General features: G+C 42.8%; 3 protein-coding genes and 1 pseudogene across 8 annotated transcripts; 3 read left to right on the top strand and 1 right to left on the bottom strand.

Moving 5' to 3' along the window:
• The first annotated feature begins 25,316 nt into the window (after positions 1-25,316).
• Positions 25,317-38,753, top strand: LOC123943536 (annotated as a pseudogene).
• An 8,751-nt stretch (positions 38,754-47,504) lies between these two features.
• On the top strand, positions 47,505-52,933 carry LOC123944206 (epididymal secretory protein E3-beta-like). Its single transcript, XM_046009097.1, has 3 exons — positions 47,505-47,724; positions 50,094-50,171; positions 52,135-52,933. Exon 3 carries the CDS (start codon positions 52,153-52,155, stop codon positions 52,588-52,590), a length of 438 nt encoding a protein of 145 aa, XP_045865053.1. The 5' UTR covers positions 47,505-47,724; positions 50,094-50,171; positions 52,135-52,152; the 3' UTR covers positions 52,591-52,933.
• A 19,050-nt stretch (positions 52,934-71,983) lies between these two features.
• On the bottom strand, positions 71,984-73,627 carry LOC123944924 (ribonuclease pancreatic-like). 2 transcript variants are annotated; one of them, XM_046010369.1, is made up of 2 exons: positions 73,568-73,627; positions 71,984-72,688 (listed from the first exon to the last, which is right to left on the bottom strand). In XM_046010369.1, exon 2 carries the CDS (start codon positions 72,661-72,663, stop codon positions 72,208-72,210), a length of 456 nt encoding a protein of 151 aa, XP_045866325.1. In that variant the 5' UTR covers positions 72,664-72,688; positions 73,568-73,627; the 3' UTR covers positions 71,984-72,207. The 2 variants fall into 2 exon arrangements, with proteins under 2 accessions (XP_045866325.1, XP_045866324.1); XM_046010368.1 differs by having other exon boundaries at positions 73,494-73,621.
• On the top strand, positions 73,568-137,864 carry LOC123944925 (ribonuclease pancreatic-like). 5 transcript variants are annotated; one of them, XM_046010371.1, is made up of 3 exons: positions 120,002-120,016; positions 136,249-136,291; positions 137,166-137,864. In XM_046010371.1, exon 3 carries the CDS (start codon positions 137,191-137,193, stop codon positions 137,644-137,646), a length of 456 nt encoding a protein of 151 aa, XP_045866327.1. In that variant the 5' UTR covers positions 120,002-120,016; positions 136,249-136,291; positions 137,166-137,190; the 3' UTR covers positions 137,647-137,864. The 5 variants fall into 5 exon arrangements, with proteins under 5 accessions (XP_045866326.1, XP_045866327.1, XP_045866329.1 ...); XM_046010370.1 differs by lacking the exons at positions 120,002-120,016; positions 136,249-136,291 and adding an exon at positions 73,568-73,621 and having other exon boundaries at positions 137,164-137,864; XM_046010373.1 differs by lacking the exons at positions 120,002-120,016; positions 136,249-136,291 and adding an exon at positions 128,764-128,788.
• The last annotated feature ends 6,315 nt before the right edge of the window (positions 137,865-144,179 follow it).

Below are 144,179 nucleotides of genomic sequence, written 5' to 3'. Positions count from 1 at the left end.
AACCAACAGTAAAGATGTAGGATCCATTGGTTGTCAGTGTTAGAACCCGTGTGTGAAAGTACTCTGGACACTTTATGAAATATCTGTGCCACTTCCAAATAAACATAGGTCATGTTGTCAAGGGAAATATGTAGAATCCATGAGTAGAGTTTGATGAGATGGAGGATTTTCTTGCTCCAGAGTTCCAAAAGGACACAGGGATGAGAGAAGTGGCAGAGGCCCCGGGTTGCAGAATAATCTCAACGGATGCCTAAAGCCCAACTAGTTCTCCTAAAAATGTCAGCAAATGCAATCTGTATGGCTCCTGGCTGGCAATGATGTGAAAGGCATCCCAAATACACACACACTCAAGGTCATTACAATGCAGCAGAAAGTGATATTATTGCTGGGAAAAGAATGCAACAAACTTGGGAGAAGTTGCAAGATTCAAAATATGGGGGCCTGGGTCTTCCCTTGCCCCTTTCCCTGTTGACCTCCCTCAGAACACACAGAGCTCCAACTCAGAAGAGAAAGCTATTTGTTTTCATCCCCACCCACGGTCTTGCGTCTTGGCCTGGAAATTCTCTCACTCCCCTCCTTCTTTCTTCTATGGGAACCATGGAAATCAACAAAGAAAAATTTTAAAAAGGCAGAAGGGAGCACAAGAGAACAGGCACCAAGTGTGAGGCAAAGTAATGGGAACCTTAGTCTAATCAAACCATCCAGGAGGCTGGGATCTGGTACTGTTTAAGTATACAGGAAGCAGCCTATTGGGAGGGTAGCCTGGCTGAAACTTGTTACATTTAACAAGGTAGAACCGGTTCTGGGGAGTAGTCTTGTAGCGGCAGTTGGGGTATGTCCCTCTAGTGTGATAGCAGCAAGTCATGTTAATATGGTCTGCACTCCAGAGGCAGTAATTCTCGCCAATCTCGCAGTCTGTCTTGGGCAAAGACAGGGAGCACCCACGTTCTGGACGGTGTCATGCAGAAAGGTAAATTTGAAGGTTACAAGTCTGAGTATAAGTATTTCCATCTTGCATTCTGTCTACCACTCCCACCAATTACAGGTTCAATAGGAAAAGATTACTTTGCAAGGCAAACTATTTCACAAGTCCAGCAGGAAGATAGGCTTCCCCACCCTGCTCCTCAACTATCCAGCCAACTGAGTCTGTCACAACCCAGCCAAAGCAAAGCTACCACACTTTCAACTCCCTGTTTACTCCAGTAGACTTTCTGTTTATAACAGCCTTCCAAACTTCTTCCTTTCCTCTGGAAAAAAAGAGTTCCTCTTCTTTCTTCAGACACTTGCCTACACTTCTGCTGTAGCTTGCTTGTCTCTGACTGCAATTCTCTGCTATTCCTGAATAAACCATTTTTGTTGGTAAAATAACTGGTAGTTTATGTTTGGAGCCTAATACTCCATACTGGTTGATGACTCTATCAGTTCCTTCCATGGATTCCTTGGAAGCCCATAGATTCCAGGATCAGACACCCTAAGACATTATTAGAGTCTGCTTGAGGACATTTATCTATTTATATGGTTTTGGGACACATTTGTCCCAAAACACTGAAAAAACTGAATGATGGTTAACAAAAGGAAATATCAAGGAATTAATAGAAAGGATTTAAAGTCAAGGAAAATGTTTAAAGAAAGAATAGAAGTAACAAATGATTTTAAATTTATATTCAAGGGATAATATGTCTTTAGGAACTCAAAGTAGAAGCCACAACCCAAGCAGCATCTGTTATAGAAGCTGGTAGACACAGCTTGAAGAAGGAGGCCAAGTAAACAGCTCTCAGAAACAAGGTTTAACTGACTTGCCTGGGCTGCTTTGGTAGTTGATTTCTGCAGAGACAAAGGGATATGGTCCTACTGGTCAGTTTAGGGTGCTTCCTAATGACTTCATTTCAGAGAAGCCTTAGCGCTTATGGCTGAGCTCAGAGTTGAATTGTTGGATGTCTGCTTTGGGTTCACAATCATTTGTCTTCCACATCAAAAGTAGAATATCGGGGCACCTGGGTGGCTCAGCGGGTTAAAGCCTCTGCCTTCGGCTCAGGTCATGATCCCAGGGTCCTGGGATCGAGCCCCGCATCGGGCTCTCTGCTTGGCTGGGAGCCTGCTTCCTCCTCTCTCTCTCTCTCTGCCTGCCACTCTGCCTACTTGTAATCTCTATCTGTCAAATAAATAAATCTTTAAAAAAAAAAAAAAAGGTAGAATATCACACTTATTTCAGAAACACTGGGTTAACCAGTTAAAACTGGCAGTGACTGGAGTAGAGCAACCTTATGATGATATTATGAAGAATATAGATCAACATTAGCACTTTATTATTTACAAAACTACTCTCACATGCATTGCTTCCTTTGATTCTCAAAATTCCTGGCTGAAGTCCTATAATACACTGTGAAATAGGATGCCTTAAACACCTGTGGACCTCTCTCTGACCCTTCACAGGTCAGCCCTCCTATCTTCTCCCTGCTGCCTCTCTCTGCACTCACCGAGTCACTGCCTGATTTAGGTCTTCAGTGGCTCCCATGAACTTGTTAGGAAGGGCTGTGGATATATGGCCACATGATGGCCATCTTAATTTTTCTCAGAGTCCTCTTTCAAGTCCTCTAAACCCAGGTGCCCAGAATTCCTGTCTTTTTACTCTCCTCCTTCACCCCAAATTCCAGAGGGTCGTTGGATTTATGGAGTGAGATCTGAGACAACCTGTAGAGAGCAAGATGGAGTCTCTCATGTCAAGTGGGACCCTGTGTCAAGCCCTGACTCAGTATTTAAAGGCACTGCAGCTAGGAGATATTCCCTGGGACCAGTGTCAGCTGACATCCCAGAACTAACAAGGAGCAGAACCAAAAAAGGTCTGCAGGGGCCTGAAACCAATTCAATCCCTTTAGAAAGGAGAGGATTAGACAGTGAACTGTCAGACTGTTCAGACCTTACCCCTCTATGTCAGAGACCACATAAAAAGGCAACTGCCCCCAAAGGCTCTACCCTGTTAATCTCCAGACAGAACTGAGATCCTTCCCTGCTGGAACATAGGAAGCAGTGAGTGCCCAGAGCTGCCCAGGGCCTGACCAAGGCCTTATCTCAACTGTGTGCCCACAGACTGACTTCGAATTTGGTTCGTTAACTTACTACATCCTTCTGTTATCGGCTCTGTGCTGTGGTTTGTCTTCTGTCCTGCTCTGTGTGTTTTGTAAGAAGCCAAGTTGAATCGCATGGTGAAATGTCATTGAGTTTGGAATCCTGAACCTGCTTTCTAATTGTGCTTTAACGTTGCTTTATGATTGACTAAAGCTGACATTATAGAAAGACACAACTAATGTGAACTCCTTCATAACGTGGTCATGACACAACTTCCATTCAGCCTATCAGCATATGAGTCCCCGTTATTCAAGGAATGCTTGACTTGAGTTGGGTTTTGAGGTGCACCAGAGTTTTTGTATAGAAACACCAATGAGTTTCTTAAATGCCTGTGTTTCTCTTTCTAATCCTGTTGACATATTTTCCAGTCAAAGGGAGAATCAGGAGACTATACTCCTGTATGGCATTGGTACTAATATACTCTGAAGAGACGTTCTGGGTATAAACTGAACATTCTGACTAAGAAAGAGAAAAAATTACCATTTTCCTCCACCCGCCGTCAAAGGTGAAATAAAATAAAGTCACATGGGGATTTGGCTTGCTCAGTTGGTAAAGCAGGTGACACTGATCCTCGGGTCACGAGTTTGAGCCCCACCTTAGGGGTAGAGTTTACTGCAAAATAAAAATAGATAAAGTTCCTTATGTCAAGGGGGTTGAAAATGGAGCAGGGAGGTCATTAAGGAGGTGGTCCTTACGCACATCCTCACTGGGTGGCGTCATGACGTTTGAACTGGTCCAAACCATAAGGACTCTAAGGACTACAGAACACCTGAATCTTCCTACAGTATCTATTGGACTTTGCACTGTGATCCCTTTTCCAACCAATTATGTTTATTCAAGATTAGTTTTCTGACTTCAACCCAATCAACATTCTTTGGAAACAGTGTATAAAAGCATTCCCTTGGGCACCTGGATGGTTCAGTCAGTTAAGCTTCTGTCTAAGGCTCAGGTCATGTTCCCAGAAACCAAGAATAGAGGTCTGCATCAGACTCAGCAAGCATATAAAACATCTAAAGAGAGAGGGAAAAAAGATTGTATAGAGAAGTTTCATAGCCTTCTCCCTTCTGCACTCTCTTATCCACACAGCCCACAGTTTTCTTATTACTAACATCTTGCATTAGTCTGATACCTTTGCAACAATTCATGAGACAATATTCATTATTAACTACAGTCCACAGTTTTTTAAAAAAGATTCATATATTTATTTGACAGAGAAGGAAGATGAGAGAGCAAATGCAGGGGGAGTGGCAGAGGGAGAGGGAAAATTGGGCTCCCCGCTGAGCATGGAGCCCAGCGTGGGGCTCCATCCCAGAACCCTGATGTCATGAAATGAACAGGAGGCAGACACTTAACTGACTGAACCATCCGGGTGCTCTAAAGTCCACAATTTAATTAGCATTATTTCATTGCATTCAATAGTTCTAGGGGTTTTGACAATATATAATGTCATTGTAGGAGAGGAAAGCATTTTCTTCAGGTCTCTTATGGTCTTTGGCTGGGTCTAAAAATTGAACTGACAGAGATGAATAGGAGAAAAGCATACAAAGTTGATTAAATTTTTACATATACGTGTGAGCCTTCCCAGGAGAATGAAGACCTGAAGAAACAACCAGAGTAAGAAACTTTTAAACCTTTTAGACAAGGAAACAATATATTTTGAAGAATTGACAGATAAATGTTTGATGTATGGGTAGTAAATGGCAAAGAAGTAACTAGAATGAAAGGGATTAGTTTTACAAGGTTTGTTTGCAGATGGCTCTGGTACCACCTCGACCTGGTAAGAGATGGTCATCAGGAAGAGAATTTATTTTCTGCCTTTAGTCAAAAAAGGGAGAGCCTTTTCTTCATTTTGATTGTTGAGTGCCTTTAGTGCTAAATAATTTTTATGTCAAAGAGCCGTAGTTTGGTTTGACACAGTCTGCTTTCCTTCAGCATGGACAAGGAATATCTCCTTCTTCCTCCTCTTCTTCTTCTTCTTTTACATTTTCTTTAATTTCTTTTATCAGCTTTGCAGTTTTCCTCATATTGATCTTGTTCACTTTTTATAGATTCATATCTACATATTCATTTTTCTTTGCTGCTAATGTAATTTTTTTTTTCAAATTTCAATTGTTCATTGCTGGTATCTAAGAAAGCAATTGATTTTTTTTTTTTATTTGTTTGACAGAGAGAAATCACAAGTAGGCAGAGAGGCAGGCAGAGAGAGGAGGAAGCAGGCTCCCCGCAGAGCAGAGAGCCCGATGTGGAGCTCGATCCAAGGACCCCAGGATCATGACCTGAGCCGAAGGCAGAGGCTTTAACCCACTGAGCCACCCAGGCGCCCCGCAATTTATTTTTATATATTAACCTTGTATGTTGCAATATTGCTCTAAAAAGACATCATTTTTATCCTGTAGATTATTATCCTGTAGATTACTGAAGACACTAAAAGCAAGAGTGTTTCCCTATTCTATTTAGGCTCAAGGAGTACTAATCTGGAAGGGATATGTAGAATACACTGGAAGGAAAAGAGACTATAGGCAGGGAGTCCTGTTGGGAGGCTTTTCTGCGAGCCCTCCAAGAAACAAAACATTTCCAAAAAGGGGATTTACAGTACCAATGGAAAAGTAAGAAAAGTTTCAAGAGGCAAATACCCTAAATTGGCCCTTCTCCTTCATGCCTATCGGTTCTTACCAAACTCCAACCTGTCCATGTACCCAACGTGCAGTAAGCCAAATTCTGAGACACTGGATTTAAAGAAAAGAAAGTTTTAGAGTCAAGAGGGCAGCCCAAGGAGAAAGTAAGGGATCATTTCCAAAGTTGCCTTGCTCTGTTGAGCTCAGGGACAACTCATATACATGAAAGGAAGGTAAAGGGTTTCCTGAAACTTGTTGGGAGGTCCTTGAAACAATCTGGATGTACCCATTCTTGTGCACAGTGGGGCCCTCTTTGGCACCTGGGATCACATACATCAAAGCAAATGTTACTGTCTGGTCCCTGTTATGTTTCTACCCTCAGTGGGTAAACACAGAGTAGGAGTGACAAGGCAAAGTTAATGACTGATTCTGCATGAGGTTAAGTGATAAGGAAAACAGGAGCACCTGGTTGGCTCAGTCAGTTGAGCCTGTGACCCTTAGTTCCAGCTCGGGTCATGATCTCATGGGTGGTGGGATTAAGCCCCAATCTGGCTAAGTGGTAGGTGGGGAGACTACCTGGGGATTCTCTCCCTTTGCCCTTCCATTCGCTTGTACTCTGTCTCTCTTTTGCTCTCTCTCCAAATAAATAAATAAAATTTTCAACAAAAAGAGATGCATGAAACATATATAAGCAGGGAACAAAACAACATAGACTTAAGTTAATAACGCAACTAATACACCATAGTTTTGCTTATGCTTTCAGAATGCATCTAGGAACCAAGGGTTTTGCCTTGTCTTCACACACAGCTCCCTCTTTGGGATGACCTTATCATCCTCTTCACCTAACTTCTAAATAATCCTCAAAACCCAGTTCAGGTGTTGTGACACCTGTCACAGCCCCCTGGCCCTCTTCCACCACAGATGCTAGAGCTATTGACAGTTCTTATATACAATGTATTTCCCTATTTAAGGGACCATCTCTTTCATTAGGTCATGATCTCCTGAATCTCAGCAGCCCAGTATCTTGCCCAATAGCTGGACACATAAATGAATAATTCATTCAAATCTGTTGTTGGACCATTACCAAGTACATGGTAACTGTTATATCAAATTTACATCCTGTGTTTTCTCCTAAGAGTTTGAAATCATAGAGCTTCAAAACACTGAAGGTTCTATGGAGAAGGAAGCACTCAACCCATATCAAAAGGAAATCGTTTCCTCACACTTCTTTGAGGAAGTAATCACTTCTCCTTTGTTCCTTTAAGTAGGCTTGGTCTTCCTGCATCTGCAGGGACACTGGCTTTAAACAGTGAGTTGGAGGGTGTGGGTCTCATCCACACTGCGCACAAGAAGGGCAACTTCCAAGCCCTGGGTTTCCCTTTCCTCTTTCCTAGGGCTCAGAACCCTTCCCTGCTGCACGCAGGCCACGCTGGCATACCTGGCAGAGGAACAGCAGACAAAAGCCTCTGAGCCTGAGACCAACCACCGCCTCTGTCCTCAGCAGGAGCCCCAGCAAGGAGACCTGGTAAGAGGAGAAGCCTGGGGGCTGTGGGGAGTAGAGCCGTGGTGATGGCCAGAAGGTCCAGATCACATAGATGGAGGAGAAATATTCCAGGAGAGAGGAGGGAAGAGACAAGATTCTGGACCAGGAGGTATAGGACAAAGACAAGAATGGGATCTGTCATTTAGAGGAAAAGTTATCTTTACTCACATTCCTCCTCCCTGGGCTTCAGGTCTTTCCTAGAATTGTGAGATTCATGTCAAAGAAAAGATTGTTTAAAGAACAACAACAAGAAAAGACCAATGAAATCCTTTTTTTTTTAAGATTTTATTTATTCATTTAACAGAGAGAGGGAGACCATAAGTGGGCAGAAAGTCAGGTAGAGGGGGAGGGGGAAGCAGGCTCCCCGCTGAGCAGAGAGCCTGATGGGGGCTTGATCCCAGGACCCTGAGACCATGACCTGAGCCAAAGGCAGAGGCTTAACCCACTGAGCCACCCAGGCGCCCCAACACCAATGAAATCTTAAAGGGCACACTAAGCATCTAGATGGTTATGAATAATAATTTTACACTTAAGGCATCTACTACTATCATTCTCTCCGTTTCCTCTCTCTTCCCACACAGAAGAGATGATGCTGGGTCTTCTGGGACCATTTCCTCTCCTCCTGGTGCTGCTGGGATCGTGGGGACCAGTGCCACTTGCTGCTAGGCCTCGAAACTTCACCAGGGTTCAATGGTTTCAATTTCAGCATATAACACCACGTCCTGTCAATTGCCAGACAGAAATGCGTCGTATTTATCTTCTTGATAGGTGGTGTAAGAATCAAAACACCTTTCTGCATGACACCTTTCAGAACGTGACTACGACCTGTCTTTTGCAGAACGTGCCCTGCAGTAATGGCAAAAATAACTGCTACCTGAGCGCAAATCGTATTAGCATGACTCACTGCAATCTCACTGGAGGGGCATATCCCAACTGCAGCTACAGTACTACTCTCCAGAACCGGTTCTATGTTGTTGCCTGTAACAACTCTCAGCCCGGCTTCCCTCCCAGGCAACTGCTTCCTGTGCACTTAGATAACACCACCAATCTAGCTCACTAACACTTTGGTTAAGGCTGAAGTTCCTCACTCGATGCAGGTTCTCTTATGATTCCTTCTGCCTTTTCTTTTCCTTTGTTGATTCCCATGGTTCCCATGGAAGAAAGAAGGTGGGCAGTGAGGGAATTAGAGGGCCAAGATTGCAAGATCAGGGTTGGGGATGAAAACAAATAGGATTCTTTTTTGCTCTGGAGCTCTGCGTGTTTCGAAGGAAGGCCATAGGGAAGAAGGCAAAGAAAGACCCAGGCCCCCTATTTTTAATCTTGAAACTTCTGTCAAGCTTTGCTGTATTGTGTTCACAACAATAAAATCATTTTCTCCTGCACTGTAATGACCTTGAGTGTGTGTGTCTGGGATCTCATTCATGTCATTGTCAGCCTGGGACCATCTGGCTTGCATTCACCAGCATTCTCAGGAGAACTGTTTGGGCCCAGGTGTCCTTTGAGGTTATTCAGCAACCCAAGGCTTCTGCCACTTCCCCCACTCCTGCGTCTTTTGGACTTTGGAGCAAGAATGTTCTCCATCCCTTCAAACAATACTCAGGGTTTTTATATATTTTCCTAGAAGCCATGGTCTATGTTTATTTGGAGGTGGAATGGATACCACATTGAGTCTGCATAGTCCTTCACACACAGGTTCTAAGCCTGAAAACCAATGCACCCTACATATTTCTGGTGGTTTCCATATTTCATCAGATAATGTCTGAAATATAACCAGTAGGAGGAATAATAATCCACTGTAGATTCAGAGTCACTTCTCCTGTGAGCTATTGGAATGCATGAAAGAAAGCATAGATCAAGAAAAAGAAAAAAGCACTGAGGAACTGAAAACATTCCTGCTTCACCTAAATACTGAACTATCACAAAGTAATGGTGTTTGGAACAGATAGTTGATTTAGACCCTGAAGGACAGGGAGTAAGTATGTGATCTGGAGCACCTGGGTGGCTCATTGGTTAAACAGGTAAGCCTCTGCTTTACTCAGGTCTTGATCTCTGGGTCCTGGGTTTGTACCCATTAGGCTTGATGCTCAGAGGGGATCCTGCTTCTCCCTCTCCCTCTGGCCCTCTTCCCCCCTTGTGCTTGCTCTCTCTTTCTCTCAAATAAATAATAAAATCTTAAAAAAAAAGAATTTGCCTGGGATGAAGAATTTAGTTCCTGTATTTGTGTAATGGAGGAACTCTAGCTTAATTAGAAGGAAGGAGGGAAAGCTACTGTATAAATATGTGGTTTGTAAAACCTATCCTGTCTTGAGGAACTACGGTAAGGAGCAGAGGATGGAGACAACAGATCCTAAGTTTTTTATTTATTTAAGACTTATTTTTATTTTAGAGGGAGACGGAGTGGGAGCAGGAGGGCAAGGAGGAGGAAGAGACAATTGCAAACCGACTCCACATGGAGACAAGAGCCTCACTCAGGACTCAGTCTCATAACTCTGAGATCCAGGCCTGAGCTGACACTGAGATTAGTTGGTGGCCTAACTGACTGTGCCACCAAGGTACTTCAGATCTGAAGTTTTCGAACTGAATTTACCCTGCAAGTACACTTTTTACAATGATAAAGTACTTTATTAGTGTAATAGAATGCAATGGAGGCTCATAAGATCTGGGCAAATGAAGGCTGAAACAGTAGCTCTGTGCCTTAGCGGGGAGCTCAGAGGAGAGGATATCTGAGCACAGCCTGGAAAGATGGTTAAGAAACCAAGCAGATAAGGTTAGAAAGAATATTCTGAGCAAAGGAAATAATACCCATGAAAATGTCAAGGTTTAAACTAGAATTTTTTTCTAAAAGGAAAACATGTGGCTATCATGAAAGCTTAGAAAAAATAAACCATCTCATTGAATAGACGCATAAATAACTTATTTTATTTGGCTTATGCGTTAATAATGAAGATACCCGTAAAAACAGTTCAAATAGGATCCTGGTTTATAGAAAATTTCTATTTTCTGCTGGACAAAATTCATTCACCTTGCAGTGCACAGGAAATATCTGGGCTCTTACCAGTTCGGACAGTTTCCTTTCTATCCTGCAAGTCCAGCCAAGGTACACACCTCTGTAGTGTCAGCTCACCCCTGGGGTGAACAACCCTGACACCCCAATGAAAGGACACACTGTGATCGCTTTGATCCATTTCCAAGTCTTGGACAGTTTTCCCCTCAGCAGAAACGGGTCACTTACAACTTGTACAGAAAAATACATAGAGTTCCCAATGACAGATGTGGAAAGAAGAAGGGAGTCATAAAACAGTCTGACCTAGCAACTGGACAAAAAGTAAAAGATCTTACATGTCTGAAATGAGCAGCAGGCTAAGCCTTGGGAGCCGTTTTGACAGTCGGGTTTGTAGCTCTGCAGAAACAATAAATCTAAACGTCACAAAGGAACTTGGAGCTAGCTCATCAGGTAGCATTAGTCTCTGACTCACTGTTCTGACCACTCACTTGTCAGGGGCCTGACAAAGAAAGACCTCAGCAACCAGGGAGGAGGGAGCGTTCTAAGAGGTTGAATATGGCTGAATATAGTGTATCATTCAAGATACTCATGTTCTGTTATTTCAGTGACAAGAATTTGGCACTATTCCTTTTCCATTCAGCAAGCACGTAAAAGTCTAGAGAAGGAATAGACCAAATAGCAGGGCTTTGACTAATCCCTTCCAGCCAGGCAGGAATGTGGAGAAGACACTGGCTTGTTTCTACAGAAACCCCACAATGGACACATCCAATGCCCTGAAGTAGCTTTAGGATTGTAGGGCTGGCACAAGGACCACGCAAACACCAGGGTCCATTCCCATCACTGGGAACTTCTGACAGTTCAGGACATGCTACTCCAGAATTTGGCAACTTGGCAAATTCAATCTTTTAAGCCAAAGAAATTTGAGAAAGGACAGGTGCAGGAAGGACTTACTGACCTTCTACAGAAGCAGATCATAAAACCCTCCTGGAAGAGGGTTTAGTACATACCCTTCGTTCTGTCACCTCTTTCCATACCTTCCAACACTTCCTCTGACGTAGCACACAAACACTCAGGTGTAACCACTTCTTTCCGGCTTCGTTTCCTTGGGAAGGCTCCCATGTCACCTTAAACGTGTGTGAAATAAATGTGCATGCTTTTCTCTTGTTAATCTGTTTTTTTTCTTGGTCTGTTTGTTTGTTTGTTTTTGTTATGGGGCTCAGCCGAGAACTTAGAAGGGTAGAAGGAATCGATATTTTTCGTCCCCTACACTTGTAAGAGTTGTGATAATTTAAGAGAGATAGGGAGCAGAGGTAGACTCTCCCAGTTGTGTCCTCCCCAATCTGTCTTGCACTTTACTTGGGGGTAGCAAGACAGCCATTCCCCTGCCTGAATTAAGACAAGGTGGAAACTTTGTTTCAGGATCAGGCAGAAAGCCAGACTTGAGAAGTTGGGCGCTGGGTGAAAATCGGCATGAACCAGAAAAGATGGTTCTCCACTAGGCATGGGTATGAGATTCACTGTGGAGCTCATCAAACACAGACATGCAAAAGACCTGGTTCCCAAAGAATCTGTTTCAGGAGGCCTGAAATCTAGGCCTTCTTAAAAGTCTCTTAGGCACTTCTGATGAGAGGGTCCAGGGTTGGGAACTCCTGCCCAGGCACAGGGATAATCTGATACTGTTTTCCTCGCTACTGGGCTCAGGATGCTATCAAGTTTCTCGGCTACAGAGAGAGGGAGGATGTGTGCCTGTACAATAGGATAGATGAGTGCTAGACACACAGACACCTTGTGTGTGTGTGTGTGTGTGTGTGTGTGTGTGTGTGTGTGTGTGTGTGTGTATGTGTTTAAATCAATAGATTGTTTCAGAGCAGTGTTTAGGTTTATGGTAAAAGTGAGTAAAAGTATAGAAAATTTTCATAGGATTCTCCCTTCCCCACCCGCCTACCCACACAGCCCACAGTTTTCCTCTTATTAACATCTTGCATTAGTGTGGTACTTTTGTTATAATTGATGAGCAAATATTGTTTAGTATTAACTAAAGCCAACAATTTAATTAGCATTAGTTCATTGCATTCAATAGTTCTAGGGGTTTTGACAATGCATAATGTCACTGTAAGAGCAAACCATTTTCCTTGACTCTCATGGTTTCTGGCTGGGTCTGAAAATTGAATTGACAGAAATAAGTAAGATAAAAGCATACAGATTTGATTAGACTTGTACGTGTACATAGTAGCCTTCGCAAGAGAATGAAGACCTGAAGAAGTGACCAGAGAAGGAAGCTTTTTTATCTTTTAGACTAAATAACAGTACATTTGTGAAGAATTGACAAGATAAAGGGGTTTGGTCCTTTGGGTAGTATATGGTGAAGAAGTAAGAAGAAAGAAAAAGGTTAGGTGAGGGGCGCCTGGGTGGCTCAGTGGGTTAAACCGCTGCCTTCGGCTCAGGTCATGATCTCAGGGTCCTGGGATTGAGTCCCACATCGGGCTCTCTGCTCTCTGCTTGGCAGGGAGCCTGCTTCCCTCTCTCTCTCTGCCTGCCTCTCTGCCTACTTGTGATCTCTCTCTCTCTCGCTGTCAAATAAATAAATAAAATAAAATCTTTAAAAAAGCTTTAAAAAAAAAAAAAAGGTTAGGTGAACAAGGTTTGTTTCCAGATTCCTCTGGTGCCACCTCTGGCTGGTAAGGTTGTCAGGCAAAGAATTTTTTTCCTGCCTTAAATACTTTTTTGTTTTCTCCAAAGACTTTACTATTTGAGAGGGAGTTGGGGAGGAAAGCACAAGCAGGGGGAGGGTCAGGGGGAGGGTCAGAGGGAGAGGGAGAAGCAGACTCCTCATGGAGCAGGGAACCTGACTTGGGACCCGACCCAGGACCCCGAGATTATGACCAAATGCAGACGCCCAAACAACCAAGCAACCCAGACACCCTTATTTTGGGCCTTTAGGCAAAAAAGGGAGAGCCTTTCTGCATTTTGCCTCTTGAGTGTCTTTAGTGCCAACAAATTTTTGTCTCAAAGAGCCATAATTTGGGGTGACATGGTTTGGTTTCCTTCCACATGAACAAGGAATCTCCTCATGTATTTAGACTTTCTTTGTTTCTTTCAGCAGAGTTTTATAGTTTTCCTCATATTGATCTTGTACACTTTTTAGTAGATTTATGTCATCTGACTGTCAGATAAATAGTGGGAAAGCTGAGACAAAAATCCAGTTGAACTGGCTCCTAATCCAGGTTCTTTTCCACTTCATCACAAGGAGAGTTTTGAAAGTAACTGCTTTTGTCATTCCCAAATTTCAAATGTTGTGAGAAGCATTAGAAATTTGGAAATGCATACCGACAAAAAGAGAGCCCTATCTGGATAATCTGGCTCCTCGTTGTGCTGGTCTAACAGCATCATGTAACGATACAAGAGATTTACTTTCTCTCTTCCCAGACTTTTGATTCCCTCTAGTAAGTCATAATAATGGAAACATATGACATCATTTAAGACTCATTCACTCTTCCTGACGGAAATATCTTTCATATTTTCCTCCTAATAAAGGACTTAATCTGCAGGTATCTGAGAAGGCTGTGCTAAGGTTCTTGTTGGGGGGAGATATTTTTTCCTCCTACCCTCTTCAGTTTATAAGCATGCACACACCTTACTGCCCTCATCTACTCTGGTCAAAGACTAATGCCCACCACATCCATGACCATGACACAGAACCCCTTATCTCATTTACTCCAGAGAGAATGATCTTTCTCAATTCCCATGCCCCTTCCTTTTACCTTTGACTCTTTTAAACAAACTGGGGAACAGCTTTATTTCCAGACGCCGGCTGCTAAGGAAAGGAAGGGTGTGTGTGTATCTGTGTGTCTCTGTGTGTGTGTGTGTATGTAAGGACTACACTAAAATCATTTGAGTTACAGCAGATACAGAAAGAAGTCTTTTAAAAATTTAATTTGGTATACTTATACATTATGGAATTCCCCCTTCAATCAGGCTCATTAACAAGTTTATCACCTCCCATAGGGATTCCTTCATGTGTATTATAAGAATAATTAAGATTTACCCTGTTAACAAATTTCAAAGGTATAGTAGTGTATTGCCACTGTAAAAAATACTTAATGAGTAAATTTTTTAAAAATAACCTTTGGGTTTTTAAAAATTTATTTCCTTTTAGTAATCTCTACACCCAAGTGGTGCTCAAAACCACAGTCCAGAGATCACGACTCACACACTCCTCTGACTGAGCCAGCTAGGGACTTCTCAACTGAGTAAATTTTTAAGAGCTTTTTGGCTTTATTCAGTGTCATGGATCAGGCAGCATCCAATCTAGCACAGAGAAAGGAGTTCCAAGGAGCTGTACAGAATGAAAGACCTTTATAGGCAGGAGGAAGCAGGAACAGTGATGAAATACTAGGCAAAAGAGCAGGTCCGGTCTTGCAAAGTTACTTTCCTTTAGGCAATGGCAGGGATCTATCAGGCAGATTCGCTAACTAGTGCTGAACAAGCAGGTCCCAATTTCTGGGAGAGTCAAAACTGGAGTTCAGTCTCCATTTGGTAATGTGGGACTTAGCACAAGGAACTCCATTTTGAGTTTTAACATGACTGCAGTCACTATGCTATACATCAGATATCCAGAATTTATTCAGTTGCTAAACTGAAATTTGGCCAGCATTTCCCCATGTCTCCTACCTTCCAAGCCCTTAGTAACCACCACTGTACTCTGCTTCTGTGAGTCTGACTACTGTAGATTCCACATATAAGTGAGTTCAGACAGTATTTGTCTTTCAGTGTCTGACTTATTTCACTCAACATAATGTCCACCAGGTCCATCCATGTTGTCCAAAATCAGAGGACTTCCTTCCATTTTAAGGCATAACATTCTATTGTGTGTTTATACCATATGTTCCTTAGCCATTCACCATCACTAATCATCAAGGAAATGCAATCAAAACTGCAATGAAATATCACCACACATCTTTTATTGGATGGTTATTATTTTTAAAAAAAAGATAAGAAGTGGCAAAAGTGTAGCTTTAAGTGCCTGACAAGAAGCTTTTGATTGCCAAGGCATCTTTTTCAAAGACATCCATCACAAACACACACAGTGCTGGGTGTACAGCTAGCATCCCACCCATGTACATATCACCCATGATGCACCCCCTTTGGCTCTGGGTGACCTAGATAACTGACCATTTGTGTCACCTGCCCCTTTTCCTTTCCCATGAGTTCATTGACACTCTTATGCTCTAAACTCACCAGTAAAAAGTGAAATCTCAAAATCCTGGGCATCCCACCTTTGACTCCAATAAAGGCAGATCCCCAAGTCTTTGCATTTTTACTCTTTCTCTACTCAAGACCTCGCTGTGTGGCTTTGGCTGTGCCATGTACCTTCTCGAATATATGAGGCTTATTAGCCTCATTTTTTCAAAGCTCCCTGAGGGTTGTTGCTGAGGCATATCTTGCAATCACCCTAAGAGCCACAAGGGCCAGTCCAGCCACAAGATCACCTCTGAATGGGAAAATGTCTGTGGGGCTGACCACGAATAGTGTGGGCAATGTACCTGTCCTAGTTAATGGCATCACTCTCCAAAACTTGAGGCTAACACAAGACAGGGAGGATACTGAGAAAAGAGAACCTTCGTATGCTATTGGTGGGAATATCAATTGGTGTAACCATTATGGAAACCAGTATGGAGATTCCTCCAAAAATTAAACATGGAAGTACTGGGGCACCTGGGTGGCTCAGTCAGTGTAGTGTCTGACTCTTGATTTTGGCTCAGGTCATGTTCTCAGGGTGGGGAAATCAAGCCCCATATTGAACTCCATGCTCATTGGGGAGTTTGTTTGGGATTCTTCCTCTCTCTCACTCTCTTGTCCTGTCCCTCTCCCACCCCCATAAATATACAAATCTTTAAAAAATATTGAATGACCATATGGTCCAGCAATGCCACTTCAAGGGGATTAGAGAGAGGAATGGAAATCAAGATCTCAAAGAGATATCCACACCACTATGTTCATTGAGGCGTTGTTCACAGTAGCAAGACAGGGATATAACCAAAAAGACAACCAACAGAAAGAAATCTCTCTCTCTCTCTCTCTTTTTTTTAAAAGTTGTATTTATTTCAGTCACTGCTACACCCAATGTGGGGCTTGAACTCACCACCCCGTGACCAAGATTTGCATACTCTCCCAAATAAGCCAGCCAGGTGCCCCCAGAAGTGAAGGAATTATTAAATCTCAGTGGCAGGTTAGTGAAAATAAAGATGTTAATTTTTTCCCTCCCTGTGAAAAGTAATACAGGGAAACCCGGTTTTGAATGGCTGTGGGGTCTCTCATGCCCTATCACTCACCAATTGTTGGTTGCAGATCCAACCAGACAAGACTACTTTGCAAGACAAACCTTGCTCCTCAACAGTCCTGCCAACCCAAGTCTGTCATAACCCAGCCAAAGCAAAGCTACCACACTTCCAACTCCCTGTTACTCCAGGGGACTTTCTGTTTATAACAGCCTTACAAACGTCTTCCTTTCCTCTGGAAAAAAAAAGTGTTCCTCTTCTTTGTCCAGGCACTTGCCTACACTTTTGCTGTAGCTTGCTTGTCTCTGATTGCAATTCTCTGCTATTCCTGAATAAGTCCATTTTTGGTGGTAAAATAGCAGGCAGTTTTATTTTTTGAGGTTAATACCCCATATTGGTTCATGACTCTATCAGTTCCTTCCATGGAGTCTTTGGAAGCCTATGGATTCCAGGTTCAGACACCCTAAGACATTATTATATTCTGCATGAAGACATTTATCTTTTATTATGGTTTTGAGACACAGTTGTACCAAAACAATGAAAAAAAGTCATCTTTCAAGTCCTCCAAACACCGGTGCCCAGAATACCTGTCCTTATACTCTCCTTCTTCAGCCCCAAATACCAGAGAGTAGTTCTATTTATGAAGTGTGATCTGAGACAACCTGTAGAGAGCAAGATGGAGTCTCTCGTGTCAAATGGGGGGGCCCTGTGTCAAAGAGGGGCCTGTGTCATGTCACGACACAGTAGTTAAAGTACTGCAGCTAGGAGATAGTCCCTGGGCCCAGTGTCGCTGACATCCTAGAACTAATAAGAAACAGAACCAGGGAAGGTGTGCAGGGGCCTGAGACTGATTCAATCCCTTTAGAAAGGGGAGGGGAGGATTTGGCAGCACAATGTCAGAATCTTCATACCTGAGCCCTCGAAGTCTGACCAGATTAAAAGGCAACTGCCCCTGAAGGTTCTGCCCCACTGATCTCCAAACAAAACTGAGATCTTTCCCTGTTGGATCATAGGAAGTAGTGAGTGCCCAGAGCAGACCAGCACACGACTGAGGCCATATCTCAGCTGTGCACCCACACACTGACTCCGAGTTTGGTTTGTTAACTTATTACAGTCTTCTTTTATCTGTTTTGTGCTGTGGTTTGTCGTCTGCCCTGGTATGTGTGCTGTGTAAGAAGCCAAGGTGAATCACATGGTGAAATGTAATTGAGTTTGGAACCCTGAACCTGGTTTATAATTGTGATTTAATTTTGCTTTATGATTGACTAAAGCTGTCATTGTGGAAAGACACAGCTCATGTTTGGGCCTTCAGAGTGTGTTCATGAGGTTGGCATAGTCGGCAGGATTCCATGCCATTGACTAATCATGTGTTAGAAAACCTAGTAGAGGTGCTCCTGGGTGGCTCGGTGGGTTAAGCCTCTGCCTTCGGCTCAGATCATGATCTCAGTGTACTGGGATCGAGCCCTGCATCGGGCTCTCTGCTCAGCAGGAAGCCTGCTTCCTCTCTCTCTCTGCTGGCCTCTCTGCCTACTTGTGATCTCTGACTGTCAAATAAATAAATAAAATCTTTAAAAAAAAAAAGAAAGAAAGAAAAGAAAACCTAGTAGATCAGAAAGACTACTAAAGTCTTGAATGGAGCAAAATAAAAAACTATGGAATACTTTGTGTGAACATAGACCTTCTGAACGCCACACTGAGCACGAAATCTTAAGGATCAGGCAGTGCCAGGTGAAACAGAGACCAGCTCTATGCAAGAAGCAGTTGGCAGCAGAATCTGGTCTGGGACTTATGCCTCTGCGTGTGGGGCATGAGGTGAAACTGGCCAAAGCTGAGACCAAGGGAGATTGCCTCAGAAAGGCTCTTGGAAGACTAGAAAACTTAAAGCATCGGGGACATTGCAATGATACAGGTCACTACTGGCCAAATTAATCTACAACTTGGAAGAAAGATGTGAACAAAAGCTGTGGAAATATCTGTAGAAATATCCCAGGGATAAGTGGGAAATAGAGCTGTACATAGTTAAGAAATTGTATATAGCAGCTGCTAGGTTACAAAAAGGGAAAAGATGTGGGTCCTAGGTAAATGCCTAAAAAGTTTAGTGTAAAGGGCCAACAGGCCTGATGCTGTACTTTGTATAGAAGACAATGGTACCCCATGGAGTTAGAAGTTAGGAAAAAACTCACAACCAGGACCCTGGGAAATGTAATCATGGATCTGAAGGATCCTAGAAATGTAAATCCCTAAGTGTCCTGAGGGCCCATCGCAGAGGTTCTCATCTTACTGGTGCAACCAATTCACAGCTAGACCAGGACAGGCAAAGCAGCAAAGTAATGAAGCTAATAAAGCTTTGTTTAGCTAATGAAGTAATGAGTAAGGCCAAATCAATGAATCATTTAAGTTTAAAAGATGACGCTAAACTCTTTTTTTTTAACATTTTTTTAAGGATTTTATTTATTTATTTGACAGAGAGAGATCACAAGTAGGCAGAGAGGCAGACAGAGAGTGTGAGAGGGAAGCAGTCTCCCCGCCGAGCAGAGAGCCCGATGCGGGACTCGATTCCAGGACCCTGAGATCATGACCTGAGCCGAAGGCAAGACCCGGGGATTGCCATCCTGAGGATCCAGGAGACTATGAAACCGTGGCGGGGGTGGGGGGGGATTATCACAGCAATACTATAATTACAAGGAAAAGAACCCATTAGATAATAGTAATGGACAAGGAAAACCTGTGGAAGTAGCAGAAGGTAGAGAATACACTCAAGCTGAGCTTCTGATGATTAGAACACAACTTTGTCAAAACATATACCTGATGTCAACTGGTAACTCCTTATATGGAGCTCAATCACTGTAGAAATCTCTAGTAATATCCTATACTGATGGCCTAATAATGACTAATAATGATAAGGAGTGATTTAGATAAGAAAAGGAAAAGTTAATACAACATTTAAGGGAAGAGGGATTGACTATTAATGATAGAAAAAAACATCAGGGTGTGCCTGGGTGGCTCAGTGGGTTAAGCCTCTGCCTTTGGCTCAGGTCATGATCTCGCATCCAGGGATCAAGCCACACATCAGGCTCTCTGCTCAGTCGGGATCCTGCTTTCTCCTCTCTCTCTGCCTGCCTCTCTGGCTACTTGTGTTCCCTGTCTGTCAAATAAATAAATAAAACCTTAAAAAAAAAAAAAAGAAAAACACATCAGGCCCAGACATTCATTGCAATTTTCTAGGAATTCAATGGTCTTCTGAAGGGAGGAAGTTAGGAGCAAAGGAATAGGTAAAATACAACCAATGAGATCTCCTAAAGATAAAACAGAGGCCCAGAGACTTATAGGCCTTTTTGGATCTTAGAGTCACCCATAGCATGCATCAGTGTAATTTTTAATCCCACATGTAAAACAACTAGAAAAGCACAGATTTTGAATGGACAGAACAACAAGTTTTAAATACATTATAGGATTTCATTAAGATATTTCAAACAATATACTATCCAGCACCGGGAAAACCATTCCAAACAGAATTATCAATGAGTATAGAATATGGTACGTGGTCTCATGAACAAAGAAAGAACATAAGCCTAATTTTCTAACCTTAGAATTTTGGATTACAGAGTTCCCATGGTCAGAACATAAATATTCAATATTTGAAAAATATATATGATGACTCTACAAAGGTTAAGAAGTACAGAGCCCCTAATGGGAAAACAAGATATGAGAGTGCACTCATTACTGTTGCTCCATTGGATGAAACTGAGCCTGGAAGAACTACCAGGTATCCAAATTGATTTGAAATCACAAACTTGGAGAAGTGTCTGTTCATATCATCTGCCCATTTTTTGAAATGATTATCTGTTTTGTGTGTGTTGAGTTTGAGGAGTTCTTTATAGATCCTGGATATCAACCTTTTGTCTGTACTGTCATTTGCAAATAACTTCTCCCATTCCGTGGGTTGCCTTTTTGTTTTGTTGACTGTTTCTTTTGCTGTGCAGAAGGTTTTGATCTTGATGAAGTCCCAAAAGTTCATTTTCACTTTTGTTTCCTTTGCCTTTGGAGACATATCTTGAAAGAAGTTGCTGTGCCTGATATCGAAGAGGTTACTGCCTATGTTCTCCTCTAGGATTCTGATGGATTCCTGTCTCACGTTGAGGTCTTTTATCCATTTTGAGTTTATCTTTGTGTACGGTGTAAGAGAATGGGTGAGTTTCATTCTTCTACATATAGCTGTCCAGTTTTCCCAGCAACATTTATTGAAGAGACTGTCTTTTTTCCATTGTATATTTTTTCCTGTTTTGTCGAAGATTATTTGACCATAGAGTTGAGGGTCCATATCTGGGCTCTCCACTCTGTTCCAATGGTCTATGTGTCTGTTTTTATGCCAGTACCATGCTGTCTTGGTGATCACAGCTTTGTAGTAAATCTTGAAATCAGGAATGGGCAGAAGATATGAACAGATACTTCTCCAATGAAGACATATAAATGGCTATCAGACACATGAAAAAATGTTCATCATCACTAGCCATCAGGGAGATTCAAATTAAAACCACATTGAGATATCACCTTACACCAGTTGGAATGGCCAAAATTAGCAAGACAGGAAACAACGTGTGTTGGAGAGGATGTGGAAAAAGGGGAACCCTCTTACACTGTTGATGGGAATGCAGTTGGTGCAGCCACTTTGGAGAACAGTGTGGAGATTCCTGAAGAAATTAAGAATAGAGCTTCCCTATGACCCTGCAATTGCACTGCTGGGTATTTACCCCAAAGATACAGATGTAGTGAAAAGAAGAGCCATCTGTACCCCCATGTTTATAGCAGCAATGGCCACGGTCGCCAAACTGTGGAAAGAACCAAGATGCCCTTCAACGGATGAATGGATAAGGAAGATGTGGTCCATATACACTATGAAGTATTATGCTTCCATCAGAAAGGATGAATACCCAACTTTTGTAGCAACATGGATGGGACTGGAAGAGATGATGCTGAGTGAAATAAGTCAAGCAGAGAGAGTCAAGTATCATATGGTTTCACTTATTTGTGGAGCATAACAAAGAACATGGAGGACATGGGGAGATGGAGAGGAGAAAGGAGTTGAGGGAAATTGGAAGGGGAGATGAACCATGAGAGACTATGGACTCTGAAAAACAACCTGAGGGTTTTTGAAGGGGCGGGGGGTGGGAGGTTGGGGAACCAGGTGAAGGGTAATATAGAGGGCATGTATTGCATGGAGCACTGGGTGTGTTGCAAAAACAATGAGTACTGTTACACTGAAAATAAGTCAAGTAATTAAAAAAAAAAAGAAATTGCTAACTTGGAAATGGTATATCCAAGAAAGGGACACCTCTTTCCAGGGACAACCAGAACTCTTCACCGAGGAGATACATAAGACTGAAGCAGACCTGTGGGAATTCATTCTGAGGGAAGGGCAAATCCATACTCGAAACCTAGGGAAATGGGGCCCATCCTGCTCTTAAGGTCTATCAACTTCCTGGTTTACAGACAGATCAGAGTCCAAAGTTTCTGGAGAATCAGAATGCACAGCTGCAGCACTGAGACCTCAGGATGAGCTGCTCCTCAGAGAAGAAGGTAAGACTCAATGGGTACAACTTGCAGAATTAAAAGCAGTACTATTGGCTGTAAGAAAAGCAATAGAGGAGAATCAAGCACCATATATATTTTTACTGACTCATGGGCAGTAGCAAATGAAATAGTCCTATGGTCAGAAAAATGGAAAAGAAAAGATTTTAGGGGCACTTAGGTGGCTTGGTTGGTGAAGCTTCAGACTCTTGGTATTGACTCAGGCCATGATGTCAGGGTGGTGGAATTAAGACCTGTGTGGAGCTCTTTTCTTAGCCAGGAGTCTGCTTGAGATTCTCTCCCTCTCCATCTGCAGTCTCATCAAATATAAATAAATTGTCTTTTTGTTTCTATTGAACACTTGATTGAATTACCTAAATATGTCTTTTGCTATGTTACCAAACTAGAACTGCTATCTGCTTTAAGATATATTTGATTCGTGCATGGCCCTTACTGAATTTCCCAGGAGGAATCATGTGGTGACAGGCAGAGAGCAAAATGGAGTCTCTCATGTCAAGTGGGACCCGTGTCAAGAAGCAGCCTGGGTCAAGCTATGACAAGAAGTTTAAGGTACTGCAGCTAGGAGATATTCCCTGGGCCCAGTGTCGCTGACATCCTAGAACGAATGAGGAGCAGAACCAGAAGAGGTCTGCAGGGGCCTGAGACTGATTCAATCCCTTTAGAAAGGGATGGATTTGTCAGCACAATGTCAGAATATTCAGACTTATCAGACACATGAAAAAATGTTCATCATCACTAGCCATCAGGGAGATTCAAATTAAAACCACATTGAGACACCACCTGACACCAGTTGGAATGGCCAAAATTAGCAAGACAGGAAACAGCGTGTGTTGGAGAGGATGTGGAGAAAGAGGAACCCTCTTACACTGTTGGTGGGAATGCAAGTTAGTGCAGCCACTTTGGAGAACAGTGTGGAGATTCCTGAAGAAATTAAGAATAGAGCTTCCCTATGACCCTGCAATTGCACTGCTGGGTATTTACCCCAAAGATACAGATGTAGTGAAAAGAAGAGCCATCTGTACCCCAATGTTTATTGCAGCAATGGCCACAGTCGCCAAACTGTGGAAAGAACCAAGATGCCCTTCAACGGATGAATGGATAAGGAAGATGTGGTCCATATACACAATGGAGTATTATGCCTCCATCAGAAAGGATGAATACCCAACTTTTGTAGCAACATGGATGGGACTGGAAGAGATGATGCTGAGTGAAATAAGTCAAGCAGAGAGAGTTAAATATCATATGGTTTCACTTATTTGTGGAGCATAACAAATAACATGGAGGACATGGGGAGATGGAAAGGAGAGGGAGTTGAGGGAAACTGGAAGGGGAGATGAACCATGGGAGACTATGGACTCTGAAAAACAACCAGAGGGTTTTGAAGGGGTGGGGGTGTTGGAGGTTGAGGAACCAGGTGGCGGGTAATAGGGAGGGCACGTACTGCATGTTGCCCTGGGTGTGGTGCAAAAACAATGAACACTGTTACGCTGAAAATAAACAAATTAAAAAAAAATACAGATGATGTTACAAAGGAAATGCAGCCCCTAAAACAATTCTTTAACCCACCAGAAAGGAAAAAAAAAAAAAAATGGAGAGGGGAATAAAAAAATTTTTGGCCAATACTAAAAAAAAAAAAAAAAAAAAAGAATATTCAGACCTGAGCCCTGGATGTCTGACCACTTAAAAAAGCAACTGTCCCTGAAGGTTCTACCCCATAGATCTTCAAACAGAACTGAGATCTTTTCCTGCTGGATCGTAGGAAGCAGTGACCACCCAGAGCTGACCCAGACCTGACCAAGGCCTTATCTCAACTGTGCACCCACAGACTGACTTCGAGTTTGGTTCGTTAACTTACTACATCCTTCTGTTATCTCCTTTGTGCTGTGGTTTGTCTTGTGTCCTGCTCTGTGTGTTGTGTTCTTAAGTATGTTTCCTTACAATTTTTGGTGGATATCTACCAGGTTCTTTTATTACCGCTGTAATAAAAAGAGATTGGGAAAAGCAAAACAAAGAGCATATATCTCCTGTATGTATGTATGTATGTTGGAGATATCCACAAAAACTGAGTAAAATGTCCCCAAATGGCTCAACGCATCATCTTGAATGCCATCTTCAGCTAAGGACAAAAGGAAGATGTTGGAATGAGGGTGGGGTGGACAATTATGGAGGTTACCAGGAAAAACCCAGCCAACAATGGTAATATTTGTTTTTAGTATATGTGCTGCCGAAGCGAGCACAACAATGGTAATATTTGTTAGGTATATTTAAATCTAAGGCTTCTGCATTGATAACAGGGTTTTTTCCCTATCTTTCTCCTTCCTTCCTTCCTTCCTTCCTTCCTTCCTCCCTTCCTTTGGTTTATTCCTCTTCTTTTCTTTCTTTTTTTTCATTCCTTCTCTTTCTTTCTCTTCCTCTCTCTTTCTTTCTTTTCTTTCTTCTTTCTTCTTTATTTTCATTGATAAGAGTTTCTTGGATTTGTAAAGTCATGCTCCTCTTTCTGATACTAAGTGGGACATAAACGTTCAAATGGAAATTTCCTTTTACATATGGAAATTTCCTTTATTAATGTAAATATTCCTTTAAAAAGGCTTATTTCCACTCTGGTTTCAGAGCTTCTCCTGTGTTGGTGTTTCTTAAAAATCACCAGCTCAAAATCATCCTTCTGCCCAAGAGGTAACATTTGGAGTAGCAAACTCTGCTACCCTTCATGACTATATATGAATGTAAGGTGGCCCTGTGAGAAACTCAACCAAGGTGGCTTAGGTGCACTGATAGGAAACACACTCAAGGATCCCACTTCATCCACAAATTGAGTCTTTGACTACATACTCTCCCCCCTCGATGAAGATTCCACAGTTCACAACACCAGAGGTGTTTGTTTTGTTTTTGTTGTTTGCTGTTTCTTTGCTTGTTTTCCACTGAAGTTCTCATTGACACAAACCCCTAGTCATCTGGGGACTTTTCCCCAGAGGTTTATAGGGAAGTGACTTTAGGAACTAGATCTCTGATTATTTCCTGATAAGTTCAGATTACCCTTCTCTAGTGTTACCCCTCCCCAGAGTTTTGTCATTCCTCTGTACCCAGAAAAGAGGCTTTGATATTGGACACCTTTGCTCCAGGCTATTCCCAGAGGGAACTTAAGTGTTCTAGATGAGAAGACACAGAACAGGTTCACCTAGGAAGGCTGTCCCCCACCCCTGACAGGCTACTAATCAGTTGGAGTGCTGTACCTCTCACTACTATTCCTTTTTCACAACTGCAGACTTCCTGACTCTCGGCTCTTCAGACCCACATATTGATTTCCTCAACCAGTGACACCTGAGTGTTGGATCTGAACAGGGTGAGTTGAGTTAGGGCCGGTGCTACACATGCTTGAGGAAAAAGGCCCAGAAACATTGCAAAGTGTCTCACTGAACTTCTAGATGGGAGAGGTAAGGTTGGAAAGTGATCCAAATTTATAAGAAGCAAAGACCTGAATTCAACTCAGTATCAATCCAAGTGAAGCAGTGTCTCCCTTCAACCCATCCACCCCTATTCCCACTTCCTCCCCAATCTTCCCAAGCAGAATACATTGAAGCAGCTTGACTCCTGGTCTTCTAAGCTGGGTAGGACCTTTGGGTCAGGTACAGGGTGGCCCAGATGTGAATGTGCCTCCTCTGTCTTCTGTACATGATATAGCACTTCACACGATAGAAGACGAAAAAAATTTCCCTCTACCATTCAAGATTCTTCCAGCCAGTTTATGATTAAGTTGACACCAGACAGATTTAATAGAAGAAAAAAAAAAGCAAAGTTTCATAATGTGCACATAGAGGCCCAATAATGAAATTGGAATCCCAAGGAAATGACGGAGGCAGGCTGTTTTTCGACATTCTAAATAATGAGACAATCGATTTGTGAGGAATTGACAGGAGAGACAAAACAAATGTTGGGGAGTGCTAATTAGTAAGGAATTCCAAGCACATTCTGGGCTGAGGTAGTAGATTAGTAAAAAGCAAGGAAGTTTGTTTTTATAGCTCTCTTGGCTTTAAAATCCCTGTCACTTGTAGGGTGCCTGGCTGCCTCACTCAATGGAACATGTGACTCTTGATCTCAGGGTTATGAGTTGAAGCCCCACATTGGGCCTAGAGCTCATATAAAAAATTAAAAAATAAAAAAAAAATAAGTAAAATCCCTATTTCTGGTGATAGGAATGTCTTTTTATTTCTTAGTACAGGGTGGGTACCATTCACAGGAGAGATTCAATTTCTGCTTTGAGGGGACAGAAGAGGGTCTGAGTACCCTTGCCCTGTCTGTTTTCCAAATAGATTCAATTCAAAATGATCAATATGCCATTGGGACACCTTTTGGGGTGGGCTGTCCTGGGTCCCTACACCATTCTGAGAAGTGCTCTCACTGACATATCTCATTAGATGCTCACAGGTCTTTGAAGCAGATGTTCTTAACCCCATTTGTGGACATAGGGCTTGAGAACCAGGTTAGAGATTCCACAGGATCAGCTGCATGCCTCATCCGAAACAACCTATTGTTTACAAACAACACTGTACCTTCATTTTGACCTGAGTAGCTCTTGTGAGGGCAGTCCCAAACTTGGAACTTGATTGATCAGAACAATATTTCAAAACTTGAGTTCCTATATGATTGCATTCTGAAACCAAATCAAGAAGATTTTTAATTATGATAATGTGATAAGTGTCCACTGAGTAAGTACATAGGTAGTCAGAAGTGATAAGAGATTTCACACAGGCTTTGGGGAAGTACTCTAAGGAAATCAGGATCAGATAAACATTGTTTTGCAGAATCAATGTAACTGTAGCCTGGGGTTTGAGGGAACCGAGCCTTGTTGCTTGGAAAATATCACCCAAGTCTTCACCTAACCTCCTCATTCGCTTAAGTGGTGACAACACTTTCCACTTCATAACCACAAACCATAAATTGCCATTTTCTTTTACAGCCACACGCTTTAGAGAAATAATCTGGACTGTTGGACAGAGTTAGCTAGAGGGTGATGAGTTCCTCTGCTTGGGTAGAAGAAACACCTGCCAGCCAGCAGGTGTTTGAAATTCTCAAAATAAACTTTGTCTATTTTGGACCATTTTCGTGTTTGTCTCAGTCAGGCTCTAGCATATTTTTAGTTCTCATAAATTTAACTACCTAATGAGATTTATCCTCTTCAAGCCTGGGAACAAAATGGTAAAGTTGGGTGCCAGTGTCTACACTGGCAAGAAAGGAATTTTAAGGTGCAGGTCAACTCTTACTTCAGTGTTGAGATAATGCTTTCCTCTTTCTTCCCTGCAGACCCACAGGTGGCTCTGGTGACTGAGATGGCATCCTCTCTAAAGGTCCTAGGCCCTCTCTTGACCCTGCTGTTTCCCCTAGGTGGGCTGCTTGTACACAGCCAGAACCTTTCCTGGAGGGAATTCATGAAACAGCACTACCTGAGCACAAGCTGGAAACTCAGTGACTACAAATGCAATGATCTCATGAGGGAAAGAGAAGCTCCACAAGACAGGAACTATCACATCTTCATCTATACCTTTTGACACAAAATCGAGCATATTTGCCTCAGGAAGTGGAGAGACCATTAACAGAAATGTATACATATGGGCCCAGCATCCCTTCAAAATACTCCAGTGCTACCAGGAGGGCAACCAAAAGAGCTACAGAGAGCACAGCGGCTACAACTACATTGAATTCCACTGTGGCGTGAATGGGTATGTCGATGGCATAGAGGACATCCAGTTGTTAGACATCAAAAAATAGAAAGTCTACCCATACCCAGAGGTCCGAGTAGAGTGTCCAATACTTCCCAAGTGGGAGGCCGTGCCTCGGTCAACAGTCCTTGCTACTTCATCCTTTGCATTTGTGTGCCAACATTTTCCAGCTCCTTAGAGTTATGCTTGTTTCCTATCAAAACCACTCACAGTTTCTCTTCCTGGAGTATTCCTATGCCCTCATGTATCTGATTTGCTCCAGTTTTTTAAGATTAGGCTCTATGTGGCTTCTCTGTTTTACTGAACCAGGCATGTTCCTGAAAGTGACTCTCATTACACTGACCAAACCTGAATGGTCTTCCTTCCCTAAATAAATTATGTCACTCCAACGTGTGTGACATTCACAAATGTTATATGTTGTGTGATTGGTGGAGGTGTCCCAGGCTGTTTGATACACATTGTGCTTGGAGATGATGGGCGCACAGTGTAGGCTGAAGATGTATGTCATTCGACTCATTCCTTAAACATGTCTCTAAGGAAACGCATGCATTTTAGATAGGTTAAGTCATTATGTTTCCCGAGGCATAATAAACTAAGTAGAAGATAATGGCAGAAAATAACACATTATATGTTAATTAAAAAAAAAGAAACAGAAAAGAAAGAAGATAATGGCAAAAATGGGGTTTCTAATAATAATCATTTTCACTAGGCTGAGGTATAGAGTAGATATGGGATGTTAAATGGTAACCTTCAAGAATGGGTCTTAAGACTTAAGTTTTGTTGGAGGAAAGAAGAAGTAAATTGCAGAAGGAAACGTTGAGGACACAAGTAAGTAATGTCCATGAGAATTCTGTTTGCTAAATGGGGAAGAATGATACAGAGAAGGATAAACCTTCACTTCATACAATTTTGCCTCCAGCAGATATGGGGAGGAGAAATGTGGAACACTAAAGTACCTTGTGTTCTTTAGCCTCCTGTATTGTTGAATGACTCCAGTCTTGAAACACTTGGAGAAAAGGCCAAGATCATAACATTTTCAGTTTTCCTAGTCCTAGACATCTAGCCCCCATGAGTAGCCAAAGAATCTGGCTAGTCATAATTTTTCAAGAAAAGCTCCTCAGCTTTACAATTTTTCAGTGCACCCGGGGATGGGCAGATACTGAGGAGATGATGACTTGTAGTAACCAAACTCAGAAGAGATTAGTGTTAAACCAGTTGTTCTGTATCAAGAATCAATATAAAGATGAGGAATACTGATCTTTTTTCTCAGTTGATAAAAGCTACCTCAAAATGTCTGGTGTGGGGCACCTGGATGACTCAGTCTCTTAAGTGTTGGCTCTGAGTTTTGGCTCGGGTCATGATCTCAGGGTCATGAGATCGAGCCCCACATCCAGCTCTGTCATGAGTGTGGAGCTTGCTTGGGATTCTCTCTCCCTCTTCCTCTGTCACCTGAGCTATCTCTCACAAACTATCTCTCTAAAAAAATGGAAAAAGAACCCCAGAAAAACAAATAAAACAAAAACAAATGTAGTGGCATAGTTTGTGTTACTCTGTTCTGGTTGCCTATACTTATATTCCAGTCATCTGTTCTGGTCTCCCACAGTAAGTTCTCACAATACATTTTAGAAGCTCTAAAAATTCCTTTTATTAATGGGTTAAAAGATGGTAGTGAATATCATATGGTAGGAAAATGGATTTAAACACAATTAATATAACAGCTTTGTGCTGTTGCTTTGGTTTTCACACATCCACTCCCTCCACCCCATTTGGATAGCTGCATATTCATTTCCATTTGGGAACTGTTCCTCCCCTGCTTCTGTGTAGTGTTGGTGGGGTCATCCCAAGGTTTCAAATCCCCTCTAATGAGTCAAGTGTTGGTCAGGAGATTCAAGTTAGGCCAACAGACTCTTTCCTATAGGAGACCGGAATGTAACACCTAAAAAAATGGTTCTTTGGCAACAGATGATTTTGAGCTGATTATATTGAGAAACAGAAGACAAGGAGAAATTCTGAAAGTAGCCTATAAATCACCCACTTACAAATAAGAGACATTTATCATCATAGAGAAAATATCTATTCCCTAAGGTGTTTCCCTGTGCCTAGTAACAAGATAAACATGCCTCTAAGCCACAAGAAACTCTTACCAATCAAGAAGGCACAGACTTGGGGTGCCTGGGTAGCTCAGTGGGTTAAAGTCTCTGCCTTCGGCTCTGGTCATGATTCCAGGATCCTGGGAACAAGCCTGGCATCAGGCTCTCTGCTCAGCAGGGAGCCTACTTCCCTCTCTCTCTGCCTGCTTCTCTGCCTACTTGTGATCGCTGTCTGTCAAATAAATAAATAAAATCTTAAAAAAAAAAGGAAGGCACAGACTTAACTCTGCTTAACAAACCTTACCTTTGTTTACTCTACTTTCCCTTGTTACCTTCCTAGAGCCTGCCTTCCCCACACTCTTCTTTCTTTCTTTTAGCTGAAGAGGGTCTGTCAGCCCAAGGTCTCCTCACCTCTTTGAATGACTCTTCCTGATGTGAAGAACAAAGGCAGAGGAAATGTAGAAAGATAATTAAATTTCCTTACAACATGCAACCCATGGACAAGTACTCGGGACAGGCAGACAGCTCTTCTTGAAAGAGCTCAGCTGCCTCAATTTTAATACTTTGCTAAAGGAAAAGGTAACCTTAGCCTGACCTTAGCCCAACCCCCTGGATCTTGTAAGAGCCCTTTAACATATAAAAATCCCTTTGGAAACTCATTTATTTCTACGTTAAGCTATATGTGAGCAATCATCCTTCAAGCCTATGGCCCACTGACAGACATCTGAAGGGTCTTAAGACTCAAGTTGTACTACACCCTAGTGAATGACGTCATCTTAACAGCAGCTAGGCCTGCAAGGCCCTAAAACCCTTACTTCCAAATTCCTGAGAGACTTGGCTATTGCTAACCCCACCCTATCTTAAGAGTAGAGAATCAACCCCAGTGTAGCTCTTTCTGACCACGAGTCCTGTCCCAGTACATTCCTTAATTAAAAACCACCATTTTTGTACCAAAGATGCTTCAAGAGATCTTTCTTGATCATTCACTCCTGGACTCCAACATCGCCATATTTCACACCAGTCCCTGCATTTCTGTCATGCATATATGAGATATCCATGCTAATAAGCTTGTTTGTTTTTCTTTTGTTAATCTGTCTTATGTTATAAAGGCCATAGCTGAGAAGAAAGGAGAGAAGAATAAGATTGCTTTTCCTCCACACTATCCTCCAAGACTGAATCTCTAGTGATGATGCAAGTGATGTGGGAAACAAAGGCAAAAGAAAACTTAAATTTCCATTCTTCCTACAACCCATTGACCAGTCCTTGGAACAGGCAGAGTGACATTCATGTGGGAAGTGACCTGCTTACATGTTGACAGTTTACTAAGGACAAAAAGCAATCTTAGCTTGTCATTATCCCAACCACCCAGGATCTTGTACACCTACCTTCACACTAAAAATTCCCTTGGAAACTACCCTTGTCTCACTCTGGAAGATATATCTTGGCAATCATTCCCCAAACATATGGCTCACCTAAATACATCTGAAGGTTCTCGTGACTAGGGTTCCATTACACAGTAACAAATGACCTTTTCTTAACAACAGTTAGCCTCCTTGATGTCCTGGACATCTTCCTTCCAAAATTCCTTAGAGACTTATGCTATCTTTCTCTTCCTCCCATCTTGAAGCTATGTCAATGGGCAATTAATTCCTCATGACCCACTTTCTATGCAGCTTTCTGCCCTCAGTGCCTCAGGTCCACATGCTTTCAAAAAACCACCTTTTTGCACCAAAGATGTCTCAAGAATTCTTTCTTGGCTATTGGCTTCAAACCCTAACATCTTGCCTATATCGTCTATACTGGGAAGGTGATGATGCACCCCAACTCCAGGAAGAAAGAAACTCCTTCACTAAGACCCTCCCACCTTACCCTAGGTATCTTTTTATCTGACTCCTCATCTGTCTCCTTTATCATATTCTTTAAGAAGCTGATAAACCATCAGAGTTTCCTTGAGTTCCATGTGCCACTCTAGGAAAGTAATGAAACAAACAAGGGAGTTGGGGGAAGCTCAGATTTACAGCCAGGCAGTCAGAAACACAGGTGACAAGCTGGACTGGGAGAACCTTAGGTATTTGTGGTGTGTTTTCTCTTAAAATACTGAAATCATGGAGCTCAAAATGGTAAAGTTTCAGGGAGGAAAACACTCAACCCATACCAGGAATTCATAATTTCCTCACACTTCTTTGAGGAAGTTATCACTTCTCCTTTGTTCCTTTAAGGAGGCTTGGTCTTCCTGCATCTGCAGGGACACTGGCTTTAAACAGTGAGTTGGAGGGTGTGGGTCTCATCCACACTGTGCACAAGAAGGGCATCTTCCAAGCCCTGGGTTTCCCTTTCCTCTTTTCTAGGGCTCAGAACCCTTCCCTGCTGCACGCAGGCCACGCTGGCATACCTGGCAGAGGAACAGCAGACAAAAGCCTCTAAGCCTGGGACTAACCACAGCCTCTGTCCTCAGCAGGAGCACCAGGAAGGAGACCTGGTAAGAGGAGAAGCCTGGGGGCTGGGGAGGGTAGAGCCGTGACAATGGCCAGAAGGTCCAGGTCACATAGATGGAGGAGAAATATTCTAGGAGGGAGGAGGGAAGAGACAAGTTTCTCTTTGCATAAGTGCAGAGGAAAGAGAATAGGATCTGCCAGTCAGAGGAAATGTCATCTTAACACACATTCCTCCTCCCTGGGATTTAGCTCCTTCCTAGAATTGTGAGACTCATGTCAGAAAGAGGAGTCTCTTTCTTAGAACAAAAGATATTCCAAGCGCTCTTATCACTTAGGAATTTACAAGGGTTTCAGGAGCTCTGTGCCAGGAATCAGAGGCAGAAATCCACACGTATTTTCTACTCTATCACAGGGATGGAGTCATTGATACTGTTTTTTTTAAAACTCCCAGGTGAATTTTGTATGAAACCAGAGTTGAGAGCTGCTGGAACATTGGTTAAATTCTTTCTAAGATTTGCCACAGTTGTATCTTTCTAGAATGACTGTCAGATCATTGAAGCTGATTTAGGAATATATATAAATGAATATCTGATTTAATTAGTTATCTCGACTCTCCCACAATACATGATTGCATGCAGAAAGGAACACAAACCTGACAGTCCACCGTGATCTGGTCGATTTACTTAGAACTAACACTTCTGAGCATAAAAGATTTTCCCCAAATTATCCTCATTCTTATTCCCTTCCACAATTTCTTCAATCTATGTGTTCCCTAACATATAAATAACCATAGTTGAGTACTAGGTGAGTAAGAGTGAGTAACTGAGTGGTTTTTCTTTTTTTAAAGATTTTTTTAAATGTATTTGACAAAGATCACAAGTAGGCAGAGAGGCAGGCAGAGAGAGAGGAGGAAACAGGCTCCCTACAGAGCAGAGAGCCCAATGCAGGGCTTGATCCCAGGGCCCTGGGATCATGACCTGAGAAACGGCAGAGGCTTCACCCACTGAGCCACCCAGGTGCCCCTGAGTGGTTTGATGAAAGGAAATGCAGCCTTTTACTAGGTTACTTTCTCCAAGAACCTGCTGAAATGTCCAGGTGATCTAATATAGTACATAAGTCCACTGTGATTACTGATCAGGTTTATCTGTGCCATCTGAAGACCCCTTTCGCCTGAGGATGATGCTGTGTTCCTACATTGGTTCCTACCAAATGTGAACACGGATCCTTTTGTCCACTCCCCCCGCACTTAGCTTGAATACTTTGACACTCTGATGTAAATGTTGTGCTGCATAAGATCAATACGAATGAAAGCTGCTCTAAATTGGAGGACTCAAGTCCCACGGGAGAAGGTCCCCTACTGGGTACCCACTTTCTCAAGTGCCAGGTTGTCCTGACCTTCTTGTGTCTTCCCACTGAGAGGGGCCTTGAGTATTTAGCACCCTTGGAATCCAGGCTCCTGAAAACTGAAACTTCATATTTCTGTCTTTGTTTCTAAGACCTGACATAAAGATGTGGCATAAAGGAAGGGGAGGCCAGCTAGCACAGCGGTTAAAGGAATCGCGTGGTTTGGAAAGAACCATTGTGCACCACAGATAACTGACACACTCATAACTACTTCAGCATGCGGCCTTTCTGACAGGCATTTTGTTTGGCTGCTGCTCAAAGACAGATCAGTCTACAAAGCACTTTGACTTACCCTGGACTGTTAACCCAGTGAGGCTAGTAGTTGGCAAGGAAATGGAAAGGTATGAGGGGTAGCAGAATAGGCCACCCCAAATATTCCTTTTTGGCATAAGAATTATGTTAAGCTGTTTATTGTGAGAAAGTACAGAGGAGAAGTTCTAAAAGCAGAGGAAAGGTAACTCTTTTGTAGGGGAAACTTACATTAGAAAGAGGCCTGTTCAGGGAACTGAACCATGAGATGGGTCACCTTCATCTGAGAGAGTCATCTCCCTGGCAGGGCAAATACTCTTTCCCAAATATTTTCTCCTCTCACCTTTCTCTGAATTGCCTTCCCCCCTTTTGAAGCCCTAGACCCCGATCCTTTCCATAGGATCAGGATGGTCCATAAGACTCAGTTGGCTACTTGCTTTTAAGAATAATGTTTCTGTGGGGCTCCAGTATTATGTACATATTAAAATAGTTTTTGTCCTATTAAGTTGACTTTTTATTAAGGGGTAGGTGTTTTCAGCCAAGAACCTAAAATGGTAAGGAACAATTATTTTTCCTCCCCTGAACCTAGGACCTAAATTCTCAGTCCCAGCCAAATTCTTTTTTTAGTGACTTTATTTATTTGAGAGACACAGAGGAGAAAGCAAGTACCCAAGAGGGTGGGAGAGGTAGAAGAGGGAAAAACAGGTTCTCCTCTGAGCAGGAAGGCAGAAAAGGCTCAAGGTGACCAAGAGATCATGGCCTGAGGCCATGGCAGGGGCTTAACAGCTTAACCCACTGAGACACCCAAGTGCCCCACCACCAGCCAGACTCTTAATTGCTGTCCTTCAGTTGTTAAATCAACTACGTTTTTGAAACAACATGATTTCTGTGATATTTCAGTGTTCAAGAGGGCAGGATGTTTTCAATTCCCAGCGCTTTTTCTTTTCCCTTGATCTATGCTTTCTCTTCTTGCATCGCAATAGATCATGGGAGAATTGACTCTATGGCTACAGTGAGTTATTATCAGTAGTACTACTTACATTTAATGCACTATCTGATGACATACAGAAACTAATAGTAAAGATGTACAGTGTATCGGTTGTCAGGGTGAGAACCTGTGTGTGAAATACTGTGCACGTACTATGAGGTGTACTTGTCACCTCCAAACAAGCATGGACCATGGTTTCAAGGGAAATAAGTAAAAGCCTTGAGCATAGTTTGAAGCGATGGAGCACATTCTTGCTCCAAAGTCCCAGGGATGCAGTGGGGGGGGGGGGGGGGGGGCGGGGGGGAAGTAGCCGAAACCTTAGGTTGCTGAATAACCTCAAAGTTCGCCTAGGGCCCAGACGGTTCTCCTGAATACATTGGCAAATGCCATCTAGATGGCTCCAGGCTGGCAATGATGTGAAAGACATCCCAAACACACACACTCAAGGTCATTACAATACAATAGAAAGTGATTCTATTGCTGTGAACAAAATACAACAAAGCTTGGCAGAAGTTCCAAGATTATAAAGATGAAGAGGCCTGGGTCTTTCCTGGCCCTCTTGGCTATTGCCTTCCTTCAAAACACACAGAGCTCCAAAGCAGCAAGGGATGCTCTTTGTTTGTGTCCCAAACTCTGGCCTGGCTTCATGGCCCCCTAATTTCCTCACTCCCCTCCTTCTTTCCTCTATGGCAACCATGGAAATCAACAAAGGAAAACAAAAGTCAGAAGAGATCATGGGAAAACCTGCACCGAGTAAGAAGGACCATTATGGAAACTTTAGTCTTAGTCTAACCCTACAGGAATCAGACAACTGGGAGAGTAGCCTGGCTGACGAGGGTCCCAGGCAACAACGTAGAACCTGTTCTGGGAAGTAGTACTGTAGCGGCAGTCAGGATATCTCCCTCCAGTGTGATAGCAGGAAGTCATGTTAATAGGATTTGCACTGTGGTGGCAGTTATTCCCACAAGGCCTGCAGGTCCTGTTGGGCCAACTACAGGTAATAGTCACATTGTATAAGTGATGAAGTTCTAGAATCTAGGTGAGGTTCAGTGGGGTAAGGTCTGGAGCCGATGACCAAGAAAGAATTCTTGAGACATCTTTGGTGCAAAATGGTGGTTTATTAAAGCATGGGGACAGGACCTGTGGGCAGGAAGATCTGCTACCCGGGGTTGTGAGGGATGGCAGGTTATGTACCATGGGGGTGGGGGAAGTAAGGAAAAGGGAGGTTTCAATAGAACTTTCATTTGCTAAAAAGGACCTACAGAGATACTGGATACCAGAGGCCTTGCTACCAGAAGCCTTGCTAGTGTCAAGGTTGTTTTTCCCTTTTAGCAAGCCATTAACATTAAGATAGTTGGGACATTCTTAAAGAATGTCACATTTGTCCCACCAGTGGGGGTGAGGGGGAGATTGCGAGGTGTCCGCCTTTTGCTTTGTCCTCAGAAAGGCAGCCAGCCTTCTTTTCCCTAATCATAAGGAGTCCTGCAGGAAAGGTTTTGACCTATACAGGTCCAGATACGATTATTGACAAGACTCATTGCACTGTTGCATTAGACAGGACTTGCTCTTAGATGCCAAATGGTAAACTTTTGAACGCTGGTGGAGGGTTGAGCTGAGTGACATAGTGGATGCACTAGCCCCCATGACCCCAGCAGCAACAGGAGGAGAGACAAGGGTCCCAGAAGGTCCAGCATCATCTCTTTTGTGTAGGAAGAGAGAAGAAAATGAGACAATGATAGTAATAGAAGTCATAAGAGGAAAATTATCATACACAACCATTTATATCTGTTTGTGAGTCAAAAGACTCATCTTTTGTTCTAAGAAAGAGACTCATCAGAAAGAAATTGTCTCCAGGAAAATAACTCAGTTGAACTGAGTTTTGGTTTCAGCTCAAGTCCTGATCTTATTTTGGTGGTACTGAGCCCGATCAGGCTACATGCTTGATGGGGAACATGCTTGGGGATTCTCTCCCTTTGTCCCTTGACCCACTCATGCTCTTTCTCTCTCTCTCAAATAAATAGGTGAATCTTTCAAAGAAAGAAAAGGGGTATTTAGGGAACAAAACAATGAAGAAGAACTTTTTAATGCCACCTATACAACTGTTTTGCTTATGCCTTCAAAATGTGTCTGAGAGCCAAGGGTCTGACTGCCTCTTTACACACAGTTCCCTCTTTGGGATGACCTTACCATCCTCTTCACCTAACTTCTAATTAATTCTCAAAACTCAGTTCAGGTATTGTGGTCTTCTCTCTACCAGCTCCTCACAGCTCCCTGGCATCTCCTCTAACTCAGCCAAAAGAACTCTTTACAGTTATTAATATACAGTGCATTTCTCTATTTACCTGATATTCTCTTTTATTAGATCATGAACTCCTGAATCTGAGTAGCCCAGTACTTGCAGGTACATGAATAATTCATTCAAGTCTGTTGTTGGAACTGAAAACATTACCAGGTACATGGTCAACTCTTACATCAAATTTACATGGTGTATTTGGAGAAAAGAACTGAAATCATAGAGTGTCAAACACTGAAGCTTCAGATGGGAAAGAAAGCACTCAGTCCATGTCAGGAATTCCTCATTTCCTCACACTTCTTTGAGGAAATAATCACTTCTCCTTTGTTCCTTTAAGGAAGCTTGGTCTTCCTGCATCTGCAGGGACACTGGCTTTAAACAGTGAGTTGGAGGGTGTGGGTCTCATCCACACTGTGCACAAGAAGGGCATCTTCCAAGCCCTGGGTTTCCCTTTCTTCTTTCCTAGGGCTCAGAACCCTTCCCTGCTGCACGCAGGCCACGCTGGCATACCTGGCAGAGGAACAGCAGACAAAAGCCTCTGAGCCTGGGACCAACCACAGCCTCTGTCCTCAGCAGGAGCACCAGCAAGGAGACCTGGTAAGAGGAGAAGCGTGGAGGCTGGGGAGAGTAGAGCCGTGATGATGGCCAGAAGGTCCGGGTTAAATAGATTGAGGAGAAATATTCCAGGATGGAGGAGGGAAGAGATAAGTATCTGCATATGCACAGGACAAAGAGAAGAATAGGATCTGCCAGTCAGAGAAATGGTCATCTTACTTTACATTCCTCCTCCCTGGGCTTCAGGTCCTTCCTAGAATTGTGAGACTCACATCAGAAAGAAGATGGTTTTTAAAAAATGGATGAAAGATATCTTGAAAGGTGCAATGAAGATCTAAATGGTTGTGAATGATAATTTTGCTCTTACTGCTTCTACTACTATCATTCTCTCACTTTCTTCCCTCTTCCTACACAGAAGAGATGATGCTGGATCTTCTGGGACCCTTTCCTCTCCTCCTTTTGCTGCAGGGATCATGGGGGTCAGTGCTTCCCCATGGTGCTTGGGCTCAACCCTCCACCAGTATTCAAACATTTATAATTCAGCATATTAGTGCAGGTCCTGTCCAGTGGAACATGGAAATGTCTCGTGTCAATCATCTTGAACGGAGCTGTAAGCGTGAAAACACCTTTTCGGACAACTTCTTCCAGAATGTGTCAGATACCTATATCTTGCCCAATAGGATCTGCAGGAATGGCCAGAACAACTGCCATCAGACTGTAAATTGTACTGGCATGACTCACTGCTATGACGCTGGAGGAACATATCCCAACTGCAGCTACAGCATTACTCTCCAGAACCGGTTCTACATTGTTGCCATAACGACTCTCAGCCAGGCTACCCTCCCAATCTTCTGCTTCCTGTATACTTAGATTTTACCAGCCCTCTGCTTTCTATACAGTTAGGTTAAGACCAAGGTTTCCATTGCCTTCCCTCTCACTTGGTGCAGGTTCTTTTATGGTCTCTTCTGCCTTCTATTTCCTTTGCTCACTTTCATAATTCCCTTAGAAGACAGAAGGAGGGGAGTGGGAGAATTATAGGGTCAAGATGCAAAACCAGACTTGTGGACAAAAACAAGTAGGATTCTTTTTTGTTTTGGAGCTTTGTATGTTTTGATGGAAAGCAATACGGAAAAGGGCAATGAAAGACACAGGCCCCATATTTTTAATCTTGGAACTTCTCCCAAGCTTTGTTGTATTGTGTTCACTGCAATTAAATTAAATTTCTGTTGCACCCAAACTCCATGCACACAGAAGCTCCTTCATGAGGGACCCTCCCAGACCTTACCTTACATATCTCTTTATCTGGCTGTTCATCTCACTTCTTATCACATCCTTTCATAAACTGGTAAACAAAACTGTTTCCTTGAGTTTTGTGAGCAGCTCTAGCAAATCGGTACAACAAACAAGGGGTGGTGGGAAGTTCAGATTTATAGCCAGGCAGTCAGAAGCACAGGTGACAAACCGGACTTGGCATGGCACCTGGAGTGGAGGAGTCTTGTGAAACTGAGCCCTTAACCTGGGGGAACTGACACTGTCTGCAGGGAGGTAGTGTGAGAATTGAGTTAAATTGTAGAATATCCAGACAGTGTCCCGGAGTGGCCTAGTGTAGGACACAACCCACACATACACATGTGGTGTCTGAAGTGCTGTGAGTGTGGTAGCAGCGTGACAGTAAAGGAGAGACACAGAAGCTGTTTGTCCCAACTCAATTCCTTTAAATGGAATTATGAACACTTAATAAACAACCAAATGAATTTCTGAGGATGGGCTCTGGGCTTTATGGAATGTTTTTAAAGGTCCCTGCCTGACTGTAACGGGCAGTCTGATTCGGAACGACTGTCCATCTAGAGGTATGACTACTGGGCAAGGGGGAGGGGAGAAGGAGGATGGGAGGGGAAGAGAAACACTCACATGTAGCTCACAAAGATAAAATACTTACTGTCTGGCCCTGTATAGAAAAGATGTGCTACTTCTGGCCAACAAAACTATTCCACGGATATTGTCTTCTGGCTGTGGCTGACCCAGGTGGCTAGATTTCAGTAGGAGGGAAGACATCCAGCAGGCTGAGAATTTGTAATTAGTGCCTCAGGAAATCATGGACTCAGGACTGGAAGATATTTGGCCTCTTGGTGTCTCTCATCAGTGTTCTTTTCCATGCATTCCCTCAGTCTGTCAGTAGCAGATGCATTTTCTCCATCCTTCTGTTTCATGTGGTGAGCCCATGTTTATGTCACATTCTATTTCTCCCTTAAATAGAATTTCCTGCTGAAAGATGCCTGACTGACCCGCCTGTGTCAGTCAATCATCACTCAGACAGAGTTCGATGGCACAAATGTGCCTTCCGGAGCCTTCTTCTGTGGCCACGCAGGAGATAGGAGAGCTGGAACTGCCCTTACACAGAAAAGTGGAGTCTCAGATCTGGCCCCCAAGTCAAGGATGCCCACCCACACACTTTGCAACACTTTTGATGTTCCCACCTTTTAAGTTTTCACTTAACTTTTTTTTTAAGTAAACTACACTGAATGTGAGGATTGAACTCCTAACTTTGAGATGAAATGTCTCATGCTGTACCTACTTTTTAAGGCACCCCTTAAAAGTCTGCCTGTAGTGGTGGGAGTTGACCAAAGCCAGCAGGGCCTGGACTGAGACCACACTTGCTCCCAACCTGTGTCTCCTCTTCCAGGCTTTCCTGACCTTCTGCCTTTCCTCCCAGCATGGGAAGTTCTGAGGAGCTTCAGGACCTGTGGCTCCGTTGGCATCCTAAGGCCAGATCTCATTCCAAGAGGGTGAGCCCTGGTTTAAAGATGTCACAGTTCTCAGAGAAAATGAGCTAAGGACACAATTCAAATCATGTCACCTACCACCACTATGTGGAAATAGAATTTGACTTTTGGATCAGATGACATTGTACTTTTAAAGAACAAAAGAAAATTTATATTGATTAGAAGATGTGGGACCAGTAAGAGCATGGTGCTGCTCTGACAGCCTGACCTCCTATCTTAGACAGACGCCTTAGCTACTTCCATGGGAAAAGGTGGGGAGTACACAATCTAAACCTGTTTTGATTGATTAATTTCCTAGTATGAATCCTTTTTTTCTGTAAGTCATCTTTTCGATTTGTAAAGTTATTTTTGAAAATGCCGTACTATCTAGACAGTGCTAACAGAAACAAAGGAAGTGTTGTTTATCCACATTTGTGGCCCAGTGTGAGGGTGGCATAAGAGGGGCTAGAAAGTTTCACAGGAGAGGAGAAACTAAGCTCAGGGGGATGGGGATTCTTCTGGAGTTCCTCATACTTCTAGGTGGGTTTTATTAAGTCCTTCCCTTGTCCTCTCATGGGCTCATTTCATGTTTAAGGTGATTAATTACTTTTCAAAATTTAAGCAATGTAGATCAATACAAGCCAATATATAGTACTCAACACTAATAAATATTGTTTTTCATTTACTTAGCATTTTTTAAAATAAAGAAAATATAAAAACTCTGGAGTCCTCTTTATGCCTCTCTCCATTCTCATTCCTCCTAACTCTTCTGAGATGAATGCATAAATTTAGAGTGTATACGGTTCTATTTTTACATTTGTACTTCATCTAGAGCATATTCTGAAGAGGAATTTACCTTTCAAATTTGCTCTTCTTAAAGTTGTTTTGGCTCATCTAGGGGTGCTAGGTTGACTCAATGGATAGAGCATTGGACTCTTGTTCTTGGGGTTGTGAATTTGACTCCTACCTTGGATATAGAGATTACTTAAAAATAAAATCTTCAAACAAAAAAGTTTTTTGGCAGTTCTAGGTTCTTTGCCTTTCTTTCTTTTTTTTTAAGATTTTATTTATTTATTTATTTATTTATTTATTTGACAGACAGAGATCACAAGTAGGCCAAGAGGCAGGCGGTGGGGGGGGGGAACAGGCTCTCTGCTCAGCAGGGAGTTGTGGGGCTCAATCCCAGGACCCTGAGATCATGACCTGAGCCAAAGGCAGAGGCTTAACCCACTGAGCCACCCAGGTGCTCCTCTTTGCATTTCCATATGATTTTAGAATTAGCTAATCCTCCAGTGATTTTGATTAGGGTTAAGTGGAATCTATACATCAATTTGGGGTAAATCCACATCTTAATAATACTGAGTCTTTAGACGCATTAACATAGGATGGCTCTCTTTAAATTCTCTTGGCACATCTGTTGATTTTTAGTATGGAAGGGATTCAGGTGTGCTATCCCAAACTATGGCACCTTGGCAGAATAAAAGTGAGTCTCATCAACCTGTTCCCGTTCCTGGGATGAAGAGGGATAGCATGGAGCCTTCCCTTCTGTCCTCACTAACTCTAAGATCTAGGGCTCTAGTCTGGGATGTCGGGTGGAATGAGCTGGGTCAGGGACTGGGTTATATCATGGCGGCACACTGAGCACTGATCCAAGAAATAAAAGATGTAATTCAAGAGGACTGGAAGAATTGGTGACAGTGTTTATCAGTTTGCTAAATCTGCTATAACAACTACCACAGACCATGTGACTTCAGCAACAGAGATGTGTTTTCTCACAGTTTTGGAAGCCAGAAGTCCAAAATCACAGCTTTGGCAGGTATGGTTTCTTCTGAGCCTCTTTCCATGGATGGAAGAAGGCTGCCCTCCTGAGGTGCCCTTACAGGGTCTTTTCTCTGTACATGTGCGCTATCACACATCTGTAAATTCACATTTCCTTTTCTTGTAAACAGACTAGGCACATTGGATTAGAGACCACCCTAAGGGTGTCATTTTAACTTCATCATTTCTTTAAGAGCCTTATTTTCAAATATAGTCACATGCTGAGATACACTCACATTTCTGAAATCCTAGGCTCCAACATATAAACTCTGGGAGAACACAATACAGCTCATCACAGAGGGTATAAAGGCATGGTTTATATGAGTCCCAAGAAAACCAGCAATGGTATGAGACATTCATCTATTTCAGTCTCTAGTCATAGATTGGCTACTTTTCTCAGGTGTGGATACCATGAATAAAGTTTACGTGTACTCTGCTCTTATGTCACCTGTATATTTGATGCCTACCAAAGGTATTGGGGATTTCACAGATACCTCTGTACAGAAATACATTGAGGGAGCAGCTGAGTGCCTTAGTTGGTTGAGCATCTGACTCTTGGTTTCAGCTCAGGTCATGATCTCAGGGATACACACACACACACACACACACACACACACACACACACACATACACATACATATTTACACATATAGAGAGACTAAACCACATGGTCCTCTCAATTGATGCAGAAAAAGCATTTGACAAAATCCAGCATCCATTCCTGATGAAAACGCTTCAAAGTATAGGGATAGAGGGAACATTCCTGAACTTCATAAAATCTATCTATGAAAGACCCACAGCAAATATCATCCTCAATGGGAAAAAGCTTGCAGCCTTCCTGTTGAGATCAGGAACACGACAAGGATGCCCACTCTCACCACTCTTGTTCAACATAGTATTAGAAGTTCTAGCAACGGCAATCAGACAACAAAGAGAAATAAAATGTATCCAAATTGGCAAGGAAGAAGTCAAACTCTCTCTCTTCGCAGATGACATGATTCTTTATATGGAAAACCCCAAAGACTCCACCCCCAAACTACTAGAACTCATACAGCAATTCAGTAACATGGCAGGATACAAAGTCAATGTACAGAAATCAGTGGCTTTCTTATACACTAACAAAGAAAATACAGAAAGGGAAATTAGAGAAACGATTCCATTTACTATAGCACCAAGAACCATAAGATACCTGGGAATAAACCTAACCAAAGAGGTAAAGGACCTGTACTCGAGGAACTACAGAACACTCATGAAAGAAACTGAAGAAGACACAAAAAGATGGAAGACTGTTCCATGCTCTTGGATTGGAAGAATAAACATTGTTAAAATGTCTATACTGCCTAGAGCAATCTATACTTTTAATGCCATTCCGATCAAAATTCCACCAGTATTTTTCAAAGAGCTGGAGCAAATAATCCTAAAATTTGTATGGAATCAGAGGAGACCCCAAATTACTAAGGAAATGTTGAAAAACAAAAACCAAACTGGCGGCATCACGTTACCCAAGTTCAAGCTTTACTACAAAGCTGTGATCACCAAGACAGCGTGGTACTGGCATAAAAACAGACACATAGACCAGTGGAACAGAGTGGCAGCCCAGATATGGACCCTCAACTCTATGGTCAAATAATCTTCGACAAAACAGGAAAAAATATTCAATGGAAAAAAGACAGTCGCTTCAATAAATGGTGATGGGAAAACTGGACAGCGATATGTAGAAGAATGAAACTCGACCATTCTCTTACACCGTACACAAAGATAAACTCGAAATGGATAAAAGACCTCAACGTGAGACAGGAATCTATCAGAATCCTAGAGGAGAACATTGGCAGTAACCTCTTCGATATCAGCCACAGCAACTTCTTTCAAGATATGTCTCCAAAGGCCAAGGAAACAAAAGCAAAAATGAACTTTTGGGACTTCATCAAGATCAAAAGTTTCTGCACAGCAAAGGAAACAGTCAACAAAACAAAAAGGCAACCCACGGAATGGGAGAAGATATTTGCAAATGACAGTACAGACAAAAGGTTGATATCCAGGATCTATAAAGAACTCCTCAAACTCAACACACACAAAACAGATAATCATATCAAAAAATGGGCAGAAGATATGAACAGACACTTCTCCAACGAAGACATACAAATGGCTATCAGACACATGAAAAAATGTTCATCATCACTAGCCATCAGGGAGATTCAAATTAAAACAACATTGAGATACCACATAACACCAGTTAGAATGGCCAAAATTAGCAAGACAGGAAACAACGTGTGTTGGAGAGGATGTGGAGAAAGGGGAACCCTCTTACACTGTTGGTGGGAATGCAAGTTAGTGCAGCCACTTTGGAGAACAGTGTGGAGACTCCTGAAGAAATTAAGAATAGAGCTTCCCTATGACCCTGCAATTGCACTGCTGGGTATTTACCCCAAAGATACAGATGTAGTGAAAAGAAGGGCCATCTGTACCCCAATGTTTATTGCAGCAATGGCTACGATCGCCAAACTGTGGAAAGAACTAAGATGCCCTTCAACGGATGAATGGATAAGGAAGATGTGGTACATATACACAATGGAGTATTATGCCTCCATCAGAAAAGATGAATACCCAACTTTTGTAGCAACATGGACGGGACTGGAAGAGATTATGCTGAGCGAAATAAGTCAGGCAGAGAGAGTCAAGTATCATATGGTCTCACTTATTTGTGGAGCATAACAAAGAACATGGAGGACATGGGGAGATGGAGAGGAGAAGGGAGTTGAGGGAAACTGGAAAGGGAGATGAACCATGAGAGACTATGGACTCTGAAAAACAACCAAAGGGTTTTGAAGGGGAGGGGGGTGGGGGTGGGAGGTTGAGGAACCAGGTGGTGGGTAATAGGGAGGGCACGTACTGCATGGAGCACTGGGTGTGATGCCAAAACAATGAACACTGTTATGCTGTAAATAAACAAATAAACGAATAAAATATATATATATATATAATATAATATATATTATATATAAAATAATATTCAAAATTCAATTGAATTATGGAATAATTCAATAATTCAATAATGTTGAATCATAATTCAATAATTCAATAATATTGAATCTATCATTCAATAGTATATATTATTTTATACATAAAATAATAATAATAATATATATAAATATATAATAATAATAATATTTTATACATAAAATAATATATATACATAATTTAGTGAAATAACTGAACATAACCTTTTTAAAGAAGAAATGACTTCAAAATAAATGCCAAAGACTTACAGTCAAGAGAATACTGGGAAGAATTAGATATAACATCCGAGGGAATAAAACATATGTTACACAATTGTTAGCACATACAAGACAGCACAGACATCTCCAAATATAATAATGAGGTTGATGCATTGACAAGAAACATGAAGACAATAGAAACAAAGGAAAGATTGAAATTAAAATTAAAAAGGCATAAAGAAGGAGGGAGACACACATTGCCACTAATAATATTAAATGGAGAGGGATGGAAAATTGGAGGGACCTCAAGTGACACCATTGACATTGAAAAGGCAGGGAAACCAATAACACAGAAGTAAGGAAACAACAGAAAGACAAATAATCTCACATACAATTATGGAAATACATAAAAAGAACATACAGGAACACATGCCTTAGATAAATGGTTCCCTGAAGGAAGCTTAAGGTCAGCTGGCAGGAAATAAGAAAAGCATTCCAAGGATGCCTCCCATGTAAACAGATGATCGATAAATGCAGGTACACTGCACCAACAGACACGTACAAGCCCACCACGTCTAATTTCACTATACAAGTAGACTTTTGTAGGACCACTAAATCACAGCTATCAACAGAAATATGCCACTAACATGATAGACATGTATACAGGATTAGGGATAGCTATGGCTACCTCTAGCCCTTCAGCTCATGCAACAATGGGAGCTCAGAGTCATGGGCAGCTCACTTTGGAGCACCAGGAATAGTAGAAAGTGATCAGGGAACTCATTTTACACCCGCCTCGGTTAAAAAAGCTCTGTGATTTATGGGACTTATAATGGATTTACCACTAGTTTACAACTTTACAGTCACTGCATATATAGAGGGATTTAATGGATCCTTAGAAGGAGAATTAGGATTGATAGAAAATCAAGGAAGTTTTCAACAGGCCCTGGGTATAGCTTACTTTTTGCTAAGTCAAAGAGACAGATTAAAAAAAGATAGTTCTTGTAAGACGTTAGACACCCTATTGACTTGTCTTCTTTCTTTTAGACTTAATTTACTTCTTTTTTTTAAAGATTTTTTATTTATTTACTTATTTGACAGATAGAGATCACAAGTATGGAGAGAGCCAGGCAGAGAGAGAGAGAGAGAGGAGGAAATAGGCTCCCCGTCAAGCAGAGAGCCCGATGCGGGGCTCGATCCCAGGACCCTGGGATCATGACCTGAGCGAAAGGCAGAGGCCCGAACCCACTGAGCCACCCAGGCGCCCCTAGACTTAATTTACTTCTTATTAGATGTGACTTTGAGTTGGAGTCCTTTGACTTAAATCCTCACTTAAGTTTGCTTGATTCAATTTAATGTACCCCTCTTGTTTGATGTGATATGATTTTTATCTTATAAGATTAATTTTATAGATTGTGTTTGATTTCTATTGAACACTTGATTGAATTACCTAAATATGTTTAAATATGTTTTCTCTGAATTATCTAAATATGTGTAAATATGTTTTGCTCTGTTACCAAGCTAGTACTGCTATCCTATTTTAAGATAAATTTGATTCGTACATGGCCGTTACAGAGTTTCCCATGAGGAATCATGGGGTGAAATGTAGAGAGCAAAATGGAGTCTCTCATGTCAAGTGGGACCCTGTGTCCCTCAGCAGCCTGGATCAGCCATGATAAGAAGTTAAAGGAACTGCAGCTAGGAGATATTCCCTGGGACCAGGGTAACTGACATCTCAGAACTAATTAGAAACAGAACCAGAGGAGGTGTGCAGAGGTCTGAGACTGATTCCTTTTGAATCAGGTGAGACTAAAATCCTTTTAGAAAGGGGAAGATTTGGCAGCAAACTGTCAGACTCTTCAGACCTGAGTCCTGGATGTCTCACCACTTAAAAAGGCAGCTGCTCCCAAACGTTCTGCCCCATTGATCTCCAAACAGAACTGAGATCCTTCCCTGCTGGATCGTAGGAAGCAGTGAGTGCCCAGAGCTGACCAGGACATGAACTGAGGCCTTATCTCAACTGTACACCCAGAGACTGACTTCGGGGTTGGTTCGTTAACTTACTACACCCTTCTATTATCTGCTTTGTGCTGTGGCTTGTCTTGTGTCCTGCTCTGTGCGCTGTGTAAGAAGCCAGCATGAATCACATGTCATTGAGTTTGAAACCCTGAACCTGCCTTCTAATTGTGATTTAATTTTGCTTCATGATTGACTAGAGCTGACATTGTGAAAAGACAAAACTAATGTGAACCCCTTCAAAACGTGGTCATGACACAACCTCCATTCAGTCTATCAGATGCATAACTATCCATGTTAATCAAGGAATGCTTGACTTGAGCTGGGTTTTGAGGTACACCAGAGTTTTTGTATAGAAACACCAATGAGTTTCTATAAATACCAGTATTTACTGTCTAAGCCTGTTGACATATTTCCCAAGAGAGAAACAAGAGACTATTCATCAGGATGCATTGCTACTAATAAGCTTTGAAGAGAAGTTCCTGGTATAAACTTAACATTCTGACTAAAAAACAGAAAAGGATAATTTCCCTCTACCCTCTGTGAAAGGTGAAAGAAAAGAAAGTCATTAATAGGTTGTCTGGCTGCCTCAAATGGAACAGCATGAGACTTGACCTTTGGTCATGAGTTTGAGCTGCCTCAGGAACTGGGTAGAGTTTACTTCAAAACAAACAAAAAAAAAGTTACTTGTGTAAAATGGAACAGGGAGGTCATTAAGGAGGTGGCCCTTAAGCACACCCTTACTGGTTGGTGTCATGAAGTTTGAGCTGGGCCAAACCATAAAGAATCTAATGACTACAGAATACCCGCCTCTTGCTAACTTATCTGTTGGACTTTTCTATAGTGATTGCCTTATCAACCAATTATGTTTATCTTCCTTTTCTGGCACCAACACCCATCAAAATTCTTTGTAAATACAGTACAAAGGCATTCTCCTTAGGGCACCTGGGTGGTTTTTCAGTTAGGAGTCTGCCTTTGGGTCCTGGGATGGAGCCCAAGTCTGGCTTCCTGTGCAGTAGTTTGTCTGCTTCTCACTCTGCCCCTCCCCTCATTTAGACAGGCTCCTTCTCTCTCTCAAGATACTAAATAAAATCTTCAAAAAAAAAAAAAAAGCATTCCTCTTCTCTACCCACAAACCCCTGTTCTTTGCTCTCTAGTTGGACACTCTTTAGGTTGTGTAATTAGTATACCCCCAAATTACAATTCTTGATCTCAAATAAACACTTTTGTTTAAGTATGTCTCCTTACAATTTTTGGTGGACAACTTCTAGGTTCTTTCATTACCTCTGTAATAAAAAAAAAAGAGATTGAGACAAGAAAAATAAAGAGCCTACATCTCCTGTATATTGGAGATATCCAGAAAAACTGAGTAAAATGTCCCCAAATGGCTGAAGGCACCACCTTCAATACCATCTTCAGCTAAGAACAATAGGAAGATGTTGGAATGAGGGTGGGGTGGACAATTATGGAGGTTACCAGGAAAAACCCAGCAAACAATGGTAATGTTTGTTAGATATATTTAAGTCCATAGCTTCTCCACAAATAAGACTTTCTTTCTTTCTTTCTTTCTTTCTTTCTTTCTTTCTTTCTTTCTTTCTTCTTTCCTTCCTTCTATTGATAACAGCTTCTTGTGATTTGTAGATTCATGCTCCTCTTTCTGGTACTAAGACAGAGATACACATAGAAATGTAAATTTCCTTTATTAATGTAAATATTCCTTTAAAAAGGCTTATTTCCACTCTGGTTTCAGAGCTTCTCCTGTGTTGGTGTTTCGTAAAAATCACCAGCTCAAAATCATCCTTATGCCCAAAGGTAACATTTGGAGTGGCAAACTCTGCTACCCTTCATGACTATATATGAAAGTAAGGTGGCCCTGTGAGAAACTCAACAAAGGTGGCTTAGGTACACTGATAGGAAACACATTCAGGGACCCCACTTTATCCACAAATTGCACCTTTGACTACATACTCTCCCCACTTAATGGAGATTCCACAGTCCACAAAATGAGAGTTGTTTTATTGTTCTTGTTGTTTGCTGTTTCTTTGTTTGTTTTCCACTGAAGTTCTCATTGACACAAACCCCTAGTCATCTGGGGACTTTTCCCCAGAAGATTATAGGGAAGTGACTTTAGGAGCTAGATCTCTGATTGTTTCCTGATAAGTTCAGATTACCCGTCTCCAGGTCACCCCTCCCCAGAGCCTTGTCATTCCTCTGTACCCAGAAGGGAGTCTTTGATATTAGACACCTTTGCTCCAGGCTATTCTCAGAGGGAACTTAAGTGTTCTAGATGAGAAGACACAGAACAGGTTCACCTAGGAAGGCTGTCCCCCACCCCTGACAGGCTACTAATCAGTTGGAGTGCTGTACCTCTCACTACTATTCCTTTTTCACAACTGCAGACTTCCTGACTCTCGGCTCTTCAGACCCACATATTGATTTCCTCAACCAGTGACACCTGAGTGTTGGATCTGAACAGGGTGAGTTCAGCTGGGACTGGTGCTAAACATGCATGAGGGAAAAGGCCCAGAATCACTGCAAAGTGTCTCACTGAACTTCTAGATGGGAGAGTTAAGGTTGGAAAGTGATCCAATTTGTAAGGAGCAAAGACCTGAATTCAACTCAGGATTAATACCAGTGAAACAGTGTCTCCCTTCAACCCGTCTACCCCTATTCCCACTTCCTCCCCAATCTTCCCAAGCAGAATACATTGAAGCAGCTTGAATCCTGGTCTTCTAAGCTGGGTAGGACGTTTGGGTCAGGTACAGGGTGGCCCAGATGTGAATGTGCCTCCTCTGTCTTCTGTACATGATATAGCACTTCACATGATAGAGGACGAAAAAAATTTCCTTCTATCATTCAAGGTTCTTCCAGCCAGTTTAGACTAAGATGACACCAGACGGATTTAATAGGAGGGGAAAAAAAAGTTTCATTACATGCACATGGAGGCCCAATAACGAAATTCAGATCCCAAAGAAATGACGCAGGCAGGCAGTTTTTAGACACTTTAAACAATGAGACAATAGATTTGTGAGGAATTGACAGGACAGACAAAACATGTGTTTGGGAGTGCTAATTAGAAAGGAATTCCAAGCACATTCAGGGCTGAGGTAGAAGATTAGTAAAAAGCAAGGAATTTTGTTTATATACCTTTCTTGGCTTTAAGATCCATATAACTGCTTGGGTGCCTGGCTGGCTCACTTAAAGGAACATGTGACTCTTGATCTCAGGGTTACAAGTTGAAGCCCCACATTGGGCCTAGAGCTTACTTTTAAAAATTATAATAAAAAAAAAAGTAAAATCCCTATCTCTGGTGATAAGAATGTCTTTTTATTTCTTAGTACAGGGAGGGTACCATTCATAGGAGAGATTCAATTTCTGGTTTGGGGGGGACAGAAAAGGGTCAGAATGTCCTTGCACTAGCTATTTTCCAAGTAGGTTCAATTTAAAATGATCCATGTGCCACTGGGACACATTTTGGGGGGAGGGGGCTGTCCTGGGTCCCTACACCATTCTAAGAAGTGCTCTCACTGACGTATCTCATTAGATTCTCACAGGTCTGTGAAGCACCTATTCCTAACCACATTTGTGGACACAGTGCTCAGAGAGTTGAGAACCAGGTTAGAGATTGCACAGAACCAGCTGGACTCCTCATCATAAACAATCTTTTGTTTAAAAACAACACTATACCCTCATTTTGACCTGAGTAGCTCTTGTGAGGGCAGTTCTAGTCTTGGAACTTGATTGATCAGAACAATATTTCAAAACTCGAGTTCCTATGTTATTGCATTCTGAAACCAAATCAAGCAGATTTATAATTACAATACTGAGATAAATGGCCACTGAGAAGTATGTGTGCAGTCAGAAGTGCTAACAGGTTTCACAAAGGCTTTGGGGACATTATCTAAGGAAACCAGGATCAGATAAACACTATTTTGAGAATCAATGTAACTGTAGACTGGTGTTTGAGGGATCCAGAGCCTTCTTGCCTGGAAAATATCACCCAAGTCTTCACCTAACTTCCTCATTCACTTAAGTGGTGACAACACTTTCCACTTCACAGCCACAAAGCTTAAAATGCCATTTTCTTTTAAAGCCATGCCCTTCAGAGAATTGATCTGGACTGCTGAATAGAGATAGCTAGAGGGTGAGGGGTTCCTTTTTTTGGGTAGAAGAGAGGCCAGAGAGCAGGTATTTGAAATTCTCAAAATAAGCTTCACCTATTTTTGACCATTTTGTGTTTGTCTCAGTCAGGCTCTAGCATATTTTTAGTTCTCATAAATTTAACTACCTAATGAGATTTATCCTCTTCAAGCCTGGGAACAAAATGGTAAAGTTGGGTGCCAGTGTCTACACTGGCAAGAAAGGAATTTTAAGGTGCAGGTCAACTCTTATGACAGTGTCGAGATAATGCTTTCCTCTTTCTTCCCTGCGGACCCACAGGTGGCTCTGGTGACTGAGATGGCATCCTCTCTAAAGGTCCTAGGCCCTCTCTTGACCCTGCTGTTTCCCCTAGGTGGGCTGCTTGTACACAGCCAGAACCTTTCCTGGAGGGAATTCATGAAACAGCACTACCTGAGCACAAGCTGGAAATTCAGCGACTACAAATGCAATGATCTCATGAGGGAAAGAGAAGCTCCACAAGACAGGAACTATCACATCTTCATCTATACCTTTTGGCACAAAATCGAGCATATTTGCCTCAGGAAGTGGAGAGACCGTTATAGAAATGTATACATATGGGCCCAGCATCCCTTCAAAATACTCCAGTGCTACCAAGAGGGCAACCAAAAGAGCTACAGAGAGCGCAGCAGCTACAGCTACATTGAATTCCACTGTGGCATGAATGGATATGTCGATGGCATAGAGGATATCCAGTTGTTAGCCATCAAAAAATAGAAAGTCTACACATACCCAGAGGTTCCAGTAGAGTGTCCAATACTTCCCAAGCGGGAGCCCCTGCCTTTGTCAACAGCCCTTGCTACTCCATCCTTTGCATTTGTGTGCCAACATTTTCCAGCTCCTTAGAGTTATGCATCATCACATGCTTGTTTCCTATCAAAACCACTCACAGTTTCTCTGCCTGAAATATTCCTGTGCCCTCATGTATCTGATTTGCTCCTACAGTTTTTTAAGATTAAGCTCTAAATGGCTTCTCTGTTTTACTGAACCAGACATGTTCCTGATTGTGACTCTCCTTTTACTTACCGAACCTGAATGGTCTTCCTTCCCTAAATAAATTATGTCACTTTACCCTGTGTGACATTCACATATGTTATATGTTGTGTGATTGGTGGAGGTGTCACACACACAGGTTGTGTGATATGGAGTGTGCTTGGATATGGGTGCTTGGATATGGGTGCACAGTGTAGGTTGAAGGTGTGTGTCATTGGACTCATTCCTTAAACATGTCTCTAAGGAAACGCATGCATTTTAGATAGGTTAAGGCATTTTGCTTCCCGAGGCATAATATATTAAGTAGAAGATAATTGCAGAACTAATACATTATATGTTAATAAAAAAAAGAAACAGAAAAGAAAGAAGTTCATGGCAGAAATGGGGTTTCCGATAATAATCATTTTCACTAGGCAGAGGTATATAGTGAATATGGGATGTAAAAAGGTAACCTTCAAGAATGGGTCTGAAGATTAAATTTGTTGGAGGAAAGAGGAAGTTAATTGCAGAAGGAAATGTTGAGGACACAAGCAAATAATGTCCATGAGAATTCTGTTTGCTAATGGGGTAGAGTGATACAGAGAAAGATAATCCTTCACTTCATATAATTTTGCCTTGAGCAGGTATGGGGAGGAGAAATATGGAACATTAAAGTACCTTGTGTTCCTTAGCCTCCTGTATTGTTGAATGACTCCAGTCTTGAAACAATTGGAGAAAAGGCCAAGATCATAACATTTTCAGTTAGGTGGCTGCATTCCTAGTCCTAGACACCTAGCCCCCATGAGTAGCCAAGGAATCTGGGTTGGTCATCATTTTTCAAGAACAGCTCCTGAGCTTTGCAATTTTCTGTGCACCTAGGGATGGGCAGATACTGGGGAGATGATGGCTTGTAGTAACCAAATTCACAAGAGGTTAGTGTTAAACCAGTAGTTCTGTATCACTAATCAATATAAAGATGAGGAATATTGATTGTTTTTCTCAGCGTATAAAAGCTGCCTCAAAATGTATGGTGTGGGGCACCTGGATGGCTCAGTCTGTTAAGTGTTGACTCTGAGTTTTGACTCAGGTCATGATCTCAGGGTCATGAGATCGAGCCCCACATCCAGTTCTGTCATGAGTGTGGAGCTTGCTTGGGATTTTCTCTCCCTCCCCCCCTCTCACCTACGCCATACTCTCACACACTATCTCTCTAAAAAAAATGGGGGAAAAGAACCCCAGAAAAACAAATGAAACAAAAACCAAAATGTAGTGGCATAGTTTGTGTTACTGTATTCTGGTTGCCTATACTTATATTCCAGTCATCTGTTCTGGTCTCCCACAGTAAGTTCTCACAATACATTTTAAAAACTCTAAAAAGTCCCTTTATTAATGGGATAAAAGATGGTAGTGAACTGGGTATTTACCCCAAAGATACAGATGTAGTGAAAAGAAGGGCCATCTGTACTCCAATGTTTATAGCAGCAATGGACACGGTCGCCAAACTGTAGAAAGAACCAAGATGCCCTTCAACGGATGAATGGATAAGGAAGATGTGGTACATATACACTAGGAGTATTATGCCTCTATCAGAAAAGATGAATACCCAACTTTTGTAGCAACATGGACGGGACTGGAAGAGAGGATGCTGGGTGAAATAAGTCAAGCAGAGAGAGAGTCAATTATCATATGGTTTCACTTATTTGTGGAGCATAACAAATAACATGGAGGACAAGGGGAGATGGAGAGGAGAAGGAAGTTGAGGGAAATTGGAAGGGGAGATGAACCATGAGAGACAATGGACTCTGAAAAAGAACCTGAGGGTTTTGAAGGAGCAGGGGGTGGGAGGTTGGGGGAACAAGGTGGTGGGGGTTAATGAGGGCATGCGTTGCATGGAGCACTGGGTGTGGTGCAAAAACAATGAATTCTGTTACACTGAAAAGAAATTTTTTTAAAAAGTTTAAAAATATATTAATTAATTAATTAATTAATTTTTAAAAGATGGTAATGAATACCATATGGTAGGAAAATGGATTTAAACACAATTAATATAACAGCTTTGTGCTGTTGCTTTGGTTTTCACACAACCACTCCCTCCACCCCATTTGGATAGCTGCATATTCATTTCCTTTTGGGAACTATTCTTCCCCTGCTTCTGTGCAGTATTGGTGGGGTCATCCCAAGGTTTCAAATCCCCTCTAATGAGTCAAGTGTTAGTCAGGAGATTCAAGTTAGGCCAACAGACTCTTTCCTATAGGAGACCAGAATGTAACACCTAAAAAGATGGTTCTTTGGCAACAGATGATTTTGAGCTGATTATATTGAGAAACAGAAGACAAGGAGAAATTCTGAAAGTAGCCTATAAATCACCCACTTACAAATAAGAGACATTTATCATCATAGAGAAAATATCTATTCCCTAAGGTGTTTCCCTGTGCCTGATAACAAGATAAACATGCCTCTAAGCCACAAGAAACTCTTACCAATCAAGAAGGCACAGACTTGGGGTGCCTGGGTGGCTCAGTGGGTTAAAGCCTCTGCCTTCAGCTCAGGTCATGATTCCAGGGTCCTGGGAACAAGCCTGACATCAGGCTTTCTGCTCAGCAGGGAGCCTGCTTCCCTCTCTCTCTCTCTGCCTGCTTCTCTGCCTACTTGTGATCGCCGTCTGTCAAATAAATAAATAAAATCTTTAAAAAAAAAAAAAAAAGGAAGGCACAGACTTAACTCTGCTTAACAAACCTTACCTTTGTTTACTATACTTTCCCTCATTACCTTCCTGGAGCCTGCCTTCCCCACACTCTTCTTCCTTTCTTTTAGCTGAAGAGGGTCTGTTAGCCTGAGGTCTCCTCACCTCTTTGAATGACTCTTCCTGATGTGAAGAACAAAGGCAGAGGAAATGTAGAAAGATAATTAAATTTCCTTACAACATGCAGCCCATGGACAAGTACTTGGGACACGCAGACAGCTCTTCTTGGAAGAACTCAGCTTCCTCAATGTTAATACTTTGCTAGAGGAAAAAATGTAATCTTAGCCTGACATTAGCCCAACCCCCAGAATCTTGTAAGTGCTCTTTAACATATAAAAATCCCTTTGGAAACTCCTTTATTTCTACGTTAAACTATATGTGAGCAATCATCCTTCAAGCCTATGGCCCACTGACAGACATCTGAAGGGTCTTAAGACTCAAGTTGTACTACACCCTAGTGAATGACCTCATCTTAACAGCAGCTAGGCCTGCAAGGCCCTAAAACCCTTACTTCCAAATTCTTGGGAGACTTGGCTACCCCTAACCCCACCCCATCTTAAAAGTAGAGAGTCAGACACTCCTCACCACCCCATTATAGCTCTTTCTGACCACGAGTCCTGTCGTAGTACATTCATTGATAAAAACCACCATTTTTGTACCAAAGATGCTTCAAGAGTTCTTTCTTGATCATTCACTCCTGGACACCAACATCACCATATTTCACACCAGTCCTTGCATTTCTGTCATGTATATATGAGATCCATGCCAATAAACTTGTTTGTTTTTCTTTTGTTAATCTGCCTTATGTTATAAAGGCCATAGCTGAGAAGAAAGGAGAGAAGGAAAAGATTGCTTTTCCTCTATACTCTCCTCCAAGACTGAATCTCTAGTGATGATGCAAGTGATGTAGGAAAAAGAAAACTTAAATTTCCATACTTCCTACAACCCATTGACCAGTCCTTGGAACAGGCAGAGTGACATTCATGTGGGAAGTGACCTGCTTACATGTTGACAGTTTACTAAGGACAAAAAGCAATCTTAGCTTGTCATTATCCCAACCACCCAGGATCTTGTACACCTACCTTCACACTAAAAATTCCCTTGGAAACTACCCTTGTCTCACTCTGGAAGATATATCTTGGCAATCATTCCCCAAACATATGGCTCACCTAAATACATCTGAAGGTTCTCGTGACTAGGGTTCCATTACACAGTAACAAATGACCTTTTCTTAACAACAGTTAGCCTCCTTGATGTCCTGGACATCTTCCTTCCAAAATTCCTTAGAGACTTATGCTATCTTTCTCTTCCTCCCATCTTGAAGCTATGTCAATGGGCAATTAATTCCTCATGACCCACTTTCTATGCAGCTTTCTGCCCTCAGTGCCTCAGGTCCACATGCTTTCAAAAAACCACCTTTTTGCACCAAAGATGTCTCAAGAATTCTTTCTTGGCTATTGGCTTCAAACCCTAACATCTTGCCTATATCGTCTATACTGGGAAGGTGATGATGCACCCCAACTCCAGGAAGAAAGAAACTCCTTCACTAAGACCCTCCCACCTTACCCTAGGTATCTTTTTATCTGACTCCTCATCTGTCTCCTTTATCATATCCTTTAAGAAGCTGATAAACCATCAGAGTTTCCTTGAGTTCCATGTGCCACTCTAGGAAAGTAATGAAACAAACAAGGGAGTTGGGGGAAGCTCAGATTTACAGCCAGGCAGTCAGAAACACAGGTGACAAGCTGGACTGGGAGAACCTTAGGTATTTGTGGTGTGTTTTCTCTTAAAATACTGAAATCATGGAGCTCAAAATGGTAAAGTTTCAGGGAGGAAAACACTCAACCCATACCAGGAATTCATAATTTCCTCACACTTCTTTGAGGAAATAATCACTTCTCCTTTGTTCCTTTAAGGAGGCTTGGTCTTCCTGCATCTGCAGGGACACTGGCTTTAAACAGTGAGTTGGAGGGTGTGGGTCTCATCCACACTGTGCACAAGAAAGGCATCTTCCAAGCCCTGGGTTTCCCTTTCCTCTTTCCTAGGGCTCAGAACCCTTCCCTGTTGCACGCAGGCCACGCTGGCATACCTGGCAGAGGAACAGCAGACAAAAGCCTCTGAGCCTGGGACCAACCACAGCCTCTGTCCTCAGCAGAAGCCCCAGCTGGAGACCTGGTAAGAGGAGAATCCTGGGGGTTGTGGAGAGTAGAGCCATGACGATGACCAGAGGGTCCAGCTCACATAGATGGAGGAGAAATATTCCAGGTGGGAGGAGGGAAGAGACAAGTTTCTCTTTGCATAAGCCCAGAGGAAAGAGAAGAATAGGATCTGCCAGTCAGAGGAAATGCCATCTTAACTCACATTCCTCCTCCCTGGGCTTTAGCTCCTTCCAGAATTGTAAGACTCATGTCAGATAGAAGATGGTTTAAACAACCGGAAAAGGTCCAATGAAATCTTAAAAGTCACAAACAGATCTAAATGGTTGTGAATGATAATTTTCCTCTTATGACTTCTATTACTATTGTTCTCTCATTTTCTTCTCTCTTCCTACACAGAAGAGATGATGCTAGATCTTCTGGTACCCTTTCCTCTCCTCCTGTTGCTGTTGGTATCATGGGGGCTAATGCATCTATTATGTCACTAGGCTCAACCCTCCACCAGCATTCAAACATTTATGATTCAGAATCTAAGAGCAAGTCCTGTCCAATGCAACAGTGCAATGCATCTTGTCAATATTAACTGAAACTATACACATCAAAACCCTTTTCTGCACGACTTTTTACAGAATGTGACTATTACCTGTAGTTGGCCCAACAGGACCTGCAGGCCTTGTGGGAATAACTGCCACCACAGTGCAAATCCTATTAACATGACTTCCTGCTATCACACTGGAGGGAGATATCCTGACTGCCGCTACAGTACTACTTCCCAGTACAGGTTCTACGTTGTTGCCTGGGACCCTTGTCAGCCAGGCTACTCTCCCAGTTGTCTGATTCCTGTAGGGTTAGACTAAGACTAAAGTTTCCTTCCATAATGGTCCTTCTTACTCGGTGCAGGTTTTCCCATGATCTCTTCTGACTTTTGTTTTCCTTTGTTGATTTCCATGGTTGCCATAGAGGAAAGAAGGAGGGGAGTGAGGAAATTAGGGGGCCATGAAGCCAGGCCAGAGTTTGGGACACAAACAAAGAGCATTCCTTGCTGCTTTGGAGCTCTGTGTGTTTTGAAGGAAGGCAATAGCCAAGAGGGCCAGGAAAGACCCAGGCCTCTTCATCTTTATAATCTTGGAACTTCTGCCAAGCTTTGTTGTATTTTGTTCACAGCAATAGAATCACTTTCTGTTGTATTGTAATGACCTTGAGTGTGTGTGTTTGGGATGTCTTTCACATCATTGCCAGCCTGGAGCCATCTAGATGGCATTTGCCAATGTATTCAGGAGAACCGTCTGGGCCCTAGGCGAACTTTGAGGTTATTCAGCAACCTAAGGTTTCAGCTACTTCCCCCCCGCCCCCCCCCCCCACTGCATCCCTGGGACTTTGGAGCAAGAATGTGCTCCATCGCTTCAAACTATGCTCAAGGCTTTTACTTATTTCCCTTGAAACCATGGTCCATGCTTGTTTGGAGGTGACAAGTACACCTCATAGTACGTGCACAGTATTTCACACACAGGTTCTCACCCTGACAACCGATACACTGTACATCTTTACTATTAGTTTCTGTATGTCATCAGATAGTGCATTAAATGTAAGTAGTACTACTGATAATAACTCACTGTAGCCATAGAGTCAATTCTCCCATGATCTATTGCGAAGCAAGAAGAGAAAGCATAGATCAAGGGAAAAGAAAAAGCGCTGGGAATTGAAAACATCCTGCCCTCCTGAACACTGAAATATCACAGAAATCATGTTGTTTCAAAAACGTAGTTGATTTAACCACTAAAGGACAGCAATTAAGAGTCTGGCTGGTGGTGGGGCACTTGGGTGTCTCAGTGGGTTAAGCTGTTAAGCCCCTGCCATGGCCTCAGGCCATGATCTCTTGGTCACCTTGAGCCTTTTCTGCCTTCCTGCTCAGAGGAGAACCTGTTTTTCCCTCTTCTACCTCTCCCACCCTCTTGGGTACTTGCTTTCTCCTCTGTGCCTCTCAAATAAATAAAGTCACTAAAAAAAGAATTTGGCTGGGACTGAGAATTTAGGTCCTAGGTTCAGGGGAGGAAAAATAATTGTTCCTTACCATTTTAGGTTCTTGGCTGAAAACACCTACCCCTTAATAAAAAGTCAACTTAATAGGACAAAAACTATTTTAATATGTACATAATACTGGAGCCCCACAGAAACATTATTCTTAAAAGCAAGTAGCCAACTGAGTCTTATGGACCATCCTGATCCTATGGAAAGGATCGGGGTCTAGGGCTTCAAAAGGGGGGAAGGCAATTCAGAGAAAGGTGAGAGGAGAAAATATTTGGGAAAGAGTATTTGCCCTGCCAGGGAGATGACTCTCTCAGATGAAGGTGACCCATCTCATGGTTCAGTTCCCTGAACAGGCCTCTTTCTAATGTAAGTTTCCCCTACAAAAGAGTTACCTTTCCTCTGCTTTTAGAACTTCTCCTCTGTACTTTCTCACAATAAACAGCTTAACATAATTCTTATGCCAAAAAGGAATATTTGGGGTGGCCTATTCTGCTACCCCTCATACCTTTCCATTTCCTTGCCAACTACTAGCCTCACTGGGTTAACAGTCCAGGGTAAGTCAAAGTGCTTTGTAGACTGATCTGTCTTTGAGCAGCAGCCAAACAAAATGCCTATCAGAAAGGCCACATGCTGAAGTAGTTATGAGTGTGTCAGTTATCTGTGGTGCACAATGGTTCTTTCCAAACCACGCGATTCCTTTAACCGCTGTGCTAGCTGGCCTCCCCTTCCTTTATGCCACATCTTTATGTCAGGTCTTAGAAAAAAGACAGAAATATGAAGTTTCAGTTTTCAGGAGCCTGGATTCCAAGGGTGCTAAATACTCAAGGCCCCTCTCAGTGGGAAGACACAAGAAGGTCAGGACAACCTGGCACTTGAGAAAGTAGATACCCAGTAGGGGACCTTCTCCCGTGGGACTTGAGTCCTCCAATTTAGAGCAGCTTTCATTTGTATTGATCTTACACAGCACAACATTTACATCAGAGTGTCAAAGTATTCAAGCCAAGTGCGGGGGGAGTGGACAAAAGGATCCGTGTTCACATTTGGTAGGAACCAATGTAGGAACACAGCATCATCCTCAGGCGAAAGGGGTCTTCAGATGGCACAGATAAACCTGATCAGTAATCACAGTGGATTTATGTACTTTATTAGATTACCTGGACAATTCAGCAGATTCTTGGAGAAAGTAACCTAGTAAAAGGCTGAATTTCATTAAACCACTCAGTTACTCCCTCTTACTCACCTAGTACTCGACTATAGTTATTTATATGTTAGGGCACTCATAGTTTGAAGAAATTGTGGAAGGGAGTACAAATGAGGATAATGTGGGGGAAATCTTTTATGCTCAGAGGTGGTGTTAGATCTACATAAATCGACCAAATCAAGGTGAAATCTCTGACAGGTTTGTGTTCCTTTCTGCATGCAATCATGTATTGTGGGATAGTCAAGAAAACTGACTAAATCAGATATTCATTTAGGGATATCCCTGAATCAGTTTCAATGACCTGACAGTCAATCTAGAAAGATACAACTGTGGCAAATCATAGAAATAAATGTAGCAAATGTTCCAGCACCTCTCAAGTCTGGTTTCCTATAAAATTCACCTCAGAGTTTTAAAAAACAGTATCAACGACTGGATCCCTGTGATAGAGCAGAAAATATATGTTCATTTCTGCCTCTGATTCCTGGCACAGAGCTCCTGAGATCCTTGTAAATTCCAAAGTGATAAGAGCACTGGGAACATCTTTTGTTCTAAGAAAAAGACTCTTGGCAGCCACCTGATTAGCTGATCACCAAAACACGGATCCATGATTAAACGTTCAGCCATTTCAGCCTCACCCCCATCCTTGAGGGAGGGAGGAGGGGCTGAATATGGAGGCAATAATTGGTCCTGCCTATGTGAGATAGCCTCTCTACAATTCCCAAAAGTACAGGGTTGAGGAGACTTCAGGTTGGCAAACACAGTTATGATGGGGGAAACAAAGACCAAAGAAAAACTCTATTCCCACACTACCTACGGCCCACTAACAAGTCCTTGACAAAGGAAGAGTGACCTTCTTCTTGGAACTCAGCTGCCTCGATGTTACTACTTTGCCAAGGGCAGATGACTATCTTCGCCTGAAACCCAGGGTCCTGTAAGTCTACTATAACACACAAAAAGTCATTTGAAAACCCCCTTCATCTCCCTCCCTGCCAGGATACACGTTGGCAATCATCCCCCAAGGTTATGACCCTCTGAAGGGTCTCGAGACTAAGGTTTTCCTAGAGAGTAATAAATTACTTTTCCCCAACAGTAGCTGGCTTTCTCAAGGTCCTGGAAACCTTTCTTCAAATTTCTTACAGTCTAACTCTATCCTTTACCCCCTCCTACCCTGAAAGTATATAATGGGCCTCTCCTGATGACGTGAGTGCAGCTCTATCTGCCCTCAGGTCCTGTCCTACTGCTTCAGTGAAACCACCTTTATGCACCAAAGATGTCTCAAGAATTCTTTCTTGGTTGTTGGTTTCAAACCTTGACATATTTCCTACATTGTCTACACTGGGACGGTGATATACCCCATCTCCACAGGGACCGAAGCTCCTTCATTAGGAACCCTCCCAGATCGTACTCTAGCTATCTCCTTATCTTGGTGTTCATCACTCTCCTTATCATATCCTTTCATAAACTGGTAAAGCATAAATGTTTCCTTGAGTTCTGTGAATGGCCCCACCAAATCAATCCAACAAACAAGACGGTGGTGGGAAGCTCAGATTTACATCCAGACAGTCAGAAGCACAGGTGACAAGCTGGATTTGGGACTGGCATCTGGACTGGGGGAGCCTTGTGGGACTGAGCCCTTAACCTAGGGAGCTGACACTGTCTTCAGGGAGTTAGTGTCAGAGTTTTATTGTACAATATCCAGGCAGTGTCCCAGAGTGGCCTGCTGTTGGGAAGCCCCATCAGTCCCAGCACATGTGGCCTTAGAAGTGTTGTGAGTGTGGTAGCAGTGTGACAGGAAAGGAGAGACATAGAAGTTGTCCCACCTCAATCTCATTAAATAAATTTTATGAAGACTTAATAACCAACTAAAGAAATTTGTGAGGATGGGCCTGGGCTTTATGGAATTTGTTTTTAAGGGTCCCCGCATGACTGTAATGGGCAGTCTGATTTAGGAACCACTGATCATCTAGAGGTAGGACCACTGGGATAGGGGGAGGAGAAGAGGAGGAGGGGAGGGGAAGAGAGAGACCACATGTAGCCTACAAAGGTGAAATAGTTACCACAAGAGCCAAACTATGTAAAGAGCTCAGGTGAATGTATAAAGAAGATGTGCTATATATATATATATATGTATATATATATATATATATATATATAATTCAGCCATCAAAAAAATAAATCTCACCATTTGCAATAATGTGGATGGAACTAGAGTATATTATGCTAAGCAAAATAAGTCAATAAGAGAAAGACAAATACCACATGATTTCACTCATATCTAGAATTTAAGAAACAAAACAGAGGGGCGCCTGGGTGGCTCAGTGGATTAAGCCGCTGCCTTCGGCTCAGGTCATGATCTCAGGGTCCTGGGATCGAGCCCCGCGTTGGGCTCTCTGCTCCGTGGGGAGCCTGCTTCCTCCTCTCTCTCTGCCTGCCTCTCTGCCTACTTGTGATCTCTCTCTGTCAAATAAATAAATAAAAAATCTTTAAAAAAAAAAAAAAAGAAACAAAACAGAGGAACATAGGGGAAAAAGGGTAAAAGAAAACGAGATGAACTCAGAGAGAGACTTCACCATGGGAAGCAAACTGAGGGTTGCTGGAGGAGTGAGGAGTGGGGTGATGGGGTAACTAGGTGATGGGCATTAAGGAGGGCAGGTGATGTGATGAGCATTCAGTGTTAACCCCATCTCTGAAACTAATAATACACTCTATGTTAATTAATTGAATTTAAATAAAATAAGTTTAAATTAAAAGAAATAAAATAAAATTTTGAATTTTGAGATTTAATTTGTCTACTCATTCTCCTTACACTTCTTGTAAAGAATACTAAGTTCACAATGGTGTTTATAGCTTTATTGACAAAGAGCTGACACACAATACACAATGTACATGTAAAGAATACAATCTGGTAAGTTTTGACCTATGTCTATACTCATGAAACAACCACCATCATCAAGATCGTAAAGGTATCCATCCTTCCCCCAAATTTTCTTCATAGTACTTTAGATTCCCTCCCTCCCAATTTACTGCCCCCAACCCACCCCAACTTCATAATAAGTTTTGAAACCTAGTGGCATTAGCCTTTCCACTTTGCTCTTTTTAAAGTTGTTGTGTGTTGTGTTGTGTTGGCTATTCTCCGGGTGCTGGGCTTGCTCAGTGGGTTGAGTATGCCACTCTTGATCTTGGGGTTGTTAGTTTGACCCCTGCCTTACTTAAAGATTACTTAAAAATAGTTCTTGTGGCACTTCTAGGTTCTTCGCATTTCCATAGGATTATCGAATCAGCTTATCCTCCAGGGATTTTGATTAGAATTGAGTTGAATCTATAGATCAATTTGGGGGGAATCCCCATCTTAGCAATGTTGAGTCTTTAGACCCATGAACATAGGATGGCTCTCTTCTTTAAATTCTTTTGGCACATTTGTTGGTTTTTAGTATTGAGGGGGCTAAAGATTTGCTATTCCAAACTATGGCACCTTGGCAGAATAAAAGTGAGTCTCATCAATCTCTTCCTATTCCTGGGATGAAGAGGGATAGCATGGGACCTTCCCTTCTGCCTTCACTAAGTCCAGTTGGGCTCCAAGGCTCTAGTGTGGGGCGTAGGATGGGATGAACTAGGCCAGGGACTGGGGGATATCACGGTAGCACACTGAGCACTGATCCAAGAAATTAGAGACATAATTCAAGAGGACTGGAAGAATTGGTGTGCTTCACTTTGTTAAGTCTGCTATAACAACTACCACAGAAAGAGTGGCTTAAACAACAGAATTGTGGGATGGCTGGTTGGCTCAGTCAGTTAAGTGTCTGCCTTCGGTTCAGGTCATGAACACTGGGACCAAGTCCTGTATCAGGCTCCTTGCTCAGTGGGGATCCTGCTTCTCCCTGTGCCTGTGCTCTCTCTCTTTCTCTCAAATAAATAAATAAAATTTTTAAAAAATAAATAAACACCTGAAATGTATTTTCTCACAGTTCTGGAGACCAGAAGTCCAAAATCACAGCTTTGACGGGTTTGGTTTCTTATTTCTCGAGCCTTTTTCCATGGCTTGAAGCAGGCTGCCCTCCTGCTGTGTCCTTACAGGTGTGTCCCCCGACACACCTCCATGTGTTCCCATTTCCTCTTCTTATAAATACACCAGTCACATCGGAGCAGAGTCCACCCCGAGAGCATCATTTTAACTTAATCACATCTTTAAAAGCCGTAAAGTGAAACTCCATTCCTAAAAGCCCAAGAGAGGAACTTAGAATTCTGGAAAAGTGAAACTATATTTCCTGTGAGAAAAAAATGATTTTCCTCCTCCTCCTGAGTGATTTAATCAGTGAACTTTCCAGAACAGGAAGTTAATAGAACCAAGTGAACTATGAACTCAACTATGTCACCCTTTCTGATCTTGTTTTCTCATCCTTTTCTTCTTCCAAGTCTCTCCAGACTTACTTCCTTCATGCCATATACATAACTCCCTCTACCTTACTTTTTTAAAGATTTGTTTATCTATTTTATAGAGAGAGAGAGAGCATGTGCAAGCAGGGGGAGGGGCAGAAGGGCGGGGAGAGAGAGATTCCCAAGCAGGCTTTGTGATGAGCACCGAGCCCAGCACAGGGCAGGCTCCCGGGACCTTGAGATCATGACCTGCGCTAAAATCAAGGGTAGGCCACTTAACCGACTGAGCCACCCAGGCACCCCCTTCTACCTTCCTTCTTCTAACTTCCTCTGCTTTCATTGCCTACCCTGTCCCAGCCTTTAGGCTCCCCCTTACTCACTCTCTGGATGAGAACAGATCCAGCTGGTGGGTCCAGGACTAAAACATACAACACAGGTCTCTCCAGTGGTACCGAAGAGTGGGCAGGGCATCAAAAAGAATGAAATCTTGCTATTTATATCAGCATGGATGAAATGAAAATGTATTATATGGAGTGAAATAAGTCAGAGAAAGACAAATACCATATGATTTCACTCATATGTGGAAGTTAAGGAACAAAAGATATGAACGTAGGGGAAGGAAAAGAAATAAAATGAGATAAAAACAGAGAGGGAGGCAACCCTAAGTGACTTAACTATAGGGACAAAGTGAGGGTTGATGAGGGAGGTGGGTGGTGAGGTGGGGTAACTCGGTGATGGGCGTTAAGGAGGGCACTTGATGTAATGAGCACTGAATGTTGTATGCAACTGGCAAATCACTAAATTCTACCCCTGAAATTAATAATACACTATATGTTAACTAAATAGAATTGAAATAAATTTTTTAAAACAGTGGGGAGGGGAAGGAATATTTAAGGTTTGAAAGTTTGGGGAAGGAACTTGCATGGGGTTTTTTGGATGTTCAAGCACCAAAACAAATATCTTTCTGCCTATAATTGCTTTACAACTTTGTCAAAAAAACATGTGATCGGGGACTCCTCTGTGGCTCAGTTGCATAAGGTCTGCCTTCGACTCAGGTGATGATCCCCAGGTCCTGGGATCGAGTCTGCCATTGGGCTCCCTGCTCAGCACAGAGCTGCTTCTCCCTCTGCCTGGCACTTCATGGTTGTACTGGCTTGTTTTCTCTTTGAGAAATAAATAAATGAATAAATCTTTTTTAAAAATTTGATCATATTTGTGTGGGCCTGTTTCTAGGCTCCTGATGTTGTTCTATTGATCTGTGTGTCTATCCTTCCAAAAATGCACACAAAAATATGTACACAGATATTTAAAGCAGCTGTATTCATAATCACCCCAAGTGGAAACAACTCCAATGCCCTCCAGTGGGTGAATGGACAGACGAGCTGTGGAACATCTATGCAATAGAATGCTACTGAGCAATAAAAAGGAATAATCTATGAATCCATACAACTTGGATGAATTTCAAAGGAATTACCTTGAGTAAAGACGCCAGTCTTGGAAAAGTTCATGCTGTACAATTGTATTTGCACAATAGTGTGAAAAGACAGAACAATAGTGACAAAGAATAGATCAGTGGTTCCCAGGGTTGGGGGTGGGGGTTGGGGGAAGTGTATGACTATAGGAGATTAGCACAAGGGGAAATGAGAGTGATAGAACTGTTGTGTGTCCTGGTTGTGATAACGGTTGCACAATTCTGTCAGTGAGCCTCTTGCTCAAGTATAGAACCCAACAGTTATTTCTTATTGCACTTACTTGAGGCACTGATGATGACCAGATCATTCCAGCCTCCAGACCAGAAAATCCCAGATAGTAAAGGAATGCCTAGACAACCATCCCATGCATCCCTTTCCCTGCCAAGATCATGGGCTGAACACATCCCCACCTCACCTGTGATTCTTGCCTGCAGATACCATCCCCTGCCCTGAACCTCTTCTAGAAAACTCTGGTTGTCCATCTTGCAGGCGGGGAAATGAGTTTTTAAGGCTTGAGCCTGCCACCTTCCCCAGCTGCTGGCCCTGGAAACAAATTCCTCCCTTTCTCTTTTCCAAACCCTTATCTCTTGACTTATTGGCTTCTCCTGTGACAGGTTTATCTGAGTTTATTCGGCAACAGTGTTGGCAGATCCAGCCAGGAGCTGTGCTATGGACTTGTCCAGTCCCCTCGGAATTCCTGGGATAGAGTAGTTGGCCTCTGCAGGGCCAGGGCTCCTGGTTCATTTCCTGAGTTAGTGGCTGTGATAAATCATCTGGTAACAACTTTCTATGTGTGCTAAAATTCAGAGAATCAGGAGTGGCTGGGGGCTCAGTTGGTTAAGTGCTTGCCTCCAGCTCAGGTCATGATCCCAGGGCCTTGGGATCAAGCCCCATGTTGGGCTCCGTGCTGGGCAAAGAGCCTGCTTCTCCCTCTCCCTCTGCCTGCTACTCTGCCTACTTATGCTCTCTATCTCTCTGTCAAATAAATAAATAAAATCTTTAGGAAAAAATTAAGAATTACAGATCGAAAAGATATATCTTCCTATTCTGATCATTTTCAAAAATTAAAGAAAAGGAACACAAATTTGCAGGCAAACATAAGAGCCCACACTCAAGGAATCCACAGACTTGGTTTTCTTCATTCTATTCTTGGTTTTATGCCTTAGCTTCTCCATCCTTAAGATGAAGTTCTTGGAGCCGGATCACAAATAGCCCTCCTTGCCCTGATTCTTCTTAATTTCACAGGTCTATATACATGATCACATGGGTATCTAGTCGTGTGCACATACAGATTTTGTCTCTATGCTACAATAGCACAAGCTCCCATTATCGGACAGCCGTCTTCTTAAATAATTGTTCAGTGGTGTTTGTGGGAGGGAAGGGGGAGTTTGAAGGATGAGGGGAAGAGACGCTGCCAACATGCTGGCCTGATGCAGGGCCCAGCTCCCAACCTTTAGTTTTTTGTTTTGTTTTTTTAAGCTTTTATTTTTAAGTAATGTCTACACCTGATGTGGGGCTTAAACTTACAACTCCCAAGATCAAGTCTCATGCTGTGTGGACTGAACCAAGCAAGTACCCCTCAACCTCTATCAGGCATGTTTCCAATGACACTCAGAAAATTCCAGGTCCCACTCTCACGTTCTCTTGTTTGCTGCCCTAATCTTGCCTCGGCATTTATCTCTCCCTTCTGGGGCATCAGAGCCAAACGAAAATCTCCATGGGCTTTCAGGGTCTTCTTAGCCTAACAAGCACTGGCGGAAGTGAGCTGCCACCTTGGACTCTCAGAGGCTGTCTGAAGTTGCTTGAGAGGAGAATCTCCCCTAGAAGGGTGCTCCAAGTTGGCTAAGATGACCCAGGCCTCAGAGAGAAGTGTTCTGACCTAAACCAGATCTCAGTGAGGTGACTGCTCTAGAGATGCCTATTCACGTGTAGCCAAAACCCACATGCCCCTGGTCAGCACTGCTGGAAAGAGAACAGATGCTCGTCTAGAAAGTCATCAGTGTAAGGGGTCTTGGAAATGACCAAACCCATCCATCTGGTTTTACAGATTGGTAAATCGAGGTCCACTGAGGACTGTAAATGTGCCTTGGGCCACAGGGAGCTGATAGTGGGGCTGGGGTTCAATCAGGTGCCTTGGTGCCATTATCTACCCAGCTGCAGACTCAGGGAGGGTGGAAAAGAAAGGAAAGTAACCTCAGGTGTAGGCTCTGGCCAGACGTGTCACTAGACGAAACTAGAGAATGGCAGATAACAATCACGACCTTAAAGTACAGTCACCATACTCTTTAGTAGGACATATCCAGTGATACTCTGTGCCTTCAGATGAACAACTGCTTCTTTCTTGTTAATTAAGAAGACAGTAAGAGAATGAAAAGGGAAATAAGCTTGGAGGGAGGAAGCCAAGAAGACCTGTTCCCCTCCACACTTACTGTAAGGCTGTAGCAACCCAAGGTACTCATGCATTTGCTGAAGGATTTGTAGAGGTATTATGCTACTTGTCCCCTAGGAAGTGACTCCTGACAATGTTTTGAGATACTTGCCATTGTGCCCCTGTCTCATTCTTAGATGTTCGTTTTCATTCTCTGCCTTCTGTGAAGGACCCTCCATCATGAACCATGAATCTTGTAGGTGGAGGGCCATCCCACATTGATGATCAAGTCCCAAAAGCAGCAGGGAAGTGTGTTCCATGATGGCAGAGAGTTTCAGCACCCTCTCAGTGTTCACACTCACCTTGTGAGGGCTGACTCAGTTTAAGAAGGCAAGAGTAGGGATTGGGAGTGGCCTTTCCTTTCAGTTAGAGAGAAAGCTCAAAGTGCAAATGCTGATAAGGCAGCACTTGTAAAGGACGGACCAGGGTAAGTCTCAGGTACCCCCTGTTCAGTGAAGGACTCCTTTAGGTGTGGAGGACTGATCTGTTTTGACGTGAGGTAGTACTGGTGTGGGGGAGCCATCAGCTGCAGGACTGAAGGAAGAATTTACCCTGAGAGAGGCAGAAGAGGATCACTAGGGCAGAAGACACTATGATTTTGAGGAAATACTTGAAGCTGCAGGAGTAAGGAGAAACTGGGACATGGAGATGGGCTTACCTGTCCACTGAGAATGAAGAATGTCTGAAGCTTGTTTGTTTTGAAGAATTTTCTAGAAATTAACATTATCCTTAAAAGAATCACTGGCTATGGCCATTTCTGCCTTGAAGCACCTTAATATGTTAGCACCTCAAATTTCCAATTAATCTGCCCAGATTTGTTTCCTGGAAGGGGTTAGTACTCCTTTCTTTGTGGGGTAGCAATAGTCTCCCCACTGAACAGAGACCTCCAATTTGTCACCAGACTATCTGAGGTGTTTCTCTCCTTGATTGTGCCTGACCCTCTCTATGACAGGACTCTGTCTTTCCTCTCCCAGTGTCCTCCTATTCAGAGCACTTTCCCTCCGCACAGGCTCCCCAGGTGTGATGGTCTGGACCACTGTCACCACCTATCACTTCTTCCACAGACAGAAGCCCTGAGCCATCCCAGGCCCAGAACATGAGGGGAGTCAGAAGCCAGAGCTGGTAAATGTGCAGATAGTGAAGCAAAACCCCAATGAGTATTCTTAAAGGCTCCAGGAAAGTGTTCTCTTAGCACTAGCAGTAGGGAAATGAGGAGATTGAGGTTTGGGGATAAGGGTTCAATGAACTTAATACAAATTCTGGCCCAAGGAACCTGTCAAGATACTCCAAGTTCCCTTCTTCATCCTCACTGCTAGTAAGGAGTGGGATCCTCATTACCACAGAAATGCAGGGATGTCTGGCTCTTGTCACCCGCAGCCCTTCTCCCCTCCTCAGAAGCAAAAGGTTCACTTCACTTAAGAGAAACACAGTCTCTTCCAACATTTACGAATTTTGTGCATAAGGACAATGACTGAACTGGTCAGACTGGTGGGAAGTGGGACTTTTCTCTAGGTCTAGGGGCCAGAGGCAGCTGGAAACAGTGGGTCCAATGAGATGATGAAGTGATAACAGAAGCTGATTCTAAGCATGTTCAAGGGCTCTGTAGAAGTGGTGCCAGACACGGAGCACTCACAGACCCAGTGCCCTGGAAGCAGGAGAGAGAGCCACCAGCGAGATCAGGGAGAGAGCTATAGCTCCATCCACAGCAATTAGGGGGGATTGGGATTTGTTTGTTTCTTAATAGTTATGGTTTTAAAAGTAGGCACCATGCCTCTAGTGAAGCCTCATGCAGGGCTGGAACTCATGACCCTGAGATCTCAAGCTAGAGACCTGAGCTGAAATCAAGGGTAGGCCACTTAACTGACTGAGCCACCCAGGTGCCCTCCTCCACCGCACTTTGGAAAAGGGAGACTGCAAGATTTTCTTCCTGAGTCCCCTCTGGTAGCAGAAAGAACGGGACTGGAGGCCAGGAGACCTGGGTTCTAGTCTCAGCTGTGTCACTAAGTAGCAGCAGCCATGAGCAAGTCACTTACCCTTTCTGAGATTCAGGCTGTTCCTCTGTAAAAGTGGGGATTGCATTATCTCAGGGATGGCAAGTGGAACACACACATTTACCTCCATCCTGCCTTCAATGGAGGCTACTCTTCAACCACATCGCTTATTAGAATTTTTTCTACAGTGTTCTAGGCAGGCCCTTCCCATGAAAGTGGATATGCGAGTCAAAATCTACTTATTCTCCTTCAATTTAATAATTCTTTCAGACTCCTCTAGCTCCTAAGTGGAAGGTTACGACTTTCCAACTAGAGATGGCCATTTTTGTGATCTGGTAGAAGCTCACTCAATAAAAGGAAAAGGAAAATTTAGGATCATAATTTCATCCCCATCTCCTCCCAGCCAGGGTCTGAGCAGGGTCTTCTTGAGGTCACCCTGTCCTTCCTTCCATGCGAGAGAGTTCGGTATTTGAGCTCACCCTCCATCAGCTCACCCAGCAAGACAGTCCCAGACTGTAGCTCCCTTTCATCTCAAATAACCCATACTTAAAAGCTTCATATTTGATAGCAAGGCATCTCTGAGCAAAGGAATGATCTCAGGTCACTGAAAACCAAGAGTCAGGAGCAAAGGCATGTAATGATTCTATTCGATGCTTACCAAATCTACCCAGATTTAGAGTTCTCACCCAAGCAGGAAAGCAATCACACAGACAGTACCAGATGGCGACAGCTTCAGAAATCCAGGTGGTTGCAACAGGGTTTTATTGAAAGAAGCAGTGAAGTGGTTCACATGGGGCTCCCTTCACCCCCCAAACCACACATGGGCAAGCCCTGGGCCGGGACACGTGTGTGTTTTGGATATGAGCCCTGAGTGGAGTTCTGTCCCTCAGAACAAGGAAGGAAGAGGGGAGAAGCATGTGCCACAACAGGGAAGTGGGGCATCTCGCTGTTCTGGCCTCAGGTGCAGACCTACACAGAAGCGTCAAAGTGGACTGGCACGTATGGGTTCCCTTCACAGGCCACAATGACGGATTTCTCTAGCTGCTGGGTCTGGTATTCACATTTGGGGTATTTGGAGCCTTTCTTCAGGCGGCAGTCGGTGATGTGCATTTTGGAGCTGCTTTCGTAGCAGTTGGGCTGCCCGTTCTTGCAGGGGATATTTTGCTGGAAGCAGACAGCCTGGACATCTGGCAGAGGCTCGTGGATGAACGTGTTCACTGGCTTGCACCATCCAACCGTCATATTCCGGCGCTTCATCATTTGGTTGCAGTAGCCAGAGGTGACGGTGGAGGTGTCCGGGTCCATGTGCTGCCGCTGGAACTTCTCGTCCCGTGACTCCTTGGCCAGAGAAGGCTGGACACAGCCCAGCACCAGCAGCACCAGGACCAGTGGTGGGAACAGGATGCAGAACCTCTCCTGAGCCATGGTGGTCTCACTCCTCTGGAAGAGCCTAGCCAGGAAAGGGAGAGAAGAGAAAAAGCACTGCCTGAGAAAGAACCCCAGCTCCTACCTGTGGCCTCCCTGCCTCACAGTCTCCCGTTGGGTCAGCCAGAAAGGTATCCCTCCTCCTGTGCAATTTTCCAAGGAATGAGATGCTCACATACACTCTTGTCCAAGAGCATTTAAGTCCCACTCGCTGGAGAGAGGTGGTCCTCGCCTCTGGGTGGTGACTTGACAGTGAACTAAAATCCTACAGTCCTGTGTCTGAATACTAGAAATTTTAAAATTTCAAATCCGTTTGAGGGGGCACCTGGATGGCTCAGTCTGTTAAGTGTCTGCCTTGAGCTCAGGTCATGATCTGGGTGTCCTGGGATCGAGCCCCACCTCCAGCCCAGCTCCCTGCTCAATGTGGAGCCTGCTTCTCCCTCTCCCTCTGCTGCCCGCTCTGCCTGTGCTTTCTGTGGTTCACTGTCAAATAAATAAATAAATACATAAAATCTTAAAACAATAAAATATATTTAAAAAAATACATTTATACCCAGTGCTCAAGGGGCTTAATAGAAAATCCTTTTGAATAAACCATTAGCTGAACTGCATCCCTGAAACACCACATGACCTCCAGGATCATGATAGACAGAGAGAGGCCTGTTGTCCTCCAACACAAGGACAATGGCCCAGTGCCTAACACCAGCATCATAGTGGGATGCCATTGTATTCCCAAGAGCAATGCTTCCCTCCCCCAGTGCCTTTGGTTCCCTGCAGCCCACATGCTCCATCCCCATATTGGTCCAACTCAAGCTTTTTCAGGTGCTAACCTCAGCCACACCGGTCCCTCCAATCCAACACAGAAGTAGAAGGAGTCCCTGAGACCACCTCTTCAGCCACTGACCTGGATCTCTAGCTTGGTCTCTAGCACAGAGTAGAAGGCCAGTCTCTGTGATCCCCGGATCCCTGGGGAGGGAATCTTATACAGATTACAAAGGGGCTTGGCTTCCAAGGAAAGATTGGTGGGAGGAGCATCTTGGTTTCACTTTAGTGGGAACCAAGGACCTTGTGAGGAAGGACATTGTAGGGAACCATCCACACCACGTTTTTTTCAGGACTGCTGGGAAGGGTGAATCTTGGCTACAACAGTATTAATGTCTGAATCCCAGCAAAGTCCTTGTTATCTCAGGAGGCCATTCTCAACAAATAGACTTGGAGGTTTGTAAAGGACACATAAACATGTGATCCTCACAACAGCAGGGAAAGGAGGTCCTCTGTCTCCCCAGGGGTCCTGGCATGGCTGGAATTCCAACATCATCTCTTGGGTGGGTGGGAGGGTGTGGGCATCCACTTGCAATTAATGGAATGCTGCAAGGACCTGAGGTCTGGGGGTTGGGGGTGGTGGAGGTATGGGCAGTGCCCCCGCAGGGAGGTGGAGGAGACCTGCAACCTCCGGACTGCTGGCCATTTCAGCTGTCTTGCATGTGGAAGGTGGATGTGTGACAGTTCTTGGCCACAGCAACAGCTCCTGGAAGGTCAGAGTGGAGGAGAGGAACTAAAGTCAAACCAAATCCCCAAGGGATGCCAGCCTGGCTCAGTCACGAGGGCATGGGACTCTTGATCTCGTGGTTGGTTACAGGTTTGAGCCCCATGCTAGGATTGCAAACTACCTATAAAACAAAAAAAAAAAACAAACAAAAAAAAAACAAATCCTCTTCGGAGAAAAAATAGAGAACACCATATTTCTTAGCAGAAATTTCCCTCTGTCAACTGAGAAAGAGAGGGAAAACTGAAAAAGAACAAAAGACTTTACTGGGAAGTCTCAGGATTGTGTTTTTTGGAGCAATCCCCAGAAGCGTCCTCTTGCACAGGAAGAGCAGGGTTTGGGGGATAAAGGGTGGGGGACAAGTACCTGACTTGCATCAGGGAGCAGAAGACTGAGCCGTGCTGATTTACACTTGGGTTGACTAATGCATTGGTGTTATCACACCACACGATTCCTGATCTGCATGATTTACTCATCTGTCATCAGAAGGCCATACTGGCAGTTTTATGACCCAGATGCCAGGTGTCCCATTGACTTTATACACAACGGCTTATAAAACAATTACTGTGTCTGGCCAGTTCAAAAGGTCTTTCTGTCCAGTTCAAAACTTCATTAGAAGGGGAAATGGAGCTTTAAAATGGAGTCTTTATTGCGCAGAATTTTTATACAATTTCACACCTCCTAGAAAGAGACCTGTCTTTTCTGGGTGACAATGTCCATTCCTCTGGAATGAGAATACTCATAATTCCCTCCTTGCTCTGGATTTAGATGGTCTCAGTCCAAATTCTGATTTAGCAACTGAGTAGCTGGGCAACTTCCAGAACTGAATTTCTTTCCCTGTTCCTCCGTTTCCTCAGCCCTGAAATGGGGATGATATAATATGTACATCTTAGGTTTATTATGAGGACAAAATAAGGTAAGATGGGCAGAGGGCTTGGAGAGGTCCTTGGAAAGCATGATAAATGCTAGCTCTAATGATGGCTCACATAGGGTGCTGTTGACATCCTTCATAAAGGATCTGTGTCATTGACATGGAGCCATCTCTGACTTCCTAAGAAAGTAAGGGTGAAGTAAAAGCCTCCCAGGCTTTTTTTTTTTTTTTTTTTTTTTTTTGGCATAAAACCTGAACTGAAAAAAGTAGGCAGTTTTGAAGCCCTGAGGAGAGGAAGAAAGGAGAAGAGGAAAGAGAGGGACCTCAGTAGAAAGAACAGAATTCTTTAAAGGGAAGAGTTTTTATTATGTTGCCACATGCTATCCAAGAACTCTTCCGTGAAGTCAGCGTGATTTGCTAACAAGTATGAATTGGAAAGTGCCAGTGGGTGAGGAAGATGTGGTATGGTGTGAGCTTTTACTTTTATGTTTCTGTAATTTGCCCAGCACCCTACCCTCCACCCAGGTTTGCTCTGTTTCTTTGTCCCACATAGCACACATATCATCTGGAGTGGTGTTAGGAGGAAAACTTCCCTTAACCACTTAGGTTCATGTCAGAGAGCCTGCAACGTCCCTGATAAAAAAAAGACTGACAGGAAAATAGACAAGGTTTATTCGCACGCCTGTGTCAGAGCTCAAAGAAGTGGCTCCCTGACCAGCAAGGGATGGGGGTTTCTAGATTAACTTCATAGGAGAAGGAAGGAAGGGAAATAGGATATAAATGGGGTCTTGTTTTTGTGTTTTGGGGGGAGATAAATGAACTTTTAGGGAACAAGTGGGAAGTAAGACAGTTTGTGATAATATTTGCTTATGTAGGTGTGAGTGACCTGTTCTCTTGCAGTCTGTAAAACTTCCCCAGTGAAGATTTAGGGCAGTTTCACTCTCAGAAGATTGCCTTATTCAGGTAAGAGAATCTCTGAGAGAGGCCTGGTGGCTCTGTCGGTTAGGCATACAGCATTGATTTCAGCTCAGGTCATGATCTCAGGGTTTTGCGATTTACCTCACCATCAGGCTCCTCCCTGTACCGGGGAGTCTGCTTAAGATGCCCTATCCCTATCCCTCTGCCCTTCCTCCCCTACCTCTCAAAGATAAAATAAAATAACCACTTAGAGCTGAGCAGGTGAAAAGTTAGTGACTTCTACATCAACCACTTTTTAAGGGATAGGTACTTGTTACCTTGCTCTCTCTCTCTCTCCTGCTTGCTTCTTGATCAGCGATAGAGGACTGCCCCTTCCTCTGGTTCATTGTGCCATTAATTCATCCTCTCCCCACAACTCTCCATCTCCCCATTTCTAGGAACTGTAAGCAAAAAATCTTGTGATTTTGCTTCTGTATCCATGTCCTGAAATGGCGCCCTGGGTTTTTCACTCCCCAAAGTGGTAACTGGAAGGATGAGAGAGTAACCTGACCATGTGGATGGCTTGACCCCTCTTCAGCACATCATAATCTTAACAGAATACACTAGCTCTGGTTTCTTAACACACCAATGTAGAATTATTTACCCTGGCAGTTGGGAATGAAGATAAAATTAGGCATTTGCTGACAAAACAATAAAATATAACAAAACCTAATGGAGTTCATAACTTCATTAAAGCAGCCCTCCACTAAAAAAATGTCTAAGCATGGACTTCAGGTTACCAAGAAAAGCTACTCAATGGAAGTCTGAAATTCAGGAAGGAATAAAAAAAAGATGATGATAAATGTGTGAACAAATCAAAGATGTGTTGACTGTATAAAGCAATGATGTGTTGTTGAGTTAAGGGGATAAAATTAAAATAGACATCAGGTACATAACTGGGAAGTGATGTGAATTGCCAAGTGTTCAAGAGATAGCTAAAAGTACTGATTAGACCTGTCTATGTTTACTGTGCATTTGAGAATTTCTAAGGTAAACAATGAAGAGATCTGAAACACAGGGTTTGAATTCCAAACTAGCAGAGGGAATAAGTAGACTGTGGATCAGTTAGGATAGTCTAGGTTGTGCTGCAGTAACAAACAATCTCAAACATTCAGTAGTTTAAAGTTTCTTACTCATTTTCCACTATGTGTCTATCCTGGTGCAGCCAAGGGTCTCTGCCTGCTGTAGTCACTTGGGAAAACAGGCTGACACAGGCTTCATCTTGACACACACTGTCATAATCAAAGAGGCAAAGGAAAAACAACATAGCACTGGGATGCCCAGGTGGCTGAGTCAGTTAAGCAATCTGCTCATGACTTTGGCTCAGGTTATGATCTCGGGTCATGAGATCATGCCCAAAGTTGGACTCCAGGCTGAGCATGGAGCCTGCTTGGGATTCTCTCTCTCCCTCCCTCTCTGTCTTCCCTCCACTCAATCTCTCTCCAAGTAAATAAATACAATCTTTAAAAAAAAATAGCAGCCCACAGGACAGCTCTTAACCCTTCTGCTGGAAGGGTCACATGTCACTTCTATTCACACTTCATTGACCAGAGAAAACCTCATGTTAACATTTATGTACAAGGGACAGAGAAATAGGATCCTTCTAAGTGCCTGGAACAAGAGAAGTATTTGTGAACAGCTTTAATGGCTGTTGCAGAATAACAGACAAATACACCCATAATCCAAAAGAAGAGAAGAAAGGATAGGAAATAGAAATGCCAGACAAATGAGACACAGAAAAAGCAAAATAAAATAGTAGATATTCACTGAGGAGAATAAAAGTGAATAATTACATTATATAAATGGACTAAATGGTCCAGTTAAGAGATAAGATTAATAGGGGGGGGGGGGGGAATGAACACTCTCTCTTTCTCTTCATTACAGATTAAAATGTAATATCAATCTCTCAAAATTTTTTTCAAGTAGTTTGACATACATCACAGTTGTCATTTCTTTAGTCATATACAGTGTGATATTCATTTCCATAAACCACTCTTGAGAATTTGACTAGAGCCTATAGAGTGAGGAGACCATCTGTATTAGTTGCAGCTTCATGACTGGTATGTTATGTTCAGGAAAATTTTTCCACCTCTCTGAACCTCAGTTTCATCATCTATAAAACACACAAGCTGGATGATTGGCAAAGCACTAATAAAAGAGAATTTAAATGCATAGTGACTGGAGTGTGTTTGGACAGGGGTGTGGAATCAGTGCATCTTTTTAATTATTCCTGAAACACCGACTGGCATTTTTCTGGATGAGAGCTGATGAATACCCAAAGTCCTGCATTACGATTTTAAAGATCAGTAATATATCAATTTCTGTATTTGTTTCCTTATCTGTAAATTAGGAATAATTAAAGTACCTTATTCTAAGATGCTATAACTGAATGTTTGTTTCCCATCCCCACCCCAAATTTGTATATGAAACCTAACTCTCAATGTGATGGTATTTAGAAGTGAGGCCTTTGAGAGGTGATTATGTCATGAAGGTGGAGCACTAGTGGATAGGATTAGTGGTCTTATAAGAGAGACCACGAAGAGCTCCTGTAGCCCTCATCATGTGAAACTGGTTCATAGGTATGAAACCATATAAATGCCCTGTTTGCCCAGGGCGATACCTATTTGTGCTCATTCCCTTGACTAATAAATAATAATGTCCCTCTTCACTCCCAAAAGTGTCCCAATTCAGACAGAAAATTATATGGTCACCCTACTGCAAAGACATAGTTAGCCCTAAAAGAATTTTAATATTATTATTACCACTACTGATATTGTTCCTTCATGAGTCAAAATTAAAGTTCAGTTTTAATTCTGATTTAGTAGAGGTGACAGTGATTAAAGTTTCTGATTGGGAGGGAGGCATAGACTGATGATCTCTAAATTCTATCTTTACTTTTTTTAAAGATTTTATTGATTTATTTGGCACATAGGGTAAGCATAAGCAGGAGGAGCATCAGAGGGAGAGGGAGAAGCAGACTCCCTGCTGAGCAGGGAGCCCAAGATGAGGGGCTTGATCCCAGGACCCTGGGATCATGACCTGACCCAAAGGCAGACACTTAACCGACTGAGCCACCCAGGCCCTATAACTTCTATCTTTATAGAGAATCAGAGAGCAGCGAAAATGGAATGGGTGTTTCAGGAAAAAGCAGGCAGATCTGGGCTTGGACATCACAGTAGACACACTAAGATTTACACTGGGGAAAGTGTCATAAGGCACTGAGACATTCAAAGCAGTGCTTCCAAGAGAGCTTGGGATAACCACGTACAACTGAGCATAACTCATAGGGACAATAGTGGGAAAGATGGCTGTACCCGAGTCTCCCGGGAGAAAAATGGGACAGACAAGTTTGTAAATAGGAAGCAAAGGGAGTGAATGAAGGCTGGAGGAAGAGGGGTCTAAACAATGCAGCTTACCTTGCACCTAAAAGTTGCCTTTGGCTACTCCCTTCTGTGTGGTAGACAGTAGAGTGACCAGAAAGAGGAAGGGGGTAGATCCAGAGCAGGAGGCGTCTTATCTGCAGTCCCCTGTCTTGCCCTATCTCCGAAACTGCCTCTTAAGAGACTTCCATTCCTGCTAGGCTCCTGGGGAAAGTTGCCTCAAGACAGCTTCAAATCGCCCAGAAACACCCAGGCCTCAGAAAAATGAACCATTGGGGATAGCATTTCAGACCTGGAACTTGGCCAGCCAGCTCAGATGACTGGGGTTACAGCTGAAGAATGAAATCATTACTGGCTTAAGTTCTCAGTGAACAATGTAGTTTTTGTTTAACATTTCTGAGTGCTTGTTGATTGATCAAGTTTCAGAAAATACTCTCTTGCAATGAAAAGTATTTGGACTGGCAGTAGGAGTAAGTCAGGGAGGTCTGGGGTGTGCCCTGAACTTTCACTGACCTTCCAGCCCCGTGAAAGCATGGCTCTTGTAATCACTTCATCCTGTCCAATGACGAGTCTAAGGAAAGGAAAGAGGGCTGTCTCTGGGATAGCCAAATAGATAATGCCTACTTATCTGCATGTTATCATCTCAGTCTCTGAAACACTTTCTGCTCCTGACTCTATGCCCACTTAACTTCATTTGTGACTTTGTAGAACATGATGTAGTGAGAAAAAGCATGGGCCTGAATTAGAACCCCAATGCCACTGTATAGTCTATGGCTAACAACATGGTGTTGCTTATGCATTGCTGTACGGCACACTTACTAAACACCAATACTTTCATTATCTCTGATTTTATGGTTTAGTTGTAAAACATCAATCTTCAGCAGGGTAGGGTAGAGATAAGGGGAAAACTGCAAACACATCCTAAACTTTTTGAGTAGTCTTGTCCATTATAGTATGGGCAAAACAATTTTCAGACTATATTAGATGTATTACAAGAGTGAGCAATTGCGCACAAAGATTAATGTTGTGAAGAGCCAGGGTTCAACCTGGACATGTGTTTATGGAATAGGTGGAGGAAACAAAGGGAAGGAAGAAACTTCTTCCTCCACCCTCTTAGGTTCAGAGACTGGGAATATACAAATTAAACTGACAAAAGATAGACTAGCAAGAGAAAAAACCTGAGTTACATACACATATACAGCACCAAGAGTGAACCCTAATGGATTCTATGGACTTGGGGTGATGTGTCAATGTAGATCCATCATTTGTAACAAACGTACTGCTCTAGTGTAGGATGTTGAGAGTGGGGGAGGCTGTGGATGGGGGGTGGGGCATGGGGGGTGGGGGCATGGGGACACAGGGTATATGGGAATTCTGCTTTCTGCTCATTTTCTTCTGTGAATCTAAAACTCTCCCAAAAAATGATGTCTATTTAGAAGGAAAATTTTAAAAGAGATGCTGATTTCTTCAAAAATTCCAAAGACCTTGACTTACTTCACTTAACATCATCTCTTCCTGTCCTGTCTATGTTGATACAAAAGGGTATCCATCCTTTCTGATGGAGGCATAATACTCCATTGTATATGTCAAGAAGAGAGAGTCAATTATCATATGGTTTCACTTACTTATGGAGCATAAGGAATAACATGGAGTGCATTGGAGATGGAGAGGAGAAGTGAGTTGGGGGAAATCAGAGGGGGAGACAAACCATGAGAGACTGTGGACTCTGAGAAATAAACTGAGGGTTTTGGAGGGGAGAGAGGTGGGGGGGTTGGGTGAGCCTGGTGGTAGGTATTCTGGAAGGCATGTATTGCATGCAACACTGGGTGTGGTGCATAAACAAGAGTTTTGGAACACTGAAAAAAATTAAGTTAAAAATAAGATAAAATAAAAGAATGTCAATGCTAAAAAAATTTCAGAGACCTAAAATACAGAGACTGTGGAAATGTTACAGATTAAATGTGGCTAAAGACACATGGCTACTGTGACACCTGACACTGGCCTGGAACCCGAACTAGGCGAAGCACACAGCTGAGAGAGCATATGTGATGCAGGAACGGTTTCTGCATGCATAACCTCCGAGTCTGTACTTCCAGGCCCCCCACATGACAGGCACAAGGCCTGTCCTACACCATCCCTACCCCTCAAATGCACATGAGAGGGAGGTGGAGATGAGTGACCTTGGAGATTTAAAGCCATTGCTCTACATAGGAGGACCTAGAGTGGGGCAGGCGCAGTTTCAGGATTTGCCATAAGCAGAGAAATGAGAAGGCAACCTTGATCTTAATCAAGAATGTGTGGACTGGGGCGCCTGGGTGGTTCAGTGGATGAAGCCGCTGCCTTCAGCTCAGGTCATGATCTCAGGGTCCTGGGATCGAGCCCCGCATCGGGCTCTCTGCTCCGCAGGGAGCCTGCTTCCCTTCCTCTTTCTCTGCCTGCCTCTCTGCCTACTTGTGATCTCTCTCTCTGTCAAAATGAATAAATAAAACAAAAAAAAAAAATCTTTAAAAAAAAGAAAAAGGATGTGTGGACAGACCATGTGATTGATCAGATTCAATGAAACCCTCCTGAGAACAAGATTTCAGGCTCTTGGACAGGCTGCACACAGCGGTCATGTGCCCAGAGAAGATAAGCTGTGTGTACTCTGTGTGGACAGACTGACCAGACCACAGTAAATGATGTTGATAAAGAAGGGAATTAGCTCACAGACATACCCCTGAGAAAGGAGGGGACAACCAGACAAAAGATGTTTAATCCATCAGTGTCTTTCATGATCGTTGATGTGCGGGAATGCTGATTTTTTCAAAGACCAGCCCACCTGTTCCACTTTTTTTGGTAGGATGAAAACTGTATAGAGAGATCCAATGGAGGGAGAGTCCACATTTTTCTTCCATAGTCCAGTGGGGAATCTCCCAGCCTTCCCTGCTGCTCTGTCATAATGGTTCTAAATCTCTGTGTTTGTATTTGAATGCAATTAATTTTTGTCTTTTCTCGGTAGTTACGGTAAGTCAACATTTGTACAGAATTTGTCATTAGTTAACATAGTTTGCTGTTGCCACCACTGCTGTCATTTCAAGGCCTGCTGCTCCTACTTCCTGCTGCCAATGGCAGGACACTTAGCATGACTCCTCCAGGGAAAGCGTCACTCAACTCCTCTCTGTCTAGTACCAACCCTCATTACATCCTTGTGTCCCCTGCAGGGAGACCTCAGAACCAGGGTCACAGTGGGGAGAGTTGTTCACCTGTGATTTGACTGCTGACCCGCAGGTTGGATCTTGTATAACTCCTTGTGGTGAGCTGATCTGAATTTCCTTCAAATGAGAGTCTACAGTCAGTGTCATCCCTTCCTTTAAGAAATCTATGCTTTCCTGGGGTATCTGGGTGGCTCAGTCAGTTAAGCCCTGGAATCTTGATTTCAGCTCATGTCATGAGCTCAGGATCATGGGATAGAGCTTCATGTTGGGCTCTGGGCTCAGTATAGAATCTGCTTGAGATTCTCTCTACCTCTGCCTCTGTCCCACTCCTTCCCCTGTTCCCACTCACTCTCTCTCTAAAATAAATAAATAAAATCTTAAGAAAATAAAAAGAAATCTGGGCTTTCCTTTTCCCATTTTCCTGAGGCCATGCCATCTCTCTGACAAGAAATCCAGGAGCTGCTGACTCCTCAACCAGATTCCTTCTATTAGGTATTTTATTTCTTCTCTTTCTGCCTCATCACCATCATCTTATATCCCCTCGCCTCTCCCCAGCCATACCAGCTTCTTTAGGGACAGAGAAGATGCCAGGCTTTGGCCTGCCTCAGGACATTTACACTTGCTGCTGTTGTTGTGTTTTGCCTGAAATATTCTTTTATATGACCATCTCCTCATTCAACAGGTTTCCATTTAACTATACCCTCATTAGAGTTCTTCCCTGAGCACACTATCTGTGGTTCTTGTCTTCGTCTGTTCAGGATGCTACAGCAAGCTTCCTTATACTAGACAGTTTATAAACAACAAACATCTCTTTCTAACAGTTTAGGGGACTGAAAAGTCCAAGATCAAGGCATCAGCATATTTGATGTCTGCTGAGAATCCACCTCTTGGTTTATAGATAGATAAAATCCTTCTGTTGTGTCCTCATATGGTGGCAGGGCAGGAGGTTCTGGCAATCTCTTTTATAAGGGCACTACTCCCACTCCTGAGTCCTCCACCCTCATGACCTAATCACCTCCCAAGGGCTTAACCTCCTCATGCCATCAGAGAATTATAGCTTAGGATTTCAACACTTCAAACATTCTGTCTATAACAATTCTGTTCTACCCAATTCTTCTATTAGATCACCTTACTTTTTTCTTTCATAGCTCTTATTAAAACTTGCATTCTTCATTTTGTTATGTGTTTAATATTCTCTGCCTCCACTAGAATGTATGTGTCGAAAAGCAGGACCTCTCATTTTTCATAGAACTAGAACAAACAACCCAAAATTTGTATGAAACCACAAAAAAGCCCGAAGAGCCAAAGTAATCTTGAAAAAGAAAAACAAAACTGGAGGCATACACTTTCAGACTTCAAGTTATATTACAAAGCTGTAGAAATCAAAACAGTATGGTACTGGCACAAATACAGATACATCGATCCATGGAATTAATTGAAAACCCAGAAATAAACCCTCAATTATATGGTCAACTAATCTTCACCAAAGCAGAAAAGAGTATCCAAAGGCATAAAGACAGTCCCTTCAACAAATAGTTGGCAAAAATAAACAGCTGCATTGCAAAGAATGAAACTGGACCCCTTTCTTTTACCAAACATAAAAACACACCCCAAATGGATTAAGGACCTAAATGTGAGATCTGAAACCATAAGAGCACAGACAGTAATTTCTCTGACATCATCTATAGCAACAAATTTCTAGATATGTCTCCTGAGACAAAGGGAGTAAAGGCAAACATAAACCATTGGGACTACATCAAAAGAAAAAACTTCTGCGCAATGAAGGAAACCATCAATAAAACTAAATGGCAACTGGGGCACCTGGGTGGCTCAGTCAGTTAAGCATCTGCCTTCAGCTCAGGTCATGATCCCAAGGTCCTGGGATCCATCCCTGCATCTGACTCTCTGCTCAGCAGGGAGCCTGCTTCCCTCTCTCTCTGCGTGCCTCCCTTTCTCTCTGCCTGCCTCTCTGCCTACTTGTGATCTCTCTCTCTCTGTCAGATAAATAAGTAAAATCTTAAAAGAAAATAAAATAAAACTAAATGGCAACCTACTGAATAGGAGAAGATAGACTTTTTTTATGTCTGTTACGTCCAGATGAGGATCTGGGTGTAACAGATGTAAAGAGAGTGTATCTTTCATAAAATAATGGATATACCCTGTAGTTATGTCTCTCTGTCCCATAATCCTATATGAAAGAAGTTCAGGGGCATCTGGGTGGCTCAGTCATTAAGCATCTGCTTTCGGCTGTGGTCATGATCCCAGAGTCCTGGGATCCAGCCCCACATTGGGCTCCCTGCTTGGTGGGGAGTCTGCGTCTCCTTCCTCTGCCTGCTGCTGCCTTTGCGATGCTCTCTCTCTCTCTCTCTCTTTCTCTCTGTCAAGTAAATAAATATTTTTTAAAGTTCATTTTTTTTCATAAGCATTGGAGGGTTAAGATACATCACATCCAGCAATAAATTTAGTGTTCCTGCCAAAAAGAGCTAATGTCATGCTTACTTTTTCACAGCTATACAGGTAACTCTATCACACAATGTGATCTTTGTATATATGGCTTTATTTCCCATATAGTCATGGAACTTGTGAGGCAAGAAAACCAGGATTGGGCCCCATTCTTCCATTACCTTGCCTTTTGTGGTGTTGGAAGACTTAGTCTCTAATGGCCCCTCAGTAGCTAATACAGGCTCTCTGCATGCTGTAGAGTGGCTCCAAAGGTAAAAAGCACCTTGATCAAAGTCACATGGCTTAAAAGTATCCGGCTTTTAATAACACTTTTAATGATACCTAAAACGGTCATCATGCAAAAATAGTGCTTTCTTCCCAACATCAAACTGCCTTCTTAAGAAAGAATGGTGGGACACCAAGGGAGAAGCCAATGACGATTCTTCTTAGAGAAAAATATTTTTATATCAAAATAGAGATTCTCTGGGTGGTGTGTGTTACTAATCATGCTTCTGGAAGACATCAAAGAAAACATTGCTGGGGTCCCTGGCTGGCTTAGTCAGAAGAGCATGCTGACTCTTGATCTAGGTGTCATGAGTTTGAGCCCCACATTGGGTATAGAAATTACTTTTAAATAGATAAATAAATAGAATAGAATTTTTTTTTTAATTGCAATGAGGCCCCTGGGTGGTGCAGTTGGCCAAGTGACCCACTCTTAGTTTTGACATAGCTCAAGATCTCAGGGTCTTGAGATCAAGCCCCACATTGGGTTCCACACTCAGCCTGGTGTCTGCTAATGTTTCTCTCTCCCTCTCCCTCTGCCCCTCCCCATACTTGCTTGCTCGCTCACTCTCTCTCTCTCTTTAAAATAAATAAATGTTTTTTTTTTTTAATTTGCAGTTATTCAGAGGTTAGGCATTTTTCCTGAAGTCTTCTTGGAGAGAAAGAAGTGAATTAACCCATAGAAGTCAGTCAAGAATTCTCTGAGCAACCCTGGGATTCCAAACATTCCTCCATCAATATTACCCACCTGGAGGAGGAGTCCAAAAGTCTAGGTGAGTGTGTGGTCCCCACTGCAGCAAGAAGAGTGTTTGATGAGGCTAAAAAGACCTCAGAATGTCTGATTTAAGAAGCCAACATTTTAAATAACATCTCCATTTTTTTCTTATTAGAGAAGTAACACATATTCAGTAAAGAAATGTTAGGAAATTTGGAAAAATTAAAAATCTTTAAAAAGACCAGAAACAAAAACAGGGCTGCTTTGGTGGTTTAGTTGGTTAAGTGGCTGCCTTCTGCTCAGGTCATGATCTCAGGGTCCTGGGACAGAGCCCTGAATACGACTCTGCTCAGTAGGGAATCTGCTTCTCTCTCTGCCCCTCCAACCCCAGCTTATGCAAGCCTGCTCTCTCTCTCTCTCTCTCTTTCTCTGGAATAAATAAAATCTTTAAAACAAAGCAAAACAAAACCAAAAAAAACCTAGTCAGCTGTAATTTCAACAACCAAAGATATATTCCCCATATTCACAAATTTCTAACCAGTAATTTTTTTTATTATATTTGAAATGAAAATGTGTGATAGGATACCTAGTATTTTACCTTCTGCTTTTTTTTTCCTTAACAATAACAAGAGAATGTTTTCCCCTTCCCGTAAGCTTTCTCGTGGGGTGTATTTTATAGTGGCAGCATTGTTTTCCATCCTAGATTTCTACCACTTACTTATCCCTTCTCTTATTACTGAGTGCTTGGTTTATTCTGTCCACACAGGACAACAACCTGACAGCTGATAACTGTCTGAAATTTTGCTTCAGTGCTGGTGGCCTTTTTCCTCAAGTTGTTTCAGTGCATGTGATCACCAGGGTGGGCACCTGTTTTCCTGGAAGTTCCTGTCAAGCTTTTTTCGTTTTAATTTGGAGACAGGTTTACTGGGTTTGACATTTATTGGAACATAAAGAAAATTATATTATCAGAGCTTTTGGTTTAGAAAATAAACATATTCCTCCATGGAGAGCAAAATCCAGGATGTTAGAATTACACCTCAAACCTTCCAAAACTATTTCCATGCTCTATTCCCAGAAATTATTCATTTTGTCATGTAGTTACAATTTCCCTTGTTCTCCATTCCTTGACTACACAATTCATTCCTATTTCCAGCTGTCATTTTTTCCTCTGTCTAGAGGACTTCATTCAGGCAATGAACTCTTTTGGCTTCTGTATATCTGAAAAAGTCTTTGTTTAATAAGCCTAATAAGAGAGACATCTCATAAGTTTTATCAATAAAAAAGGTACAAATAAAAGGTCAGACAGAAACAGGATGTAAACCCAGATGTTTCAAATATTAAACAGAGTATGATTAGCTTTGTGCTGATATATTTAGTATTTTTTTATTCAAATTCCAATTAGTTAACATACAGAGTAACATTAGTTTCAGGTGTACAATATAGTGATTCAACATACAACACCCAGTTGTGCTGATGTATTTAAATACTTTAAATGAAATGGATAAATTCCTAGACAAATACAACCTGCTAAAGCTATCTCAAGAAGAAATACAAAACTCGGTCTCTCTTTAACAATTAAAAAAATTGAAAAGAAGTTAAAAATAGTCACATAGAAAGTGTCAGACAAGCTCACAGATGAGTTCTGTAAATAATAAAATAACACACAATTCCAATATAGGAAATAGAAAAAGAAGGAATACTCCTCAACTCATTTCTGAAAGCCAACATATCAAAATCAGACAAGATAAAACCAAAAAAATCATAATACATACCAATTTCATTCATGAACATAAAGGGAAAATGAAATCCTTAAATATTAGCAAAATCAATTCAGTTATATATAAAAAAATAATTTAGCATAACCAAAATGAATTTATGCCAAAGTTGGTTTAGCACTCTAAAATCAATTAATGCAATTCACCCCACTGTTAACCAAGAAAAGAACATGAAACTGAAAAAAGAACAAAGGTCTCAGAGTTCACCCCACTGTTAACCAAGAAAAGAACATGAAACTGAAAAAAGAACAAAGGTCTCAGAGTTACAATTTGGGGAGCACAGATTCCAGAATAACTAGAAAAGTATCCCTTCATGTTGGGAGAGCTTGGGGTTTTCATGAAAAATAAGGAAGGAGTAATTAAATGATTTCAATAATGAAGAGAAGGGGGAAAACCTTGGTAATTTAGTGCTAATCCGTTGAGCTGCTTCTGATTACTGCTTTATTAATGACTTTATTAGTGCTATCAAATGAAATTGCCCTGGTATGTATTAACTTTATTGTCCTCACGAGATCCTAATGCCAGTTGCCCTGCTGAAATTTTATGAACAACTGCTTGTAAAACTATTGTGACTTCTGGCCCAGCTCAAGAGTTCATTAGTTGAAAAGGAGAATGGAGCTTCAAAATGGAGTAGCTTCTGTTCAGAAATTTTATACAATCCCACAGCATTAACCCATTAGGAGAGAAACACTATGTGACTGCATCATTAGATGCAGAAAAATTAGTCAATAAAATTCACAGTCCTTCAAGGGTGTAGACCAGGATAGAAGGTAAGGGAATTCTCTCATTCTGAAAATGGGAGTCTACAAAAAATCCTTAGCACCAACAGGACTTACAACAATGGCCCATGAAAATTACCTAGAACGCATTTCTATGGCAAGCATTAGGCTAAGCGATGAGGGTCATAAAGGAAGACAACACAAGGACAGCTCCTGGCATCATGGGGGATGAAAGTCAGAGAGAGTATCCAGTTTTGTCACCATTATTACAGGACGGTAAGCTCTCCACACCTGTTTACTCCATGGGCACCTGGCCAGTCAGTCCATGCCCTAGAGTCGGGTTTCTTTGCAGTCAAAGCCTTGACGCCATTTTGGTGGAGGGTAAAGGTAAGGAAGGAAGTCACCTACAAATGCTCCCTCTTGTGAGTAGAAAAACTCCCTTCAGAAATGCCTTGTGCAGGGGCACTGGGCTGGCTCAGTGGGTAAAGCATGTGACTCTAGATCTCTAAGTCATTGGGCATGGAGCGCCCTTTAAAAAAATATGGGTGATGTGTGTAATGGATTACAAGATAAAATAAACTTATTTCCAGGACAGCTGAACTGTAAAGTTGATAGCATAAGTACATATTCTGTAGGTATCTTACTTCCTTTCCTTCATAGTTGCAGTGCTGGAATGCAAATCTGAAGGTGGCAAGCTCAATACTAAAGAGCACCACAGCATGAAAGTTATGACAAAACTCCTAAATCTGTTCTTTGAAAGTGAGGCTGTATGCTCGTTCAGTCATCTTCTTATCCAGCTATTATCCGCCAGTGCCGCGCTGGTAACCATGACACTTCCAAACCCATCTCCCAAGATCCATCTTTTTTTAAGTTTTTTTTATTTATCCATTTATTTGACACAGAGAGAAGGCACAAGCAGGGGGAGTGGCAAAGGGAGCGGGAAAAGCAGGCTCCCCACTGAGCAGGGAGCCCAAAGCCTGAATAGATGCCAGGCTCCATGTGGGACTCCATCCCAGGACCCTCAGATCACAACCTGAACCTAATGCAGATACTTAACTGACTGGGCCACCGAAGTGCCTCCATCACCCCAGACTTTTTTTTTTTTTTTAAAGATTTTATTTATTTATTTGACGGAGAGAGATCATAAGTAGGCAGAGAGGCAGACTGAGAGAGAGGAGGAAGCAGGCTCCCTGCCCAGCAGAGAGTTCGATGTGGGGTTCAATCCCAGGACCCCAGGACCATGACCCGAGCCGAAGGCAGAAGTTTTAACCCACTGAGCCACCCAGGTGCCCCTGTGTCCCCAGATCTTAAGGGAAGCCCAGGAAAAAGTTCTGGTCTCCACTTGGCCAACAGATTCAGGGACCAAAGCACCCCGAATGTCCATCACCCAGTTACCCCACCCCTCCACCCCCTCCCCTCTAGAACCCCTCGGTTTGTTTCCTATGATTAAGGGTCTCTATGATTTGTCTCCCTCTCTGGTTTCCTCTGGTTTTATTTTTTTCCTATGATCCTCTGCTTTGTGTCTTAAATTCCACAGATCAGTGAGATCATATAATTGCCTTTCTCTGAATGACTTCTGTCACTTAGCATAATACCCTCCAGTTCCATCCAGTTGTTGCAAGTGGCAAGATTTCATGTTTCTGATGGATGAATCATATTCCATCGAATATATTAATAACATTTAATATTTAAATCTGTGTAATGGATAAAGACTATGAAGGAACATAAAAAACTGAACTGCGTCTGGAAAAGAAACCTGGGGCCTAAGAAACAACGACCAAAGGAAAACATCCTTTTTACCAGATTTGTTTCCCAGAGTTGTATTTACGCTTACCATTGGCATGTGCGATGCATACATAGATATAAAGGAAAAAGTCAAAGAGACTACCTCACTGCAGCCCCTTCTCAGTCGGTAAGGAAGATCCTGGTAATAGAAAGTCCAAACAAAGGGGCGCCTGGGTCGCTCAGTGGGTTAAAGCCTCTGCCTTCGGCTCAGGTCATGATCCCAGGATCCTGGGATCGAGCCCCACATTGGGCTCTCTGCTCCACAGAGACCCTGCTTCCTTCTCTCTCTCTGCCTACTTGTGATCTCTCTCTGTCAAATAAATAAATAAAATCTTTAAAAACTACCAAAAAAAAGCCTCTGCCTTCCACTCAGGTCTTGATCTCAGGGTCTGAGATCCAGGCCCTCAGCAGGGAGCCTGCTTCCCCTCTCTCTCTGCCTGCCTCTCTGCCTATTTTGATCTCTCTGTGTCAAATAAATAAATAAAATCTTAAAATTTAAAAAAGTCCAGACAATGACGTTAGGAAGGAAACTTAAAAGTACCACCGCGATGAAACCTTGAGCTGACCCGGACACCCCCACCTGTCACCCGCAGCAGCCCCGCAGACAGAAGCACACACCCTCGCCTTCCGCACATCAAACCACCGATGAGATGGAGAGCTCGTGGTACACAGTAGGCGCTCTTTATCTGAAGCCTATTGGCTTACTTTCGCGCAGTGTTCCTCAGAATTTCAAAGAGCCTTTGGCAAGCCACCTCTACGGAAGAACCAGGTCACGTTCTGGTCCGCGGGCGCGCGGGAAGGGCGGCGCAGCGCCCCCTGCCGGCCCTGGCGGCGGCGACAGCGGGACCAGCCCGGAAGGGCGAAGGTGCAGAGGAAGACCTGGGGTCTCTCCTCTTCCGCAACCCCCCTCCCGGCAGCGCCTGGTTCCCGGGCTGTGTCCCGGGTTTGCGCCTCTGGAGGAGGCGGGAGGCCCTCCCTGTAGAATCTCCAGACCTCTCTCCACGAGCCGTGACCTAACCCCGCGGTGGCGGAGCCCCTGGGGGTGAAGGGACCTGAGGAATAACGGGGCAGTCCCGGTGTCTCGGGGCTCAAGGGCCGCGCCGCCGAGTGTTATTCGAGGAGCCCGGGAGCTCGAAGAGCATCATCCCGGGCGGGAGCCTGGCTCTGCCGAATCGATGCCCAACACCGCGTCACCACCCCCCGGCCCGCGTGCACAGATTCCCCGGGCCCTGGTGTCCTCCCTCACTCCGCCCAGGAGGAAGGCGGGGAGCTGGGGAGGATCGGGGACCCGGCGGGAAACTCTGGAGGCTGTCGGGCGTGCGCCCAGAACTGGATTGCCGGGCAGCTCCTGCCCCCTGCTGGCGGAAAGGCGCCTTTACTCCTGCGGTCATTGGGAATTGATGAGAGTGGCCAGCGCCAGCTCTTTTTAGTGGTCAAGGCCTCAGCCTCCTGAAAGGCTAGGAGAGAGGCGGTGGGCCGGGGGTCAATGAGGGCTGCGGATTTCCGAGAGAAGGCATTAAAAAGAACTGAGGTTCCCACAGATAAAGAGCGGTTGGATCACCTGCACTTGCCACATAGGGGAAAGGGGGTGTCTCCTCCAGGTCCCCCCATTAGGCCTCAAGGATGGCCAGAGTGGAGATTCAGTTGAGTGAGGAGCTGGTAAGGGCTGGCGGGGAGCCCACATCAGTCCGTGACCTTGACATCTCGGGAATATTGTGTAGTGGCACTTGGGCCTTTCGTTGGCACAGCCTTATTCAGTAATCATTTGAGTACCAACACACTAGAGGAATAGCAGACCAAACAAACAAAAAAAAAAAAAAAAGAGAGACAAAATATATAATAAGTATGTAAATTGTATAGAGAGTTAAAGGGATAAGGACTAGGGGGAAATATGGAAAACTTGGGACCTACGCAGCAAAACAAATAGAGTTCCTTATGACTTGTTTGGAAAGAAGAAGGAAGTCATAAGATACTCTGACCTAGCAACTGAACAAAAACAAAAAGACATCAAATGCCTGAAGTGAGCAACGGACTAAGCCTGGGGAGCCATTTTGACAATCAGGCCCGTAGCCCTGCAGAAACAATAAAACTAAACCTTAAAAGGAACGTGGAGCTCATCAGGTAGTATCAGTCTCTGACTCACTGTTCTGACCACTCACTTGTCAGGTACCTGACACAGAAAGACCTCAGCAACCAGGGAAGAGGGAGCGTTCTAAGAGGTTAAATATGGCTGAATATTGTGTATGATTCAAGATGCTAATGTTCTGTTATTTCAGTGACAAGAACTTGGCACCATTACTTTTGCAGTCAGCAAGCATATAAAAGTCTAGAGCAAGAAACAGCCCAAATAGCAGGCCTTCGAACTAATCCCCTTCCAGCCAGGCAGCAGTGTGGAGAAGACACAGGCGTGTTGCAACAGAGACCCCAAAATGGACACATCAAATGCCCTGAACTTTCTTTAGGATTGTAGGGCTGGAGCAAGGGCCAAGCCAACCGCCAGGGTCCACTCACATCACACACAGCTTCTAACAGAGTTCAGGACATGCTATTACAGAATATGGCAACTTGGCAACTTCAATCTTTTAAGTTGAAGAAATTTGAGAAAGGACAGGTACAGGAAAGACTTACTGACCTTCCCTGGAAGCAGGTCATTAAACCCTCCTGGGAGAGGGTTTCCTGCACCCAGAGGAAAGGAGTGTCATTATCTGCAAAAATGGAGAGACATCTGAACAAACGTCTTGCTAAGTAACCCCCCATTTACTACACTTAGCTTGTACCCTTTGTTCTAGCGCATCTTCCCACCACTTTCCATCTTTCATCAAACCTAGCATACACACACTCAGGTTTAACCACTTGTTTTGGGCTTTATTTCCTTGGGAAGGCTCTCCTGTCACCTTAAACCTATGTGAAATAAATGGGAATTCTTTTCACTTGTTAATCTGTTTGTTTGTTTGTTTGTTTGTTTGTTTGTTTGTTTTTTATTACAGGGCCCCAGCTGAGAACTTAGAAGGGTAGAAGGATGGATATTATTCCTCCCCTACACTTGTAAGATTTGGGATAATTTAAGAGAGATAGGGAGCAGAGGGAGACTCTTCCAGTTGTGTCCTCTCCAATCTGTCTTGCAGTCATTCAACTGCCTGTTTTAAGACAAGGTAGAAGTTTTGTTTCAGGAATCAGGCAGAAGGGCAGTCTTGAGAACTTGGGCACTGGGTGAAAATCAGCATGAGCCAGAGAAATGGTTCTCCACTAGGAATGGGTTATGAGATTCACCGTGGAGCTCATCAAACACAGACAAGCAAAAGACCTGGTTCCCAAAGAGTCTGTTTCAGGAGGCCTGGAATCTAGGCTTTCTTAAAAGTCTTTTAGGCACTTCTGATGGGAGGGGCCAGGGTTGGGAATTCCTGTCCAGGAACAGGGGTAATCTGATACTGTTTTCCTCTGTTAGTGGGCTCAGGATGCTATCAAGTTGTAGGACTGCAGAGAGAAGGGGGGCTGTGGCTGTAGAATAGGATACATGAGGGCTAGGCACACAGACAGCTTGTTTGGTTTGGTTTGGTTTGGTTCTAATTAAGTAGCTTTAATTCTTCAGGGAAGTTTTAGGTTTACAGAAAAATTGAGTAGAAAGAATAGAAAATTCTCTTGTACTTCTCCCTTCCCCACTTTCCTACCCACACAGCCCACAGTTGTCCTGTTATTAACATCTTCCTTGGGGGCATCCTTTTCCTATAATTGATGAGCCAATATTGATGATAGCTAACTAAAGTCCATAATTTAATTATGATCAGTTCTCTGCATTATATATTTCCTTTATTTTTTTTCAGTTTGCATCTTGTTTTATTTAAATTATTTTAGTATCTTATGTCTTATTTTTTTTAATTTTTATTTATTTTTTTTAATTTCTTTTCAGCGTAACAGTATTCATTGTTTTTGCACAACACCCAGTGCTCCATGCAGTACGTGCCCTCCCTATTACCCACCACCTGGTTCCTCAACCTCCTACCCCTCGCCCCATCAAAACCCTCTGGTTGTTTTTCAGAGTCCATAGTCTCTCATGGTTCACCTCCCCTTCCAATTTCCCTCAACTCCTTTCTCCTCTCCATCTCCCCATGTTCTCCATGTTATTTGTTATGCTCCACAAATAAGTGAAACCATATGATACTTGACTCTCTCTGCTTGACTTAATTCACTCAGCATCATCTCTTCCAGTCCCATCCATGTTGCTACAAAAGTTGGGTATTCATCCTTTCTGATGGAGGCATAATACTCCATCGTGTATATGGACCACATCTTCCTTATCCATTCATCCGTTGAAGGGCATCTTGGTTCTTTCCACAGTTTGGCGACCATGGCCATTGCCGCTATAAACATTGGGGTACATATGGCCTTTCTTTTCACTACATCTGTATCTTTGGGGTAAATACCCAGTAGTGCAATTGCAGGATCATAGGGAAGCATTATATATTTCTATGGGTTTTGACGTGTATAATATCATTGTAGGAGAGGAAACCATCTTCCTTGGCTCTCTTATGTTCTCTGACTGGGTCTCAAAATTGAACTGACAAAGATAAGTAAGAGCAAAGCACACAAAATCGCTTAAATTTTCACATGTACATGGGAGCCTCCGTAGGGGAATGAAGTCCTGAAATAGCGACCAGCACTGGAAGCTTTTATACCCTTTAGACAAAGAAACAATACATTTGTGGAGACTTGACAGGATAAACGAGTTTGGTCTACAGGAAGGAAATGGTAAAGAAATAACTAGAAAGAAAAGGGTTAGTTTAACAAGTTTGTTTCCAGATTCCTCTGGCGCCACCTCTGGCTGGTAACATTGTCTCCAGGAAAAGAATTTATTTCCTGCCTTTAGGCAAAAAACGAGAGCCTTTCATGCATTTATGAATTCTTAACTGCCTTTAGTACAAAATATTATTTGTGTCAAAGAGCCATAGCTTGGGGTCACAGAGTCTGGTTTCCTTCAGCATAAATAAAGATTATCTCCTCATGTACTTAGATTTTCTTTGATTTCTTTCAGCAGGGTTTTGTAGTTTTCCTCATAATGATCTTGTTTATTTTTTTTTAGTAGATTCATATCTTGTATTTCATTTTTATTTGGTTCTTATGTAAATTTTTTTCTCAAATTTCAATTGTTCGTTGCTGGTACCTAAGAAAGCAATTGATTTTTGTATATTAACCTTGTATCTTGTGATTTTGCTCTGAAAAGACATCATTTTTTCCTGTAGAAAACTGAAGACATTAAAAGCAAGAGTGTTCCCCTATTCTATTGATGCTCAAGGAGTACTAATCTGGAAGGGAGGTGTAGAACAGATTGGAAGGAAAAGAGGCTAGAGGCAGGGAGTCCCTGTAGAAGACATTTCTGTGAGGCCTCCAGAAAGAAAAAGATTCCAAGTAAGTGTATTACAGCACCAGTGGAAAAGCAAGAACAGACCGAAGAGCCAAATACCCTAAACTGGTTTCTCCTTCATGCCTATGGGTCTCTGCTGCCAGACTCCAACTTGTCCATGTACCCAAATTGCAGTAAGTCAAATTCTGAGACACTGGATTTAAAGCAAGGAAAGCTTTGTAGTCTAGAGAGCAGCCCAAGGAGAAAGAAGGGGATCATTCCCAAAGCTGCCTTGCCCTCTTGCCCTGTTGATCTATAAGGGACAACTTATACACATGAAAGGAAGCTAAGGGGTTTCCTGACACTTGTTGGGAGGTCCTTGAAAAATCATCAAAAATACATCAAGATACATGTTTCTGTCTGGTCTCTGTTATGTTTCTACAATTGGTAGGTAAACTCAGAGTAGGAGTAAAAAGACAAAATTAATGATTGGTCATGCTCAAGGTTAAGAAGTAAGGAAAACAGAGGCACCTGTGTGTCTCCGTCATTTGACTTCCAATTGGTTTCCACTCAAGTCCTGATCTCATGGGTGGTGGGACTGAGCCCTAATAAGACTAAGTGCTGGATGGGGAGTCTCCCTTCTCTCCCTTTGCCCCTCCACCCACTCGTGTTTGCTCTCTTTTTCTCTCTCTCAAACAAATAAATAAGTTTTTCAAAGAGAGTACATAGGATATAATTTAGTAGGAAACAACACAACTTAGACCTAAGTGTGCCATGCAAACAATAAAACTACAGTGATGCTTATGGTTTCAGAATGGGTCCAGCAACCCTTCTGGCTTCCTCTTCACATGCAGTTCCCTCATGAGATTCCCTTACCATCCTCTTCACCTAACTTCTAATTAATCAGAAAATAAGTTCAGGTGTTAGAGCCTTCTATCTACCAGCTCCTCAGAGCCCCCTGGCATCTCCTCCACTGCAGCCAAAAGTGCTATTTACAGTTATTAATATACAATGTATTTCTCTATTTATCTGACCATCTCCTTCATTAGATTATGAACCCCTGAATCTATAAGGGACAATTTATACACATGAAAGGAAGCTAAGGGGTATTCTGAAACTTGTTGGGAGGGCCTTGAAAAATCTGGAGATAAACATTCTTCTGGAGAGTGAGGCACAACTTCGGATCTGGGATCAGATACATCAAGATACATGAGTAGCCCAGAGTCTGGCCCAACAACATACCCATAAATCAATAATTCATTGGAGTCTGCTGTTGCAATTCACAACATTACCAAGTACCTGGCAACTATTGTATCAAATTTAACTTGGGTGTTTTCTCCTAAAGAACTGAAATCATAGAGGTTCAAAACACTGAAGCTTCTGAACGGAGAAGGAAGCACCAAACCCGTATCAGGAAGTCACCATTTCCTCACAATTTCTTTCAGGAAGTTATCACTTCTCCTTTGCTCTTTAAGGAGGCTTGGTCTTCCTGCATCTGTGCGGATACTGGCTTTAAACAGTGATTTGGAGGGTGTGGGTCTCATCCACACTGTGCACAAGAAGGGCGTCTTCCAAGACCTAGGTTTCCCTCCCCTGCTGCACACAGCGATGCTGGCATACCTGGCAGAGGAAAAGCAGACAAAAGCCCCTGAACCTGGGACTAACCACTGCCTCTGTCCTCAGCAGGACCCCCAGCAAGGAGACCTGGTCAGAGGAGAAGCCTAGGGGCTGGGGAGATAGAGCCGAGATGATAGCCAGATGACCCAGAAGTTATCCAGGAGGGAGGAGGGAAGAGGCAAGATTCTGGACCCATAAGCACAGGACAAAGAGAAGAATGGGATCTACCAGTCAGAGGAAAGATCATCATAACTCACATACCTCCTCATTGGGCTTCAGGACCTTCATAGAATTGTGAGACTCATGTTGGAAAGATGATGGTTTTTTAACAAATGGATTTAAGAAATCTTGAAAGGCGCGATGAAGATCTAAATGGTTGTGAATGATAATTTTGCTCTTACTGTTTCTACTACTATCATTCTCTCATTTTCTTCCCTCTTCCCACAAAGAAGAGATGATGCTGGATCTTCTGGGACCATTTCCTCTCCTCCTGGTCCTGCTGGGATCATGGGGCCAGTGCCACTTGCTGCTAGGCCTCCAAACCTCAAAGGGTTCAATGGTTGGAAATTCAGCATATAAGAGCAGGTCCTGTCCAATGCAAGACAGAAATGCATGGGGTCAATAATTATACTCAGACCTGTAAACCTTCAGACATCTTTCTGACTACACCTTCCAGGACATGGCTGCTACCTGTCTTTTGCCCAAGACAGACTGTGAGACCCCAGAAATACTGCCAATGGAGTGCGAATCATATTAACATGACTTACTGCTATCACACTGGAGGGACAGTGTGACGGCAACTACAACGGTACTCTCCAGAAATGGTTCTACCTTGCTAAATGTAACAAGTTTCAGCCAGGCTACCCTCCCAATAATCTTCTTCCTGTCCACTTAAACAGTACCAGGTCACAGTCTCCTGGATAGTTTGATTAGACTAAGGTTCCCATTACTTTGCCTTGCACTTGGTGCAGGTTCTCTTATGCTCCCTTCTGCCTTCTTTTTTTTTTTTTTTTTTCGTTGTTGATTTCCATGGTTCCCATAGAAGAAAGAAGGAGGGCAGTGAGAGAATTATGGGGTCATGATGCCAGACCAGAGTTGGGAAGAAAAACAAATAGCATTCCTTTCTGCTTTGGAGCTTTGTATGTTTTGAAGGAGGGCAAAAGGGAAAGGGGCAAGGAAAGACCCAGGCCCCCATATTTTTAATCTTAGAACTGCTTCCAAGTTTGTTCCATTCTGTTCCCAGCAATAAAATCACTTTCTGCTGCATTGTAATGATCTTGAGTGTGTATGTTTAGGATGCCTTTCACTTCATTGCCAGCCTGGAGCCATCTAGATTGCATTTGCTGACATTCTTAGGAGAACTAGTTGGGCCTTAGGTGTCCTTTGAGGTTAATCTGCAATCCGGAGCCTCTGCCACTTCTCTCCCTGCTGTATCTTTTTGGAACTTTGGAGCAAGAATATTCTCCAACTCATCAAACTCTACTCATGGCTTTTACATATTTCCTTTGAAACCAAAACCTATGTTTATTTGGAGGTGGCACAGATATTTCATAAAGTGTCCATAGTACTTTCACACACAGGTTCTTACACTGACAACCAATGCATCCTACATCTTTACTGTTGGTTTCCATATCTCATCATTAATGTTTTAAATGCATGTAGTATTAGGGAGAATAATCCACTGTAGACTTAGAATCAATTCTCCCATGATCTATTGCAATGCATGAAAAGAAAGCATAGATCAAGAAAAAAAAGTGCTAGGGAACTAACAACATTCCTTTCTTACTTAACACTGAAATATCACAGAAGTAATGGTGTTTTTGAAGAGGTAGAAGACGTAGAAATTGAGAGACTGGAATTCAGAATTTGGCTGGGATTTAGAAGTTAGGTCCTAGATGTGGGGGAGGAAAAATAATTTTCCCTCTACCATTCTAGGTTCTTAGCTGTAAGTCCCATCCCCAGTACATAAAGGCAGAGTAACAGGACAAAAACTATTTTAATTATGTACATACATAGAGGATCCCCACAAAAATATGAGACTAAAAAGCAGCTATCCATCTGGGGCTTATGGACCATCCTGGGCTAAGGAAAGAATAGGGATCTAGGGCTTTAAACGGGGGGAAAATAATTCAGAGGACGGTGAGAGGAGGAAATGTTTGTAAAAGGAAATTGGCCCAGGCATGAAGATGACTCTCCCAAATGAAAGTGATCCCTGTCATGGCTCACTTCCTGTACTGAACACTTTTCCAATGTAAATTTCCCCTACATACGTGTAAACCCTACTCTGATTTCAGAACTTCTGGTCTACTCTTTCTCACAATAAACAGCTTAAAATAATTCTTATGCCAAAAAGGAATATTTGGGGATGGCGTATTCTGCTACCCCTCATACCTTTCCATTTCCTTGCCAACTACTAACTCATTGGGTTAACAGTCCAGGGTAAGTCAAAGTGCTTTGTAGCCTGATCTGTCTTTGAGTAGCAGCCAAACATAATGCCTCCAAAAGACCACCTACTGAAGTAGTTAGAAGTGTATCAGTTATCTGTGCTGCACAATGGTTCTTTCCAAACCAAGTGATTCCTTTTACAGCTGTGCTAGTCAGACTCACCTTCCTTTATGCCACATCTTTATGTCAGGTCTTAGAAACAAAGACAGAAATATGAAGTTTCAGAGGAGTCAAGATGGCAGAGAAGTAGCAGGCTGAGACTACATCAGGTAGCAGGGGAACAGCTAATAGCTTATCTAAACATTGCAAACACCTACAAATCCAATGGGAGACTGAAGAGAAGAAGAACAGCAATTCTAGAAACAGAAAATCAACCACTTTCTGAAAGGTAGGACTGGCGGAGAAGTGAATCCAAAATGATGGGAAGATAGACTGCAGGGGGAAGGGCCGGCTCCCAGCAAATGGCAGAGCAACAGAGCACAAAATCAGGACTTTTAAAAGTCTGTTCCACTGAGGGACATTGCTCCAGAGGCTAAACCGGGGAAACCCCACCTGGGGTCAGTGTGGTCCCGGGTCCCGCAGGGTCACAGAAGGATCGGGGTGTCAGAGTGTCACAGAGCTTGCAGGTATTAGATCCGGGAAGCCGGCTACAGAGACAGACCCGAGGAGTGAGCTCTCAGCTCGGGGTTACCTTGAACCGGTTGCAGGCTGGGTGAGCTCAGAGCGCAGCCGGAGACCAGGGATACGGGAGGTATTAGGCACTATTCTCTGGGGGCACACTGAGGAGTGGGGTCCCGGGCTCTCAGCTCCTCCGGGCCAGAGACTGGGAGGCCGCCATTTTCATTCCCGTCCTCCAGAACTCTATGGAAAGCATTCAGGGAACAAAAGCTCCCGAAAGCGAACCCGAGCGGATTATTTAGCCCGGCCCTTGGTAAGGGCGGTGCAATTCTGCCTCGGGCAAAGACACTTGAAAGTAACTACAACAGGCCCCTCCCCCAGAAGATCAACAAAAAAATCCAGCCAGGACCAAGTTCACCTACCAGGGAGAGCAGGTTCAATACCAAGGACAGCAACAGAATTCCAGAGGAGGAGAAAGCAAAGCATGGAACTCATGACTTTCTCCCCATGATTCTTTAGTCTTGCAGTTAATTTAATTTTTTTTTCAATTTTTTTTCTCTTCTTTTGCTAAATTTTTTAAACTTTTACCCTTTTCTTTTTTAACGTTTTTTAACTAGTTTATCTAATATATTTTTTTCTTTTTTATATTTTTTCTGTATTTGTTTACTTTTTTCAATTTTTTCTTTTTTTTTTTCTGAACTCTTTTTATCCCCTTTCTCCACCCCCCCCCCATGATTTGGGGTCTCTTCTGATTTGGTTTCAGCGCATTTTTCTTGGGTTTTTGCCACCCTTTTAGTATTTTACTTGCTCCTTCATAGACTCTTATCTGGACAAAATGACAAGGCAGAAAAATTCACCACAAAAAAAAGAACAAGAGGCAGTACCAAAGGCTAGGGACCTAATCAATACAGACATTGATAATATGTCAGATCTAGAGTTCAAAAAGATGATTCTCAAGGTTCTAGCCCGGCTTGAAAAAGGCATGGACGATATTAGAGAAACCCTCTCTGGAGATATAAAAGCCCTTTCTGGAGAAATAAAAGAACTAAAATCTAACCAAGTCAAAATCAAAAATGCTATTAATGAGGTGCAATCAAAAATGGAGGCTCTCACTGCTAGGATAAATGAGGCAGAAGAAAGAATTACTGATATAGAAGACCAAATGACAGAGAATAAAGAAGCTGACCAAAAGAGGGACAAACAGCTACTGGGCCACAAGGGGAGAATTTGAGAGATAAGTGATATCATAAGATGAAACAACATTAGAATAATTGGGATTCCAGAAGAAGAATAAACACAGAGGGGAGCAGAAGGTATATTGGAGAGAATTATTGGAGGGAATATCCCTAATATGGCAAAGGGAACAAGCATCAAAATCCAGGAGGTGCAGAGAACCCCCCTCAAAATCAACAAGAATAGGTCCACACCCTATCACCTAATAGTAAAATTTACAAGTCTTACTGACAAAGAGAAAATCCTGAAAGCAGCCCAGGAAAAGAAGTCTGTAACATAAAATGGTAAAAATTAGATTGGCAGCAGACTTATCCACAGAGACCTGGCAGGCCAGAAAGAACTGGCATGATATATTCAGAGCACTCAACGAGAAAAACATGCAGCCAAAAATACTATATCCAGCTAGGCTATCATTGAAAATAGAAGGAGAGATAAAAAGCTTCCAGGACAAACAAAAACTGAAAGAATTTGCAAACACCAAACGAGTTCTACAGGAAGTATTGAAAGGGGTCCTCCAAGCAAAGAGAGAGCCTAAAAGTAGTCAACCAGAAAGGAACAGAGACAATATACAGTAACAGTCACCTTACAGGCAATACAATGGCACTAAATTCATATCTCTCAATAGTTACCCTGAATGTTAATGGGCTAAATGCCCCAATCAAAAGACACAGGGTATCAGAATGGATAAAAAAAACAAAAACCATCTATATGTTGCCTACAAGAAACTCATTTTAGACGTGAAGACACCTCCAGATTTAAAGTGAGGGGGTGGAAAACAATTTACCATGCTAATGGGCATCAGAAGAAAGTTGTATCAGAGCAATTAGATTTTAAGCCAAAGACTATAATAAGAGATGAGGAAGGACACTATATCATACTCAAAGGGTCTGTCCAACAAGATCTAACAATTTTAAATGTCTATGCCCCTAATGTGGGAGCAACCAACTATATAAAGCAATTAATAACAAAATCAAAGAAACACATCAATAATAATACAATAGTAGTAGGGGACTTTAACACTCCCCTCACTGAAATGGACAGATCATCCAAGCAAAAGATCAACAAATAAAGGCCTTAAATGACACACAGGACCAGATGGACATCACAGATATATTCAGAACATTTCATCACAAAGCAACAGAATACACATTCTTCTCTAGTGCACATGGAACATTCTCCAGAGTAGATCACATCCTGGGTCCTAAATCAGGTCTCAACTGGTATCAAAAGATTGGGATCATTCCCTGCATATTTTCAGACCACAACGCTCTGAAGCTAAAACTCAATCACAAGAGGAAATTTGGAAAGAACCCAAATCCATGGAGACTAAACAGCATCCTTCTAAAGAATGAAGGGGTCAACCAGGAAATTAAAGAAGAATTGAAAAAATTCATGGAAACAAATGATAATGAAAACACAACGGTTCAAAATCTGTGGGACACAGCAAAGGCAGTCCTTAGAGGAAAATATATAGTGGTACAAGCCTTTCTCAAGAAACAAGAAAGGTCTCAAGTACACAACCTAACCCTACACCTAAAGGAGCTGGAGAAAGAACAAGAAACAAACCCAAAACCCAGCAGGAGAAGAGAAATCATGAAGATCAGAGCAGAAATCAATGAAATAGAAACCAAAAAACAATAGAACAAATCAACGAAACTAGGAGCTGGTTCTTTGAAAGAATTAATAAGATTGATAAACCCCTGGCTAGACTTATCAAAAAGAAAAGAGAAAGGACCCCCATAAATAAAATCGTGAATGAAAGAGGAGTGATCACAACTAACACCAAAGAAATACAGACAATTATAAGAACATACTATGAGCAACTCTACGCCAACAAATTTGACAATCTGGAAGAAATGGATGCATTCCTAGAGACATATAAACTACCACAACTGAACCAGGAAGAAATAGAAAACCTGAACAGACCCATAACCAGTAAGGAGATTGAAACAGTCATCAAAAATCTCCAAACAAAATCCCAGGGCCAGACGACTTCCCAGGGGAATTCTACCAAACATTTAAAGAAGAAATAATTCCTATTCTCCTGAAACTCTTCCAAAAAGTAGAAATGGAAGGAAAACTTCCAAACTCATTTTATGAGACAAGCATCACCTTGATTCCAAAACCACACAAGGATCCCATCAAAAAACAGAACTACAGACCAATATCCTTGATGAACACAGATGCAAAAATTCTCACCAAAATGCTAGCCAATAGGATTCAACAGTACATTAAAAGGATTATTCATCACGACCAAGTGGGATTTATTCCAGGGCTGCAAGATTGGTTCAACATCCACAAATCAATCAATGTGATACGACACATTAATAAAAGAAAGAACAGGAACCAAATGATACTCTCAATAGATGCTGAAAAAGCATTTGACAAAGTACAGCATCCCTTCCTGATCAAAACTCTTCAAAGTGTAGGGATAGAGGGCACATACCTCAATATTATCAAAGCCATCTATGAAAAATCCACCACAAATATCATTCTCAATGGAGAACAACTGAAAGCTTTCCCGTTAAGGTCAGGAACAGAGCAGGGATGTCCATTATCACCACAGCTATTCAACATAGTACTAGAAGTCCTAGCCTCAGCAATCAGACAACAAAAGGAAATTAAAGGCATCCAAATCAGCAAAGAAGAAGACAAACTATCACTCTTCACAGATGATATGATACTATATGTGGAAAACCCAAAAGACTCCACTCCAAAACTGCTAGAACTTGTACAGGAATTCAGTAAAGTGTCAGGATATAAAATCAAGGCACAGAAATCAGTTGCATTTCTGTACACCAACAACAGGACAGAAGAAAGAGAAATTAGGGAGTCAATCCCATTTACAATTGCACCCAAAACTATAAGATACCTAGGAATAAACCTACCCAAAGAGGCTAAGAATCTGTACTCAGAAAACTATAAAGTACTCATTAAAGAAATTGAGGAAGACACAAAGAAATGGAAAAATGTTCCATGCTCCTGAATTGGAAGAACAAATATTGTGAAAATGTCTATGCTAGCTAAAGCAATCTACATATTTAAAGCAATTCCTATCAAAATACCATCCATTTTTTTCAAAGAAATGGAACAAATAATCCTAAAGTTTATATGGAACAAGAAAAGACCTCGAATAGCCAAAGGAATATTGAAAAAGAAAGCCAAAGTGGGTGGCATCACAATTTCAGACTTCAAGCTCTATTATGAAGCTGTCATCATCAAGACAGCATGGTACTGGCACAAAAACAGACACATAGATCAATGGAACAGAATAGAGAGCCCAGAAATAGACCCTCAACTCTATGTCAACTAATCTTCAACAAAGCAGGAAAGAATGTCCAATGAAAAAAAGACAGCCTCTTCAATAAATGGTGCTGGGAAAATTGGACAACCACATGCAGAAAAATGAAATTGGACCACTTCCTTACACCACACAGGAAAATAGACTCAAAATGGATGAAGGACCTCAATGTGAGAAAGGAATCCATCAAAATCCTTGAGGAGAACACAGGCAGCAACCTCTTCGACCTCAGCCGCAGCAACATCTTCCTAGGAACATCGCCAAAGGCAAGGGAAGCAAGGACAAAAATGAACTATTGGGATTTCATCAAGATCAAAAGCTTTTACACAGCAAAGGAAACAGTTAACAAAACCAAAAGACAACTGACAGAATGGGAGAAGATATTTGCAAATGACATATCAGATAAAGGACTAGTGTCCAAAATCTATAAGGAACTTAGCAAACTCAACACCCAAAGAACAAATAATCCAATCAAGAAATGGGCAGAAGACATTAACAGACATTTCTACATAGAAGGCATCCAGATGGCCAAAAGACACATGAAAAAGTGCTCCACATCACTCGGCATCAGGGAAATACAAATCAAAACCACAATGAGATATCACCTCACACCAGTCAGAATGGCTAAAATTAACAAGTCAGGAAATGACAGATGCTGGTGAGGATGCAGAGAAAGGGGAACCCTCCTACACTGTTGGTGGGAATGCAAGCTGATACAACCACTCTGGAAAACAGCATGGAGGTTCCTCAAAATGTTGAAAATAGAACTACCCTATGACCCAGCAATTGCACTACTGGGTATTTACCCTAAAGACGCAAATGTAGTGATCCAAAGGGGCACGTGCACCCGAATGTTTATAGCAGCAATGTCTACAATAGCCAAACTATGGAAAGAACCTAGATGTCCATCAACAGATGAATGGATAAAGAAGATGTGGTATATATACACAATAGAATACTATGCAGCCATCAAAGGAAATGAAATCTTGCCATTTGCAACAATGTGGATGGAACTAGAGGGTATCATGCTTAGTGAAATAAGTCAATCGGAGAAAGACAACTATCATATGATCTCCCTGATATGAAGTGGAGATGCAACATGGGGGGGTTAAGGGGGTAGGAGAAGAATAAATGAAACAAGATGGGATTGGGAGGGAGACAAACCATAAGTGACTCTTAATCTCACAAAACAAACTGTGGTTTGCTGGGGGAGGGGGGATTGGGAGAGGGGGAGTGGGGTTATGGACATTGGGGAGGGTATGTGCTATGGTGAGTGCTGTGAAGTGTGTAAACCTGGCAATTTACAGACCTGTACCCCTGGGGATAAAAATACATTATATGTTTGTAAACAAATAAAAAAAAAGAAATATGAAGTTTCGGGTTTCCATGGGTACTAAATACTCAAGGACCCTCTCAGTGGGAAGACATAAGAAGGCCAGGACAACCTGGCACCTGAGAAAGTGGGTACCCAGTAGGGGAATTCTCTCATGGGACTTAAGTCCGCCAATTTAGAGCAGCTTTCAATAGTATTCATCTTAAACAGTGTTGACATTTACATTGCATAGGTTCAAAGTATTCAAGACAAGTGCGGGGAAGTAGACACAAGGATCTGTGTTCACATTTCATAGGAACCAATGTAGGAACATAGCATCATCCTCTGGGACAGGGGTGCATTGACCTGATCTGTAATAACAATGGTCTTACGTATTGAAGAAATATTACCTGGACACTTCAACAGATTCTTGGAGAAAGTAACCTAGTAAAAGGCTGAATTTCCTGTCACCCAACCACTCAGTTACTCTACCTTACTCAACTATTTCTCAACAATCATTATTTATACATTAGGGAACTTATAGATTGAAGAAATTGTGGGAGGGAATAAGAATGAAGATAACTTGGGGAAAATCTTTTATGCCCAGAGGCATTTGTTCTAAATTAACAGACCAGACCAGGGTAGACTTTCTCTCAGATTCATGTTATTTTCTGCATGCAATCAGCTATTGTGGGAGAGTCAAGATAACTGACTAAATCAGATATTCATTTAGGTATATTCCTAAGTCAGCTTCAATGACCTGACAATCATTATAGGAATGACTCAAAAGTAGCAAACCTTAGTAATGAACTTAGCAAATATTCCAGCAGCTCTCCACTCTGATTTCATATGAAGTTCATCTGGGAGCTTTATAAAAAACAAAATCAGTGACTGGAACCCTGTGAGAAAGTAGAAAATATATGTTGATTTCTGTCTCTGATTCCTGGCACAGGGCTCTTGAAACCCTTGTAAATTCCTAAGTGATTAAGAACACTGGGAACGTCTTTTCTTATAAGAAAGAGAACCCTGGCAGCCACCTGGGAGGTCTCTGGAAGGGGGCTCCATCACCAGAAAGATGGAGCCATCATGAAAATCTTGGTAATTTTGGCCTCACCCCCATCCTCAAGAGAGGGAAGAGGGGCTGGAAATGGAGATAATAATTGCCCTGCCCGTGTGAGGTAGCCTTTACAAAAAAACCCAAAAGTTCGGGGTTAGGGGAACTAATGGGTTGGAAACACATCTATGATGGGGGAAACAAAAGTGAAAGAAAAACTAAATTCCCTTACTACCTACAGCCCATGACAATCCCTTGACACAGGCAGAGTGACACTCCTCTAAGAACTCAGCTGCATCAATGTTACTATGTTGCCAAGGACAAATGGCAATCTTAGCCTGATCTCCAGGATCCTGTAAGTCCTTTGGGAACTTCCATTATCTCTACTCCTCCCCAAGATATATGATGACATGATCCCCAAGTATATGGCCCACTTACATAAATCGGAACAACCTCATGACTGAAGTTTCACTAGACCATAATAAATGACCTCTTCCTAGCAACAGCTAACCCCTTCAAGGTCCTGGAAACCTTCCTGCCCGGTTCTTTAGAGACTTACCCTATCCCTAAAGCCCTCAAAACTTCAAAGCATATAATGGGCCACTCCTCATGACCTGAGTGCAGATCTATCTGCCCTCAGGTCCTGTCCCCTGCTTTAATAAAACCATCTTTTTGCACCAAGGCGTTTCAAGAATTCGTTCTTGAATTAAAAATAGAGCTTCCCTATGACCCTGCAATTGCACTACTGGGTATTTATCCCAAAGATACAGATGTAATGAAAAGAAGGTCCATCTGTACCCCAATGTTTATAGCAACAATGGCCACAGTCGCCAAACTGTGCAAGAACTAAGATGCCCTTCAACGGACGAATGGATAAGGAAGATGTGGTCCATATACATGACGGAGTATTATGCCTCTATCAGAAAGGATGAATACCCAACTTTTGTAGCAACATGGATGGGACTGGAAGAGATGATGCTGAGTGAAATAAGTCAAGCAGAGAGAGTCAAGTATCATATGGTTTCACTTATTTGTGGAGCATAACAAATAACAGGGAGGACATGGGGAGATGGAGAGGAGAAGGGAGTTGAGGGAAATTGGAAGGGGAGGTGAACCATGAGAGACTATGGACTCTGAAAAACAACCAGAGAGTTTTGAAGGGGCAGGGGGTGGGAGGTTGGCAGAACCAGGTGGTGGGTATTAGAGAGGGCATGTATTGCATGGAGCACTGGGTGTGGTGCAAAAACAATGAATACTGTTACGCTGAAAAGAAATTTTAAAAGTTTTTTTAAAAAAGAATTTGTTCTTGGTCATTGGCTTTGAGCCCTTACATCCTTCCTACATCATCTACACTGCGAGGGTGATGCACACCAACTCCATGAGGCAGAAGCTCAATCATTAGGAACCCTCCCAGACCTTACCCAACATAACTCTTTATCTGGCTGTGTCTCGCTCTCCTTATCATATCCCTTCAAAAACTGGTAAAGAACATGTGTTTCCTTGAGTTCTGTGAGTGGTTCTAGCAAATCAATCCAACAAACAAGGGGGTCGGGGGAAGCTGAGACTTAGAGCCAGGCAATCAAGAGAACAGGTGACAAGCTGGGCTTGAGATTGACATCTGGATTGGGTGAGCCTCAGGGAACTGAGTGTTTAACCTGGGGAAGCTGACACTATCTGCAGGGAGGCAGAGTCAGAATTGAGCTAAATTGTAGAACATCCAGCCAGTGTCCCAGAATTGGCTGTAGTAGGAAGCCACCTCCCCTCCACACACACACCCCCGCTGCATATCTGGGGTCAGAGATGTTGTGAGTGTAGTAGCAGAGTGATAGTAGAGGAGAGACACAGAAGTTGTTTGTCCCATTAAATGAATTTGATGAACACTTAATGAACAACCAAATGAATTTCTGAGGATGGGGCCTGGCTTGATGGAATATTTTTTAAAGGTCCCTGCCTGACTGTAATGGGCAGTCTGATTCAGGAACTACTGTCCATCTAGAGTTAGGACTACTGGGCAAGGGGGAGGGAAGGAGAAGGAAGAGAGGGGAAAAGAGACACCACATGTAGCCCACGAAGATAAAATACTTACTGTCTGGCCCTGTATAGAAAAGTTCTGCTACTTCTGGTCAACAAAACTTATCCATGGATGTTGTCTTCTGGCTGTGGCTGACCCAGGTGGCTAGAATTCAGTAGGAGGGAAGACACCCAGCAGCCTGAGATTTGGAACTAGTGCCTCAGGAAATGATGGACTCAGGACTGGAAAGATATTTGGCCTCTTGGTGTCTCTCATCAGTGCTCTTTTCCATGCATTCCCTCAGTCTGTCAGTAGCAGATGCATTTCCTCCACCCTTCTGTTTCACGTGGTGAGCCCATGTTCATGTCACATTCTATTTCTCCCTTAAATAGAACTTCCTGCTGAAAGACGTCCGACTGACCCACCTGTGTCGTCAATCAACAGACAGAGTTCAATGGCACAAATGTGCCTTCTGGAACCTTCTTCTGTGGCCACGCAGGAGATAGGATTAGAGCAAGAACTGCTCTTACACAGAAAAGCGGAGTCTCGGAGTCTTGGCCCACATGTCAGGGATGCACCCACACACATTTTGCAACACTTTAGAAGTTCTCACCTTTTAACTTTTCATTTAATTTTTTTTAAGCAAACTCTGGTGAACTTGGGTCTTGAAACCATGACCCTGAGATGAACCATCTCATGCTGTACAGAGTGAGCCAACCAGGCAAGCCCTTTGAAGGCACTTCTTAAAAGTCCACCTGTAGTGGTGGGAGAACACCAGAGCCAGCAGGGCCTGGACTGAGACCCACACTCGCTCCCAGCCTGTGTCTCCCCTTCAGGCTTTCCTGACCCTCTGCCTTTCCTCCCATTGCAGAAGCTCTGAGGAGCTTCAGGATCTGTGGCTCCGCTGGCATCCCAAGGCCAGATCGCATTCCAAGACAGTGAGCCGCTTTAGAGATGTCACAGTTCTCAGAGAAAATGAGCTAAGGACACAATTAAAAATATGTCACCTACCCTTGCTGTGTGGAAACAGAATTTGAGAATCGAATCAGATGACATGGTACTTTCAAGGAACAAAAGAGAATTTATTTTGATTAGAAGATGTGGGTCCAGTGAAAACAAGGTACTACTCTGACAGCCTGACCTCCTGTCTTACATGGACGCCTTAGCTACTTCCATGGGGAAGGACGGAGAGTAGACAATCTGAACCTATTTGGAATGATTAATGTCCTAGTATGAATGCTTTTTTTATATAAGTCATCTTTTCAATTTGTAAAGTTATCTTTGAAAATGCCATACTATCTACACAGTGCTAACAGAAACAGAGAAAGTGTTGCTTGTCCACATTTGAGGCAAGCCTGCAAAGGACAGCCCAGTGGGAGGGTGGCGGAAGAGGGCCCAGAAAGCCTCACAGGAGAGGAGAAGCTAAGCTCAGGGGACGGGTAGTCTTCTGGAGTTCCTTATACTTCTTGATGGGTTTTATTTTTTTTTCTTGGTGGGTATTATTAAGTCTTTCCCCTGCCCTTTCATGGGCGCATTTCATGTTTAGGGTGATTAATTACTTTTCAAAATTTAAGCAACGCAGATCAATACAAGCCAATATATAGTACACAACACTAATAAACATCGTTTTTCATTTGTTTAGCATTTTGTCAATAAAGAAAATATAAAAACATTAGCATCCACTTTTTTCTCCTCTCCATTCTCACTCCTCTTAACAATTCTCAAATGAAAGCATAAAATTAGAGTGTATCCAGTCCTGTTTTTACATTTCTACTTCATGTCTAATATATTTATAAGCAAAATCTAGTGCTCTGGGAGCAATTTTAAAATAATGTACACAAGACAAACCATAAGAGACTCTTAATCTCACAAAACAAACTGCGAGTTGCTTGTGGAGAGGGAGGTAGGGTGGCTGGGTTATGGACATTGGGGAGGGTATGTCCTATGCTTAGTGCTGTGAAATGTGTAAACCTGATGATTCACAGACCTGTACTCCTGGGATAAATAATACGCTATATGTTAATATAAAACAAGAAAAAAAGGAAAAAAGAAAATAAATGTAACAAATTCTCTCATATGTGTCAAATCATTCTGCAACTTGCTCTGTTGTTCAATCATTATTGCTTTTAAGACTCAATATTGAAATGTACATTTCTCATTCCTTTTTTGTTGTGATATCTTGTTGTCCCTTTGTATCAATAAACCACCATTCATTTATCAATATTCTGTTGATGAATATTTGGAATATTTCAAAAGTTTCCAAGCAATGTAAATGAATATATTTGTACATGTCTCTGTGTGCACATGTAGAAAAATTTTAGCAAGGTACGTCTACATGTGGAATTGCCATGTCCTATATATTTTCAATTTTGCCAACTATTGCCATAATTTCTTCAAACTGATCAGAGCACATTATATTTTCCAAAGATAGCCACACCAACATATCCCATTCTACATGCTCTTCTTACACTGTGATATTAATTCTTCTCTATTAAAAGATATGGTCTGTGTTACCTTTACTTGAGTATGGGTTAGTTTTAGGAAGTCACTTCCAAGGAATAGAATCAAGGTGACTTCTTGCATGATTTCCAAGGCCAAGTCATAAGAAGTGATACAGCTTCTGCTTGGTTCTCTGTTTCTGTCTTGGGATGCAATCACCATGTTCTAAAGAAACCCATGCCACCCAGAGAGGCCGTGCATAGATGCCCCAGCCACCTCAGACCTAGGTCACCTAAGGTCTCAGCCAGCATCAATCACTCATCCTGTGGGGGAATGAGACTATAGATGATTCCAGCTCTTAACCTTTGAGTTTTCCAGCTGCGGCTTCAGTTGTTGCAACAGAGAAAAGCAGCCCTCACCATGTCCTATGAATTCCTGACCCATTTCAATTTGTCACTTATTTTTAACAACGACAACAACAGCAAACCCAAAGCAGGGAGATTTGTCCCACAAAGCTTTCAAGGGACATATTGACCAATGTAACAGCCCATGGCCCCAGGTTTTACCCAAACATGGGGATGTTCTTTCTTCCCTTCCTGGGGTCGTGTTGTGTAGCACCCTCCGAACAACAGTTTACCAACAACAGTTGGTAAACTCACAGTAAGCGAGATTGCAGGGCAGGCTGCCAATTCATGTCCCGAACTCCACTAATGTTGTGTTTCAGCTACAGTTTTAATCCAACCAGCTCACCAGGAGGGAGTCCCAGAGTGTTCACTCCCAAGGACAAAGGAAAGCAGGGGAGTATCTTAGTTGTTTTATTTTTAGTATGATTGAACTGAAACCCATACTTGATTCAGAGTTCCTTAGTTTTTACTAACATCCTTTTTCTGTGCCAGGGTTCCATCCAGGACACAATTGACATTTCATTACCTGTCTCCTTAGGCTCCTCCTGACTATGACAGTCTCTCAAACTATCCTTCTTTTCAAAGACCACGACAGTTCTGTAGAGAACTGCTCAGGTATTTGGCCGAATGAAATGGTGTAGTTTGAAACCAATTTTTCTACGAAGTAGTCATTAATTGGTAGGCCCAGGCTTTCAGAATTTTCCCATGCAAGCAAGGGAGAGGAGTTGACTCTTGCTGTATGAACACCTGTGGTAGGAATAAAAAGGGAAACTCCTTGGAAGTGGAGCTTGAAGGTAAGTTACTACATACTTCATTGAAGTAAATGATAGCGCTGCTAAGGTGGAAAAAATCTCTCCTGAGAGCAAAAACATGTTATTTATTGCATTTATTTATTTTTCACACTGACACATTTTTAACATGTAGCTTTCCAAGCAGAGAGGATGGGGCCTGGCAGGTGCAGCGGGACCAGGGTCTCTGCACAGACCCAGTTCCCAGGGCGGAATGTTCATCACACCACATCTTCCTGCTGTCTCGCCAAGCACAGGGCAGAGTGGCTGTCCAGGGCCAGCTGGGCCAGCCCACAGCGACCTTGCCCTGGTACTTGACAGCTTTGCCCACATGGGCCCCCTGCCACCTGGGCGGGAAAGCAAGCTGCAAAACCTGCTCTAGGTCCTGGCTCAGGTATGCCCTCCTCCTGGCGGGCTCTCGCTGTGGTCCTCCAGGAGGCACCTTCATTCCCCCAGCAGAGGAGTTGCAGTTGCTCCACATCTTTGATGGTTTTGGCTATGGTCAGTTGTTTTCATTTTGACCATTAGAGTAAGTGTGTAATGGTTCTAATTTCCATTTCCTTAATGAAAAATGATATTGAACACTTGGATATTTTGATTTCCTATTACTAAATTTTGAGTTTGGAACTCAAAATGGATGAAAGACCCACACATGAGACAAGAATTTATCAAAATCCTAGAGAAGAACACAGGCAGCAACCTGTTCAGCCTCAGCAGCAGCAACTGCTTACTGGACACCTCTGCAAAGGCAAGGGAAACAAAAGCAAAAATGAACTTTTGGGACTTCATCAAGATAAAGAGCTTTTCCACAACAAAGGAAACTGTCAACAAAACTAAGACAACTAACAGAATGGGAGAAGATATTTGCAAATGACATACCAGATAAAGGGCTAGTATCCAGACTCTACAAGGAATTTATCAAATTCAAAATCCAAAGAATAAATAATCCAGTCAAGAACTGGGCAGAAGACATGAACAGACATTTTTGCAAAGAAGACATCCAAATGGCCAACAGACACATGACAAACTGCTCAACATCACTTGGCATCAGGGAAATACAAATCAAAACCACAATGAGATATCACCTCACACCAGTCAGAATGGCTAAAATTAACAAGTCAGGAAACTAAAAATGTTGGCAAGGATGCAGAGAAACTCTTACGCTGCTGGTAGAAATGCAAATTAATAAAGCCACTCTGGAAAACATTATGGAGTTTCCTCAAAACATTAAAAATAGAGCCATCCTATGACCCAGCAATTGCACTACTAAGCATTTACCCCAAAGATACAAATAGTGTTTTGAAGGAGCACCTGTACCCCAATGTTTAGAGCAGCAATGTCCACATAGCTAAACTATGGAAAGAGCCCAGATGTCCATGGGCAGGTGAATGGGTAAAGAAGAGGTGGTATAGATATACAATGGACTATTACTCACACATCAAAAAAAATGAAATTTTGCCCTTTGCAATGACATGGATGGAACTAGAGGGTATTATGCTAAGTGAAAGAAGTCATTCAGAGAAAGACAATTATCATATGTTTTCACTCATATGTGGAATTTTGAAACAAAAGAGGGGGGCACAGAGGAAAGGAGGGAAAAAGAAAACAGGATGAACTCCAAGAGGGAAACAAACCCTAAGAGACTCTTAATCATAAGAAACAAACTGGGACAGGGGGCACCTGAGTGGCTCAGTGGGTTAAGCCTCTGCCTTCTGCTCAGGTCATGATCCCAGGGTCCTGGATCAAGCCCTGCATTGGGCTCTCTGCTCAGCAGGGAGCCTGCTTTCCCCTCTCTCTCTACCTGCCTACTTATGATCTCTGTCTGTCAAATAAATAAAGAAAAGAAAAGAAAAAAACAAACTGAGGATTGCTGGAGTGGAGGGTGGGGATGGGTTAACTGGATGATGGACATTAAGGAGGGCATGGGATATAATGAGCACCGGGTGTTATATACAGCCAATGAGTCACTGAACTCCACCTCTGAAACTAATAAGACACTACATGATAATTAATTGAATTTAAAATAAAATAAATTTAAGTTAAAAAAAATGTTGAGAACAACAAGATGGCAGGGAAGTAGGAGGAAGCACCATTTCAACCTGTACCCTAAAGTGAGCTGATTTTCTACCAAAGAACTCTGATCACCCATGAAATCAGCCTGAGATTAGAATTATACACTTCTGGACCTCTATGGGGGCAGAATACGCCAGTGGGCAGGTAAAGTGGACTGGGAACATCAGACTGATATCAGAAGATAAACAAAAGCCACCAGAAGTGACCTAGTGGAAAGTAATACCCCAATATGAGAGTGCCCTGCAACTGGGGACCAGCATTAACTTGGAGTCTGGTTGAAAGCACTCATAAAGAGCAAAGAATCGTGGGGGGAAATTGTGGGAATCTGGGAAGTTAGGGACAGGGGCTTAAGTCCCCCGACCCAGGACAACCACCCCTGGTGCCAAGCCAGAGAGAGTGCAGCAAAGAAGCCAGGTCTTGGTCCCTGAGCCACCAGCGCCCCTGTGAGCATTTGAATGGCAGCTCCCATGAGGGTGAGGGAGACTCACCAGCCAGCAGAACCACAGTCTTTTGCACTCTCCATGTGTGAGCCTCGCTACCAGTCTGAGTCTTGCCCCACACCCTCCCCTGAGAGAGGTGAGTGCAAGAGCCAGCCAGAGCTCTATCAGACCCAGGGAGTTTGAACACTCCCAGGCTGGGCGAGAGGGAAAAAAAATCTCAGTGCACTATGGCTGCTTGGGACCTCTCTGGTTGTCTGGAGCTGTCCAGACAGCTGCAGCTATTGTGGTTTGGTGTACAAGCAGGAGTTCCTGTGACCCCAGAGACTGTGACTGGGAATGTGCTCTGCCAGCAGCAAAGGGGGAATTTATGTGCTCTGGAGCACCCAGAGGGGAACAGACTGAGGCTTCTCTCTGAGAGGGAGGTCTGGGTGCAGTTTGCTTTCCTCTAAATCAACAAAAGCCATCAAAAGCTGCCAAGGTGAGAGAAAACAAATGAACAAACAAACAAAAAAACCTCCAGAGAACAAAAGCCTGAAAAACCGGTTTCCTCAGAGCTCACCCACTTGATGGGAGCAGTAGGACTTAAGCCCAGCAAGACTCCCTGAAAACCCACATGGCAGGCCCCTCCCCCACAAAACCAACCCAAAAAAAAAAAAAAAAAAAAAAGACAAGAGGATAACCACCACTATTTCATAGACACAACTTTTATTTTTAATTCCTTCTCACTATTCTGGTTCATTTTTTTTATATATAAGTTTTTAACCTATTTGCCATCACAGTGAGATGTCCATTACATCAAATTACATAATAACTTTTAACCTGAACTTTTTGATACATATACCTGTGTTTTTCTTTTGCTTTTCAATTTTTTAATTTTTTAAATTTTAGTTTAGTTTAGTTTAGTTTATTCTTTTTATTTCTTTTTTTAATATTCATATAGAGTTAAGCTTCAAGGTAATGCCCTTTCCCCAATCAATGCTACCCCTTAGATAAACCAGTTTTTAATCCCCCTTTATCTTAGGAAAGTTGAGTCCTTTAACAAAGATATCAAGATACATCCAAGAAGAATCAAAATAACTTTCCTCGGCATACAAATGGCTATCAGACACATGAAAAAATGTTCATCATCACTAGCCATCAGGGAGATTCAAATTAAAACCACATTGAGATACCACCTGACACCAGTTAGAATGGCCAAAATTAGCAAGACAGGAAACAACATGTGTTGGAGAGGATGTGGAGAAAGGGGAACCCTCTTACACTGTTGGTGGGAATGCAAGTTAGTGCAGCCACTTTGGAGAACAGTGTGGAGATTCCTGAAGAAATTAAGAATAGAGCTTCCCTATGACCCTGCAATTGCACTGCTGGGTATTTACCCCAAAGATACAGATGTAGTGAAAAGAAGGGCCATCTGTACCCCAATGTTTATTGCAGCAATGGCTACGGTCACCAAACTGTGGAAAGAACCAAGATGCCCTTCAACGGATGAATGGATAAGGAAGATGTGGTCCATATACACAATGTATTATGCCTCCATCAGAAAGGATGAATACCCAACTTTTGTAGCAACATGGGCGGGACTGGAAGAGATTATGCTGAGCGAAATAAGTCAAGCAGAGAGAGTCAAGTATCATATGGTCTCACTTATTTGTGGAGCATAACAAATAACATGGAGGACATGGGGAGATGGAGAGGAGAGGGAGTTGAGGGAAACTGGAAGGGGAGATGAACCATGAGAGACTATGGACTCTGAAAAACAACCAGAGGGTTTTGAAGGGGCGGGGGGGGGGGGGGTGGGAGGTTGAGAAACCAGGTGGTGGGTAATAGGGAGGGCACGTACTGCATGGAGCACTGGGTGTGATGCCAAAACAATGAACACTGTTATGCTGTAAATAAACAAATAAAAAAAAATAATAACCTTCCTCACCCACACTGAGAATTTATAACTACTCTCCCATCTTTTTCTTCCACCAGTGTTTCTGTGTATTTGCTTCTGTCCTGGTAGTATATAAATCCTATACTTGGGGTTCTTGTTGGTGAAGTTCTTTTTTGTTTGTTTTTACTTATTTATTTTCTTTTCTCTTGTCATCTACTTTTGTCGGTCGTTTTGTTTGTCGGTTTTTGTTTGTATACTTCATAAATATTACCTTGGGGCCCATTTGGGCTGGGCCTTCTCTTTATTTTATCTTTCTTTTTTTTTTTTTCCTGTCTCTCTCTCTCTCTGCTTTTTTTTTCTTTTGTGTGGGGACTCTTGACTGCTCAGAAGCATCCCAGGGTGCACCTTGCCTGCACCACTGTCAATATATTCAGCTACACATCCATTCAGCCATCTCTCACCTAAAAGACAAGGAGGAGGAATGCCCAACAGAGGAAAAATTCAGAGGATGGGCTTTCTGCAACAGAGCTAATGGCTATGGACCTAGACAATTTGTTGGAAAGGGAATTCAGGCTAACAATTATCCAGGCAATAGTTAGGTTGGAGTAAGCCATGGATGACAAAATGGGGTTGATTAGGGCAGAGGTGAAGGCCACCAGGGATGATGTTCACAATGTTCTCAATGAGTTCCAATCTAATCTAAATTCTCTAAAAGCTAGGGTAACTGATACAGAAGATAGAATCAGTGATCTGGAAGACAAACAGATAGAGAAAAAGGATCAGGAGGAAACCTGGAACAAACAGCTTAGAAGCCACAAAAACAGAATTAGGGAAATAAATGATGCCATGAAATGTTCCAATGTCAGAATTATTGGAATCCCTGAGGGGGAGGGAAAGAAAGAAGACTAGTAGATATAGTTGAACAAATTCTCCATGAACATTTTCCCAATCTTGTGAATGGAACCAGCATTCATGTACTAGAGGCAGAAATGTCTCCCCCCCCCTCAAGATCACAGAATCTAGAAAGACCTCAAGACACATGATAGTGAAAGTGATGAATCATAATTGTAGACAGGAGCTCTGAAAGCAGCTAGGACAAAGAAAAAAATTCCTTATGCTCAGAGGAAAGCCCAACAGAATAACGTCAGACCTGTCCACAGAAACCTGGCAAGCCAGAAAGGGCTGGCAAGATATATTCAGAAAGATTGAGATCAGGAACACGACAAGAATGCTCACTCTCACCACTCTTGTTCAACATAGTATTAGAAGTCCTAGCAATGGCAATCAGACAACAAAGAGAAATAAAAGGGATCCAAATTGGCAATGAAGAAGTCAAACTCTCTCTCTTCACAGATGACATGATTCTTTATATGGAAAACCCAAAAGACTCCACCCCCAGACTACTAGAACTCATACAGCAATTCAGTAACGTGGCAGGATACAAAGTCAATGTACAGAAATCAGTGGCTTTCTTATACACTAACAGTACAGAAAGGGAAATTAGAGAATCAATTCCATTTACTATAGCACCAAATATCTTCATTGGAGAAGTGTCTGTTCATGTCTTTTGCCCATTTTTTGACATGATTATCTGGTTTGTGTGTGTTGAGTTTGAGAAGTTATTTATAGATCCTGGATATCAGTCTTTTGTCTGTACTGTCACTTGCAAATATCTTCTCCCATTCCATGGGTCACCTCTTTGCTTTGTTGACTGTTTCCTTTGCTGTGCAGAAGCTTTTGATCTTGATGAAGTCCCAAAAGTTCATTTTCACTTTTGTTTCCTTTGCCTTTGGAGACATATCTTGAAAGAAGTTGCTGTGGCTGATATCAAAGAGGTTACTGCCTATGTTTCTTCTGTGAGTTCTCGTGGATTCCTGTCTTATGTTGAGGTCTTTTATCCATTTTGAGTTTATCTTTGTGTACAGTGTAAGAGAATGGTAGAGTGTCATTCTTCTATATATAGCTGTCCAGTTTTCCCAGCACCATTTATTGAAGAGATTGTCTTTTTTTCCACTGTATATTTTTTCCTGTTTTGTCAAAGATTATTTGACCATAGAGTTGAGGGTCCATATCTGTGCTCTCTACTCTGTTCCACTGGTCTATGTGTCTGTTTTTATGCCAGTACCATGCTGTCTTGGTGATCACAGCTTTGTAGTAAAGCTTGAAATCAGGTAATATGATGCCCCCAGTTTTGTTTTTCTTTTTCAAAATTTCCTTAGAAATTCAGAGTTTCTTCTGATTCCATACAAATTTTAGAATTATTTGCTCCAGCTGTTTGAAAAATAGCGGTGGAATTTTGATCAGAATGACATTAAAAGTATAGATTGCTCTAGACAGTATAGACATTTTAACAATGTTTATTCTTCCGATCCAAGAACATGGAATGGTCTTCCATCTTTTTGTGTCTTCTTCAATTTCTTTCATGAGTGTTCTGTAGTTCCTCAAGTACAGATCCTTTACCTCTTTGGTTAGGTTTATTCCCAGGTATCTTATGGTTCTTGGTGCTATAGTAAATGGAATCGAATCTCTAATTTCCCTTTCTGTATTGTTAGTGTATTACAAAGCCACTGATTTCTGTACATCTGCGCTGGGTTTGTGCCTGACCTGGACTGACAGAGTGTGACAGAATTGACTGCATGAAGTGTTGTGTCTAGGCCTTGCTGTTTCTGGTTTTACCGCCTTGGAAACCGGAGCTTCCTGGAAAAAACAGCTCCCCTGCAGCTGGGTTCATGGTGGAGGTTGTGGGGGAAAAGTCCTAGAGGGTGGATGGCCATGAAGAGAGAGAAGCCCTGTGTCCCAACTGTCCCAGACGATGGATGAAACTGGAGAGTGATGTCACCCAGAATTCTGTAGCCTGAGTTAGAGTTGCAGGTACAGGCCCAGCTGGCACTAGACAGAGGCCATACAAGCCATCCCAGCTGAGCCTCAGACTAGGAGCTCACTCTTTCTTTTCTACCAGGTAAACAGTAAAATTCTCTATGATAGGGATATAATCAGTTTGATGGTAGGTCACCCTAGATTCTGAGAACAGGTAAGAGTCAGTATCATCTCTAAGGAAGTGGAGGAGGGGGTTACTGACAGGACAGCATTGTTGTGAGGCTTCATAAAAATGTCTAGAATGAAATCAGTACACCCACACAGTGTCAGGACCCTTCATTTCCAATGCTCAGTGGAAAATTATGATGGCTATACATGATGAGTGAAGCCAAGATATGTTAGGATACATAGCACCTGTCAAAAAGAGTTTCCTCCTGGGTGTCATATTCCAGGCCTCTTGACTGCCTTTTAGACCAAAGGTAGATGAAGGGAAGAAACTTTATCAGAGACAGCTGAGGATGGAAACTCTGACACTCATGTCTGCTGACTGAGAGGCTCTCTGTGTATTCTCCAATCCTCTAAGCTAGAGGGTCTTAGACGTTTGAAATCATACTCTAGTCTTTTGAGCTGATCTTCTCTCTTGTTCAGTTGAACAACAGTTCTGAGCCACAGGCCTTGGCATCTCACCTAGAATAAAATCAGCTTAAAAATGGTTTGCGTAGTTTAAAATAGTGATGCAGGCTGTATGTAAAAACAATTTCTTTTCAAAAAATCATACCTTTTCTGCATGAATTTGTAATGATTTAGGAATATCAGATTTATATAGATAAGTAATGCATCTCAGTCAAATTTCCCATACACTTTCCTCTATAGGCACACACACACACACACACACACACACACACACACACATCTAGATTCCTTAATGAGAGTATTCACATTCTAAATAAAGTCTGAGCTGAAAAGAATTCCTAAAGACATTCGTACGAAATTCCTCATTTTCCAGCTGAGGAGCAGTAAAGGTAGAGTAACAGGTTAAGCTCACTAAAATAAATAACAATAGAAATGGGTATTAAAAAACATGTTTTCTTGTTTTGAGGATCTCTTAGTACTCTATGGCAATCCCCAAATGAGATTTGCAGTCTGTAGAGATCTCTGAGGGAACCTGTTAGACCAGGACACTGAGATGGGAGGGAAGGAAAGAAGGGGGAGGTAGAGAGAGATGTGTGACAAGGCAGGAGGATGTGATGATGGAGTGAGTTGCTCAGAGGAGTGCTTGGAGGGGCAGGGGGAAATGGAGAGAGGCCCAGGGAATGGGAGGTGCTGAGGGCCTGGGGTCTGGTACAGAACAGAAGAGTATCTGACCAAGTAAATGCAGGTGCCCTATTCTTTGTGTCCTCATTCCCTCCTCTAGGACAGAGACTTGATGCAGATAATTAAACATATTTACTGTATGCCTAATCTCCTCATATAAATTTTTGTTGCCTAAGCTATATATTGTTCAGTAATTGCCACTAATCTCAACCATTAATTTTAGGAAATGTGCTTTTTTCCTCTTGGTTGTCTTCAGAGGACTTGGTTAGTCTCATGTTACAAAGACGGTTTTCTCCTCAATATAAAGATGAGTGTTTTCATAGAGAGTAAATTTCTACATATTTCCTGGTCCTGCTGCCTGTCACATATTGCCTTCAGAAAGTTAAAGTCAGATGAAGGACATTGGTTTAAATCAGAGCTTTACTCCTTATGGATAATGAGACCCTATACATAACTACTTAGCCAAGCAGAGCACACCCGAGGATTGGATACTTTAAGGCCAATGAGAAGTTATGTGGGGCCATGAACACACCAAATTGTGAAATCTGTAAATAATTAATTAAATAAGAATCACTGAGCATAGTGAAGTTCAAAATACATAGTTCTCTGTTCTTGACCAATGATAAAGTAGACAGAAGTTCAAGGACATTATGCGCGGCCTGGGTGTCTCAGGTCATGTTCTCAGGGTCCTGGGATCGACCACTGTTGGGTTCCCTGTACCCCTGAGAATCTACTACTCTCTCTTATGCTTCCTTTCCCCATGTTCACATTCTCTCTCTCTCTCTGTCAAATAAGTAAATAAAATCTTTGACAGAGAGAGAGCACAAGCAGGGGGAGTAGCTGACAACGGGAGAAGCAGGCAGGATCCCAGGATCCTGGCTTCATGACCTGAGTTGAAGGCAGGTGCTTAACTTACCAAGCCACCCAGGAGTCACTAAAAAAAAATCTTTAAAAAAAAAAAAGGAAGTTCAAGAATACTGAAATCTAGGCATTACATCGCCTAGAAAACAATGCTGCCACTATAAAATACACCCCAGGAGAAAGCTTATGGAAATGGGAAAATAGTCTCTTTATATTGTTACGACAAAAAAAAAAGCAGAAGATAAAATGCTATGTATCCTATCACAAATTTTCATTTCAAATACAATCAAAAAAAATACTGGTTGGAAATTGTGAAAATGAAGAGTGTTTATCTTTGTCGAGATTACAGCTAACTAGGTTTTTTTGGTTTTGTTTTGCTTTGTTTTAAAATTTTATTTATTTACTTGAGATGGAGAGAGCATGTTTGCACAACCTGGGGGTGAGGTGCACAGAGGGAGAAGCAGACTCCTCTTTGAGGAAGGAGTCCCACTCGGGACTCCATCCCAGGACCCTGAGATCGTGACATGAACAGAAGGCAGCCACTTGATCAACTGAATCACCCAAGCACCCCTGTTTTTGTTTTTGGTCTTTTTTAAGATTTGTGATTTTAAGATTTGTGATTTTTTCCAAATTTCCTAACATTTCTGAATTGAATATGTGTTACTTCTCTAAAAAGAAAAAAAAGTGGAGATGTTATTTAACATACTGCCTTCTTAAATCAGATGTTGAGATTGTTTCCAGCCTCATCAAACCCTCTTCTTACTGCAGTGGGACCACACACTCACCTCGAGTTTTGGAATCCCCTTCCAGGTGGGTAATACTGATAGAAGAATGTTTGGAATCCCAGGGTTGCTCAGAGAATTCTTGACTGATTTCTGTGGGGTTAATTCACTTCTTTCTCCCCAAGAAGACTTCAAGAAAAATGATTCACCCTCTGGACAACTGCAATTCTTCTTAAGATTTATTTATTTATTTTAGAGAGAGAGGGCGAGCAAGCAAGTGTGAGGATTGTGCAGAGGGAGAGGAAGAGAGAAACCAGCAGACTCCAGGCTGAGTGTAGAACCCAATGTGGGGCTTGACCTCCAGAACCTGAGATCTAGAAATAAGTCAAAACCAAGAGTCGGTCACTTTGACTGTACCACTTAGGGGTCCCAACTGCAATATTTTTTTAAAGATTGATTGATTGATTGATTTTTTAAGTAATTTCTATATTCAAAGTAGGGCTCAAAATCATGACACCTACATCAAGAGTCAGCATGCTCTTCTGACTGAGCCAGCCAGAGGCCCCAGCCATTTTTTCTTTGATGTCTTTCAGAAGGATGTCTGATAACACACACCATCAGAGAATCCCTATTTTGATACAAAAATATTTTTCTCTAAGAAGAATCGTCATTGATTTCTCTCTTGGTGTCCCACCATTCTTTCTTAGGAAAGCAGTTTGGTGTTGGGAAGAAAGCACATTTTGCCTGATGACCGTTTTAGGTATCATTAAAACTGTCATTAAAAGCCCTGATAATGTAGTGAAAAGAAGGGCCATCTGTACCCCAATGTTTATTGCAGCAATGGCTACGGTCACCAAACTGTGGAAAGAACCAAGATGCCCTTCAACGGATGAATGGATAAGGAAGATGTGGTCCATATACACAATGGAGTATTATGCCTCCATCAGAAAGGATGAATACCCAACTTTTGTAGCAACATGGACGGGACTGGAAGAAATTATGCTGAGCGAAATAAGTCAAGCAGAGAGAGTCAAGTATCATATGGTCTCACTTATTTGTGGAGCATAACAAATAACATGGAGGACATGGGGAGATGGAGAGGAGAGGGAGTTGAGGGAAACTGGAAGGGGAGATGAACCATGAGAGACTATGGACTCTGAAAAACAACCAGAGGGTTTTGAAGGGGCGGGGGGGTGGGAGGTTGAGGAACCAGGTGGTGGGTAATAGGGAGGGCACGTACTGCATGGAGCACTGGGTGTGATGCCAAAACAATGAACACTGTTATGCTGTAAATAAACAAATTAAAAAAAAATGTAGAAATACCAAAAAAAAAAAAAAAAAAAGCCCTGATACTTGGAGTGCCTGGGTGGCCTAGTTGTTAAGTGAGCATCTGCCTTCAGCTCAGGTCATGATCCAAGGGTCCTGGGCTTGAACCCCGCTTCGGGCTCCCTGCTCAGTGGAGAGCTTGCTTCTCTCTCTCCCTCTGCCTACCACTGTGTCTATTTGTGCTATCTCTCTGTCAAATTAATAAATAAAATATTTTTTAAAAAATATTTTATTTATTCAATTATGAGAGACAGAGAAGAAAGAGAGAGGCAGAGGCATAGGGAGAAGCAGTATCCCTGCTAAGCAGGGAGCATGATGAGGGCTCAATCCCAGGATCCTGGGATCATGACCTGAGCTGAAGGCCGATGCTTAACTGACTGAGCCACCCAGGTGCCCTGGTTGCCATTTAGTCTTATTGATGGTTTCCTTCATTGCACAGAACCTTTTTCTTTTGAGGTAGTCCCAGTGGTTTATTTTTGCCTTTACTTCCTTTGTCTCAGGAGACATATCTAGAAATTTGTTGCTACAGATGATGTCAGAGAAATTACTGCCTGTGCTCTCTTCTAGGATTTTTATGGTTTCAGGTCTCACATTTAGGTCCTCAATCCATTTGGGGTTTGTTTTTGTTTGGTAAATGAAAGTGGTCCAGTTTCTTTCTTTGGTATGTAGCTGTCCAGCTTTCCCAACCATTTGTTGAAGGGACTGTCTTTTTGCTTTTGGATAGTCTTGCTTGCTTTGGTGAAGATTAATTGACCACTATTAATTGAAGATTAATTAGACTAATTAATCAAATAGAGGAACTGGTGGGTAGAAAAACAGAATTGCTACAGACAGAATGTTTGAAATGTTAAATCCCCATGTGATGGTATTAGGAGGTCAAGCCCTTGAGAGGTGATTAGGTCATGAGGGTGGAGCCCACAGGAGTGGGCCACAGGAGAACTCCCTGCCCTGCCACCATATGAGGACACAGCAAAAATGTAGCCATCTACAAACCATCTATAAATCTGAGGTGGATTCTCAGCAGACACCAAATCTGCTGGTGCCTTGACCTTGGACTTCCCAGTCCCCTAAACTGTTAGAAAGAGATGTTTGTTCTTTATAAGCAATCTAGTATATGGAAGCTTGCTATAGTATCCTGAACAGACTAAGACAAGGACCACAGATAGTGTGGTCAGGGAAGAACTCTGATGAGGGGATATTTAAAGTGAAACCTGTCAAATGAGGAGACAGTCATATAAAAGAACATTTCAGGCAGGAAAAAACAAGGGCAAAAGCCCTGTAGCAGGCAAAACTTGGCATCTTCTCTCCCCCTAAAGAGGCTGGTGTGGTTGGGGAGAGGCAAGGGATATGAGATGGTGGTGACAAGGCATAAAGAGAAGAAATAAAATACCTAAAGGAAGGAATCCAGTTGAGGAGTCAGCAGCTCCTGGATTTCTTGTCATAGAAATGCCCTGGCCTCAGGAAAATGGGAACAGGAAAGCCCAAATTTCTTTTTAATTTTTTAAGATTTTATTCATTTATTTTAGAGAGAGAGTGAGTGGGAACAGGGGAATGGGGTGGAACAGAGGCAGAGGGGAAAAGAATCTCAAACAGATTCTAACTGAATCCGGAACCCAATAGGTAGCTCAATCCCTTGACCCTCAGACCATGACATGAGTGATGCTTTCCCTGGAGGAGCCATCCTAAGCGTCCCACCATTGGCAGCCTGGAAGTAAGAGCAATAGACATTGAAATGATAGCAGTGGTGGCAACAACAAACTATGTTAACTAATGACAAATTCTGTACAGATGTTGATTTACTGTAAACACTGAGAAAAGCGAAAAATCAATTGCATTCAAATTCAAACACAAAGATTTAGAACCATTATGACAGAGCAGCAGAGAAGACTGGGAGATGCCCCACTGGACTATGAAAGATAAACGTGGACTCTCTGTCCATTGGATCTCTCTATACGGTTTTCATCCTACCAAAAACAGTGGACTACATGGGCTGGTCTTTGAAAGAATCGGGGTTCGCACACATCAACAATCATGAAAGACCACTGATGGAATAAAGATCTTCTGTCTGATTGTCCCCTTCTTTCTCAGTGGCCTAATTCCCTTCTTTATCAACATCATTTATTGTGGTCTGGTCAGTCTGTCCACACAGAGTACACACAGCTTATCTTCTCTGGGCACATGGACACTGTGTGCAGCCTGTCCAAGAGCCTGAAAGCTTGTTCTCAAGAGGGTTTCATTGAATCTGATCAATCACATGGTCTGTCCACACATTCTTGATTAAGATCAAGGTTGTCTTCTCATTTCTCTGCTTATGGCAAATCCTGAAACTGTGCCTGACCCACTCTAGGTCCTCCTGTGTAGAGCAATGGCTTTAAATCTCCAAGGTCACTCATCTCCACCTCCCTCTCATGTGCATTTGAGGGGTAGGGATGGTGTAGGACAGGGCTTGTGCCTGTCATGTGGAGGGCACAGAAGTACAGACTTGGAGGTTATGCATGCAGAAACCGTTCCTGCATCACATATGCTCTCTCAGCTGTGTGCTTCGCCTAGTTCGGGTTCAAGGCCAGTGTCAGGTGTCACAGTTAGTTGCCATGTATCTTTAGCCATCTTTAATCTATAATATTTCCACAGTCTCTGTATCATAGATCTCTGAAACTTTTTTTTAGCACTGACATTCTTTTGTTTTATTTTTAATTTTTTTCAGTGTTCCAAAATTCTTTGTTTACACACCACACCCAGTGTTCCATGTAATACATGCCCTCCTTAATACCTACCACCAGGCTCAGCCAACACCCCACCCCTCCCCCATTGAAAACCCTCAGTTTGTTTCTCAGAGTCCATAGTCTCTCATGGTTTGTCTCCCTCTCTGATTTCCCACAACTCACTTCTCCTCTTCATCTCCCAATGCCCTCCGTGTTATTCCTTATGCTGCATAAGTAAGTGAAACCATATGATAATTGACTCTCTCTTCTTGACATATACAATGGAGTATTATGCCTCCATCAGAAAGGATGAATACCCAACTTTTGTATCAACATAGACAGGACTGGAAGAGATGATGCTGAGTGAAATAAGTCAAGGTCTTTGATATTTTTGAAGAAATCAGCATCTCTTTTTAATTTTTCCTTCTAAGTAGACATCATTTTGGGGGCAGTTTTAGATCCACAGAAAAAATGAGCAGAAAGCAAAATTTTCATATACCCTGTGTCCCCATGCCCCACCCCCCATCCACAGCCTCCCCCACTCTCAACATCCTACACTAGAGCAGTACGTTTGTTACAAATGATGGATCTACATTGACACATCACCCCAAGTCCATAGAAGCCATTAGGGTTCACTCTTGGTGCTGTGTATGTGTATGTAACTTGGGTTTTTTCTTTTGTTAGTCTATCTTTTGTCAGTTTAACTTGTACATTCCCAGTCTCTGAACCTAAGAGTGTGGAGGAAAAAGTTTCTTCCTTCCCTCTGTTTCCTCCACCTATTCCATAAACACATGTCCAGGTTGAACACTGGCTCTTCACAACATTAACCCTCTGCTCATTTGCTCACTCTTGTAATACATCTAACATAGTCTGAGAATTGTTTTGCCCATACCACTATGATGAACTCCAAAGTTTAGGATGTGTTTGCATTTTTTCCCTTGTCTTTACCCTACCCTGCCGAAGACTGATGTTTTACACCTAAACCATAAAATCAGAGATAATGAAAGTATTGGTGTTTAGTAAGTGTGCCGTACAGCAATGCATAAGCAGCACCATGTTGTTAGCCGTAGGCTCTAATTCAGGCCCATGCTTTTTCTCACTACATGATGTTCCACAAAGTCACAAATGAAGTTAAGTGGGCATAGAGTCAGGAGCAGAAAGTGTTTCAGAGACTGAGATGATAACATGCAGATAAGTAGGCATGATCTATTTGGCCATCCCAGAGACAGCCCTCTTCTCTTTCCTTAGACGCATCATTGGACAGGATGAACTGATTACAAGAGCCATGCTTTCACGGGGCTGGAAGGTCAGTGAAAGTTCAGGACAAACCTCAGACCTCCCTGACTTATTCCTACACCCAGTCTAAATACTTTACACTGGAAGAGAGTATTTTCTGAAACTTGATCAATCAACAAGCACTCAGAAGTGTTAAACAAATACTACATTGTTCACTGAGAACTTAAGCCAGTAATGATTTCATTCTTCAGCTGTAACCCCAGTCATCTGAGCTGGCTGGCCAAGTTCCAGGTCTGAAATGCTATCCCCAATGGTCCATTTTTCTGAGGCCTGGGTACATTCAGGAGATCTGAAGCTGTCTTGAGGCAACTTCCCCCAGGATCCTAACAGGAATCTAGGCCTTTTAAGAGGCAGTTTCGGAGATAGGGCAAGACGCAGGACTGCAGATAAGACACATCCTGCTCTGGATCTACCCCCTTCCTCTTTCTGGCCACTCTATTGGGAGTAGCCAAAGGCAACCTTTAGGTGCAAGGTAAGCTGCATTGTTTAGACCCCTCTCCCTCCAGCCTTCTTCATTCACTCCCTATTTACATTCCTTCCTATTTACAAACTTGTCTGTCCCATTCCCCCCTCCCCCCCTGGGGAGACGCAGGTACACCCATGTTACCCACCATTGTCCCTATGAGTTATGCTCAGTTGTACATGGTTATCCCAAGGCTCTTTCGGAGGCACTGCTATGAACGTCTTAGTGCCTTCTGACAGTTACCCCAGAGTAAATCTCAGTGTGTCTACTATGATGTCCATGCCCAGATCTACCTGTGTTTTCCTGATACACCCATTCCATTTTCACTGCTGATTCTCTAAAAAGACAGAAATTAGGGGGCCTGGGTGGCTCAGTCAGTTAAGTGTCTGCCTTTAGGTTGGGTCATAATCCCAAGGTCATGGGATCAAGCCCCACATCTTGGGCTCCCTGCTCAGGAGTGAACCTGCTTCTCCCTCTCCCTCCAATGCTCCCCCTGCTTATTCTGTCAAATAAATCAATAAAATCTTTTTTAAAAATAAAGATAGAATTTAGAGATTGTCAGTCTATCCCTCCCCCCCAATCAGAAACATCAATCACTGTTACTTCTACTAAATCAGAATTAAAACTGAACTTTTAATTTTGACTTTTGAAGGAACAATATCTGTAGTGATAATTATAATATAAAAATTCTATTAGGCTTACTATGTGTTTTCAATAGAGTGACCATATAATTTACTGTCTGAATTGGGACACTTTTGGGAGTGAAGAGGGACATTATTATTTATTAGTCAAGGGAATGAGCACAAATAGGGATGGCCCTCGGCCCACAGGGGCATATATATGGTTTCACAGTTATGAACCAGTTTCTTGTTATTACCTCACATGATAGAGGGCTAAAGAGCTCTCCGTGGTCTCTCTTGTAAGGGCACAGATCCCATTCATGAGTGCTCTGCCTTCATGACCTAATCACCTCTCAAAGCCCTCACCTCTAAATACCATCTCATTGAGAGTTAGGTTTCATATACAAATTTGGGGTGGGGGTGGGGAAACAAACATTCAGTCTATAGCGTCTTAGAATAAGATCCTTTAATTATTCCTGATTTACAGATAAGGAAACAAATACAGAAGTTGATATATTACTGATCTTTAAAATCATAATGCAGGACTTTCGGGTATTCATCTGCACTCAACCAGAAAAATGCAAGTTGGAGTTTCAGGAATAATTAAAAAGGTGAACTGATTCCACACCCCTGTCCAAACAGACTCCAGTCGCTATGCATTTAAATTCCCTTTTATTAGTGCTTTGCCAATCATCCAGCTTGTGTGTTTTATAGATGATGAAACTGAGGTCCAGAGAGGTGAAAAATTTTTCCTGAACATAACACACCAGTCATGAAGCTGTAACTAATACAGATGGTCTCCTCACTCTACAGGCTCTAATCAAATTCTCAGGAGTGGTTTATGGAAATGAATATCACATTGTATATGACTAAAGAAATGACAACTGTGATGTATGTCAAACTACTTGAGAGAAATTTTGAGAGATTGATATCATATTTTAATCTGTGTAATGCCGATAAATATTGCAACTATGATTTAATGTATGGGAAATGAAGTCTCTCAGTAATGGGTCACAGACTCATTCTACAGTGGATAACTGTCCCCATGACCTAGAGGACAACAGAGATGATACAGACATTCTCAGAACCCTGTTTTAAAGATTTTTTTTTTTAATTTGACAGAGAGAGAGATCACAAGTAGGCAGAGAGGCAGGCAGAGAGAGACAAGGGGAAGCAGGGTCCCCGCTGAGCAGAGAGCCCGATGCAGAGCTCGATCCCAGGACCCTGAGACCATGACCTGAGCCAAAGGCAGAGGCTTAACCCGCTGAGCCACCCAGGTGCCCCCTGAACCCTGTTTTAAAACAGAGGTTTGAGGCAAACAAGACTCAAGTCTCACTCCTTGGAGAAAATCCCATTGTTGGAAGGGACATGCTGCTCAATTCCATTTCTTTGTCTCTGACTTTAATATATTTGAATAAGGGTGCTCTGAAAGTACTCCAGCAAATGCTCCATTGACCTCCTGATTATTACTTGTCATCATTTAATAAAATATTTCCTTCTTCAACATTTTTTAAAATTATAAGATAGATACATATCTTATATATATAAAAATGTTATGAATATATAAATATACACATAGTGTGTGTATATATATACATACATATATACTCTACATATATGCACATAGACAGAAAAAGAAAGAGAGTGTTCATTTTTCCCCCACTATCAATCTTATCTTTAACTGGACCATTTAGCCCATTTATATAATGTAATTATTCACTTTTATTCTCCTCAGTAAATATCTACTATCTTATTTTGCCTTTTCTATGTGTCTCATTTGTCTGGCATTTCTATTTCCTATCCTTTTTCTCTTCTTTTGGATTATAGGTGTATTTGTTTGTCATTCTGCGACAGCCATTAAAGCTGTTCACAAATAGTTCTCTTGTTCCAGGCACCTAGAAAGATCCTATTTCTCTGTCCCTTGTATTTAAAAGTTAACATGAGGCTTTCTCTGCTCAATGAAGTGTGAATAGAAGTGACATGTGTCCCTTTCAGCAGAAGCTTTAAGAGCTGTCCTGTGGGGTGCTGGGGTTTGTTTTTTTTTTTTAAGGTTTTATTTATTTACAATAGGGAGAGACAGAGTGAGAGGAAGGCAGAGGGAGAAAGAATCTCAAGCAGGCTCCATGCTCAGCCCAGACCCCAATTCAGGGTTTGATCTCATGATCCAAGATCATGACATGAGCCAAAGTCATGAGCAGGTTGCCACCTGGGCATCCCAGTGTTATATTGTCTTTCCTCTGCCTCTGTGATTATAACAGTATGTTTCAAGATGAAGCCTGTGTCAGCCTGTTTTCCCAAGTGACTATAGCAGGCAGAGACCCTTGGCTGCGCCAGGATAGACACGTAGTGGTAAATGAGTAAGAAACTTTAAACTACTGAAAGTTTGAGATTGTTTGTTACTGCAGCACAACCTAGACTATCCTAACTTATCCACAGTCTACTTATTCCCTCTGCTAGTTTGGAATTCAAACCCTATGTTTCAGATCTCTTCATTGTTTACTGTAGAAATTCTCAAATGCATAGTAAACATAGACAAGTCTAATCAGTACTTTTAGTCATCTCTTGAACACTTGGCAATTCACATCACTTCCAAGTTATGTTCCTGATGTTTATTTTAATTTTATCTTCTTAACAACACACCATTGCTTTATATACTCAAGACATCTTTGATTTGTTCACATATTTGTCATCATCTTCTTTTTATTCCTTCCTGAATTTCATATTTCTATTGAGTAGCTTTTCTCTGGAACCTGAAATCCATGCTTAGAAATATTTTTAGTGGAGGGCTGCTTTAATGAAGTTACAAACTCTATTAGGTTTTGTTTTATTTTATTGTTTTGCCAGCAAATGCCTTATTTTATCTTCATTCCCAACTGCCAGAGTAAATAGTTCTATGTTGGTGTGTTGAGAAATCAGAGCTAGTGTATTCAATTAAGAGTATGATATGCTGAAGAGGGGACAAGCCATCCACATGGTCAGCTTACTCCCTCAGCATTCCAGTTACCACTTTGGGGAGTGAAAAACCCAGGGCACCATTTCAGGACATGGATACAGAAGCAAAGTCTTAAGATTTGTTACTTACAGTTCACAGAAATGGGGAGATGGAGAATTGTGGGGAGAGGATGGGTTTTTGGCACAATGAACCAGAGGAAGGGGCAGTCCTCTGTCCCTGGTCAGAAGCAAGCAGGAGAGAGAGAGCAAGGTAACAAGTACCTATCCCTTAAAAAGTGGTTGATGTAGAAGTCACTAACTTTTCACCTGCTCAGCTCTAAGTGGTTATTTTATTTTATCTTTGAGAGGTAGGGGAGGAAGGGCAGAGGGACAGGGATAGGGCATCTGAAGCAGACTCCCCGGTACAGGGAGGAGTCTGATGGTGAGGTAAATCGCAAAACCCTGAGATCATGACTTGAGCTGAAATCAATGCTGTATGCCTAACTGACAGAGCCACCAGGCGTCTCTCAGAGATTCTCTTACCTGAATAAAGGCAATCTTCCGAGAGTGAAACTGCCCTAAATCTTCACTGGGGAAGTTTTACAGACTGGAAGAGAACAGGCCACTCACCCCTACATAAACAAACATTATCACAAACTGTCTTACTTCCCACTTATTCCCTAAAAGCTCATTCATCTCCCCCAAAAGCATGAAAATAAGACCCCATTTATATCCTATTTCCCTTCCTTCCTTCTCCTATGAAGTTAATCTAGAAACCCCCATCCCTTGCTGTTCAGGGAGCCACTTCTTTGAGCTCCGACACAGGCGTGCGAATAAACCTTGTCTATTTTCCTGTCAGTCTTTTTTTATCAGGGATGTTGCAGGCTCTCTGACATGAACCTAAGTGGTTAAGGGAAGTTTTCCTTCCAACACCACTCCAGATGATATGTGTGCTATGTAAGGACAAAGAGACAGACCAAACCTGGGTGGAGGGTAGGGTAGGGAGGGAAGAGAAATTACAGAAACATAAAAGTAAAAGCTCACACCATACCACATCTTCCTCACCCACTGGAACTTTCCAATTCATACTTGTTAGCAAATCATGCTGACTTCACGAAGGAGTTCTTGGATAGCATGTGGCAACATAATAAAAACTCTTCCCTTTAAAGAATTCTGTTCTTTCTACTGAGGTCCCTCTCTTCTCTCCTCTTCCCCTTTCTTCCTCTCCTCAGGGCTTCAAAACAGCCTACTTTTTCAAGTTCAGGTTTTTTTGAAGAAAAAAAAAAAAAAGCCTGGGACGTCCTTTACTTCACCCTTACTTTCTTAGGAAGTCAGAGATGCTCCATGTCAATGACACAGATCCTTTATGAAGGACGGCAACAGCACCCTGTGTGAGCCATCACTAGAGCTAGCATTTATCATGCTTTCCAAGGACCTCTCCAAGCCCTCTGCCCATCTTACCTTATTTTGTCCTCATAATAAACCTAAGACGTACTTATCATCATCCCCATTTCAGGGCTAAGGAAAAGGAGGAACAGGGAAAGAAATTCAGTTCTGGAAGTTGCCCAGCTCCTCAGATGCTAAATCAGAATTTGGACTGAGACCATCTAAATCCAGAGCAAGGAGGGAATTATGAGTATTCTCATTCCAGAGGAATGGACATTGTCACCCAGAAAAGACAGGTCTCTTTTTAGGAGGTGTGAAATCGTATAAAATTTCTGGGCATGACAGACTCCATCTTGAAGCTGCATTTCCCCTTGTATTGAAATTTTGAACTGAGATGAAAGACCTTTTGATTTTTTATTTATTTTTTATTTTTTTATAAACATATGATGTATTTTTATCCCCAGGGGTACAGGTCTATGAATCGCCAGGTTTACACACTTCACAGCACTCACCATAGCACATACCCTCCCCAATGTCCATAACCCCACTCCCCCTCTACCAACTCCCCCTCCCCCCAGCAACCCTCAGTTTGTTTTGTGAGATTAAGAGTCACTTATGGTTGGGGTGCCTGGGTGGCTCAGTGGTTAAAGCCTCTGCCTTCGGCTCAGGTCATGATCTCAGGGTCCTGGGATTGAGCCCCGCATCGGGCTCTCTGCTCAGCAGGGAGCCTGTTTCCTCCCTTCTCTCTCTCTGCCTGCCTCTCTGCCTACTTGTGATCTGTCAAATAAATAAATAAAATCTTTAAAAAAAAAAAAGAGTCACTTATGGTTTGTCTCCCTCCCAATCCCATCTTGTTTCATTTATTCTTCTCCTACCCCCTAACCCCCCATGTTGCATCTCCACGTCCTCATATCAGGGAGATCATATGATAGTTGTCTTTCTCCAATTGACTTATTTCACTGAGCATGATACCCTCTAGTTCCATCCATGTCATCGCAAATGGCAAGATTTCATTTCTTTTGATGGCTGCATAGTATTCCATTGTGTATATATACACCACATCTTCTTTATCCATTCATCTGTTGATGGACATCTAGGTTCTTTCCATAGTTTAGTTATTGTGGACATTGCTGCTATAAACATTCAAGTGCACGTGCCCCTTCGGATCACTACATTTGTATCTTTAGGGTAAATACCCAGTAGTGCAATTTCTGGGTCATAGGGTAGTTCTATTTTCAACATTTTGAGGAACCTCCGTGCTGTTTTCCAGAGTGGTTGCACCAGCTTGCATTCCCACCAACAGTGTAAGAGGGTTCTCCCAGAAAGACCTTTTGAACTGGCCAAACACAGTAATTGTTTTATAAGCAGTTGCATATAAAGGCAACGGGACACCTGGCATCTGGGTCATAAAACTGCCAGTGTGGCCTTCTGATGACAGATGATTAATTCATGCAGATCAGGAATCGTGTGGTGTGGTAACACCAATGCATTAATCAACCCAAGTGTAAATCAGCAGGGCTCAGTCTGTCAGAGCCTTCTGATCCCTGATGCAATTCAGGTGCTTGTCCCCCACCCTTTATCCCCAACACCCTGCTCTTCCTGTACAGGAGGGAGCTTTTGAGGCATTGCTCCAAAAAACACAGTCCTGAGACTTCCTAGTAAAGGCTTTTGTTCTTGTTCAGTTTTCCCTACTTTCTCAGCTGACAGAGGGAATTCTGCTGCTAAGAAATATGGTATTCTCTATTTTTTTCTCCAAAAGCGATTTGAGGGTGTTGTGTTTTTTGTTTTGTTTTGTTTTTTTTTGTTTTGTTTTGTTTTTTTGTTTTCTTGATAGGTGGTTTCCAATCCCAGGATGGGGCTCAAACCTGCAATCATGAGATCAAGAGTCCCACGCCCTGGTGACTGAGCCAGCCTGACATCCCTTGGGGACTAGGTTTGATTTTAGTTCCTCTCCTCCACTCTGACCTTCCAGGAACGGTTGCTGTGGCCGAGAACTGCCACACACCCACCTTCCACATGCAGGAGAGCTGAAGTGGCCAGCAGTCCAGAGGTTGCAGGTCTCCTCTTCCTTCCTGCCCGGCCACTGCCCACGCCCCTCAGGTCCTTGCAGCCTTCCATGGGGGGCACCTGGATGCCCCACCCTCTTTCCCACAGAAAAGGTGTTGTTGGAATTCCAACCACGCCAGGACTCCTGGGGAGACAGAAGACCTCCCTCTCTCTGCTGCTCTGGGGATCACATGTTTATGTGTCCTTTGCAAACCTCCAAGCGCTTTTTGGTGAAAATGGTCCCCTGAAATGACCAGGACTTTGCTGGGGTTCAGATATCAGTACCGTAGTGGCCAAGACTCACCCTTCCCAGCAGTCCTGAAAAAAGAGTGGTGTAGATGATTCCCTACAATGTCCTTCTTCACAAGGTCCTTGGTTCCCTCTAAAGTGAAACCAAGATGCTCCTCCCACCTATCTTTCCTTGGAAGCCAAGCCCCTTTGCAATCTGTATAAGATTCCCTCCCCAGGGATCCGGGGATCACAGAGACTGGCCTTCTGCTCTGTCCTAGAGACCAAGCTAGAGATCCAGGTCAGTGGCTGAAGAGGAGATCTCCGGGACTCCTTCTATTTATGCATTGGATTGGAGGGACCAAGGTGGCTGAGGTTAGCACCTGAGAAAGCTTGGGCTGGACCAGTATGGGGATGGAGCATGTGGGCTGCAGGAAACCAAAGGCCCTGGGGGAGGGAAGCATTGCTCTTGGGAATACTATGGCATCCCTCTATGATGCTGGTGTTAGGCACTGGGCTCTTTCCCTTGCATTGCAGGACAATAGGCCCCTGTCCGTCATGATTCTGCAGGTCATGGTGGTATTTCAGGGATGCAGTTCAGTTCATAGTTTATTCAAAAGGATTTTCTGATAAGCCCCTTGAGCACTGGGTATAAAAGTATTTATTTCTCAAATGTATTTTATTTTTTAGTGTTTTAAAGATTTTATTTATTTATATGACAGAGATTGATAGAAAGCACAAGCAGAGGGGGCAGCAGAGGAAGAGGGAGAAACAGGCTCCCCACGGAGCAGGGAGCTGGGCTGGAGGTGGGGCTCAATCCCAGGACACCCGATCATGACCTGAGCTCAAGACAGACACTTAACAGACTGAGACACCCAGGTGACCCCTCAAATGGAATTAAATTTTATCTCTAATATTCAGACACAGGACTGCAGGATTTTAGTTCACTGTCAAGTCACCACCCAGAAGCAAAGACCACCTCTCTCTAGGGAGTGGGACTTAAATGCTCTTGGACAAGAGTGTATGTGAGCGTCTCAATCCTTGGAAAATTGCAGAGGAGGAGGGATACCTTTCTGGCTGACCCAAAGGGAGACTGTGAGGCAGGGAGGCCACAGGTAGGAGCTGGGGTTCTTTCTCAGGCAGTGCTTTTTCTCTTCTCTCCCTTTCCTGGCTAGGCTCTTCCAGAGGAGTGAGACCACCATGGCTCAGGAGAGGTTCTGCATCCTGTTCCCACCACTGGTCCTGGTGCTGCTGGTGCTGGGCTGTGTCCAGCCTTCCCTGGCCAAGGAATCACAGGCCGAAAAGTTTCTGCGGCAGCACATGGACCCGGACACCTCCACCGTCACCCCTGACTACTGCAAACAAATGATGAAGCGCCGGAATATGACGGTTGGATATTGCAAGCCGAAGAACACGTTTATCCACGAGCCTCTGCCAGATGTCCAGGTTGTCTGCTTCGAGGGAACTGTCCGCTGCGAGAAAGGGAAGCTCAACTGCCACAAAAGCACCTCCAAAATGCGCATCACCTACTGCCACCTGAAGAAAGGCTCCAAATACCCCAATTGTGACTACGAGACCCAGCAGCTACAGAAATCCATCGTCGTGGCCTGTGAGTGTAGACAGTATGAGACAGTCCACTTTGACGGTTTTGTGTAGGTCTGCACCTGAGGCCAGAGCAGCGAGATGCCCCACCACCCTGTTGTGGAACCTGCTTCTCCCCTCTCCCCTCCTTCCTCTGAGAGAAAGAACTCCAGCCAGGGCCCCGATCCCAAACACACACACATTCCTGCCCAGCCCTTGCCCCTGCGTGGTTTGGGGGCTGAGGGGGGCCCGTGTGAACCACTTCACTGCTTCTTTCAATAAAACACTGTTGCAACCACCTGGATTTCTGAAGCTGTTGCCATCTGGTACTGTCTGTGTGATTGCTTTCCTGCTCGGGTGCCTGCTCGGGTGAGAACTGTAAATCTGGATAGATTTTGTAAGCATGGAATAGAATCATTACGTGCCTTTGCTCCTGACTCTTGGTTTTCAGTGACCTGAGATCATTCCTTTGCTCAGAGATGCCTTGCTGTCAAATATGAAGCTGTTAAGTATGGGCTATTTGAGATGAAAGGGAGATGAAGGGACTGTCCTGCTGGGTGAGCTGATGGAGGGTGAGCTCAAATACCGAACTCTCTGGCACGGAAGGAAAGACAGAGTGACCTCAAGAAGACCCTGCTCAGACCCTGGCTGGGAGGAGATGGGGATGAAATTATGATCCTAAATTTTCCTTTTCCTTTTATTGAGTGAGCTTCTACCAGATCACAAAAATGGCCATCTCTTAGTTGGAAAGTCGGAACCTTTCACTTAGGAGCTAGAGGGGTCTGAAAAGATTATTAAATTATAGGAGAATAAGTAGATTTTGACTTGTGTATCCACTTTCCTGGGAAGGGGCTGCCTAGAACTCTGCAGAAAAAAATTCTAATAAGAGATGAGGTTGAACAGTAGCCTCTGTTGAAGGCAGGATGGAGTAAATATGTGTGTTCTACTTGCCATCCCTGAGATAATGTAATCCCTACTTTTACAGAGGAACGGCCTGAATCTCAGAAAGGGTAAGTGACTTGCTCATGGCTGCTGCTACTTAGTGGCACAGCTGAGACGAGACCCCAGGTCTCCTGGCCTCCAGTCCTTGTTCTTTCTGAACCAGAGTGGACTCAGGAAGAAAATCCTACAGTCTCCCTTTTCCTAAGTGTGGTGGAGAGGGACCCCTATGTGGCTCAGTCTGTTAAGGGGCCTATTCTTGATTTCAGTGCAGATCATGATCTCCGGGTCCTGGGATCAAGCTCTGTATTGGGCTTTGTGCCCAACTAGGGTCTGCTTGGGAATCTCTCTCTCTCCCCTACTCTGCCCCTCCCGTGTTTGCACATGTCTGTGCGCTCTCTCTCTCTCTTTCTCTCTCAAAAAAATAAGTAAATCTCTAAAAAAAAGAAGTAAGGTAGAAGAAATTATGGTTATGGCATCAAGGAAGTAGGTCTAGGGAGACCTGAGAAACAAGATCAGAAAGGTTGGCATAGTAGGGTTTATAGTTCCCTTGGTTCTATTGGACCTCTTGTTCTGGAAAGTTCACTGATCAAATCACTCAGGAGGAGGAGGAAAATCTTTTTTTCTCACAGGAAGCATAGCTTCATTTTTCCAGAATTCTACCTTCATCTCTTGGGCTTTTATGAATGGCGGAAGCACTCAATGGCAGCCTTGATATTTTATTTAAGTTCAGTAATGTGATGTCCAGAGCTTGTAGCTTTTGCAGCATCCATGCACTCCTGAAACTCCTTCAGCCAGCCGAGATACTCGGAGATGTCAAACCATCAATTCTTTCCTCAATACTTTTCTTTTCTTTTTTTCTTTTTCTTTTAAAGATTTTATTTATTTATTTGACAGAAAGAGAGAGAGCAGCAGAGGGAGAGGGAGAAGCAGGCTCTCTGATGACCAGGGAGCCTGAGGTGGGGCTCGATCCCAGGACCCTGGGATCATGACCTGAGACCTTTAACGTCTGTCTTTGGCTCAGGTCATGATCCCAGGGTTATAGATGGAGCCCCACCTTGGCGTCTCTGCTCAGCGGGGAGCCTGCTTCTCCCTCTCCCTCTGCCTGCCTCTCCCCCTGCTTTGTGCTCTCTCTCTGACAAATAAATAAATAAAATCTTAAAAAATAAAAAAACAGAAAAAAAAATAAACACAGCTTGCACCTGGAGATGACAGGGGTGTGAAAGGTGAGAAAACCATTTTAACAGAGGCTAGTTCCATCTGTCACATTCTACAAACACATTTTGTTAAGGGAACATGACTACCTAGGAAACGAAACCCTGACAAGCCAGGTAGTTCAGTGTGGATGATATGCTCTTCTTAGAGATGAGACTCAGAGGCAGCCTGAATGGGCAGAACCGACCTTAACCCTACCGCACCCTGCCTCCCTCTGAGAAACCGTGCCCAAGGAAGAGCACTGGAGCTTGGAAGTAGCCCCTCAGGACTCTGCTGCTCCCTATCACCATCCTGTCTGGGCCTCGGGACAATCTCTAGCATGGGGACAGTCAGAACTACCTTGTAGTCTGGTATGAGGGTTCAGTGAGGCAATTTAGATAAATTGTCTTACAAATGGGAACTTTCAGCCTGCTCCAGAATATGCTCCAAGTGAATGTAGAAATAAGTTAGCTGTCCATCTAGTACCTTAGTTTGTCTGCCATATACTAAAATGGCTATTATTTTAACTGTCTCCAGTATTAAAAGACCAAAGTCTAGTCCAATTGATACTGACTTCTCCGATACCCATTAAAAAAAATAATCATCATCATAATAAAAATAACTACTCAGTTGTGCCCAGAATGTTCACTTTTCCTAGGCTTCCTTAGGTCTGGTAACAGCAAGTGCATCTGGAAGGGTTTCCTGTTGTCAAACCAAAGCCCCCGGAACCCACACTCATGCGGGAGCTTCAGAACTTATCTCCGGGGAAGACTCGTAGCACACAGAGGGACTTATGGACAGCACCCGCACTACAGATAAATCCACGGGGCTTCGCGCTGCTGTTTTTGTTCCAGTATATTCCTCCTTAACTGGCTTTTACTGGTAAAAATTGGCAAACAAACAGAATGTCCTGAACATGGGACCTGTTAAAATATGATGCATATCTTTACAACAAAATACTATGCAAATAGAAACAAGTACACCTTTGCTACTGACATGAAATAGGTCCAAAATATAAGCTTAGTGGGAAAGAGGAAATAGCGTACAACATTGCATATAAACTGTTATTATTTGAGACCCAAAAAGAGGAGAGAAACACATGCACGAGTATACATGATAATTAACTTTTTTCACTGTTTTCTTTATTTACTTGAGAAAGAAAGAGTGTGTGAGCAAGGGGGAGGGGCAGAGGTCAAGAAAGAAGCAGACATTCCACTGAGCAGGGAACATGACCACTCAAGACCAGAGGCTCCAATCCCAGGACCCAGGGATCATGACCTGGGCTGAAGGCAGACATTTAACCCACTGAGCCACCCATGAGCCCTGTCAATAAACTTTTACTTTTATTTATTTTCTTGTAATAATATATTTGTTTATTATTATTTTAAATTTTTTATTTAAATTCAACAATTAACATATAATTATTGTTGGTTTCAGAGGTACAGGTCAGTGATTCATCAGTCTTATATAATACCCAGTGCTCATTACATCATGTGCCCTCCTTAATGTCCATCACCCAGTTACCACATCCCTCTTCCCCTCTCCCCTCCAGAAACCCTCAGTTTGTTTCCTATGATTAAGAGTCTCTATGATTTGTCTCCCTCTCTGGTTTCCTCTAGTTTTATTTTTTCCTCTCTTCCCCTATGATCCTCTGCTTTGTGTCTTAAATTCCACAGATCAGTGAGATCATATGATAATTGTCTTTCTCTGAATGACTTCTGTCACTTAGCATAATACCCTCCAGTTCCATCCAGTTGTTGCAAATGCCAAGATTTCATGTTTCTGACAGCTGAATCATATTCCATCGAATATATTAATAACATTTAATACTTAAATCTGTGTAATAGGTAAAGACTGTGAAAGGACTGGGCGCCTGGGTGGCTCAGTGGATTAAGCCGCTGCCTTCGGCTCAGGTCATGATCTCGGGGTCCTGGGATCAAGTCTCGCATAGGGCTCTCTGCTCAGCAGGGAGCCTGCTTCCCTCTCTCTCTCTCTCTCTCTGCCTGCCTCTCTATCTACTTGTGATCTGTCTCTGTCAAATAAATGTTTAAAAAAAAAAAAAAAGACTGTGAAAGGACATAAAAAACTGAACTGCATCTGGAAAAGAAAACTGGGGCCTAACAACGACCAAAGGAAAACATCCTTTTTACCAGATTTGTTTCTCAGTGTTGCATTTACGCTTACCATTTGCATGTGCGATGCGCCCATAGATATAAAGGAAAAAGTCAAAGAGACTACCTCACTGCAGCCCCTTCTCGGTCGGTAAGGAAGATCCTGGTAATAGAAAGTCCGGACAATGACGTTAGGAAGGAAACTTAAAAGTACCACCGCGATGAAACCTTGAGCTGACCCGGACACCCCCACCTGTCACCCGCAGCAGCCCCGCAGACAGAAGCACACACCCTCGCCTTCCGCACATCAAACCACCGATGAGATGGAGAGCTCGTGGTACACAGTAGGCGCTCTTTATCTGAAGCCTATTGGCTTACTTTCGCGCAGTGTCCTTCAGAATTTCAAAGAGCCTTTGGCAAGCCACCTCTACGGAAGAACCAGGTCACGTTCTGGTCCGCGGGCGCGCGGGAAGGGCGGCGCAGCGCCCTCTGCCGGCCCTGGCGGTGGCGACAGCGGGACCCGCCCGGAAGGGCGAAGGTGCAGAGGGAGAGCTGGGGTCTCTCCTCTTCCGCAACCCCCCTCCCGGCAGCGCCTGGTTTCCGGGCTGTGCCGCCCGAGTCCCAGGTTTGCGCCTCTGGAGGAGGCGGGAGGCCCTCCCTGTAGAATCTCCAGACCTCTCTCCGCGAGCCGTGACCGGACCCCGCGGTGGCGGAGCCCCTGGGGGTGAAGGGACCTGAGGAATAACGGGGCAGGCCCGGTGTCTCGGGGCTCAGGGGCCGCGCCGCCGAGTGTTATTCGAGGAGCCCGGGAGCTCGAAGAGCATCATCCCGGGCGGGAGCCTGGCTCTGCCGAATCGATGCCCAGCACCGCGTCACCACCCCCCGGCCCCTGGTGTCCTCCCTCACTCCGCCCAGGAAGAAGGCGGGGAGCTGGGGAGGATCTGGACCCCGCGGGAAACTCGGGCGGCTGTCCGGCGCGCCCAGAACTGGATTGCCGGGCAGCTCCTGCCCCCTGCTGGCGGAAAGGCGCCTTTACACGAGCGGTTATTGAGGGTTGACGAGGGCGGTCGGCGCCTGCTCCTCTTCGTGATCAAGGCCTCAGCCTCCTGAAAGGCTAGAAGAGAGGCGGTGGGCCGGGGGTCAATGAGGGCTGCGGGTTTCCGAGAGAAGGCATAAAAAAGAACTGAGGTTCCCACAGATAAAGAGCGGTTGGATCACCTGCACTTGCCACATAGGGTAAGGGAGTGTCTCCTCCAGGTCCCCCCATTAGGCCTCAAGGATGGCCAGAGTGGAGATTCAGTTGAGTGAGGAGCTGGTAAGGGCTGGCGGGGAGCCCACATCAGTCGGTGACCTTGACATCTCAGGAATATTGTGTAGTGGCATTTGGGCCTTTCATTGGCAGAGCCTTATTCAGTAATCATTTTTTGAGTATCTACACAGTAGAGGAATGTGGGACTCATCAGAGAACACAGCAGAACAAACAAAAAAAAAAAAAAGAAGAAGAAGAAGCAGAAGAAGAAGAAGAAAAGAAAAGAGAGAAAAAAATATAAGTACGTAAATTATATAGACAGTTAAGGTCATAAGGTCTATGGAAAAATGTAACAGGAAGGAGAATGGGGGAAGCTATGAATAACATTTTTAAGTAGGGTAGTTAAGCATCCTTGATAAGGTGAGGCTTAAAGGTGGTATGTGGTTAGCCTTGCAGAATATCTAGGGGAGGGGAGGTGATTTCTTAAAGAGAGCATGCCTGTCTCTTGGGAACAGCAAACACACCAGGCATTAGTAAGAGTGAGTGAGAGGGAAGATAAACAGCAGGGTATTTGTTCTGATATGGGAGGGTGTGGGAGGACAGATTACTTCCAAGCATAAGGACTTTTGTAAGGATTTTAGGTTTTACTCAGGAGTGAAATGAGGCATTAGAAGATTCTGAGCAGAGTTGCATGATCTGACATATTTTGGAAAGATTACTTGGGCTGCTGTGTGAAGTTGAGGGTAGAAGCAGAGAGTCCAAGTCCCAGATGTTTATAAGGATCCTGGTGCGAAGAAATGGTCCCTCAGACGAGGTGGTAGCAGTGGAGGTAGAGAGAGATGGCTGGATGTTAGATGCTGGATTAGTTTTGAAGTTGAAAGCAGCGGACTTCACTGACAGGTTGGAAGGGGGACTAAAAAAAAAAGGAATCAAGACCACCACCAAAGTCATTGGCCTCAAGATGAAAAGGATGCTATTAACTTCGACTGAGGAGGGGAATATTAATGAAAGAGCAGTTTTCGGGGGGGAGAAGAGAGGATAAGTCTTTCCACTTGGGACGTGGTGAGTTTGACATGTCTATCAAACAAACACTGAAGATGTCAAGTGGACACTTG

The sequence above is a fragment of the Meles meles genome, chromosome 6, assembly GCF_922984935.1.
Source record: "Meles meles chromosome 6, mMelMel3.1 paternal haplotype, whole genome shotgun sequence".
Classification (NCBI taxonomy): Eukaryota; Metazoa; Chordata; class Mammalia; order Carnivora; family Mustelidae; genus Meles; species Meles meles.
Note: the sequence above shows the minus strand (reverse complement) of the source record. Positions and strands in the feature narration are given on the sequence as shown.

Coding starts and splice junctions, on each gene's coding strand:
- LOC123944924 (XM_046010369.1), bottom strand. CDS start 72,663: ATGGCTCAGGAGAGGTTCTGCATCCTGTTCCCACCACTGGTCCTGGTG.
- LOC123944206 (XM_046009097.1), top strand. CDS start 52,153: ATGGCATCCTCTCTAAAGGTCCTAGGCCCTCTCTTGACCCTGCTGTTT.
- LOC123944925 (XM_046010370.1), top strand. CDS start 137,191: ATGGCTCAGGAGAGGTTCTGCATCCTGTTCCCACCACTGGTCCTGGTG.